General features: G+C 41.0%; 2 protein-coding genes across 3 annotated transcripts; one reads left to right on the forward strand and one right to left on the reverse strand.

The window, feature by feature from the left end:
- Nucleotides 1-23,792: 23,792 nt before the first annotated feature.
- IPCEF1 (interaction protein for cytohesin exchange factors 1) lies at nt 23,793-65,099 on the forward strand (the record flags this gene model as incomplete). Its single annotated transcript, XM_084261043.1, has 11 exons — nt 23,793-23,891; nt 27,644-27,680; nt 28,337-28,506; nt 36,935-37,008; nt 38,733-38,804; nt 41,692-41,753; nt 45,668-45,759; nt 46,906-46,909; nt 51,561-51,839; nt 61,253-61,443; nt 64,896-65,099. 11 exons carry the CDS (start codon nt 23,793-23,795, stop codon nt 65,097-65,099), a joined length of 1,284 nt encoding a protein of 427 aa, XP_084117169.1.
- A 19,354-nt stretch (nt 65,100-84,453) lies between these two features.
- OPRM1 (opioid receptor mu 1) lies at nt 84,454-107,115 on the reverse strand (the record flags this gene model as incomplete). Of its 2 annotated transcripts, none has more annotated exons than XM_084261728.1 (4): nt 84,454-84,486; nt 90,542-91,062; nt 91,877-92,229; nt 106,775-107,115. In XM_084261728.1, 4 exons carry the CDS (start codon nt 107,113-107,115, stop codon nt 84,454-84,456), a joined length of 1,248 nt encoding a protein of 415 aa, XP_084117854.1. The 2 variants fall into 2 exon arrangements, with proteins under 2 accessions (XP_084117854.1, XP_084117853.1); XM_084261727.1 differs by lacking the exon at nt 84,454-84,486 and adding an exon at nt 84,968-85,006.
- Nucleotides 107,116-144,179: the final 37,064 nt, after the last annotated feature.

The raw sequence follows: 144,179 nt of genomic DNA on the forward strand, positions 1-144,179 counted from the left end.
CTGCAACGGAACATTCCTCTTTTGGATGCTTTACAAGCAACTAGATGGGATAGTTTTAGGAAGCTTAGGGCACAAATCTAGAGTCATTAGAAAAAATAAATTTGAGATATGTGAAAATAATGATTTTTTTTTCAGAAGACTTTCAAACACTTCAAAGTATTTTTATTTTCAAGAAGTGTACTAGTTTTTTCCTATTTAATTTTTGCTTTTACAAAATGACCCTGTGTTTGGAATAGACATGATTGAATGAGAATGCACAAAAATGTGTGTGGTGTTGGTTTATTTTTTCTATTTAACTTTTTTTTTTCTCAAGGGAAACATTACATCCAGTTAATGACCTTCTTTCCTCATTTCATTTTTTAAAAAAAAACATGGAATAGTTGTATAAAGGTCTATTCCTTTCTTTTTCTATGAAAAAAACCCTATACTTAAACTTTGCTTGGGTGTGTTGGCAGAACAGCTGAAATATGTGAATGAAGGAAAAGGATGTGTTGCCTCAGTAAGAAAAGAAAACTTCTAAAGGAGCCTATTTTTGAAGGTGTATAGTCTCAGTTCCTTACTGTATCCCTAACTGATCTTTTGTGGTTGGATTTCAGCATAGATTTTTACAAATGTACTCAAGTATGCAGGTTCTCCTTACGTTCGAATCTACATATACCCCGTTTTTTGAAAATATGTGCATCTTTTTACTTAGAATCATAGAATCATAGAATGGCATGGGTTGGAAGGGACCCCAAAGATCATAGAGCTTCTTAATTTCTTCACTAGAGGTTTGTGGATGATCTGCTAGTCATGGGTTTGGATCTAGTAGGAAATGACAGGCGCGTTGCACCACCCAGGCTGGATGGGAGCTCTGGAGGTCTCAGTCCAGTCCCCTGCTGACAGCAGGCTCAGCTGTGAGCTCAGACATCTTGTTTAGGGTTTCATCCTGTCAGGTCTTGAAAACCTTCAATGTCTCTGTGCAGGATAAGTGTTCCAGCTCCAACCATCTTTGTATCCCCCACTGAGGGGGGGGTTCCAGTCTGTCACCATCTTCCCGCCCTGGGGGGTGCCAAACTAGATACAGTATGTAGATGTGGTTCAAAACAAGGAAAAAGGGGATAATTATGTCCCTCGACCTCCTGGCTATATTCCCATCAATGCAGCCCAGGATGCTGCTGACTGCTGGACTTCCTGCAAGCCCAGCATGCTCCCAATGTAGCTGGAACACCCAGTTCCTGTCAGAGGGTTAGTGATGAAATTCTACACATCAGTATTGATAATGGGAAGCTGTTTTAGTTTCACTGGCAGGTCAATGCCTTTTGATCACTGAACCAAGCAGCAGTGGTGTTAATATGACTGGAACTGGCTTTTTATCAGAGATGAAAGGAAAGCAGTGGCATAAGGTTGTGCAAGAAATAACTTCGAAGCAGAGTGGGACTTAGGATTCTGGACATGTGTTCAACTCCTTGATTAACATAGTGCTGCAATAAAGCCAGTATCTAATGTCTGACTTTGGCAACCATTTCCTTTCAAGGCATTTAAGAATTTTCTAGTGACTTTAAAGATATTCTGCTTTTCTGATAATACTGTCATTACAAACATAGCTAATATACTGCCCTCCCGTGAAACAGTTAATCTGGGGAACTCCAAACACTTGAGAGGTATTAATTAGCAAGTTTTGAAAACGTTCTTCCAATGTACTTAATTACTCTGTACCTCCTTTAACAGTGTGGATGTAAAGCTTTGGAAGTGGTAGGTTCACAGTCAAATGGTAAGTCAGTGTCAGAGTCAGGGCTGGAGCCTCTGAGTGTTCATTCCATGCTCAAAGGCTGCCAGTCCCACGTTGTCCATCAGCATTTTATTCTCAAAGTCTGACACTGGGATTTAGCCAAGTGGTAGAGGTAAATATACAGATGATTTCCTTTACTTTGATTTTGCAAATAATGCTCCCACAAGGTTGTCTTGATCCAAGGGAGAGAGAAATTCAAAACAGAATTGATGTCTATAAAACCCCACTGTTCTCTCAACAGAGAGTTCAAGGGCTGGTTAGTGCTCTCAAACTCACTTTATTATGTGAAACAAGTGAAAATAGAAAAGAAACCTCAGAGAGGAAGCTGGAACATCTTTACTGCTTAGAAGGAAAACTTCATGGTAGTGGGAGTTGGTAGCTTTCAATCATAACTGTTAAGTGCCAGCAGCAACTGGTTTGCATGTAACAGATGGGTATGGCAAATATGAATCATATTGGTTGATAGCGACTCATCTCATCCCACTTGTGGTCTCTGCAGCCTGTGGCAAAAGTCATGCAGCCAATAGGATTTGTTGGCAAGTGATATGTAATCTGCTTTCAGTGGTTTTTCCCATTCCTTTTAGTACAGTCATTGGTTTCTTAGTTGGCTGAATAGGGAAAGCAAAGCTCAGATGATACCTTACTTTCCTGTCTGGTAAGAAACAAATGTTCACAGCGCATTTTTGAATAAAAGAGACACAGTGTCCAATGGGATTCCATTGCAAATAAGCTGCAAACTGGGACACTTGTTTTGAGTCCTGTGACAACTGCTTCTCGGCTCAGGGAGAAAATGTAGATGTTATGTCTTGAATTTTAAAACAGACAGATGTGTTTGCTTCTATGCACTGTCCAGGTCCAGTGGATTTGAAATCTGCTGTAGGAGCACAACAGAAAAGTAGTTTAACCTGCCTGCTTTCACCAAGCCTTCCTCTTCTCATCTTTGTGAGCTGCCCTCACGTTCCTGGGACATATGATTTTGGTTATTCTGCTTCCACAATCCTTTGTTTCATCACAGGGGGCTTGCCAGATAATTGGGGATTAGGAATTCCTAAATTTTTGTGGTTTCCCACCCCTCAAGTTTTCTTGTGACCTTGTAGCCATGTTGGCAAACTGTCAAGGACTTGGAAGGCCTGTCAGAAATCTCTTTTGCTACAGCCTCCCCCACCTCCCTGGATGGAAGCCTAGTGATTTCTACAGCCTGTATTTGCACCGTTTTATGCATAATTTTTTAACTTTCTGCATCACTCATCCTACTGAAATTTTTATTCCTGTGACGTACAGCATCTACCTCAAAAATCAGTGAAGGTTTCTTACTCTTGTCACTGCTGTGGTCATAAGAAGCAAGTAAAACCGAGAATAATTTTCTTATGTTGTGAAATTTGTCAGGTGTGATAGAATCATAGAATGTTTGGGGTTGGAAGGGACCTCAAAGATCATGTAGTTCTAACCCCCCTGCCATGGACAGGAACACCCTCACTAGACCAGGTTGCCTGAAGCCCCATCTAACCTGGTCTTAAACATCTCCAGGGATGGTGCTTCCACAACCTCTCTGAGCAACCTGTTCCAGCACCTCACTACCCTCATAATAAAGAATTTATTTCTAATGTCTAACCTAAACCTACCCTCTTTCAGCTTAAAGCCATTGCCCCTTGTCCTATCACTACGCTCCCTGGCGATCAATCCCTCTCCCATTTTCTTGTAGGACCAACAGCTCTATGTCTTTCCTGTACTGGGGACCCCAGAGCTGGATGCAGTACTCCAGGTGGGGTCTCACCAGAGCAGAACAGAGTGGCAAAATCACCTCCCTTGACCTGTTGGCCACACTGTTTTTGATGCAGACTAGGACACTAGCCTAGGCCTTCTGAGTTGCTAGTGCACAGGTAGATTTCAGACTAATGTTCCTGGAAATTATATCTGCAAATAGGAAGATTTACTGCTCTCTGCAAACAGTGAATCAGTATTTTCCCTGCTTCACAGAGTAATATTTTCTATTCTGCACCAACTTCCACACGTGGCTCACTTCAGTAGTGAGTTCCAAATACTGTACTCAAACCCACTTCCCTCTGTCCATTTTGATTATCACCTTTAATTTTTTGTTCTTTCCCATTTTGTTTTATGCAGTTGAGAAGTGTTTTCCCTATATAAATTATAACTTTAAATATTTATGCTGAATCCCTTATCAGTTATAGCACACTACAAAACGTTGTTTATATTGAAATTCATCTTCCTACAAGAGCTTTTTTCCCCTGGCAATTCTTGATCATTCTTTTCACTCTGCTATTTATTCTTATGGAATTATTTCTATTGTTCATTGGTGATGGTCATTTTACATAATCTTCCACATAAAACTGCCATTTATTTCAACAAAAGCGTTATTGTATTATTCACCATTCCCTTCCTCATTTGTCTGAACATTTTGTTCTGGTTTTTGCCACCACTGAACATTAAGCAGAAGCTGCTTGTGAATATGTCGCCCTCCTCTTGATTTTGTTTGCAGCAAAAGAGCTATTAAGTTAATTATTTGAGTATTTTCCACTTCAAATGTTATTATAAGAAATTTAACAACGAAGGTGCATATATTTACCTGTATCTTCAAATGATACATTGGAGAGAAGGCTTCACAGACATCACCTTAGCTATGAGTTGAAAAAGAGAAATTACTCTGTTGGTAAAGGGGAGAAGGGGGGAGGGGAAGAGAAAGCAACAGAGAACAAGCTGGTTAGTCTGAGCAATATACTAGTGCTTCCCAACACATGCAAAGAACCACATGTGTGCAATACGTGCAATGCCAGTCATGAAGTACAACGCGTTGAGTTATGTAGTCAATAGCTAAAGAGTAAATTAAGAAAAACCCTAACAAACCGAAGCGTGTTCAGCCATAATGGCAATTTTCCTCAGATTCATCTGTCTGAGGGGGGATATCTGCCTTGGCTGGAAGCCAAGGATGTGGATGCCCTGCTGCCTACAGTGGCACCATCTCTAAAGTGATTGAACAACGAGCGCGTTGTACTGGCATGTCCCCCTCCCACAAAAGATTTATCTTCATAGCTAAACATCATCTGGGTGCACTGAGATATTTAAAACAACGTGTGCTGCTCAGCGTGAATAAAGCTTTCAAATTACTCCCCATAGACTGACATGAGTCATCTGCTTTCTATGTTCTTATGCTTCTGCCGAGACTACTAGAAAGCCTTATAATTAAAAGAACTGGCATTCGTGGCATCAGCAAGGGCCAAATTAAATTTCTCCCGGGTGTCCTACAGGTGGCACTGTAATTTCAGTGTCATGAATAGTAAAACATTCAGATCTCTGGATGTCTCCTTTACCTGCCTTTGGACCCTGGAATTTCCCTGCCGCAGTAGGAAGAGACCTGAAGAAACACAGGAGAATCCCTAGGCAGCCACATCCCTCCATCCCACTTTGAAGAAACCGGTCTGTAATGTTCAAGTGAGTCAAAAAGGAAAAATTCGCTTCAAAGCGTGCAACGATCTACCTTATTTTTAGCACTGCCTGTCACTTTGAAGAAGGATGACATTTAACAGAGTGCATGCTCTAGACTAATGTGATATGTGAAATAAGTAGAGAGTTGTGTAGGGAGAGCAATGAAAATTATTTAGATATTTGTGTTATAGTTAGATGTTTATTCATTTTTGAAGATCATATGCCTGGGGCTGGAACTGTTGAATTCACAAACCTGAAAAGTACCCAAAACTACAAGGCCCTGATTTTAATTTTTCTTTGTTTCCCACCCCTTGTGAAAATGCAATTTATAGAAGCATCTGTCTCATATTTTGAATAGGGCTACTCATTTTGTCTTTATATCGTGTAGTGAAAAATGAAAAATGGGAAATAAAGACTAATAATTTAAAACTACTAGACCCATATGCTCTTCTGCAGAGCTTGCTGTCAGCCCCATCCCTGCTTGGACTGTGTTTTTAGGGACACACCTTGCAGGTGACCCAGAAAAACCAAACCGGTAACACTTCATGCCCCGTCCTTCCTTTTGTCCTGAGGGCTCCCTGGCCTTGACGTGGCTGGGCTCAGGGTGCCCTGAGCTCTCCCACACCTCAGGGTGCAGGGTTGGACCCTGGATGGTCCCCAGGAGATGAAGGCTGTTAAGGAGTGCTCTGGGGAATGGCTTAGAAACAGGGACTGTGCTGAGGTTTGGATACTGTGATTTGTTACAGGGCACCTATAATATGCTTGCTCCTGCCTCCCACAATGTGCTCAGAGCTTCTCAGAAGTATTTTGTAGTACAGCTTTTAATCCACTTTCCATTGTGAAACAAAAAAACAGAAAACCCCCTAGATGGGTGTCTAGGAACATGCCAAATTTTTAGTCCCTCTCATTCCCGTTTCCACCTAGGTTGGTTCTAGTATTAACAGCTCTGGCAGGCATGGCTTTTGGCACTAGGTTTGATGCCTGGCTTGTGGTTTGCATAGTCATGACTTGTAAAAGAGACAGCAGTTTCCTCTTGGGCAATTTCAGCGTTGCAACCAATTTCTGTAAGAGTTGCCTCTCTGCTTTGTGAGGTGTGAGACTTGACGGGACAAGCGTGGATGTTCGTCAGAATTCCTTGCTGGTAAGGTTGTGGCTTCTTTCTTTCCTCTTGAATGACAAATGTTAGTTGTTTCTGTCCTTATTAAAGTATGGTTTTAGCTGATGAGAATCAGCGCTTATTTGGTACAATAAAGGAAGTTCACCCTGAAAATAATTGCCCCCTTTTTAAGGGCGGTGTAAAAGACCTTATGCTTCCCTTTTCTCTACCCTTTCCCCACCCCCACCTCTCCCCCCAACGTCATAAAATGCAAATGGATTACTTAAAATTAATTAAATCATTAGAAATAATGTATTTTTCCTTTGCAGTGAGGACAAGTGACAGCATGTTTGCGAATGATTTTTATTTTGGACAAGTTCAATTCAGTTATTTTTTTAAAGACCCATCAAAGGAAAGGATGACAGTCTAGTCATGACTTTGATGTAAATTTGTGGAGACAAGTACGTAGTATGGAAATGGAAGCAATTCCTTTATTGATTTTTAGGTTCTTAGAGAAAAATATGCAGATTTAGTATCATGGAAAGAGTAGGTAAGGTGCAGTGTGGGTGTAGACTGCAATGTGCTATGGTGACAGCACTGAGCAGATTGATTTCTGGTTTTTAATTTTAGAATACATTAATTTTAATGTTTTCTCATAGACAAGAAGTTTTGTGAGTAAAGACACAACAAAACTACTATGTGAGTGGGCTTACCTATACCCTGAACAGCCAGAATGAAAATCTCCTCTCCTTTGCACTGAAACAGAAAACCCAAGATCCTGACTACATCTTTTTACTCAAGTTTTCCTCAACAAAAATTATCTCTGCTGACAGCTGAGGCTGGCAGGTTGTTTAACTGTTTATTTACCTGCTTGCTTCCAACAAGTCCTTTTTTGTAGAGTGTAGGGCAGTATCTTTCTATACTGGGCTTAATGGTGTTAATTGGATTTCTGAGCTTATAAGCAGGAGGGGATTCAACTTTTTAAAAGAGCAGATAATGGCAGGACAAGGGGGAATGGACTAAAGCTAAAGGAGGGGGAAGGTTTAGATTAGATATTAGGGGGAAGTTTTTTACAGAAAGAGTGGTGAGGTGCTGGAACAGGCTGCCCAGAGAAGTAGTGGATTCCCCGTCCCTGGAGGTGTTCAAGGCCAGGTTGGATGGGGCCCTGGGCAGCCTTGTGTAGATCCAGGCCTGGAGGTTGTTGTCCCTGCCTGTGGCAGGGGGGTTGGAGATCTATGATCTTTGGGGTCCCTTCCAACCCAGACCATTCTATGATTCTAAGGTTTCTGCTGCAGTTCAATTCAGCTGGATTTTCCAGTCTGCCAGTTATGCCAACGTTTAATGGCTTGTGACAATTCATAAAGGAGAGAGAAATCGTTTGGTAACTTCTCATGAAATGGCCTTTATGAACCTTCACCCCTGGTGAGATTTTTGCACTTTCTAGAGGCAAAAAGTGCTTCCCTGAGAAGAAGATGCTCTCAGCATGTCCCCCTCTTGGCACTGACTTTGGTACCATGTATGCACATGATTTAATCAGGAGGAAGTCCTGCAGCATGGTGGAGGCTGCATGGCTCAGGTCAGGGATGTTAAAGCTTTCTGCTTTCAAATCCTGCATTGCTTTGGTTTTGCCCAGCGTGCTGCCTTACTGTTGCTCCTGAGAGAGCCATCTGCTCCTCAGAGCAGAGAGTGGGTCCTCGCACACTGTGTTCCAACACCTGCTTTCCAATGGGAAGTCATACAGGTCTTGTAGGTGGGAAAGGTGAAATGTATATTGTCTGCAACTGTGTGCTTCGCTATAGCCCCTTGTACCAGAGCCAAGAAGAAACAGAGTGACAGAAAGCTCTGTTTTGCTCTGTAAATAGCACAAACCATTAATGTCAGGCTGCTGATACTCACATGAACTTTTTGTGCAAGCTGCTTGCTGCTTCTCCCCATGCATACTAGAAGACCTGATTTCTTGTGGGGCTGTCCAGTGGCCAGCATTTGCATCTCGCTTTTTTGAGTGTGTTTCCCTGACTGTGTGCAGCAGCTGGATGCTGCGTGCTTAGCACACCATGTTCTCCAGCACCCTCTGTATGGTCCTTGCAATGTGACTGGGGAAGGCATTGAGCCAACATGGGCTGAAGAGTTTCTATCATTGTTGAGATGCCCTCTGTTTTGTCCTTGTTAATCCCAGATGTTTCCCCTTGCCCCCCAAATCCATCCCTTCCACAGTCCCATGTGATGTAGCTAAACTCACAGGGACTTGGTTCTGGGTAAACAGGATGAGGACTGGTTTAAATAAAGATGCAGCAGTAGGTCACTGCACAGACAAGAGCATTGTGCACTCGCTTAAGTGGTATGGATGTGCAGCCTGCTGCTCATCTGCTTCTCATGTGGAGGTACTGGCAGACTCTCAGGTGGTGTTGGATCCTGAGGTAGCAGTGGTAACCCAGATGAGGGCTGTGTCGCTAAATGACGTGTTGAATATTTTTCAGTTTTGTGCATTCAACTGTCTTTGACCATCTGCTAATGCATCTAGTACTATTTATGGACCACTGTAGTTCATAACACACTGGAGAAGGTGTCCCTCCTGACGCATCGCTTACTGCTAACGAAATCATGCTGAATGTGGTTACACTAAACAGGGAGATGGGTACTGAGGTAATGTATGCGAAACTATACCTCGTACCCCTCTCTGCATCTCAATTTCCCTCTGAGCTGAAGCAGAGCCACATTTCTGTCTCAGGGATTTTTCTGAAAAGCAATACATGCATTTAAAGGCAGCTCATCAGAGTGCCTAGGCGTGTGCGCTGCATTTATGCCTCGGTTACATACATTGCTAAAAATATTTCCCTCCCGCAGCCTTTCTCTACCTTCTAATTGTTCACTTCTCTTTCCTATCATCAAGTTACTGGCTGGCTGCCCTCCAGTGTCTGCTGCTTCTGCTTTTGCTATGGGGCATCTATGGCCCAAGTCCCAGGAATAGACTGAATTCTTCTGCCAAGGGGGTGTTTGTCCTCTTTTAGCTCTACCTCCTGCCTCTGGCTTAGCCGAGTCATGATTTCTCTGTGTGTTTGCTTTCTGTTGTACCCCAGTTCTCATCTCTCTCTTCTCCAAACAGGTCTTGCTGATTGATTCCAAGGGGGAAGAGGGGTGTGTTTGTGTGTGTGTCTGTAGAGAAATCAACATAATGACATGGCCTTGCCTCACCTACTACTACTTTAACTGCTTCTTGCAGCCTCTTCAACTGGATAGAGCTCACATTCCTTTGACTTTCTTACCTTGTTTTTCCCCTCTTCTAGTCTTCTTTTCTCAGCTAGTGTGATTTTATTTCTTTTTTAAAAGACAGTCAACCAACAAACCCCCTCTGTTCTCTGCAATCATTTTATCCTGGCACTTACCTTTGATTTTTGTCTGGAAACATCTTCTGCTAATGGTCCTCCACCTGTTTTCTGAGACACACTTTCAAAATTCCATTCAAAATGTCCTGGTATATCCCCAAAACACCCTATATTGTCAACTAAAAAAGCTTGTCCTCTGATCCATCTTTCCTCTGCACCCTGAGCCCAAGTAATTTTATTCACAAGCATGGCTTCTGAAGGGCAGACCTACTACTGTAACACAGAACTGTTTTGTTTTGGTGTTTGGGGTTTTTTTTGTTTGTTTTTAAATTTTTTAAACCAAATGTAGAGTTCGGTCTGTGTCTCTGATCTACCACAGCTCAGCCTTTAGTTGGACCTAGCATGATCATATTCTGTCTCTCCTGAATTACCCTTGTTCATTACTGACAATAAAATTATGGCTAAAGAGCCTTATTCAATTCCCTATGTCCTCATTTCCAAGCTGTGTTTGCATTTTTCACACATCCAAGTTGTCATTATCTCACGTCACATTTCTTGAAATCTCCTATTCTCTGGCCTTGACAAAAGTAATTTCACCACCTCATATCAATTCAGAAACTCAACACAAGGATAATTTTCTCCCTCTGCTTTGTTGAGTCTTCCAGTATATTTATTTACAGTTCTGAGCATCATCAAACTGACAAGCCTTACCTCTCATTCTGAACTCCTTGGGATCATTCATCTGTCCCTGGGATCATCCCTCTCTGTTTCAGAAGCATTTGCAAACAGTATAGTTCATTATTTCTCTGAAGCCACTTGCTACCTCACCAACTCAAATCTTGACAATGCCTGTCCTACGGGTGCACTGAGACCCAACATATGATCCTGATCACCCTTCTCTCACTGTTATCTTGGACTCCATCCAATCCACGACTGCATCCACCAGGAGCAGTTACCTTCTCTTTTCTTCCATCTTCCTACTGTACCTGACACATGGTCCATTGCAATGGAAATAAACATTGCAATGTTTTGTATTTGTAAACTGCAAGCCTTATTTCTAATACTTCAGAAAAGTTTCTTCAACAACATTTTGGGTGGAAATGCTGTAAATAAATGTAAATAGCTCCCTGCTTTGTTGTCCTTGTTCCTTCTTGCAAGGTCTCAGGAGAACTCATGCTTTTATTCTGTGGTTCATCCAGGTCTATGAGTTTCTTCCAGGAACAGCTTTTGGGTACAAGCTCCATCAAAATACCATACCAGCTGAGTCATATTAATTGTGCTATTTCCTCCTAATCTAAAGCAAATGCAATTGCTAAGCAATTCAGTTTAGCTTAAATCCCTTTTCTAGTTAATATGTCTCAGCTGACAGAGTAACTTGCTTGTGTCTCTGAGCTTTTTGTAGCTCCCTAGTGCAATCTCTAAATGATTTGTGTGGAACTCACAAAGTGCAAGAAGAATGTTGATAATGTCAAATAGTCAAATTTTCTCAGAAAGCAACAGTGTGAAGATGTTTGTAGTAAGCAGGAAGCAGCACTTCCCAAATCTGTTGATGAACATCTCTTCAGTTAAGAGCAAAATAGGGAATTGGGGAGAGGAGGGTGGGTGGAATGGGGAAGCAGGAGTTGTTGTTGTCGTCATTGTTATTATTATTACTATTACTATGTACCAGCAATTTAGTGCACTGGAGGGGTTCTTTTCAGCTGTCACTTTTGTCTTGTGTCTCTATCTGGACTTCCATGGTTTGCACCCAAATGCACTACCAGTGCACTTAAAGCACTTTTCCTCCTGCTGAGATAAAGACTGAAGCTGTTTTCTAAAGTGCTGCATAGTACCTGCTATTTCAGCGGTAAGTAAGATCCTTCAGCAGTTTTCTGCTTTCTGTGCCTGGCATAAACTGTATTTCCAGTTAAGATGTGTTGTGGAGATGCAGTCCTAGAAACACAACGAATCACAGCAACTTAACCCTAGACTTGGGTTCCAACCACAGAAGATACATCTTGGTCTCATACTGGTTAACTGCTGAGTCTGTAGGGTTTTCTCCAGTTCCTCCACTTCGATTTCCGATGAGATAAACTTTCAGGTGGTGGTTGCATTCTAGCCTGTTTGGCTCCTTATGGGAACCTTTGGACAGCTTTAGAGACAGTTACAGAGAATGTTTTACTATTTTGCCTCTACCTTTGGACCATAATATTGCTTTATATGACATCAGGCACTCAGTTAAAGTTTGTATCTTTTCTTCACTGCTGCTTACCCCTTTTTGCACTTTTAATTGAGTGACACAGTAGGAACGTATTAGTTACAAATACAACACATGATGAAATGTGCTGAAAACTTGACTGATGTCCAGTTTGAACAGCAGTTTGATCTTCTGACCTAACTTTTAAAGCCCCGTTGAGTTTCAGCTTTGGCTAACTCTAATTTAAAATTTCAGCAATTTTTTAATCGTTTTTAATATTTGTGGTCAGCTCATCTTCTGCTAAGAATTGGGGCTTAAACTCTGGATTAGCAGACATTTAAAAAAAAAGAAAACCAAACCCAAACAACACAAACATTTTGAGAGTGAGTCCCCTGGCATAGGTGGATTTTCTTTTTTTTGAGTAGCTTGGATTTTTTTGTTCATTGTTGATCCCAACAAGTCACAGATTGATAGTCAGAAGTTTTTCCGTTTCATGAGGAAGGGATATCTTGTGCCAACCTTCTCAGGAGTTCAGGTGTATTTTGTATGGTTGCTCAATTGTATGCAAATTATAACATTGAAATTTAAGTACTGCAATTAGTATTTGAAACATGTGTGTGTTAAAATCAAGACATAATGATCTGTAGACATGCTACTGTGGCCTGATTTCACTTAATGTTTTTGTCATCCTATGCTGGGGTATAGCTTTCAGCAAAAAGGAAAGATTAATGAAAAAAAGAAAAAATATTATGAGACAATAAACCTGAAAAAAATATTTTGTCTAGTTAGTGGTTAGATGGTTTATCTAATTTGTGTTTTTAGAAAAAAACAATTCTGGGTTTGTGTTTGGTTTTTTTTCCCCCCATGGTAGGAAAGCAAGACTTTTCCTTCAAAGCTGTATACTTTTTTAACAAAATTGTTATTTTCTGTTTGAAAATCTCTGGGCTTTGGAGAGAGAGCAGAATTTTTTCTTTTTTTTTTTAATGACAACATTATTTTCTCTGAAATTCTATGTGGAAAAGTACAAAGTAGAACTAACTGTAGCTCGAAGATAAGAAATCTTTTGGGGCCATGGTTATGGTGTTAACTTCATAGCATAATAAAACTCGCATTGGTCGGTGTGATTTAAGATTGACGCTCTAGTATGTTAAAACAACTTAAGTGTGATGCTTATCTTCTTCATGCCTCAACTTCAAGATATTCTTCATTACTGAAAAAATGAGGGTGATGGAGAGTAACAGCTCTCACCCAGGAAGATAAAGTGTTTACTGGTATTGAGTAGGACTTCTGCATTCAGATGTTCCCCTCAGAGCTCTGTTATTTTACTGAGCAGTTTCTGGTCAGGCCCATGTGTCTGAAAAGCACCATTGCCCATCATGAGGCAACAATTCAGTTGTGATGTGACAGTGATGTGTCCAGAGGAGTTGTATCCGCCTCTTTTGATGCCTTTTCAATATTTATGGACTTTTCTGTGACTTTAAGACAGGAATATTACAACCTTACTACAGGTGTGCTAAATTATAATGTCAGAAGGGATGAAAAGCTATCTAGCTGCTAGCAGAAACAGGATGCTTTATGGCACTTACTCAAGTAAAGCCAGTGACATCAGCTAGGAAGACACATATATCAGTCCTTCCCATGCCAGAGAAAAGGTATATTGAAAGTTGTGTCAGCAAATGAGTCTATTTCAACTGAGATTATGGGTATTTCAAATCCATATGTTAGCATTAGACTCTTTAACTGGTATAAATTATTGCTCTGCTGCAAGGGGAAATACCAACTAAGGGATTGCTTTTCATAGAATCATAGAATCCGTTAGGTTGGAAGGGACCTTTGAAGGTCATCTAGTCCAATCCCTCTGCAGTAAGCTTGGACACCTTTAACTAGATCAGGTTGCTCAGAGCTTCATCGAGCCTGACCTTGAATATCTCCAGGGATGGGACCTCCACCACCTTTCTGAGTAACCTGTTCCAGTGCCTCACCACCCTTGCAGTGAAGAACTTCTTCCTAATGTCTAATCTAAACCTATCTTGCTCTAGTTTTTCTCCAAGCACTTGTTGCTTGTTAATTATTTGTAGTACCATGGAGGTTGTGTTACAGAGGGTTTTTTTGCCAAAATATCACATGATGAGAGGAGAAAGTTGAAGTAACAATTAGAAATATTTTCTATAGAGACAGTCATAAAAGTAAGCTTAACTATTGAGGCTGTGAGTATTGTGAGCTATTCATTGCCATTAAATAGTTGATAACATTCATTTTATTTGGTCTTTATTATTTTTTTCTTATAACTTGTAAGTCCTAAAAATTATGTTTTCGCTTTGCTTTTCTTATGTAAAATTTGAAAGAGATTTGTATAAGAATTAAGTTTAAAAATGGAGATACTCCGTATTGGAATACACTCATCTAAATACAGAAGGAAACAAACAGCTGGTGACTGATTCAGAAAGAAAATATAAAAGAGAACCTCTCCTTCGAAGAAAAGAGAGACAGACTGAGACTTAAGTTTGTATAAAGTGTTGTGAGAGCCACAGTGTGGTGGAATTTAAGGGAAAAGGCTTGGTGAAATATAGCTTATGATAATGAAAATATCCAGATCTTCTGAGAAAACCTGGAAATTGTTCCCGTGAAAGAGCAAGTTCAGTTTTTACTTTTTATGTGAACAGTTTCACCATATTGCCTTCTCCTTTAGAAAAACGTTCACTGCTCTCCTTTTAGACTCTACTAGAATGAGGACAACCCCAGAGAAAAGGAGTAAGGAAAAGTGTTCATTTCGGTAAGATTTGAGAAACAAGTGCCTAATGTAGTCAGATCTGCCTTTGTAGGAGTAGCAAATAGTCATCTTTAATGATTTATTTCTGTGTGCAGATGTTCTGGCAAAGGCTATAGTGTTTACGAAGCAAGAATCATAGTAAATCCTGAATGCCTGGAGGTGCTGATGGCTGCAGAAAAGTATCACAGCAATCTTCTGCAACCAGTAACACTTTGTTGTTGTTGTTGTTCTTGTTTTATTTCAGCTTTTAGGGCGTAGTAGCTTGTTATGCTACCCATCTTGGACAAGACCCCCTTTTCGCACTCCTGGGAGGCTGTCTTCTAGCAGATATTTCTTATTTCACCCTTTTTGTGTGGTGTAACAGGCTCTCTCCTTTTGCTCATTGCAAGCATAAATCAAAGTAAAGGTGGCTGGTAGCAATTTGACGGATAATGAGGATTAATGTGATGGAAAGAAAACCAAATCTACTGCTGAAATAGTCTAGAAGCAAGGAAGCCACTGATGATTAAACTGGATTCCCATGGCAAAGCGTTTCTATGAGCACCTTCTCATCTCATCTTTGAGCTTTTGTCCCAGAGGTGGTATTTTGCCTCTCAACAGTCCATATCTGGTCTAACTGGGATGTACTGAGAATAGCACTGGGTTCCCAGTTGCTTGCCCAGCTTGCTGGTTTGCCTGTCTTGGGCCTTGGAGAAACTTCAAGTTATATACTGGCATGAGGATCTGGCTGTTGAATTGAGGAGTGGGGGTGATGGTTAAGTTTGTCTGAAAAGGCCCTGATGTGAGCTGTCCAGTCTTCTCCATTCTCTTGTTACTGGGGAGGTGCCTTTCACCCATGGGGAAAAGAAGACCACATGCAAATCTCTATGGCTGACTGTGCTACATTGAAGTGCAGGAGCAGTTTCACCCTCCTCTGGTGCAACCTGCCAGGACAGTTTGTTATTGCTATACCTTGCATCACCAAGGTTGCTCTGTTGCAGAAGTGACGTTTGAGTACGGTGTACGTACTTTGTGTACTGTGAAGGGTGAAAGAAAGAAAAAACCCACCCTTTTCAATGTGTGTGATCTTTTAATGAAGAATCAAACAAGACTCTGAAGACTTCTGTTTCTTGTGAACCTCATGAACATGGAGTGGAAGTCTTTGATGGAAGAATCAGCAAGTCTCTCAGCTGTTTCTTCCTTCACCCTCATGTTCATCAGCATAATGATTTTGCTTTAGTCCTTAAAATCTCTTTTCTTGACGTTTTGGTGGAAGTGTGGACCCTGGCCTTTTGTATAATGCTATTGATATAATGAATATTGATTGCCTGGGTAGAAAAAAGGAGAAGAAAGGAGGAAGGACTAGTCAGCATTTGCTCTAGCTTGGCTGTTGATTGCTGCCCACTAGATGCCTCTGGCAATGTGAGGGTGGGGGCTAAGCCCCTTTGGGCAGCAGGAGGCCCTTCCCTACCTGGGGAGCTCCTGCCTGAGGCAGGTTTTCATCCCAATGGCTGCTGAAAGGAAAATGTAAAAGTTCTCTGAAAGAAAACACACTGTGTGTGGTGAGGGAAGGACTCCAAAGCCAGTTTGTCTTGAACTGTTATGGGGCAGATCTGGAAGCTGGGGTGTGCCAGGCAGCACTATCAGGAAGACTTATTTTTTTTTATTAGTCTTATTTTATGAGATGTCGTTCCTTTTGATCACAGTACCTCTTCTCTTTCCTTTCTTTTTCCTCTCATCCATGTCCTCCAAATTTACAAAATATTTTTCAGCAGCTTATCAGTGTGATTAATTTTTTCAATTTTTACTTTCCATTGCATGCATAAAACCTTCTGTAATGCCTTGACAGCAAATGTTTGTCAGAGCTGCCTTCCAGTGAGGATGCCTCAGGTTCCTGTCGCTGCGATGATTCACGGTTACAATTAGTGCAGCAGTTCTGTGCTGTTGTGCCACAGGGAAGTATCTGCCTCATTCTTTCTTTGGGTGCTGGACAATGCAGTATTCTCTCAAAACTGTGTTTGCTGAATGGCTGATCTGAAAAACTAGAGGAGGGAATGATGCTCCCTCTCCCCTCATTTGTATCTTTTTGCAAGTGACTTGCTTCAAGAGAAACCCCTTAGATTGTTGTCTCAGGACGGGCTATAGGCTTTGTGTGGTTTTTTTTCTACCACCCCCCTGTGTTTTAACTTCTGGGCTATCAAAGAACTGAGCATCTTTCAAAGATAGTAGAACACTGAGGAGGTGCTTCCTTATAACCTGCATGTTTCTTTACCCTTTCACTACTCTAGCTCTTTGTGTGTTTCTGCATCCAGCTTAATTTGGCCTGCTTTCACTGCCTGCCACAGCGAGAGGGACAGCTAGGAGGCAGTAGTAATTGCAGTACTGCATTTCAAGTTTCTACAAACTCTTCCCTGGCCTTTACATGTAACAGGACTAGGAATCAGCTCTACCCTGTAAGGAGTCTGCATGCAAACTCAGGTGTGAGTCAGGCACTTCACAAAGTGTTCCGGTTTTAATTTCTCTTTTTTTTCTGTGAGGCTATAGAGGCAGCTGGAGCACGTCTTTTCTGCTGAACTTCTTTGTTCTTTCCATCCCCTTTCCTCCCAAAGGCGGTGAACCTGGCCTCCTGCAACTACTTGCTCAGAGCTGTCAACACCTGTAATCTGCTGCTCTTGGGCTTCCTGGCTGGACTGACAGGCCCTGGCCGTGATCTGAGCAGGGCAATGTTTCCAGACCCTTTCTGTTTCCAAGATAGGAACAGTGAACTTTGTTCCAGTTTTTCCTGGCCCTTTCCCAAACGGAGTCAGAAGTTGTCTTTTTTAATTGTTTGCAGGTGAGGGGAATGAATAATTCCAAATGTATTTGAAAATACGGTTGTAACCTATGATAGGACAATGTGAGAAATGCAGTTTCTTGCTGCTAGACCTGTGATAAGGACCCTTATGGTTTTTCAAAGGACAGTATTTATTTAACAAGCTTAGATTTGGTCAAAGTGGAAGGCATGCTCTGGCAATTATGGCTGATGATTATACTTTAAACCAGTGGGTGGTTGTTTCTGATGCTAATGGTGAATCTGTAGTTTTATCTGCAATTGGAAACATGATGTCATGGGGATGAAGGTGGGTGGGACGGGCCAAGAGCTTTTGTGGAAAGTGCCTTGATGTAGGTCTGTCACAGAACCAGCTTAATATCTGATTTTTCTGGTAAGCCAGTAAATGAAAGAAAATCTGTGGGTCAAGAAACTCCTTGAACAAATAAGATAGTTGATTTACAGAGCTAATTAACAAGTTAAGTAACTGACTAAATCTGATTAGTTAGTAGTTAATGGTAAGGTTCTGTCAGATTAAATTGATCCAAAGGACCATTATGACCTTACAATTACTGTGATTATTTTCCCCCTGCATTGTTGCAAGAACCCCAGTTAGAGGCAATGTGATAATTTAGGACTATTATATAAGGCTGTCTCCTTGACACAGGACACTGCTTCCAGCGCTGCTATGATTTGGGGCGATGCTATTCCTAATGCCTGGCAAATGAGATATGTGATTAAGTAGTCATTGATTATTTAGGGAAATTTTTGTAGCACTATCCTTAGTTTCGTATCGCCTGTCAATTCGTTGCCCATTGAAGTGCAGATTGTTGTAGGCAGCCAAAATAAATGGAAAGCAAGCAGAGAGGTTAAAACTGGTGACCAGTGCGAGAAGGGTAAATAGAAGAAAAGCAAAAAGCTTTATTTTTCAGGTTGCCTTGTAGCTCTGATTTGGTGCTTGGTAAAGCGGAATTTTTTTTTTCTTTTCCTTTTGAGTAGTGTGTGTCAACGCCATCTGAACGGGAACTGAGCTAAGTACGTTTTGGGTGCTTCTGCAACACAAATAGTTTGAGTCATGTTACATATCTCAAATATTTTGCTCAGAAGCAGGAAGGCATATGCCCACTCTGGATGTCATCTGAGGGATGTCTGGAAGGCACGTCTGGCACATTTATACCAATATCATTGCAGATTGACAAGTAAGGGACAATGTTAGGCCTTGTGGATTTTGACTTGTACAAGAGAAATGTTACTAATGAATGAAGATTGCTTTTTGTAATTAGAATCACTGGAATGTGATTCCCCCCCAACGTTGCCTTTGATCTTTAGCAGATATATTTCTGTTTATTTCAGAAGAGATGATGTAGTCAAATGGAAATTATTGCAAGGTATTTCTGATATGTCACTTGCTGTATTTCCACATTTGTTGCATCAGCTATTACTCACTTACCTACTTGTTTATTACTCTTCTTGAAAGAGCATGAGTGAAGTGGGACTAACAAAGCTATGCAAACTGGTATTTATAGTTTAGTTGTTGAATCAAAATGAAAAAAAAACCTTCAAAAACTTGTATTAGAAATCTTTTAGCTGAAACCAGTTCTAACACATTGTTTTCAATTCAGACTGAAATTAAATGAGTTGTTTCAGGCACCTCGGAGAAAACCCAAAGAAATGTAGTTTACAAACTGATAATATAAATCCACCCCCTTTGCTTTAATTCAGGCGATCCATTGCATCTTATCCTTCAGGAACTGAGAAATTCAAGTTTGTTTTCTCCTTTATAAAGCCATTTGAAGTGGGAGAGTTTTCACTGTGCCTTGTTTTATTTTCTATCTGGTTTGTTCCACTTTGTGGTTCTCATGAATCAAACATCCATCGTGACAGACTGCGCCCCTGCTGCACGTTTTCCACGTGGGTGCCTTAATCTCAAGGGTGGAGGTTTTTCCCTCTCATTCTATTTCTAGATCTTATCTCATGGCAAATGGAGAGGTTTAGGAAGAGGGCTGGAATGCTACATCCAAACACTGGTGCTTATGGCACACCTTTGGGTGTGAGACCCTGCTTCAAATCTGATGTCTACCTAAGTCAGGACAAGGATATACATATGGGTGTCGCCAACCTAATATAGTGCCCTGGGAGCCATGAAACAAGATGGTCTGGGCCAAGTTGTCTTCTGCTGTAGCTGTTCCAGTTAGGAGACAGGACTTTCTTCTGGCAGTATGCACTCAAGTGTTGTCTCCTACTAACCTCTTGCTGGCTTCCAAGCTCCTGAGCTTGGATGTAGCTTTTGTGGCCTGGGAAGCTCTTCTGCCAGCAAAACCACCAACCTTGGGCAGGCTCCTGGGCTGCTATGGTCTGGCCACCTACCGTCACACAGCAAAGGGCACAGCTCAGCAGGGAGCTGATCTGCAGCCCATGTGAGGGGAATATTGCAGGATGGGGAATATGGTTCCTGAATATAGCCCATGCAGATTGCTGCTGGATCATCCAGTAAGGTGGGTATAGACTAGCTCTGCTTGAGTGGCCATATGGCCATATTTATTCAGCTCCTTCTCCTAATTCACTTGCCTGTTTAGAAAGGCTAAATGGTTTTCCCACAGTGTGCCTGCAGAAAATCGAAACAAAAAATTTTACTATTGTGCAGAGATAAACAGATTATGCCCTTTTGAAATGTTGGGTTTTGTAACAGTTGAGTACACTTGAGCACATGTGAAAATCCTAGCGCTATTTCACAGTGTAACTAATCTCACTCAGGTTGCGTTCACATCAGGGAAGTAAGCTCAGATTGTATGTATGAGAGTTATTTCTGCAGTAAAAGTGTGATTTTATTATTACTATTTTTAAAAATATCTTTCTTTACACAGGGAATAGTAAGTTATACTCTTAAATAGAATTAGACAGAAAGTCAGTGCTGCTTTTGATAATTGGATACTAGTTTAAAGATTGCTTATCCAGTTTCTGCAAACTAAACAAAAGTTGGAGTTAAAATCACTGAGAAGGTTCTGCTGAAATCTATTTGAACTATTTGGCACAAAGCATGCAGGCGGAAATGTTTCCTTGCCAGTTAACTACAACTTCTCCTCTTGTTTCTGGTACTGTGCTGATTCAAATCTGCAGTTTGTACAATTACACTCCACCCTCCCCAAACCCAAAGCACCCATGAAATGAAGAAAGGACAGGAAAAAGGCCACATGTCACAATAATTAGGATAATTTGGTCTGTTATTCCCTTGCTTTCTGGCTTGATGTTTGAGGGTTGATGTTAATGTTCTTGTATAACTAAAGGTGTTTCCTCTGCTTGTTTATACTAGCTATTATTTCTAAACATCCTTGAAATTATTTGCCATAACATCTCTCTCCTCATCATGATATTAGTTATAGAAAGTGCTTCTTTCTATTTTTGAACAGAAACAGTTGGGAGCCAGAAAAATATGTATTTGTTTCCCTATCTATTTTTGGTTTGAAATTGCTGGAAGCCAGGAGGTGGGTTTGTATTTTCTGTTGTAGGATTTTATTTTCAAATTAAAACAAATATTATGTATAAAGAACGGCACATATCTAAAATTACTGGCTTTAGTAACAAGAAAAAGTTCTTGTTAGAAATTCTTCTGAAGTGTGGCTCTATTTCTGGAAACCCTTTCTTGCTCACTTCAACAGTCTTGTATCCTCTCCCATTCACTAGGTGACTCTTACACGCAGAAGGGTGAGTTTTATAGGAACTTTGCTGGCACTAAAAAGTTGGTTTGTTTTCTTTCATCTTGCACACTGCACCAATTCTTTTATCATCTGTCCATTATACAAGCCAAAGAAAAATCATGTTGGGAGTAATTGTTTGTGTATAACAAATGACATCACCTGAACTGTCACCTAAACAGATAGCTATTAACTGTGTATCTTTGGAAAATAAACCCTCGTGACTACTCTTGGACTGCACAGATTTTGCTCTCCAGAATAGAAAATTATAATTTATTATAAAATAGGTTCTGCAGAATGAGATTGTATCCTGTTCAGGAAAGCCAGCAGATTACCTAATTAGAGTTCCCAGAAAACCCTAGGAATTACTCAGGTGAGGTGGAAATCAAAATCTTATAAATGTTTTTCAAAATAAAACCCAAACTGAACAAAACAAAACCCCCCAAACATAACCCACAAACCCAAAATGCCACCAGTTGTACGTATTAATTTCCTATCAATTTTCTAAAAAAAGCCGCCGATCCAAAACCCACCCAACCCCAAAACCAACCCCAATCACATCCATGAGCTTTATTCTGTTTATTTCCCAGAAGAGCTTGGATAGCTTTGAGTTAGTGGTCCTTATCACTAAGAACTTCTAAATCAGTAAAATCAGTTCACATAACAGCATTATTTCTGGAAAAGTTTTCTTCCTCTTTTTATTTTAAAGGGATGGGTGGATTTGGGAGGGTAAAGTTAGCAGATCAAAGTGTATTAATGTATTGTTTTTTATTCTACTGCCAAGAATTTTGTTATATGAAAATATAATGCAGAATTTAAGTAAACAAAACTTTCTCTTTTTACAGCTTTCCCACTAAGCTTTGAAAGCATTCATGGAAGCAGATGGCAATGCTCTTGTAAGTATAATTGAAGTTATGCCAGAGTTACTGATCAGCAGAAAAGGCCATATATCGGGGTTGTGTCCTTGCAATCACAGAAGACTGTGGTCAACAATAATATACAAACAAGATCTTGCTTATGGGCCAGGCCAAGTGGTAAGACTGCCATGGACTGCCCCAGTTATGCTATCAGGATAAAATGAAGCCTACTGCATGGTGCCCTCACCTCCAAGTCCTACCCCTCAATGGATGAGAAAGCAGTAATTTAGGATACATTAGCTTAGCAAAGGATTTCCTTAGCTACCCATCTGTCTAAACCATGAGAAACTTAGGGAAAGTACGGCTATGTAGAAGAACTGTCAAGCACAGATGCCTTTGGTGTCTTCTGAGCCTCATGCTTTGTGAGTTGAACTTTGAGATGTGAGGTCTGGTCTTCAGTATTAGCCCATTGCTCCCACTTTTGCTTGTAGAACTTTTTTTCTTTCTTTCCTCTGAAACAGCCTCATCTACCTATTCACACTTTTTTTTTTCTTCTGGGGAGTTTGCAGGCTGCAACCCTCAGAGTCTAGGCAGAAGTATCCCCTAGGGTGATCCTCAACTGTTCCTGGCAGCTCCCCAGGGGCATGCTGCCCACCTGGGTCTGGGTCCCAGAAATGACTGCTCAAGACCACCCATTTGGAAGGGAGGCTGGAAGCATGTAGGTCCCACGCTACGGTTTTGCAAATCTTTGCTATCAAGCAAAGACAAGGTAAGAGGAGCCACAAGGGTGTGGGCCCAAGGAAGCTCTGGCAGCTTCTGATGATCGTAGTCAGCTGCCCTGGCCCAGGGTGCTTGGAGCTTTTGATGCTGCTCCCTCTGGTTAGGGAGGGTCAAGCACTTTTTAACTGGCCAACCTTAGAGTGCAGCCAAGACACCCATCAGTTTGTGCAGCAGAGTTTGAAGGACTGAAGTATGGGGGCCTCAGTTGAAATTGTGCTGCCATACCAGTCAGACAATGTGGTAATGGGGCAGTTTTCCCCAGTAGGTGTTAGAGCAACTGTCCCTGCTAGGGCAGAGGCTTCCACACAGACTGAGTTTCAGATGATGGATAGGGTCTTCCTTGAGACATGACAGCTTGAAGAGTCTCAGGCCCTACTTGCAATAAAGAAGCAGACAGTGTCTATCCCCGGAAATCAAAGTAAGCAAAACTTCTGGAGAAGGGTAAGTTTAGAAGTTGATGACTTCTAGTCCTGAGGGGAAGGTTCCTGCCCCATCTAAGAACTTGCAGCTGCAAAATCCCTAGACTGCCCTCAGAACTGAAGAGGAGCCAAATGTGCCTACTACCAAAGGACCTGGTTTATCTAACAGTAAACCATGCAAGGCTACCAGAAATAAATGGTGGGTCATCACAAAGGGAGTCTCCCTGCTACAGCAGGACAGAAGCACCCGTCTGTAGGTCTTACCAAGCATCTAGAAACGTTTGCTGCTTGGCAGAGGTCAGGATCCAGGATGTTGTGGGGGGACTGCCCTTTGACTGTTTCCTCCTACTGTCATTCCATGTGAGCACAAAAGATACTGCCAGAGGAAACCAGTGTGTCCTGGCAGCAGCTCAGCTGGAAAGCAGCTTTGCAGAAAAGGATCTGGGAGTCTTGGTTATCAAGTTGAACATGAGCCAGCAACATGCCCTTGCTCTGCAGAAGACAAATGGTATCGCTGGCTGCATTAAATAAAGTATTGCCAGCAGGTCAAGGGACATGATCTTTCTGTTTTATTCAGTGCTGGTGAGGCAGTACCTGGAGCATTGTGTTCGGTTCTGGATTCATCAGTAGATGAAGAGACATGAATGTAAGGGAAAGAGTCCAATGAAGGGCCATAAGGATGATCAAGGGACTAGAACATCTAATATATGAGGAAAGAGTGATTGAGTTGGGACGGCTTAGCCGGGAGAAGAGGCTCATGGGGGTCATAGTGAAGCATGTAAACAGCTGTGGAGAAGGTGAAAGATGACAAAACCAGGCTCTTTTCAGTGGTTCCCAGTTGCAGGATCATTGGCAATGGGCACAAACTGAAGCACAGAGGGTTCCCTTTACTGCGAGGGTGACGGAGCCCTGGCACAGTTTGCCCAGAGAAGCTGTGGAGTCTCCATCCTCGGAGATATACAAAAGCTGTCTGGATGTGGTCTGGACAACAAACTTAGGTGTTCTTGCTTGGGGATGGGTGGGTATTGGACTAGATGAGTTGCAGAAGTGTCTGTCAAGTTCAAGCACACTGTGATTCAGTGAAAAAATAGGATCTCAAATCTGGCAGAAGTCTGTCACTGAAGTTGTCACTTCTCATACATTTTTGCTCATCAGTGGAGCCTGTCTGTCACAGGAGTGGCTGTGAACAATGCTCAGTTATACAGTTCCCTTTTCAACTGCCTGATGGGTGTATTTGCAAGTGGAGGAGTAATGGATATGAGGCTAGAAGCCTGCAATCTCCTGCAGGGTCACTATCCCATTCTGTTCAGCCCTCAGGTCTCAGTTAAACTGATGAGTAAACCAAAACCCACCAGAAAAGATTAAAAGCTACTCTGTATTGCCAGCCTTGCACAAAAACAACAGCCTTCCTAAAGTTGCAAATAACTAATGTTTTGCATTTATTTCAGAGCTTTCTGAGGATTGTTGCTCTTGGATTTTCCCTGGTAACAAGAAGAGCTAGAAATAGATCTGGTTTTTTTGTTGGTTTTTTTTTTTTGGGGGGGGGGGGGGTTGTTTTTCAGTTGAACCTGTGATAATGAAATAAACCATTTGCTATCAGGAAATCGAGCTTTATAGAGAAACATCCACCACTGTCAGAAGCATAGTAAAATCATGACATTTGGTTCAGTTTTAAGATTGTTTCAGTGACTATGTCTGGTAGTTCCAGTACATCTGAAACTGCTGCTACACTGCTGGTCGGTACCATTGGTTTTACTGGTAATAACCCTGGCCTTCCACAGTTTTGTCTTTGTTCTGCACTGGTGTTAATGTCTCCTGTTAGGAGTGAAACTTAAAAGTATCTCAACGGTCATGCAAGCTCACTGAAATGAGATTGTCACCTCTCGTAAGTCAGTTTTCAGAGGAGGAAACTTTAATTCACTTCTTGAGGAAAGGTTTGCCTTTGTGTTGTGTTCTCACAGACAACTGAATCCAAATCCTACTGGTGAGGCAGTTTATGAATTTTGTGGTAGATTAAATATAGGTTTTCTATTGGTTTAAGATGAAAACAGTTTTACTGAAAACTCTTTATTCCACAAAATATCTATCTGACCAGACACTAGTGCTTTGGAGAAAGGGCTTGCTTTTGTTTGTTCATAAATCAACAACATTTTGGAAGGCAATTTTGTGAATAATATGATTTCACTGCTGCAGTCTAGAATTGGAGGTTTTTCTTCTGCAGAGCAAGAGAGGTTTTTTTTTTTAACAGGATGATAGTCAGCTTCAGAACAACACTAAAAAAACATTTTAAAATTGCTTAATTCCAAGTTTAGGATTAATTTGTTGAAAATTTACTTCAGTCTTCAGGAGTACTGGGAGGAAAAAAGACTCAGAAATGTATCTTAATTCACAACATCTGCCTCAACAATGATTTTATTACAGATTTATCACTTATTTTATCCAGGAAAACTAAACACAGTGCTTCCCCATTAATTTTCCAAATCCTCCCACAAAATTTGAAGAGATGGGGATTCATGAGTCTTGTCTACTTGCAGCAGGATACTATCACTGCCTCTGAATAATAAATGCACATTTGTAAATTCTTTTTTGCTACCCCGAGCTCTTGCCAGGTAATCATTTTTTTTTCTCAGTCTGTATATGAAGCATACCCTAACAGATAATTTACATGATATGGATATTAATCCTTTCTTGACAGGCAGACCATGTTATTCTGTTTTAGGTTATCAATAAGGTTAGTGGAAAGATGTACTTCTTCCTCAGTTGTTTACAGAGAGCCACATCCTGTCTTAGTATTGCTGCTCTTGTACAATTTATGTTGGTTAAAGATGAAATGACCCCACTGCAGTATCACAGCAAAGATGTGATGTTGCCTCACTACTCAGTTCTTGTATTAGGAGAGATAATAATATTTGGTTTTCTTAGTATCACTTTGGGTAACTCTAAAGGAAAGCAATTAGTGTGACTGCGTGACCTATTGATTCACTGAGGCCACATACTATTTCTACATGTCCTAAGTAGGGCATTACTTTCTTTGGAATGAAGGGTGGCCCATAGAAGATGGGGAAATAACAGAGCCTTCAGTAGGGCTGATGTGTTTTCTCATTGCTTTTCTTTGTCTGTTGTCATGGAGAGTAGTCTGAAAGAGAGGCAGTCAGTCGTAGGATTAAAAAAAAAAAAAGGAAAAAAGGATATGTGAAGATTCCTGGTATAGCTTCCCACAAACATGGTGTTCAGGTCACCTCAAATAGGTGCATGATAAGCACATGACTGCGATATGCAGTTCTGCACTCTGTGATACATGCTGCAAAGACCACTGGTTAGAGAAAGTTCTAGCTCTTGTCAATACCAGTGGCAGTAATCTTTCTATTGCTCTTTCCAGATGGTGTAGCTTTACTACACCGCTAAATCCTTCAAGAGTCACATGAAATGTTGGGGTGGTTTTCCTGAGAAGCTGGCTGGCTAGGCAGCGGGGTGGTATTAGGGATGTTCACAGCGTAGCTCTGCAGTGGATCAGGTAGCTGCTGGATTTGCATAGCAATGTTGTGGCCAAGCATATTAAATCATACATCACCTTATCCAGATTTTGTTATCCAAACCTTCAAAGGCTTCAAAACCTTCCTAAAAATAGCAAAAGGGGAGCGCTCCTGTTCCCATGCTAGAGATGGAAAGGGTGAGAAAAAGAGAAGTCAAGTGCTTTGTCCGCAATCACATGACCAACCAGCCTGTCTGGGGAGATCTCTTTCCAAAGTACAGATCTGACATATCTAATGACCTCTTTTTTGATCTGTGGCCTTCTGGTTTAGTTTCATTTTCTATGTGTTTATGTGGGATGAAATATAGAGACTGCAAATAACTGTTTTGTTATTTTTGCAGTGACTAAAACTCTCATTTGTGGCATGGCAAACTTTTGGTGTATTTATGGGTTTATGTTTTGGATAATCTGCCAGGTTTGTGTGGTTTTTGTTTTTTTTTTTTAAGTTGTAAGTTGTATTTTTAAATTCTTATGTAGAGGGAAATAGATTCTCAGGACTACTGAAAAAAAATAGAGAAGTGGACAATCCATTTTTTCTTTTTCAGGATTTCTGAGAATTAGCTAAAGGACAATCAGGCACCTGGCATGTCTTTTTAATCTCTCCATGTTTGTAAACTCCCCTCACGGAGTGTAAGGAAACATTAAAACATTGGAGCCCTAACTTCTATTTTTTTTAACACGAAATACCATTCAGGCAAACACGTAGCAAAGTAGAAGCTGCCCGTGGGTGTGAAACAGGAAGCACTAGTGGATAGACACATGTATAATAGAGTTACATTTGCTCTTGCTCAACTAGATATACATCAATTCTAATTAACACGTTTTATGCTTCAGCTGCTAACGTCCTTTCAGCAGTGAGTGGGTTATGCATTTCCACCCTGCATATACCACCAGCATCACCACCACGTCCTTCTCTAGCTCCCCCCTCCCCTTTCTACACAAATGTTGCAACACAATCTGAAATTTCCTCTTTTCTTTCCTTCCTGCTTTTCTTACAGGTTCCCTTGCGTCAGAAGGCAAAAAAGAAAAGTCAAGGTAATGAGAGATTGTTTTTTCTTTTCTCTTCTGGGTTCCTCTTTTGTTATTTTCTTAGTATGTCTTATTTTTGGGAGGGTGAGGATTTTACATTGCTACTCAGCCGGTGGAAGGCTGCTTTTTAACTCCAGTGATTCTTGCACCGATTCTGAGAAAAATGACAACGGGCTGTTCCTTTGGACTAAATCCTTGTGGTATGTTAATCGAATCAAAGCTGGAAATCAGTGAGGTAGAATCAGCTGCCGGCACACACACACACACACTCACTAGCGGTTTTTATGTACTTGGCATAATAGTTTTCTCTAGCTGACTTAAATAGATGTATTCTTTTCAGTGCAGCTGTGTGAAGGGAAATACATGCATGCTTCTCTTAAAAGGATCAAAGGGTATATTTTTAATTTACAAAAACTAGCGCATGGTTATCTTAGCATTAATTAGTGTCTGCATTATCTGGAGCTTACTATTTTGTTTCTGCACATCAGAATGTCTTTCAAATGAATGTGTATTAAAACTGAATGTCTTCTAAGTATATTTTAAGGTATGCTCGGATGACAAGCTAAGATTGCTAAGGAAGGTTGATACCTTTAACTGGCAGCAACGTCTTCTCTGGTAATGCACTTTTAAGCAAGCAGATCACTGTATTTTTTATGGCACAGGGTTCTTTATAATGAGCCGACGGAGGATATCGTGTAAGGAGCTGGGGCAAGCTGATTGCCAAGGATGGCTCTACAAAAAGAAGGAAAAAGGAGCTTTCATTGGCAACAAATGGAAAAAGTTCTGGTGTGTGCTGAAGGAGTCATCGCTGTATTGGTACAGCAGTCAGCTGGTGAGTACAGCGTCCACCCAGCTCTGGGTGTCAGACAGGCAGCATTTGCAGAGACCAAGAAAAGGGGAGCTGGGGTGACAATGTAAATGCCCTGGAGATGTACAAACGACTGGGTTTATTTCTCAGCCCTGACATTTCTTGTAATCTGGGAAGTGTCTATGAGAATGTGAAACATGCAGAAAACTATGTGTTTTCTAGTTCAGCAAGTGCTGGTGAAATGTTAACTTTCTGTCTGTTCTGCCCTTTAAAGAGCTGCTCTTCACAGGCTCTGGTGGCATTTGAATTTGACAAAGGCTTTCGTGGCTTGGGCAGCTTGCAGACACTTGCTGTCAAGACTCAAAACAGGAATGCTTCTTCACTTTTAATTAGTTTAATTTTCAGAAGTCTTGTTTCTGCTTCTCTCTCCATCCCCTTCTACGCTGAGACTAATCTGTTTGTTTCCTTGCTTTTTCTGTTTGTTTTTCATTGTATCAGTTTGCGCTGATAGGGTTAAAGGTATGAGCACTGTCAGTTGGTGATGTTTTTACTCCGTCTTGCTGATTTCTCATCCAGAGCCTTGTAATTAAAGGTTCTCACGTTCTGCTGATTTTTAACTTCCTGCTCTGATGAGTCGATGCTAACAGTCAATTCTGCAGGAGAAACATGGTGTTTTGAATTCAAGGTCTGACTTTCTGCTCGGGGGATGGGCTTTCCTCAGGACAGCAGGTAGATAGAGTATTCCTCTCCCGGTCCAGCCAGCCCAAATAGCCTACCATGTGTAGAGTTTGAGTGGGAAAAAGTCTGAGACTAAGAATTCTGGGCCTTGAATTCCTGTAATCAGCTGAAGAACCAGGAATTAAAGATTGAAAAAGGGATGAAGAGCGGGGTGGGTGGAAGACACAGTGAGAAATCCAGAGTAACCCTGGAATGAAAGGTTGTGGCTGAGTGCGAAACAGTGGCATGTCCTAGAGAACAGCTGCTTTTACTCCGGGCTGTTTGCTACAGCTCGGAGTGACTAGGCAGAGAGGCTGTCTTGTCTGTCCTGGGGGGATTCAGACATAATTATTCCTTTCACTTTGCTGTCTTGCACTGATGCCTCTAAGAAAGTGCCTATCATGTGTGAGCGATGGACTGACAGAGCCCAGAACTAGGGCATGCGGAGGATTAGGAGATGTGAGCAACAGCACAGGCTGAAACTCAGCAGCTTCAGTGTTGCATTGTGGATGGGCACCAGGTTTCCTAAATGCAAATGAAATATTCCAGAAATCAGCATGTCCTAGACTCAGCAAATGATGAAAGATTAAAGAAAGCTTTGTTAATTCTTATTAATTCTTAAAATGTTTTAAGAAATTAAATGCCATCTGGATCATTTCCACTTGGTTATTTCTATTGCAGTAACCTTGTTAAAAATATTACTGACTGTTTCAAGTTAAAATAAAATAGTTTAAACCATTAAAGAAAAAAAACACAACAACAAAACCCCAAAATGCTAAATAAAACTTTACTCACGTAGAGTATTTCACATTTTACCTTCAGTTGTGGGTATGGAGTGTGGTGGTTTTTAACAGAATAAAAACTTTGATGGACCTTTCTTAAATGACATGTAAAGATGGTATTAGATATTATTTTTGGTGGGTGAAAAAAAGAAAAAAACCCTCTGCTTGTCTTGGACTGTTGGTTTTATGTGGTGTTGTGGTAGTCTGATTGGGCTTTCTTTCAAGACCAAATACATGCATGAGAGAAAGTGGAAAGAGAAAGAAAAGAAATAGGAAAAGAAGAAAAAAAAACCCAAACCTTTGCTTTTTTGCAGTGCATGCATTATTTCTGCTTAGAAGGCATGGCCTGACAGACATATTCCTCAGTGGCATTAAAACCCTGCAAACCTTTATTAGTATTGACTATTCTAAACCAGCACGTGCAGTTGTATTTCTGGCCAAGCAGTGTTAAGAAGGGTAAGCTGGCTGGCATGAAGTTGGGAAGAAATAAAATGAGACAAGGCAAGGTAAAAGTTGTGTTCCAGGAGAAGGATTGGGAGGGAGAGGTGTAAAGTCCTTCACTTCCTTCATTTGTGGGCTGACTAAAGTCGTCTCTTGGGATCCAGACAAACCATCATGGTCTTGCTGTGCATGTGCTAGTAGCATTCCAGTGCTAGTAGATCGCATTTGTCATTTGGGTGAACTCATCCTCTTGGTGTATGCCTGCTCTCCTGCTCTCACTGGTCGCCCACAAAGAAACAAGGCTGAAGAATCCATAGCAGCCTTATCCTGGTTTATTTCATATACCTCGAATTGCTCATATGGCTTCACTATACCATTGACTTATGTCAGCCTTCACTTCTCCTATTACTGTTCTTGTAAACGTGCAATCTGGTAGCACCTTTTTACTTTGAACGTCTACTGACTTTCACACACTCTTTTACGCTAAAAACCTGAGGTTTCTTTGGACAACTTAAGGTGCAGCCTCTGCATAATTGTAGATTTAGGCAGCATTTGCAGACTGGCAGTAAGGAGGTTTACTTTGCTAAGATCTGCTTAAATTGGTGAAACCAGAGCCAAGCTGAGAGTCGTATCTGAGATGAATTAGATCTATTATATTTTCATAGATATTTGCTAACAGAAACAAAACAGTATAGTAGTAACATATTCACTTGCTTCCTTGATATTTCTTTTTTCTATCTGGCCTGGCTCTAATACTGCTTTCAGTGGAGTTAATCTTCAGTCCCAACACGGTGTCCAAGATGGCAATCTGAAGTTCACGGTTGTGTTGAAAGGAGTCCAGCTCCTCACGTTACTGAGGCTTCCCATGATAGCTGCCCTTATAGAGACCAAAGTGAAAGGTCAGTGGAGGAGTGGTGCAGGGGTTGAAGAAACTGGGGCAAGCTGGCTGCCTGTAGGTCTGCCTGACCAGTCTTGTTCTTCTGAGAAGTGAGTGTGTTTTGTTTGCGGCTGTGTGGAAACCGCAGTCAACCAGACATTGGCAACTGTAGCATAGCAACAGGGTGCTGGACCTAACCTTTTTTTTTCCTAATGGAGATGGAGAAAATAGGGAGTGGGTGGAATTTGTATAGGAATGTGTGTTGTCCTGGATTTGGGTAGGTAACCTCAGCTGACATCCTGTTCTTGGTGAACAGGCACCTGTCTTTAGGCATCTCTGAAGCTCTGGATGCTCCTGTTACTCTGATTTAGTTTGCCTTCAAGCCACTCTGTTTCAGGTCTTTCACATGAAGCAGACTGGGGGAGGTGATATAGGAAACTTGTGGTGTTTGTAGTTGGTAGTTCCTTCAGTTTAACATAAAATATATTGTGAAAGCCACAGGTCAAAAAAGAAAAAAGTAACAAAATGCTAAGAAGGTTCAGCAACAGCAGATTGGATGTCCTGAGAGTCAAGCTATTCTTTCACTAAAAGCAAACCAGAGGCAAATCCAGATTAACTTTTGACTGTTTGGCTGAGGTGCTGTGAGCGGTGAGGTTAGGGCCTTGGTGGTATGAGCGGGCTTGGGTAGACTTCCCTGAAACCTCTTCCCTTCCCACATATGCATGTTCTTTTTATAAAACATGGATGCCACATGAGGCAGGTAAACTTTTGTTTGCAACATGGACATGCCTCCAGTCTGGTAGTGGTGGGTGAAGCTGTTTGGACTAGGAAGAAACACAGAAGAGTTGGTTTTGCAATGGAAAAAAGATATGTCAGAAAATGGATCTGAGCAGTCAGGCTCAGTGCACTAAGGAACACCAGATTCTTTTTAGGACAACTGGATTTGGTCAGCATTTGCTTCCTCCTTTGAGACAAGTACTCCTGCATAGCAAGAGGCTGGTGGGGAAGGTTGTCACCTGTAATTCTGAACTACTGGCTCTTACTGCTTGTCATGACTGTGTTGGATAGACCTGGCTGGAAAGGTCTAAACACCTCTGTCCTGTGGACCTTTAGGATTGCTCGGCTGGTTTTCCAAGTAGACTTGAAACACAGTTTTGCAGGATGTGTTAATGATGGTTGTCATGGGGATTCAGCTGAAAAGAAATATAAATATAAAATCAAAGGGTTGCAGGCTGTGATCTACTGTCACTATTTATCTTTGCGGGTTTTTTTCCCCCCTGTTCACTGCATTTAAATTGGTCCTCACTCCAACAGCTTTGCCATGAGCTGTGTAATTACAGTCTTTTAAACTAGAAATCTTTCACCTTTGAGTTATAGCAGCTGCTTATGCGGATGATAAAAAGTCATTGATGTCAGCTGATTGATCCTTGGGGACCTCTGGTCCAAAATCTTACATACAGTATCCACAGTTCTATAGGTTGCCTCACTGGTGCACAGGGCAGAGAGAAAAAAAAGACTAAAAAGGCTTGGGGACTGAACTGCCCCTCCGACATCCACATTGTCTTCTGGGGGCAGTGCTGAAATACATTGCATATTGGAGCCATTCTGTGATAACTAGATATTTCACTAGGCATTGCACTATTAAAAAAATTAAAATCTTTCTGCACCATTGCATTAACTTTAAATATTGAAAAAAAGCCTATTAAGTGATTTATTACATCTCCTAAAGCCACAACATTTGGATAATGCATTGAGGCAAGCTAAAAAGAACAGGGTTCATGCATTATGCTTCATAAATATGCTTGATTTTTTTTGAGTGAAAAGCTTTTTTTTCTGTGAAAAAGTGGTTACTTTCTTTTTGCCCCAAGCATTTGCAGAGACTGTTGATATTATTGAAATTATTTTCCTACATTTGTGCATAGCAAAAAGTACAGATTTATGTGTTAGGGTGACCTGCATAAAACCCACAAGAGATAACAGCTTTTTCTTTTAAACTTCCTGATTATATAGGAAACAGGTCAAGGTTCTTTTAACCTGAGTTTTTTAGAGCCATTTTACAGCATTGTTATAACTTCTGAAGGAAGTTTGAATGAAACATGTGAGTTAAATAATAGCATGTTTAAAGTCATGTTAAAAATAACATTTCAGAGAAAAGAAAACATTTAGGACTTCTATGCACTTTTAATGTTTTAAAATGTCATTTGTATTCCAAGAATGACTGAAAAGATGACTTCCACATGTTCTGTTCCTAGTGTTTATTTGGAATTCTATTTTCTGACTGTAATAATGCTCATAAGATTCTCCTCTTATAATTTTTTTCCCTTTTTTTCTGATAATTATGGAATTCCATACCAATCAACACCCCGTTTTCTGTTACATAGATGACACATCTGAGATGTTTACCAATAGTGTCTTAAAAAAATAAATCACACCATTATCTTCCTCCTTTCACTCATACATAAAATGAAACATTAAACTTTTCTTATAAGCGAACAAATGTGAAATCTCACGTAGAATTAATACAAAATATTAATGCCTTGAGAGAGCATGCATGTGAGACCATAATCTTTTACCAACCAGAACATGATGAATACTGCATAAGAAGCCTGGAGTTTTCTCTGTTGTAAAACTTGGAAATGTAAATTGTTGAAATAAAAGCCTATGGGACTACTGTCATTAACAGTTTAGAGAGTACGCCTCTAATTTAGATAATTATGGCACGTGTCAGTAGTTCAAGTCCATGTCTGCATGGGTGGGAGAACCTCAGGTGATCGTCCCCACATTGGCATACAGAGGTCCTGATAATTCACCAGTCTAATACAAAATCCAAATGCTCAAATACTTGTATACATTGACAGTAGAGACAATGACTTATCTAATGGCATCATGAGTGCTTATGCAGCACCCTAAACAATTTATAGGATGCAGTCTGGAGCAATGGCTACTGCACCAAATGATAAAACTGATTGAGCTGTGATTGCATTTTTAACATATAAGGCCAGACTGCCCCAGACTCCAGTCACCTGCTCACCCACCTGATGGTTTTATCTACCGAGGCCATGGATTAATCGGTGTGTGAGTGAGAAGGTACCTGGGTATATTCCTTCACAACAGGCCTTCTGGATCTCTTTTTAAAAAAAAACAAACCAAAAAACAAACCAACTCAGGTTTATTGATTCATACTAGAGAGAAACAAATGACATTGTATTTGATGGCTTTCATACCTTATAAACTACTTTGAGGTTGGTCTCTGGTGCTCTTAAACTGGTCTTGGGAACCAAATAGAAATTTCAGTGTTCTTGCTGTACCTGGTCCAGTAATTGACCAGGTACAGAAATGCAGGACGGTACATTCTCTATCTTTCATACAATGCAACCTATGAATAGAGCTCCTCCTTTACTTACCCCTACTCATTTGCTCGTCTGTATACACATGGTCTGCTATGCATTTGGGATAGAAATAGTAGCTTAAAGTCTAATTGATTGAAATATATATTGAAATAAAAAAGGAGACTTTTAAATAAGTCCTGGTTTGTTTTTTTTTTTAGTTAATGTTATTTTATCTTAATGAGTCTACTCTCACTAAATTTGAACCTGTGGAATGGAAACAAAAGCTCTCCAAGTGAGACTCTAAACAGGTTTGTTCTAAAGATACTAATATAATCAGAAAAAGTTAAAACCTCACAATAGTAAATAAGAACTTTTTGGTACAAATCAAGTGAATTTGAAAAATCGAAGTTTTTTTCAGACCAGATACTGACAAACATCATTGTTCCTTTGGTACTGAAAGCAAATAATGAAATAAACATTCTGCTGCTGCTCTTTTTTTATTTGTGGTTGTTCTTTGCCCTTGAGCAAGCAAACCCATTTACTAGTAAAGATGCAAAATCTAAACTTCTCATAAGAGTATTTAATAATGTGCAAATGGCAGGAATTATGGTTATGCTGTGATTTATTGCATGCCAAAGAACAGATATGCAGAAATGTGAGAAGCCACTCACTGAAATATCCATTCTGTATCCATGTTTCTGTTCTCAGAGCCCCATACTTCCAAGAATTAAAGCTCAAACACTTGTCTCGATGAACATTCTTTTTATAGTCTCTTCATATTCGTGCATAATGTGACTTGAGATGCAAGATGCTGTCAGTCATCTTCATTTATCCTCTATCTTTGTAATTGTTGTGTGTATTTTACCTGCTTTAACTCACTGTACGGTTTCAGAATTTTAATGTGCCCGGGGAAAATGCTGGGAGCAGCAAACAGGTGATTCAGGAATGAATGCTTTCTGTATTTTTGAAAAGTACAGTTTCTTATGACATTCTGTGCTACAGAATTGTGCCTCCATTACTTCTCTTAAGAGGAGTCCTAGTCTTATCGTGGCTGATCAGTTGAATGTAGATAGGGGTAGTAAAGGAAGATGTTTCACCTGCGGGTAGCAAGAACAGGGATTTGAGGCTGATAACTTCAGTTTTGCTGGAGAAAACCTGCGACACTCTGAGTCCACCTGACCCAGAACTGAGATGCCAATGCCCAGTAAACCCTCTCCCCTCCAGAAAGGTTTGACTGCATATAAACAGTGTACTGTAGATGCCTGTCTAGCTTTTACTACATCCTGTAGCTTGTCTGCTAGTTTCTGTGGGGAGTGGCCCATGTACTTAAAGCCCAGAAAAGAAATGGAGGACAGCAGCATTGATGTGGTTTATTTACATGGGCTGGGTGGCCAAAGCCATCTGAGGCTGCTTTGCAGAGTTTCACAACACCTTACCACTGCTTCACCACCTGGCGTGGGAGCAACCTGTTTTGCCCATGCCTACAAAACAGTCCATGTTACAGTTATCCAAGGGAGACCCACCTCCACCTCGGATCATGTTGGGTCATTTTTAAGTTCCCGTTGCTATAGATGTGTATTTTTCAAATATACATAGATCAGTACGTGTGGTGCTGTTATGTATCTGTGCAACAGATGTATATGCTGTCTAATGTTATAAATGAGCATTTGAGATTGTATGTCTCATCCTGACCTGAATGGATGATACAACCCTTATTCATCCTCTCTTCAGTCATCCATCTCTTTTGCAAGGCTTCTGTTTTTTAAAGTGGAGGTTCGGTAGTTTCATTTTCTGCACAAAGTGTGGCTGGTCTCTTTGTCCAAAAAATCTAAATTTTGCCCTTGACAGTTTCAGACTCTGGATTAGCTTTGTGACTTAATCATGAATCTTAGATAAGAGTGCTCTGCTACAAATGCTTCGAGGTGAGGAAGAGGGGAAAACTACCTCAGCACTAATTGCGAGTTGAGGATTCTTCCTCTTTCAGGTGCTTGGATATTTGGAAGTCTACAACAAATCCTATGCGCACACTCTGTCACTTACACAAACAGGAACAGTGGCTTTTTAGTATCCAGGACCTCGGCAAATAGTAGCTGTATAGGAATATAGTAGCTGGTACGTATTTCTTGTTCCCAAATATCAGCCAAAACGTCAGGTGTTAATCTATCCCCATGGTGATGAGAACATGTTTTCACACTATAAAAAGCTGTCAAAAGCAAGTACTTGCATGTTAAATATCATTGAGCATCAGAGTCTGGTAGTTTACCAGTAGGTTGATGTGGTGATTTTTAATTATTTTTTTATTACAGGCTGAAAAAGCAGAAGGATTCATCAGACTTCCAGACTTCAGTGTGGACCGAGCAATTGAATGCAAAAAAAAGCAGTAAGTTCATCTCTTGCTCTCAATTTTGGATGATTTTTACAATGTTGCAAGGAACTGAATCTCAGTGGTGCCTGACAATGAAGCTGTGGGAAGCTTTTCTGTGTTGTATAAATAATGAGATGTTAATTGAGCTACTGAAAGAAAACTGTATTGCAAATTTTTTTTGAAACTTCTCTGCCAGATGTGCTCAGTTAAAATGACAAATAAGCAAGTGGATAGGTATGCTGAATGTGTGTGGGGTTTTGAATTTTATTTCTTCTTTGTTTGCTTATTATGAGTAAGTTGTAGTCTATCTCAGATGCCTTCTCTTAGGTGGGGAGAGCAAGAGTGGTGCAAGCAATGCTGCTTCTCTCTGAGTCAGGACCATTCTTTAGGCTGCTGTGGTACAGCTGAGCTTGGGCTGTGCTCGAAGTCTGTTTGTGAGGGGAATAATAACTTTGTTTAGCGGGGTACTCTTTTCAAAATATTCTCTCCAAACTCCATGTGCAGTACTGACTTCCAGCTGCTTCTGAGTATACTTACAAGGTTTCGAGGGTTGTTGCTGCTGTTCAGTGTTATAAAGCTCAGCATGGTTTTTATTCTGTCCCTCAAGAGGAAGCCTTTGTTCTTCTGTTTGGGTCTCATGCTATGGTTGCCTGTAGGTGTTCTTGAGATTAACTGTGGGTTAGACTCCTCCGAAGAAAGGGGACAGCTACTTTGAATATGGGGAGCTCCGTTATGCTTTTTTCAGAGGAAAAGTTGAGTCACATAGTACAGGACCACGAGAAAATGTTGCCCTTCACTTCTGCAGCTGTTGCCTGTCAGTAACTGGGAGGGAAACATGTGCTTGTCATTTATTTGGGATAGGGCAAGTTAGGAGAACTGTGAGAGGTGATGGACGCTGCTGGGTCAGCCCCAGCCTAGGCAAATAATGTGGGCTTCCATGGGACAGTCAGTCAGTCACCTAGCAAGGCACGAAAGATGGAAGCCAGAATATTAGGATTGGAGACTATGTTTTAGGAAAAAAAAAAAAAGAGTCTGAAAAGTCTTACTGGCAGATATTGAACTAAAGCACAGGCTGGGACCAACAGGTTAACTATTGGAGGTAGCCAAGAGACTGCCTCCATTTAATTTGTTTCAAATCTGACTCCTAATTCCTCTTTGGTGCCTCCTAAAGTTAGTCTTGGTTGGAAAAGAGAGCAAAGAGTCAGTCCCTGCTCACTCACTGCGTGTTGCTTGTGATTTTATTATATCTCATGCGTCTCTTCTCTGAACCATCAGTTTCTCATGCTGGGGGCTCTTACCCTGATAAACCACTCATGGAAACTGGTTCATACCTTGGATCATCTCTTGTGCTCTCTCTGAACCTTTGTCAGCTTTACTTTGCTTTTGAGAGCTGGGGGATGAGGGGAAAACTGCATGCAGTATTTGAGATGTGGACACGCAACAGAATTATGTAATGGAATAATGAAAGTGTTTGTTTTATTCTTTATTCCTTCCTTTTCAGTTCAATCCCTTCCCTTTTAGTTCCTGTAGTTTAGAACCTCTGAATAATGTGTGGCCTAGGAAATGTGCTAAAAATAGACAAGACTTTTAAGGAAAGAGCTATGTGGATGGATGAACTGATCCGGCTTAACATAGTGGAGTGAATAAATATTTTTAAATAATTCACTCAGCTATTATTTTTTTTCTTTCTTTTATAGACTAGTTTTCCTCATACCTCTTCTATTTTTCTTTTTTTAAAGTGCTATTAAGATCAGCCACCCACAGATCAAGACATTTTATTTTGCGGCAGAAAATGTTCTGGAAATGAACACGTAAGTAGGAGCAACTGGCCATGTTTCATCCTGTCTCATGGCTGAGAACTCCCTTTGCAGTTTATTGTCTCACTGTCAAGTGGTTGTTAACAAGGTTATTTGGGGAACTACTGAACCTGTTTTGTTTTCTGGCCACTGTATAGGAGGAAACTACTGCTATTTGTTCACTAATAACAGTTGAAATCAGCAGCGCACTATTAGCCTGATTGTGATACTAATCCTCCCAACATTTGCTGGCATAAATCCCTTTCCATTAGAGAGGTGCAAAGATTTGATAGCAAGTTCATCACCTTGGGAGAAGTGAGGGCAGAAAGGAAAGAGAGGGAGAAGCTTAATATAGTTTTGTCCCTGAAGTGATCTAGGACTAGAATACAACCATGTGTGCTTTCAGAGTAGCATGTCAGTTAACAAGGAGGGTTAAAGGGATGGAAAGGGATATTTCTTTAATGTCAGAAAGCATTTACATTTATTTCAATACCAAACTACACAGCAGTTAAATGATCCTCATGATGGATCATACATTTTCTTTCTGCAAATGTCTGTAAGGACAACAATTCATTCATTCATGCAGTTTTTAATGCAAGAAGTAAAAATGGATATGAATACTGTCATTTTAGAAACCACCGAGATATCTAAACAGATATTATTTGCTATTGATCCAGTTTTTGGCTGATTTAGATATATTTCATATCTTTGTATTTTTTACTTCAGATTGCAGTCTGTTCACAATGCTATTGCATTAAATGCCTAAATACTGGATACAAAGCAGTACAATTTAGATTGGGAGAGAGGTCCTATGATAGTCAGGTCAGGAATTTTATCATGGTTCTGCTGGTGTTATTTGTGAGATTCTTCATAGGACTGTTCTTTCCGACTATAAAGAGGAAACCTCATGCATATTTACTACAACAGAAAAGGATAGAGGTTGAGAGAAATTGAGTGACCCTCCAAAAAGTCTATAGATACAGAAATGTATGATACTACAGTAGTGTACATACATGGATATGTATTCATAATTCTGTATTCTGTAGATGTAAAGAACACGTGGCCCTTTGCAACCTGGAGCAGTACAGAGCATACTGGTGGGAAGGTAGCCATCGGTTTCTGTATACCTGTTTCCTACTGGAGCTTCTGAAAGGAATGAGAAGTTCTTGAGGCAGATCACTGAGGATGACTGAGAACGAGGGACTGCTGGACAGGAATATATCTGTAGAGAGAGTAATGCTGGTTGAGAGAGAAGAGAGGGAATGATGTAGGGAAAGGAAAAGGAAAATTAGTTCTAACGGAGGATGTTAACAAGTGCTAACAGACGGATTGGAGCCCAGCTGGAAATTCTCAGTGTCTTAATGATGCTTTTGAAATGTTTAGTCTCCTGTGAGTGAGTGATTGAAATCTATGCAGGTGTCCCAGCTCTTACAGGCCACAAAATGATTTTCTTCAAACTCCACGTCTAAAGTAAATTTGATTTTGGCTTAAAGCTAGGTAGCACAGCATTAGAGCAGCTTGCACTATGCTGCACTAATTCCTCGCTGTTGTAACTGATGATGTTTTCCTTGGCAAAGTATAAAATACATAAAGTACACGCATACTCACGCATATGTCAAAACAGACTAAAAGACATCTGTTCTTTTGGCTCCAGTCCCGCAAATACATATGCATGAGTGGTTCCACCGAACTCACCGGGGCATTTGTGTGTGTCAAGTTACTGGTGTGCATAAATGCTTGACTGATCATGACCTTTTGTAACTCTTCATGCATACACACCTATTATATCAGCAGTGGATTTATTAATACCGCCATTTGCTTCACTAATTTAGCACGTACTTGCTATTGTCATGTGCAAATGGAAACTCATGCTGGCTAGCTTCATGCGTTTACCTGGCTAGTTGCATGCTGTTACTAGCCATCTGTCTGACCTTGTGGTTAATGAAGTACTGGATTTTTCTTTTAGCAAACCTTTTCTTTGATTATTTTTTATTTTAAAAAAATCATTCTGTTATAATTAACTGTTAGAAGAAAGTCAATGATCCACTCTTAGAGAAACAACACTTTGCTTGACATATGTGACTCTATTGTTCATCCTGCAGTCTAAAAATCCAGTTTCTTTGATACTGATCTTACAAGGAAATTTCCCATTGCTTCAGAAGAATCAAGTTCAGACAGAATGTTTCTTCAGAGTTACGAATCTTTTGTACGTTCCCTGTTTAGGCCTTGAGTTTTAATCTGAAAAGCATTAACTTTTTTTTAGTTGTTAGTGTCTTAACAGCTGTATAGACCTGAAGGCAAACACAATATACAAAAAGTATTTGCAGGGTTTGTTTCTAAGACTAGAACAATGCAGCCACCTAGGAAGAGACTTAAAGAAACCCACCTGTTAGCTTAATGCAGCACAGGAAGTGAGACTTACTAAAACCAAAAGTACACAGGGAGTTGAAGAGATCAGTACACAATGGGCAGAAAGTCTGTTTTTAAATGGCTTAGATTCTGTGCTGTGATAGCTTTGGCCAGGGCAGCTGACATCATCTTCAGTGGCTCCTATGCCTTTTCCTTCACCTCAAGTGAAAGAGAGCAAGGACTAAGCCACTGATGTTGCATTGTGGCACACATACTTTTCCTTTAGCTTCCATAAGTGCGACTCCTTGGTCACCAGTGATGTTTTTTTCCAGGATCAGGGAAAGAAGGTGTCCCAGGCAACTAGTCCTGCTCACCACAGGGAAAGTTAGTAGTCAGGTAACTGGTGCCTTTCTAGAAGATGACCTAAGAAATAGAAATAAACTTTGACACTTAGTCTTCAGGTTAATGAAAATAGATGTGGTGATGTAGAACACCTCTATGCAAACAGCATGCAACTGTCCCTAACTCTGTGTTCCCTCTATTTCAAACACAGGTGGCTAAGTAAGCTGGGAATGGCTGTAGAACCTCAGGAACCCAAAGGGAAGAATGAGGAAGGTATGCTCCCTGCAGTGGTTACAGTGTGTAACGGCGTCATGTTCTTCACAGTTTTTGCTTGGCCAAATTGTTGTCAGCTGTTTTTGTTCTTTTAAATTGTCAACTTGGGTCCATCTACTGAATGAGCTCAGAGAAACCACACTGACACAGCACAGGGTAATTGCAGGAAAAGAAACAATGGTGAGAAACAGTGCCACTGGCAATCACTCAATGATCATATAAGAGGTGTGTAACTAATTTCTGGTGGTTGGCTGGCTTTCTAAGCCCACCAAGAGAGAAGAGGAATAGCTGTGCTGCTCTGGGTTCTGAGTTCCTAAAGGTACATTGCAGGAGCTGCACTATGGCCTGGGAGCTTCCTAGCTTGGGAACATCTTCTGAGATTCACAGAATTGTAGGGGTTGGAAGGGACCTCCAGAGATTGAGTCCAATCTCTCAAGGTCTTCCATGTATTGGTGTGGAACTTCCTATGCTCCAACTTGAGGCCATTACCCCTTTTCTTGTCTCCACAGACAACTGAAATGAGGCTGGCCATTTCCCTCTGCGTCTCGCGCTTCAGATATTTATAAACATTAATCAGATCCCCTCTAAGTCTTTTTTTCTTAAGGCTGAACAACCCCAGTTCATTCAGCCTTTCCTCATAGGGGAGATGCTCCAGGCCCTTAATCATCTTTGTGGCACTCTGCTGGACTCTTTCCAAGAAATCCATGTCTCTTTTATACCAGGGATCCCATAACTGGATACAGTACTCATGTAGATATAAACTCCTCCATTCCTGGGGGTTTCAACAACAGCAATGGTTGTGGGGGTGGTAGTGGTGCACTGAAGCCTACAGTTGTCTTCAGAGCTTGGAACAGCTGCTGGTGAGGGCATACATGCTGGTAGCTGGTTTAGAATCAGAAGTGCTGTGGCTAATATTATGTTAGAAAATCTGAAAGGAACTCTGATCTGAGGAATATGTATCATCTTCTGGGCTTTTGATCCTCCATTTTTATAGTATTGGTACCCAGTGCTTTTTCTAGAACTGCTCAGGTTGTGGAAGGGGCTTTCATTATGAAGGAGAATTTCTGGTCTTTGTAGTGTTACAAACACTCAGGTGATGCAACTTGCTTTGTCTAAGCAGTGAAATGCTCCTCTCAGCATCCCTTCTGCTGTTCCTCAGAATAAGGTTGTAGTTGATGTCCAAGCTTTGGACATGTAATTCTATTATTGATTAGTCTGATCTGGCTCTGTTTAAACTCTGGCTCCATTTATACTCTGCCATTAAAAGCAGTTTTGGGGCTGGTAAACATAGATACCACTGATTTTTCCTTTTTTTTTTTCTTTTATTTTCTTTTTTTTTCTTCCTCCCCCCCCCCAATTCATGTCTTCTCTGTATTTCTTGTTAGGAAACTTGTTAATTCCTGTACCCCAAAATTACTCCAAAATTCCCATGTCCTCTTTGAACTGAATTTTATATCAAGCCAGTCTGAGATAATTTGGATAAGGGGCTATACAGTGTATTAGGCTGTGTAGCAAGAACAGCATGGTAATTGTGCTTGGAAGTGTACAAACATGTTGCCCATGTATTCACAAAAGAAGAGTTTGATAAAAGATGAGACTGGTCAAAATTCTGTACGTGAAAGCAATTTTTTTTTAAAGCCTCAAAAAATGTAGTATTGGTTGTGTTGTCTGAGTTGAGAATTGTGGAACAATTCCTACTGAGTCAGCCCTTAATAAAAAAAAAAAAAGGACAGAAAGACACAAAATGATCCATTCAGTAACCTCAGTATCAGGTTATCTAATTACCCTGCAATAAATATAACACAGTCAAGATTTCTTCAGATTTGAAAGCTGGTGGCCCATTTCCCCTTCAGAAAAAGGCACTCAAACTCTGGTGTCAAACACCTCCTCATCTTTCCACACGTGTTTTGTCACAGGTACTCCAACACCTGCCTTCCACGTGGTTTCAGCACCCCACTGATGTACCTGGGTGGGCGTCTCCTTGTAGATGTGCTTCAGAAAAATGCTGTCATTACCCACAGCCACTTCTGTTCCTGCTGACCTGGTTCTCCCCTCTGTATCACACACCATAACTCTTCAGGAGGGTCTTGGCTCTTGCTGTGGCAGTTCTTGTGTATTCATGTACTTTCAATGTGTTTTAACACCCCCCCCCCCAACCCCATTTGCCTATTTAAAGTATCAGAAACAGCTGTTGATTCTTTTTCAGTTCTCTGTGCCTAAAAGGGGAGCTGTAGAAACAATAAGGTCCTTACTAAGAGTTATTCCAGAAGGCATTAATAGAGCCTTAGAATTTGATATAGGCCTTATTGAAGCCAATCTCAGTCCTTTATGCTAGGATGTGCCAGCACATATTTCCAGTAAACGGACTAGCTTATATGCTATTAAACCCCCCTATAGTTCTGCCAACAGTACAGGAAGAAAAAAATAATGAATCTTTAAATTTCAGTTGTTAACATCTTATAAATGTCCCTTTCATGTATAAAAATCTTTTCTCTTAAAACTTTGTTCCACTGACACCGTGCTTATTCAAATTCCCAAATGATGTGCAGAAAAATGAAGGGGGGTGGGGTGGGACAGTGTGTTGGTATTAATTTAGTTAAAAGCTGAGATAATCACAGGTGATTTCCCAGAGACTATGCTAACACACTGCTTGCTAGCTGTGTGAATGCATGAAGTCCAACTTTTATAAAACACTCCCAGAACATCAACAACCCTTGCCCAGAGGGCTGCTTCCACCAGAGAGTCCTGGCTGCTCTTGGACAACAGAAGCTGCTGCATGCCACGGGCAGAGGGAGAGTCAGAGGAGGTCTCCTCCATCTCCAGAGGAGACCGAAGAGGCAGCGTCTGCTCCTGTGACACATGGCACTCACCCATGTTGTCCTCCTTAAGTTCTATGTCTTTGCAAACTTTCATGTCTCCAGCTCAGTTGGTTGGGGGCAAGCACTGTCACCCTTCATGTGTGGTGAAGGACAGGGTGCAAGTGCTGGCTCCAGTAAAGGTTGGTTATGAAAGGCTGGAACATGCTGGGATATAGAGCAGAAGGAAGTGACCTTGCTCAGTGATTACAGCCAGGCCCTGGGAGTAGGAACCAACAATTTACTGCCTCATCCTGTCTTATCAGTGATTATCGCTTAATTTAATCCACTTTTAAAAGGCATCTGAGAGAATGCTTTCACCTGCTATACAGGTAGTTGAAAGAAATAAGAACATGACTGCCTCTCTGCCACATGTCAAGAGATACCCAAGGTTTATTAGATAGCTTTTTATTAAAAAAAAATAAAAAATGAGGTGTATAGTCCTAGAGTACTGTGTTTATTTTTCATACTAGTTCTGCAGATGTACTGCCATACCGCATGGTGTGTGTTGACAGAAGACTCCCACAAGGATGCTCTGTGGTTCCCAGAGCACTGTGTGAGGATTTTCTCCAAAAGTGCAGCCAAAACATCAATGTCTATTGTGAGCTTCAGGAACGTTACTGGTCACAGAGCCTGAGAGAGGGTATCTGCTCTGCTAATTGCAACAGGTCTCCCTAACTTAGATTTCAAATGATGCAGCCTTTTTTTTAAAGGCTGCAAAAGGTGGGGGGAAGGGGGTGGGGGGAAGGGGGGGGAGGGGGAAAACCCACACCACCTCACCCCAAACCTATCTGTGTAGTTGTCTAGAGCAATGCCACCTAGTGTTTCTTGCCATAGCTAATTAGCAAAGTTTTTCACTCAAAAAAAAAATGTTGCCCCAAAATAGTGTAGCATTACCACAAGTGGGTTTAATTTTCACTGTAGGAGACAGAGCTGTTACAGTGTGATCCTCAGCCCAGAACATCCAACTTGGTGATCTTCGGTTACCACATTGCTGTGAGGAATAAATGAGTGTCGGTCTAACACTTTGTTTTTGCTCATTTTCCATGTCTGCCTCAGAATGCTACAGTGAAAGTGAACACGATGACCCAGAAATAACAGACATGCCGCCTCCCCCCTACACAGTCCAGCCGTCACCTCCTCCTCCTCTGGTAAGTGTTACAGTAATTAGCTTGTTTCTCATTGTTACCCACTTGGAATAAAATTTTCTGGAGGTGGTGGACATTTGAGGAATATTCGAAAACAGTGGCTGGAAGCATTGACCCTGTGTGCCTGTGAAATGAGGATGTGCTGTCTGCATCGCTGGGAGCCTTGCACTGTAAAAGAACAGCTCTTGCAGACAGAGGCATATTTATCTTGCTGGAGAAAGGAAAGTGTCACTCTACCTCATACACACGCTGTGTCTTTTCTTTACAAGGTTTTTAATGCACTGCCATAACCTAGTTTGTCATACTATTCTGTTGTTTATTTTTTTTAATCAGTCCCAAATCTTCTTTTTGTGACCCTGGTAGCATCATCCAGCAGATTTGGATTTGAGTGAGCTGCTCTTAAGACTACTGAATTTGAAGCTGCTTTTGTGGCAGAGAAGGGAAAGAGGCCTCTTATTACAGTGATAAAATAAGTTCTTTTCCTCTACCCCTGAAAAATAGAGTATAAAAAAGAAAATAGGCATCCTCCCAAAAATCTATGCTATTTTTCTCTCTTGCTGTACAGTATTTGCCCAGAATATTCCTTCCTGCCTCAGTTCATTTAATAAATTAGAATAAGCACTATGCACCCTCATGTGCCTAACCAAATTGACTTGTGTAATTATTAGCCACTTATCACCCTATTAATCTTGTTTCTATATTGTTGCTTTTCCAAATGATATCATCTCTTCTTACATGTGTCTTAAGACATGAAATTTAACTAATGCTATGTTTAGAAATGAGTAAGCTGGTTTGGGCTGGTAATGCAGCTGAAATAAGGAAACCTGAGTTCAAGCCCTTCCCTTCCCCAGCTGAAAGTTGTCATTGAGGGGGTATGCAGGGATATGCTTAGTACTAAATTATCTTATGGAAGGGAAGTGTCTGCTGCCTCATTGGCGGTTTCTGTGTGGCATGTTGGTGTGGGCACAGAGGCAGCAAAGCAGGAACAAATTTGAAATGTACAGATGAGCTGGAGAAGCTTGTGTGGTCACAGGCAATGATAAAAGGAGATGTCATGCACAGGGTTGCCTGTCTGGCAATCTTTAATTAGCTCACAGGAAGCTGGGAGCATTTGTCACATTGTCATCCACTTGCCCCCTTCTGTTTCAGTCAGGTAAGTCAGTCATCACTTCCTCCCCTGAAGCAGTTGTGTAACATTCAGCACTGTAAAATGACCTCCCCCCATCCCTGGCACTCGAGGGTGGGTGGTGTTCACTGCTGTGCAAAACGTGATTCTTTACTGCCTGAATTAACTGGAAGTTAAATGTGGCTGAGTGGCTATAAATATTGGAGAAAATAGGAGCCCTGGCAATACATCTCCAAGAGTTATCCTGGGACCGTAATGAAGCGTCTTGAATTTTATATCTCAATAGCTTCCCTTTAAGAGGCTGTAGATGTCTATTCCATCTGCTCACCGCTGAGCGAATGGCTGCATTTTTCCAGATGATGACTTTTAAACAGGTGCTGTTTTTTACTTTTCTGTTTTTCTGGCTTCCTGCTGCGTGTCAATCTGTTGCTGCAGAGGCGCTCTCCGGTTGTCTCCTTCCCATATGCTCTTCTTGAGTTCTGGCCTCCATGCTTTGGCAGGGGGACACGTGGGAGGCAGGCGATGGTGCAGGTGCTGAGGTGTCCTGCTTCCTCAGTCTTTCCCTCAGAGGTTATTATCTTCCCCCGAGCCTTTACCTCTCTCAACTGATTTCCCTTCTCCCCACCCCCATCTTAAATTTCCTTCCCACCGGACAGTTTAGGTGTCTCCTGAGCAAAGTTGTCATCTTTTCACTCCAGAACTGGCCACTGGAATAAGCTCCAGCTGCCATGGGTCTACACTATGCTCAGCTTGCTTACATGTTGGGTAGGAACAGGTTAAGTGTTTGTGAGGCTGGAAGTCAATGACATTGATGATGGAATTGAGTGCACCCTTAGCAAGTTTGCAGATGACACCAAGCTGAGTGGTGTGGTCGACACCCCAGAATGAAAGGAAGCCATCCAGAGGGATCTTGACAGGCTGGAAAGATGGGCCCGGGGGAACCTAATGAGGTTCAACACTGCCAAGTGTAAGGTGTTGCACTTGGGACGGAAGAATCACAGACGCAGATACAGACTGGGGGAAGAGCTTATTGAGAGTAGCCCTGCTGAGAAGGACTTGGGGATTGTGGTGGATGAAAAACTTAACATGAGCCAGCAGTGTGACCTTGCAGCTCGTAAGGCCAACGGTATCCTGGGCTCCATCAGAAGAGGAGTGGCCAGCAGGGACAGGGAGGTGATTGTCCCTCTCTACTCTGCCCTCGTGAGGCCCCATCTGGAGTACTGTGTCCAGATCTGGGGCCCCCAATACAAGAAGGATGTGGAACTGTTGGAGAGGGTTCAGAGGAGGGCCACAAAGATGATTAGAGGGCTGGAGCACCTGCCCTACAAAGAGAGGCTGAGGGAGCTGGGCTTATTCAGTCTGGAGAAGAGAAGGCTGCGGGGGGACCTCATTGCAGCCTTCCAGTACCTGAAGGGAGCTTATAAGCAGGAGGGGATTCAAATTTTTAAAAGAGCAGATAATGGCAGGACAAGGGGGAATGGACTAAAGCTAAAGGAGGGAAGGTTTAGATCAGATATTAGGGGGAAGTTTTTTTAACAGAAAGAGTGGTGAGGTGCTGAAACAGGCTGCCCAGAGAAATAGTAGATTCCCTGTCCCTGGAGGTGTTCAAGGCCAGGTTGGATGGGGCCCTGGGCAGCCTTGTGTAGCTCCAGGCCTGGAGGTTGGTGTCCCTGCCTGTGGCAGGGGGGTTGGAGCTCTATGATCCTTGGGGTCCCTTCCAACCCAGACCATTCTATGATTCTATGATTCTATGAAGTCAGAGTCAGTTCTAGGGATGGAGCTCTTGATTGTCTCTGGGCAGGCTGGTTACATATTCCTTGCCTGTTTATTTGTTGCAGAGTTTTTGAACCAAGCTGTGAGGTCCCAAGCATGTGATGGATTTGCACTGATATTCCCTGGGTACATTTCTGGAAGGACTGTCTAACCCAGCCCAGCATCAAGAGTGCCTCAGGCATTGACTGGGGTTCATTTCTTCTTTTTTTTTTTGGTTGTTGTTGTTTTGATTTTGTTTGGGTTTTTTTGTTTGTTTATTTTGCTTTGTTTTTAAGTTGCACTACTTCCTCCTCCTCCTGAGTGCCAGAGGGATTTTACAAAATAGGATTTAGGAACTATGGACATTTTTTAAAAATCAAACCAGTACTGTCATAAGCAGAAAGGCCTCCAAACTTGAGATCCACTCCAGACTGAAAGCTATTAGTCTGGAAACTAATAGCCACCCAAGCGCAGGCTCTGTTATGTGTTAGTGCAGCAGACACTTTGCTGTACTTCTAGCAGAAAGTTTACACTTGCTGTTCTGTTCCCTGATGACCCAAATTGTATTAAAACTTGGAAAAAAAGTAGTGATTATGAACTGTCTATGTTTATGCATGCTTTTAGGCACTGTGGAAGAAAAAAAGCAAGCAAGGAACAAGTTAATTTTAACATCTGTAGGACAAAAGTTAAACTGACCATGTGCATTAATCTCCTCACACATGAATAGATTTACAGTTCAAAAACCAGCAGCTATGTTGAGACAATAGATTGCAGCAGTCCCAAAAGAGCAGTTGAGGTATTTCATGGTGATAATTTTTCTCTAAAAAATGCCTAGAGACTCATTGATCTCCAGTGGAATCCTTATGATCTGCTGGCTCAAGTATCTGCTTTTTAAATATGTCCCCAAATGGAGATTTATTATAATATGGATAATTGCCAAACTTCCAGAGGAACTACTCAAGTAAGTTAGGTAAACATTTGTCATGCCAAAGAAAAAAATAAAACCAACAAGGAAAACACCACACAAACACATATGCAGAGAAAAAGAAACACATTTCTGGCAGTCATCTTTTTTCTCACCCACAATTTTTTTATTTAATGCACTATGAAAATGAAAACAAAAATATATTCCACTCAATGAGGGACAGTTGTCATTTCAATAGCACTTTTGCATGGACAGATAACACAAAAATAGAGGTGAGACTTCTTCCTTTTCTGTCTTTGAACAATTGAAATTAGACCATCCACACCATGTGAACAAGAGCTTTTACTGTTCAGGTGTTCTGCTTGGCTGTACAAGTTCTTCAACAATTTGTCTTTATGATAGGAACTCTTAGATTAAATTCTCCAGGTCACCTGTGTTCTCAAGGGCATTTTTATCATACATGTAGTTGATGACAGCATCTCCTTGTCCTTTGTTGTAGGATAGTTCATGAAGCTTTCCTTTTTAAAAACAAAATGCCCCTGTAATACAATGTTCTGATTCTTGTAATAGGAATATAAATTAAGTCTGATCCCACAGTGTTTGGGATGGTCTTGGAGGAATGGCTTTGAGAATTTACAAAAGAGATCTTTTTACAAAAGTGCTTCAGACAAATGGTGACAGACAATCTGATATTGGTCGTCCTCATCTCTGGAACTCATCAGTAGCTGCACAATACAGCTAGATTAAAAGCATAGGAAGGCAAATCTACTTCGCTTTTTTAATGTAAAAAGGAAGTAATATACAATACAGCAACACTGAATTGCAGAAGTTTATGCATCATAATCAAAAAAATTGTCACTGTTGGTTTGGTTTATATGCATATATCTTATTTTTCATTTACCAGGTTATAAATAAATATTCCAGGCTAGTCCCTTTATTGTGTTTGTAGCTTTTCCAGGTTTCCTTAGCAACATCTTCTCATTAATTTTCAGTATTTCCAGTCTAGTTATCATCTGTTTTAATCCTTGCACAGATCTATTCTACATATGCATTAAGAACATAAACTTGCCAGAATTGTGGTCCATCAAGTCTGGTATTCTGATTCTGTCATTGGCCAGTAGCAGATGATTTACAGGAGCACATTTCTGCAGTAGCAGATATACAAAATCCGGCTTTCATATCATGGTGATTTCATCATGGCTTCTGATAGCTTCTGTGAAGAGCTTCACTAAAAGACTTTATGTCCCCATGTCTTCCATTACTTTATTTATTACTGTCAATTAATCCTCTTCTGGGTATTTGTATGTGTATTTCTGTGTTTGTGTATGTATTACTTCTGTATGTGACTCTCTTGGCTCAGTAGTGATTTGTGGCTAAGAAGCAGACTAGTGTGAGTTGCTTTTGATGACCAGATAGTAGTACAACTCAATCAATATAAACGCCTACCATAAACAAAGAGATGGGTGTCTGTTTGCTTCTGGGAAGCTAAATACTTTTCATAACTCAGTTCTTCTCAACCTTTCTTTACATTGATTTGTGCATCTATCGTACCATCTCTCATTGAAGTCTGAGCTCCCAAAGGCTCTTAGATATCTGAGAAAAGCGTGAATGTGACTGTGAGACCTAGCATGGAAAGCTACATTCAGCATAATATTTTTCCCTGGTCTTTTGTTTCTAGGTGTTGTCAGCTAGTTATCTGTTTTACCTCTGGCTTCCTTGTGGCTTAGTTTCTCAAGTTACTGGTCTGTAGGAGATTGGCCACCGTACCTCAGGCTTGTTTGTATGGATAATTAATCAGATTACATCAATTTTTGGTCAGTTAGCATTTTTGCTGCATATGTAGAATCTAGGAACAAGAATAACTTGGAAATAATTTTTTCTCCCTCCCTTCCCTCTTTGTTTCTGGAAAGCAGGATCAGCAGAAGTCTTCTTTCACCTCGACTCTGTCAAGTGAAGCGTCTTGTTCTATCTCCTCTCCTGAAAGCACTTTCAACTCCCAAGAGTCGTCTTCTTCCTTGACATCCAAAGTGGCTTATTCTGAGAGGCAGTCCTGGCTTGACCTAGTTAACAGCTCGGCCACAGAAGAGGGTGATCAGCCTTTAACTTTCTGCGTCCAGATTCATTCTGATGAGCTGCCAGAAGTAGACTGTGGAGAAGCAGTGGAAAGCCAGGAGGCCCAGCTTTCCAAACCCAATGGTGGATCCCAAAACTCATTTTTAGCTCCGGATACACATTGTCTAGCTGTGCCAGATGGAACAGGACAGACATCACTAGCCAAAGGTGAGCTAATGAGAAAGGCAACTTTTGTCTGAAGAGCCATACAATGTTGGGAGTTCAGGGGTTTTCCTTAACTTCCTTTCCCCTTCCTTCCTTTCTGCTCTCCATTGAAGAGTTTTCCAGTGGCACATAATTTATAACAAACTTTGGTTTATTGTGCATTGAATACATAACCTAGTATGTAATTGGCAAGTACCTTCACAGCTTTTTCAAAATTTCACCTGTATGTTGAGATCACAGCCTTCATAAAAAATCCTAACTTAGACATATTTTTTCATTAGCTGTCCTTATTTCAATATAGCTATCCTTTATTAGTTAGGATTGAATTGAAATTGTGTCACAGAGCTGACCCCTTAAGCAAAATGGCATATGTAGGAAGTGGTGAACTTGGGGTTACGTCAATCCAATTTTAAAAATAAAAGCAGTTTTGTTTACTTCCAGCATATATTCCCTATTTGTTTCATTGAAGTTCCTTGTAATCAAGGGGAAACGACTGCAATCCTGAATCAGAAAGTCTATTAAGACTGGATTTGCTTTAAACAAACGGGCATCTGTATTGGTATCCTCATACCAAAATGTACTGCTAAATTAGCAAGGTGGCATAATTGCAGAATGTGGTTGTTGCTACTGTTAATAGCTCTCCTGCCATAGCAAGGTGCAATGTGTCTTGCCTTTTGAGCAAAGCTGCTTCTTCCTGCATTAAAAGCAGTTGAAGCAGAAGAGGCCTTTCTGCCATGTTTCTGGCATACAAGATGATGGGATGAGAAGACACTCAGCATGCTGCCTAGAGAGGTAATACATAAGGAAACGATGATGATGACGTGCATCAGGTCTACCTGTGATTCCTTGTAAAGGTTTGAAGTGAGTACTTTGTTGCTGAAAGAGCAGTGTTGTCTAGGTAAACTGTAAAACAAAGGTGCAACCAAAAGCTTAGGCTGAAGGTAGAAGGTGGAATGGTGGAAAAAACCCAAACAGTGCTGTACTTACTTGGAAGTGAGGGTACGTTGTAGGTGAATTTAGCACTGTTTGAAAAATAATAGTATAAGGCACATTAGTTATATTGTCAGTTTTCCACTTGTTTTAGAAATATCAAGAGTAGACATACCTTTAGTTTGTCATAGTTCTTTCTGATTTTACAAAAAAATCCAACCCAAAAACTGAGCAAAGTACAGAGTTTAGCAAAAGTGAAAATTAATTCAGTGTTTTGCACTCAGCTTCGTTATCTGTCTTCTAGGCTGCTCCGCTAAAGACTTCTGTAGCAGTGAAGATCAGTAAGAATTAAAACTGAGAGTGAACATATGTACTATTTCTATGTGGCAGGAAAGAGTGGATGTTTTGAGAGAGTTTCTGTAGAACCTAATTACTACAAGCTCTGGCTTTGCTGGTAGTGAAAAACCTGGGGCTGGAAGAAATAGGGGCCCTCATTAAAATGTCACAGAGACATAGTAAATGCATTGTCTTCTGTAATTTCACCTTCTGGGTTAAATTTGACTAAGTAATGCCTTAGGTGCATCCATGTGTATTGTTGGAGTGTAGGTCATATATGGCATGGTGGCTTATAGGTTCTGTTGAGCAAGATTCAGTGTTTGCCCTTCAGAAATGTAAACTTTTTCTTAGGAAATGTTACTGTGGTATTGTCAGCAATCCTGCAATAGTGCTTAGGTTAATGCTTCCCATCACAACTGTAAGGGTGACAAGTACTTTCATGGATGGTCAAAGAATTAGCATGGCACATTCATAATGATTTAAAGCATAATTTGATTAGCTCACTACTAGTTATCAATCAAAATGGGATTAAAATATACATCAAGGCACATGTTGGTATATTCCTACCATTTGCAAGGTTAATTCTCCCAAAACTATTCCTGAAGAAATCACAGAATTGTAGAATGTTTTGGTTTGAAAGGGATCTCAAAGACCATCTAGTTCCAGTCCCCTTGCCATGGGCAGGTACACCCTCCACTAGATAGGCTGTCCAAAGCCTCATCCAGCCTGGGCTTAAACACCGCAAATTGTTCTGTTTGTCACTGCTTAGATGATGGCCAACCCTGATCATAGAACACTTCCATCTTAACCACACTGGTGATCTCTGATGGAATTCTAGAAATAGATCATTTCAAGGAGGCAGTCTCTATGGAAACTGTACATCCTGTCTAGTTACTGTCTGTATCATAACCTGTTGTTGAGCAAGTAAGACATATACCATACACACATTTTTCTTTCCTCTTTGGCAGCCAGTGATAGAATCCGAGGGAATGGTATGAAGCTACAACAGGGGAGGTTTAGGTTGGATATTAGGAAGAGGCTCTTCCTAATTTCCACTGAGATAATCTTCCACTGAGAGGGTGGTCAGACACTGGGACAAGCTGCCCAGGGAAGTGGTCACATTACCAAGCTTGGTTGGGTTCAAGAAGTGTCTGGATGACGCACTCTTGCTCTGACTTGGCTGGCACTGTGTGGAGCCAGGAGTTGGATTCAACGATCCTTATGGTTCCCTTCCAGCACAGGATACTCTGTGTTTCTAATTTGAGAGTCAGGTAGAAAAAAACCCAATTGATGTGAAATAGCAATTCAGTTCCAAATGAAAGCTATCAAAAAGGGTGCAGTTCTGGTTCTACAGCTTACACCCAAGAATTTCTCCCTCCACCTAGTTGATAAGGATATGCACAAATACTGTAAGATAAATTCAAATTGTGGGGCAAAAGCTAGCTGCAAAACCTAATGATTTGCAATAACTGGAAAGACACCCTTGTTATCTGATGTGCCACAAGAGTGCATACCTCAGTGCAGTCTATTATTTGTTTTACAACACTTCTGAATAGTGTATTTCTGATAGCTCATTGTGTTTGAGAATAATAAGACTGCGTCCAGGAGACAGGTCTGCCTTGCATTGGCATCTGTATTGAAAGTGCACATCCCATGTGCATAAAGCTGGCCCTGGTGTATTCAGAACAGCTATGTGGTTTTTGAACCTGCTCCCCGCAGAGCCTTTGTGTGTGTCCATGCCATCCCCTCCTCCTTGTGAGGATAGAAAAAACCCCTGTCATGCACTCTGCCCTGTGGCCACATTATGCTTAGTAAAGCCCCATGAGTTGTTTTTGGTAGTACCTGATAACAACCTAGCAATGAGGTGAAACCTTTGAAGAACTAAAGAGAGCACTTTTGTTGGCAAAAATCAGAAACAGAGACCAATGTGAGAAATTTTGGTAAGTAGAAGGAAGGAAGAGTAGCTGTGGCTTTATGGGAAGAGCTTATCATGAAAATACAAAACCAGAGAAGGAACCTCAATCACAAAAATCAGACAATAAAAGTTGCTTAGAGATAAATGGATGAATCTTCAACTAAATGTTCATGGGTTATTTTTTCAGTGAAAAATATTTAATGAAATCTGCTGATCAACTGCAAATATCTGGCACAAGGAACTATGCCATATTTTATTTTTAATGACCTTTCTAGCCTCTCCCTGTGGCATTATCACTATTGCCAGCCTTCTCAACACCAATTACTGGGGAGAGGTTGCATACCAGAGTAATACAAAAAAAGGAACATTTAAAGTTTTCTCTTTTGAAAGGAGATCAGAACTGCATTTCCATTTGGTTTGTGGGAGTATCTAATACTTCATGCTGCAGCTTGCTACATGCACAGTGACAAGGGATTCAAAGCTGTCTGTGACACAAAGAAACCAAAAGGTAAACAAGGAATGGTTGAGAACACAAACAGCTATCTGACTACGTGCTCTGTATCCAGTAGCTGGCCTTTCTTGTCTGGCATGGCTAGCCATGTACTCTGCAGCTAGAGTCCATCCTTTGTATTTCTTCTGGCAGCTGCTGGAATGAAAAGTATCTGACTGTGACCCACCACCACCATCATCAAAAACTATGATAACAAAAGGAAGCTGAGGAAACCGAAAGGTTACTATAAAAGAACAGGAATGTGTGTTTGTATTTATTTAGGGATCTTCCACTATTGCAGTAACATCCTCCTCCCTTGCATTTTTTGAGGGTTTCACGTGATCATGTGAAATTAATGCTTGTTAGCGAGGAGTTCTTATGGTATCATTTCTGGTTTATTTGTTTTACCTTAGCTCTCAGTGTGTGTGCTGATATTTTGAAAAACCTGGAAAGCTTTTCAAACATCACCTGAAATTTATCTGGGCTGATTTTGTGGGAAGGAGTTGGTTAAATAGGAGCTGGATGAATTCAATTACTTCTTTGCTCAGAACTTACATCCTCTTCCCCTCTGGACTCTGCATGTGCCAGTAATAGCCAGAACAGATCCTCTGGTGTGCTCTGGCCCCTTTGTTCCTTCTACAAAAGTTACAGAAAATGGCTAGATCATGGCTGGGACTAGTCAAGAATTATGCCAATGGTGAGAACAGACATGTAGAGAAAAAACTGTATCTGATTATTTTGTTTCTCATCAAAAGGGCTTTAAAAATCATAGTGAAAACTACGATGCTAGAGCTTTCTGACCTCTCTTAAAGAAAAATACTTATATGCATTGTTTGCAGTTCAGCCACGGGCTGTTAAAATGTCATCCTTCACGTCTTAGTCCACTATACTGTTATAATCAAGAGCATCTAAATGAAGTTGGTAACATACTTTTCCTACTATTTTCTCCCACTGTCTCCTACCTACCTTTAGGTTTGCATTTTCCAATGAGGAGTTTGCCTAAGCTATGCCTGCTTAACTCAAGTATTTTCTTGTCTTTTCTGTTCTGTAGTTATGTGGAAAATGTGATTTCTTTGAAGGGTCAGCATATTCCCATTGAAAAGTCTACTACCACTATGAAGAAGGAATGGGGGTGGGTAGGGTGGAGGTGAGGAGGGTAGGTAGTTAAGGATTGTTTTTATCCCCACTGCTCTCCCAGCCTGGGTGTGTATGTTGTCCCATTGGCATCAGATGTTTTGGCAGAATCAGAAACAGAGGTGCTGGCACAGCTACAGGAAGCTTCTAAGGGCAGCAAGGACAGGAGGAAGAAGCAGATTTTCCTCCCCCTCCCCGAGATTTATACACAGTTGGAGTGCTATAAAGGATCTTAGTATTGAGAATGGAAGGACAAGTATTTACAATTCAGCTTAGATTTAGTAAGATACGTTCCACCGGAGGTGGCTTTCAATGCAAAAATGCTCTTTCTGCCAAGCATTGCCAATTTCTGTATCTTTACTCCTGGGAAACAATCAGCTTGATTTTTCGCAGCTGCTTTTGAAAAAGTTCTGGATAATTTCATTTGTGTAGGCTTAAAGAGCATTAGAGTTGAGATTTCAGGCAAGCTCCTGTATTGCTGCTACAAGGTGGGGAGTCTCCATACCTTAATGTCTCCCACTGGTGTCAGGTTGGCCGACAGGAAGGTGGGAGCTAAAAGTTGGGGAGGTGAAGAACTGGTGTGTTGAACCTCTGGCAGCTTGTTCTTGTCTATGGTATCTCCTGTTAGTTAGAGGGAAATTCCAGATAAGTGGCATAAGCCAGAAAATTGTGCTTTACTTCTCCTGAAACACAATTTGTCAGTTCTGATGCCTGAAATACTACTCTATTTTCCTCACCCCAACCTAGAAGGCCTCTTTCTCTTGAATGTTAAAATATCTCAGTGCAGAACTTTCCTTTTCCTCAGGTCAGCACTGGTTCTTTTCCCTTTTCCCCACTGTGAAGCCTGACAAATTTACAAGAGCTATACAAAGCTACAGAGGTTTTCCAGGAGTGCTCTGAAGCTTTAGCAGGCTGCGAGGCTTGTGAGTGATGGGCATAGTGCAGGCTGGTCCTTTTGGTGACGTCACTCCACAGCACTGCTTATCATTAATACTGCCAAGGGGAGGGAAAAGTGTGCAATGCACATGTGCGTGTACGTGCTCAGTGTGCATGCACAGTGTGCGCGTACATGCTCACAAACGCACACAATATGTACTAGCCTCCCACTGTTGCTCTTTGTTCCTTACCACTAACCCTTCACTAGGTCCTGAGAGAAAAATGAATGTATTTTATCTTTAAAATAGGATGAGATAAAGAAGTGCTGTGGTAGCTTTTCTGTTTCCTACCATGCATGCCTAAGACAGAAAGTGCTTAGCTTGAAGAGTACTGATGGTAGAGATAACTCTCAACATTATATTTTGAAGTCATCTCGAATGTGCCAGTTGCTAGTTAGCTGTGTGACCTGGCTGGAAGGACTCACTCCAGAGCTGTGCTAGTGGGGCCCAACCTGTCCACATTAATACAAGCTTTGTCAGTGGAATATATCCACTGTTATCAACTTTCAGAGGCTAATAAAGCTCAGAGTAGGGGCGGTACATTTATCTCTGGGAGGCTGACATAGACAATCTGTTCGGTTTTACACCAGGGCCTGAGCTTGTGTGCTGTGTGGTTTTTGCATGAAGTTTTACTTTGTGATGGAAAAAAAAAAAAATTATAACAATTCAGTAGTATGGTCTGAGCAGCCAAGGTTTTGTAGGAGGAATCCAAGCCACCGAAGCCTAAAAATACAGAACTGGTGAATGGTTGTGCTTCTGATAGAGACCTGCTCACCTGCAGGTGAGTTCTCTGACTGTAGGTGTGAGGAAATTACGCAATGCCAAGTTCTGGGAAAATGTGCTGTCAGTGTTAGAATCTGGAGGAAAAATCCAGTCTGTGCTTAGGCCTTGAGTCATGCTGCTTTATTATCCGACCTTAATTTTCTCTTCAGAGTTATTTGGGAAAAATGAAGCAGGTAAACTGTGGGTAGTGCTTTTTTTGTTTATTTTCATGACCTTAAGAGGCTTGTGAAATACCATAACGCACCACTTTGTGAGTGAAGACAAACATATCTTTTTTTATCCCAGATCATTATATTGGGCTTGTTAATTGCTTGCTAGACATAATGACTCTCCCATTCCTCCATTACCTCTCCTCCTGTCAGATTTACAGCATCAATCTAGTATGTCCTGCAAAACATGGGATTTTGCTTTCTGAGCTTGGCTTAGGGGAACTCAGGACATTGAAGGTAAAGGTATCAGACAGTCTGGCCTCAATTTATAGAGGTTTATTAGCAGACATACTTCTTGACAATACAGTAATATCTGCTTATATGCAAAAGCACGGTGTCAGGTGGGTTACTTTTTGTTATTTTTTAACTGTTGGGGGAGTTCAATGCTCCTCAGTATAAACATAGATGGAGGCAAAAATACTGTATAACCCATACTTGGCTCTACACTGCCTGTAGGTTTCACTCATCCTTTTTTTCCCACAGTTTCCTGAAATCTCGTTTAGCTGCTTCAGTGTCACCCACTTTATCCATCTGATCTGAAGAACCTGCTATGTTCCTTTACCTCTGGAATTACCTGACCCTTTGGGGATGGGATGGTGGAAGAATAAGAAATAGGAGTGGGGTTTAAGGTTGTAGTCTTGAAGGAATGCAAGAGCAGAGTGCACATTGCTGGTTAAGAGCATCATCTGGGAGCCTGTTGCTGGGCTTCTTTGGCTCTACCTTTTTCTGTGCTGAGTATTACTGTTCTCCTTGCCTTCACCCACAAGTCCACGGAAGCTATCAGAGCACTTAGCATGGAAAAAGAGTGTTAAGTATGGGTGTTTTCTCATGCTTGCTGCTTTGTAACGCTTTTATGACACTGAGGAAAGTCATGAGTTAGCCTCAAAAAATGTCAGGAGCGGAGACTTATATCCCCTCTGGCTTGATTATTTTTTAAAGTTGTGATTTTTTTTTCCTATGTATATTCTCTTTCTTGGATATTTGATAAAGGTCAGTTTGTCTCTAAGTGATACCATGTACAGTCCTGATGTGTGATGCCTACAGCAGAGCTGAGCCAGTCCTGTGCAGGAGCTGGCTAATGGAACAAACAGCTGCTTCATCTCAAGAAATTAGGCAGGAAGCTAGTTATAGTTACGAGCCTCATGGCATGAGCTGAAGGTTTTCAGGAAATACTACTGCCGTGTATTATGCCTTACACTTCCATTTTTTTTTTCTATTTCCCGCAGCTTGTTAAATATACAACAGTTCTCCTTTTCCTCCCCCAGCACTGTACCAATGTTGGAAGCTATATTTAGTTCTTGTCAAGTTACAGCAGGCTTTTTATAATCACAAAGTAGTGAAAAATAGGCCAGCGACACAGTAAAGACAAGTATTTGTAGCATATCATAAACCTTTCTCGTAACCTAAATATTTAGAAAGAACAGGGGTGTAGGAGGATGCTGTACTTTTTAAAACATAGGAGAGATAAGGAGAAACCTTCTAAGTGTGCTGACATGTTGGAGAAGTCTTCTTGCTGCAGGATGAGACTTCCTTTTGTTCAGAAAATACTTCCTGGCTGAAGATGACAGAAAAGTCAATGTTTAACTTTTAATGAAAAGTAAAAAGTGCCCAGCCAGTTCAACTAGCACATGGAGGACTGCAAGTTGAGAAGAACCACCATAACTATCTCCAGTGAAATATGACCAAATATTATCCCAGTGGATCTCAAAGGACTCATTAACAGCCTGAAAACACCAAAAAAATAAAGATTTTTTTTCCTTTAGCAAACACTGAAGTAGAAAATCTTGAGGTGTGGACTGAGGGACAAGAAGCAAGTTGTGCAGTCTGTTGCTGAAAATGGCCTTCTGCCAAAACGCCCCTGAATATGCCTGGTACAGTTTCAGTTTCTGACTGTTCATTTTTTAAGTTGCTTTATTCTGAAAAATGACTATGCTTCAATTTTTATTCATTCTTAGCAGTTTATGAGATTTTCCTTTCACGTTCTCTCTGTCATGGAAGATGGTGCTGCAGCTTGGGACACATCAGAATAATTAAGTTGGAGATAATCAACGCTTTGTTGCAAGGCACAACAAGCAAATTCTGTGCTGCAATCTGCAAAACTCAGGGGTTGGGCATCAGGTGCCGCAAGGGTTCCTGCCTAAATAGATTTTGTAGGGACCTTCTCTTGGGGCCCTGAAAACATTCTGATGTTTTATTTAATTGCTCTATTTTTTTTTTCAACTCTGGTTTCAATAATTACCAAAACCTGATGGTGAATCAATACACTGAGTAGATTTTGACCCGTGAGTTGCTAGATAGAAATATAATTCACTGTGTGCAGTATGCAGGGAAGGGCAAATGGGTATAGATGCTATCAAAGTTGTTTTCATTCAAATGTAGTGTTACTGACAGTTGTTCAAAGTCTGTGATATGTTCAGAGCATTAAAGCAGCACTCTGTCAGTGGAAATAAATGTGTGTATCTGTTTGGATCACAACCTGATTCTTAAAAATATTTGAGTTTGATAGTATGTCTTTCTCATGTGATTTTACCCTATAAATTACCCTAAATATTTCCCTTGTTTTTAAGTCTAATACTATTACTTTTTGACCTGGCTAAGAGCTTTCCTGATGGCTGAACATATTATTTCTGCTATCTACTGCCACATTCACATTCTCATATCCAATGTATTATTTTTTTTTGCAGATCAGGAAAAATGTGATGATGATGAGATGGAGCGACTTTACAAGTCATTAGAACAAGCGAGTCTGTCTCCCATCGGTGACCGTCGGCTGTCAACAAAGAAGGAGCTTAGGAAGTCATTTATCAAACGCAGCAAAAACCCCTCTATTAATGAGAAACTCCACAAAATTCGAATGCTGAACAGCACATTAAAGGTGAGGTTGCAGAACTAGCCAAGGAAAAGCCTGAGAGAAAGAAACAGTTTGGCTGAAAAAAGAAGCAAGTCTAGACTTCAGCCAAATGCTAATTACATATTTACTGAAAGCCGCAGAGAATTTGGTTAAGTTTTTAAAATCATTTTCTACTTCATTCTAAATACTGATCTGTGTTTTGTTGTTCATTTTGAACTGGAAGCAGATGCAATAGTTCATCAGGGACTCTTCTTGCAGAAGTTCCAGCCCATTTGGAAAATTTAATAAAGAAAGCTTCTCTTAGTTAGTTGGAAAACTTGCAAGCTCAGCTCACTGCACTAAATAAGGCAGCTTGAATAAAGGAAAAGCAGACAAAGTACGTTGATGATAAAAGGACATGAAAATGACCATGAGCCAAAAAAAGTTTTCCTTATATGATTATTGGAGAATGTACAGGATGTGCCAGAACTATTGTAAAGACCTCCTGTAACTAAAATATTTTTAATAACAAAAGCATCCTGCTTTTATGTTGGAAAGGTATCGTGAACTGGAGGGGTGGAGGGGTTCAGGGGACGTTCCATGAAAGGGCCAATAAATCTGTCTGGAATATGGGATTTATGAGGCTGTTTACTCGCCAGCATCTAGCGTCATGGGATTTCAAAGCCTGCTTCTGAATGGTGCTGAGGGAAACAGAAAGCTTAACCATAGTGTTTAAATTGCAAGGAGAAGAAAGAATAAACTCAAACCTGGGGCTTCACTTATATTTTTTTATATGCCTTAGAAGCAGGAACTGAGTATCTTGCTTCAAGTGCACGTAGTTGGCTTCTGGCATTCAAAACTGAAGAAATGCATTTAAAAACTTCTGCTATCAGCACAATCATTGATTTGATTATTAGTTGCAATGGGAGGCTTGGCTTTGGCACCCCAGCCTGCATTAAAAGTCCTGAAGACACAAGTGGGAATGGAGGCGTCCTTCCTGGCTCTGTATGAGACCTGGTGAAGTCTCTCCTCAGTACCAACGAGTCTTCAGTAACGTAGTACTGACTGCAGCATTATTCATTTGCATCAGCAATAAAGTGAGCCCATTGTGTAACAGAAAGTTAGTTTAAACAGTCGGCCTATTTTATGGGACGTGAGGCTAAATATAGAAACATACTGAAAAGTTTTCCCTGATAGGAGCCTCCCTAGTAAAGCTAAGAACGAGTCAGGACAAAATGGAGTTGTATCTTGCTGGATAATCAATTTCACTACTATGGAGCTCCATGGGAGCCTTATTGCCAGACAAGAACAAGGAGGACAGCTTTGCACTGATTTAGCACGGGAATATTGTAGAAGTTGTGATTAGAGGTGTTTATAATCTTAGGCTAGTCTAACACTTGTATGTAATATGGAAAAATAATTTTTGGAGTGCTCATAACTTATTGGACTTTTTTCTTGCTTTCTTCTAACTAAGAAATTGGAGTATTGACAAGACAAATACAGCACAGACATTTTCTCACAGACACAAACAGAGCTTTATACACAGCAGTGTTTAAGTTAGCCTGTCTGAAAGGCAAAGGACTGCAGTGGGAAAGTGCCATGTTCTTCCCATCTGTGGGATTATGTGCTTTTAATGTCAATTTTCTCAATGTATGACATGAGACATGAGATAATTGGAAATTATCTATTGGAAATTTAAAAACCAGGAAATTTTTGCATCTGATCCATACTTTCACTGTTTTAATTAAAGCCCTATTATTTTGAGAAGTTTGAATCACATGTAAGATTCAGTGTAATTTTAATTTTGGACTTTTGACTCCACATCTTTTACAACAGATTAATCTTGCTGCCACAATATATCATTAACAAAACATGCTTTGGATAGTTTGAAAGAGGGGGAAGCTGTGGGCAAATGCATCACAGGCTTAACGAGTATGAGAAACAGATTTAGTGGTACAGGAAAAATTCTATGGCATGACTTTTTGCCACCAAGTTTATCCATTGGAAATAGTCTTCTCTCTGTTTCTCCTCTCCCTTCTACCTCCCTATCTTTTCTTAGTCTAACTGTGCATCTCTCCATTAATGCCAGAAACCTTCTCTACAAGGGCTAAAACTAGGTCTTTAGGGTAGGACCTGTGTAAACCAACAGTTGAATAAGCTTTTGTGTTTAAAAAGTGGCTCAGGCTTCCTAGGGATTACAGTAGTTGGTAGTTCATTAGAGCAGAAGTAGGATATGAATGTGTAACCAGTCAACTGATACCCTCAGGAGCATATTTTCAAGGTGTTTTACAGGCAGCACCTAGCACGGAGTGTCCTTAGGCACAATGAACCAGTGGGAGCCCGAGCAGATGGTTAGAACTATTCCACTGCTTCCACACACAGACTGGGGAGGATGGAGTCAGGCAAAAGCAGTAAAGGTTTGTTAGTGCAGCATGGTGCTTCCATTAACAAACTGTAGTGGCTAACTAGGGCTTCCCTATCCTGTGACCCCTGCATAGTAGTCAACTGGAAAAGGAAAGTGGTTTGTTGTGTCAGACAATGTGAGGGCACCAATGAATATAAATGTCTGAAAGGAAGATGTAGAGAAGGCAGAGCCAGGCTCTTTTCAGTGGTGCCCAGTGACAGCACCAGTGGCAATGGCTACATAGTGAAACACAAGATGTTCCCTCTGAGCATCTGGAAACTCTTTCTTACTGTAAGGGTGACAGGGCACTGGCACAGGTTACCTACAGAGGCTCTGGAGTCTCCATCCTTAGAGATACTCAAAGCCATCTGGACGTGGTCCTAAGCAGCCTGCTGTAGGTGGCTCTACTTGAAGAAGGGAGTTGGACGATATGACCGCCTTTCCAACCTCAGCCATTCTGTGACTTAAAGTGTCTCAATGTCCCTATATCAGTGACTGTTAACATTTTACAATTGGGTGCCTGAACTACACTGTCTGAGCTGCTCATGTCTAAAAGTAGAGACCAGATTTATTAGTAGAAACTGGTGGTAGATGTATTAGTAGCCACATGTGCTCTAACCACTCTACTGCCAGTGCACAGATTATATCTAAAATTGTTTTCTATCTCCCAGAAAAGAGACATATACAATGCATCCAGGGAGTATTTTTTGAGAAAGTTGGAACTGGTGTGAATTACAGAAATAAATGCTGTTGTGTCTATAGTTTCATGCAAGTACTAACTTGTGAGGCAGCATAACAATGTCTACTTTTCTCATGAATCCTCTCTCATGAAGTTTTGCTAAGAATTGTATAGAATAAAAAAAAAGAAATCTACATTAAATCATAATCTTGCCTTCAACTAAGATGGATTTCTGCTGTGGACTTTGCTTTGATGATTTATGCTCTAAAAATGGGAGCAAGCTGGATGGAGCAAGGAGGATGGATAATTGGTCATCTCCTTGTGACATGGCGCTCTAATGTTTCCAGAGTGTTTTTGTTATGGACAACGAACTTGACAGATTTTGTGTGAAATAACCACTTTTTCTCTTCCTAGTGTAAGGAGCATGACCTGGCCACAATTAACCAGTTACTAGAGGACCCAAAGTTAACAGCAATGAAGTACAGAGAGTGGAGGAACACAAACATCATGCTGGTCCAAGATATTTATCAGCAGCAGGAGGTCCGGGACATGTCCACAAAGACACAGAGTGAGGAGCAAGAGATGACTCCACAGCCTATTGCTGAAAGTGCTATCTGAGGCCAAGCTTCAATGGTTCATGGCAAGATTTTCCCCACGGATCTTTACGTACGGGCCCTTTAAATTGCTGCATTTTGAGGATTGTTTTTTCCAAGTGTTCTTCAAAAGGAAAACAACCCCTTCTCCAAAGCTTTAATTCCACTTGCAAAACTCATTTCATGTCAAAAGGGCAAGCCCGTCAAATTAAAAAAGCATGCCTAAACCTGGGCTGCATACCTAAGAAGACTATTTTATGAAGCAGCGAAGAAATGTTTTTCCATCTTTGGAGTAGTAAATTAAGTATGTCCCACTCCTGGAAGTCATAGAAGTGTATAATATTTACTGTATAAATGTGAGATCCTCGGGGTTGTTTTAACCATGTAACTCATGTTAAAGGAAGCTAAACCAATGCCAGCGGGATGTAGTCTACTCTCTACTTTTTTACACTGTAAAGTAACCTGATGTATGCATTTTCATCTCTACATTCATTCACTTTCACCACTCTACCAATTTAAACTGAGACAAATCAAATAGTAATTATGCATGAGTTTATACTACAGACAGCTGTCAGGCACCTGGTTTGTGCTCGCCTGATGTTTTATGAGATTTGAATTTATTTATGGACCGGACCAAGGTACTGTCTTTCTACATGAAGAAGAGAAGGTCTTGCAGTGTTTGCTAATGTGCAATTTACTCTTCAGTGAGGCAGCTAATGCTTCAACAACTTTCAACTTTCCTTACGGACTTGGCAGAATTCCTTGGAAGATTATTTTCTTCTTTCTTATTTTTGACAATTGTGACTATATAAGGTACAGGTTCATCCCAGATTGCTACATGGGAAAGGGATAAGTTCACAAGGTAGAAGCTAAGTAATTAAATTCCTCATGTAGACCTGAAAGTGTTACAACATAGCTGAAAATATTTTTGTAAATATATGTCATTTTACGTCTAATATGAATGTGACTATGTACTGTATATATGTTTTATTTATATATTTATATATGCTGAATTTCCTAATGTAGATAGCAACACATGGACCAGGCCCACCCGGATGAGTGTGCTCACAGGTTGACTTGAAATGCCTCTTCGGTTTTCTGTTCCATTATGAATCACAGTAATGGCACGACAGCTGAGACTACCCTGGGACATCCCCTGTAGCTTTTTCTTCACTCTTTCTAGCTTTGGGTTTTAGATGAAGACAAGCTGTACAAATTTCGGTAGGCAAATAAGTTTTCTAGAAAGTTTCGGGATTTCCCTTTAGGTAAACACAATGAAGTTTGTTAAGAGGTTTTGCTGCAGGATCTTAGCCTCTTGGCTTCATTTTCCTCAGTACAAGGCTTGGGTGTTTTGCTTTCCTATCTTCCACATGTGTATAAGTATGAGGAACTTTGCAGACACGGAGTGCTGTTTTTTGAAAAGCAAGAATTAGCTCATTGTTCTTAAATTAATGCCAGTGCAAGGAACCGTGGCAATCTGCACCTCTGCTGACTATTTCATAAAGAAGTTCATTGTCATTTGTTTTTCAACATAGTTTCTCTTTTAAAACAAAATACACTATAGAGATGAGGTCATATTCACTTTTCTTTATACATTATAAGTTTTATACCCAGCTTCAGTGAGAAAGCAAAGGTTAATAGTGTTAGTGGGAGCACGTGACATCTTTTCCACCTGTACAGTGATAAGTTTGACTGTTGATATTGCATTTTTAACACTCAGCACCTTTCCTTTTAAAGTAGAGGTACAGAATTATGTCCCGGTGCATAAAAAAATGGCAGTTGAGGCTGTGTTGAGTGTGAAAGCTGAGAGAGCATACGGTATAAGAAAGGGGAAAGAAAAGGAAGAATGTAGGCTCCTTTTCTACAGGCTTTTAAGGGAAAGGGCTAGGGAAAATGGGGTCTGGTCGAATGCAGAAGCAGGGCTACGCTTAGGGTAGCATCACTGTGTCAGGTATAACAGAGTTTAGGAGTGTGAGGGTAAGGACTGATATTAGCTCAGGGCATAATAATTGGGTCCAGTCTGATGGTGAGGAACAAATGTTAGCTGAGACCTGGAAGTGGGTGGCAGTGAGTAAATGAGGAAGCAGACATTATACCCAGGTTTGTTAAAAAACTACTGTTTTCAGGAAATCGTCATATGAGAGGTGATTTCATCACTTCACTAATTCTAAATGGAAGGGTCTAGAACTTAAGCAGGCTCAATATCTGATGCAATTTGTTATACACTAATTCTGTCTTAAAATTGAGCCTATTTTAAGTTATTGGCTGGGGTTTTTTTTTTGAGGAGCGGGGGGTTGGTTTGTTTTTTGAATCTTTCATTGCTCCCAGACCCTCTGGACTGTGGACATTAGTGAATGTCCTGCTCCTAATTGAATTCTTCGAAGTAGAGGCATAGGTAGGAGAGGGATAGCCCCTGAATTTGACATGACATCAATTAACCACAAAGAAAATTAGGAGGGTAGGGATTAATCTGCTTGATTCTTCTCAATTTTAACTGCCTGGCACTAAATAATTCATAAATAAAAGAGGTCAAATTGCATCTACATTTTCTCTCACAAGTACAAGTTTCTGGGGAAACAAAGTGTGTGAACAGCATTTATCTTTGAAAACATCTTCATGTAGATCTTAGAAACAAGCATATGCTTAACTGGCCTGTCGAACTGGGCCAGACAAGTCAGTGCCTTGCAGTTCTGAGCAAAGTCCTAGTCAAGTCTGTTTGCTGAAGTAGATTTGCACTATACAAAGGAAAGCACTATGTGGCCTGCCCATGCTGTGTTGGCTTTTTTCACACTGTGCTTGTATATAGAAAACAGGTTTCCCAAATATAGAGATAGAAAAGTGTCCTCAGACTGCCCAAACGCTACTGTTGGTTTTGACAGATTATGTAGCCTAAAATAGCTTTTAAATGACTCTGTTTCGATGGTCAATAGATAGTTGTTGGTGAACTACTGAGGTTTTGGAAACCTGATGAGGATGGGCTGTATCACCCTCATAGAAAAGGACAGAAAGTTCTTGAATGGGGTTACTTCAATGCAGTAACAATTTTCTGTGTGTTTGAGAAAACAAATGTATGCATTTTATGCAAGTGCAGTTCTGGGAGTATCTCCGTTCTCTTCAGCTAATATTTAGACCCAAACCAAATGGACAGTGTGGAAAATGTGAAGTGAAAATTGCTGTAAAGCAGGATTAATTTTCCAACATTGCTAATTAACGTGACAGTTTTGACCCGGTGCTGGGTTCATTGCAAGGGGCTGCGCAGCAACATGAACACCACAAGTGGAGAAAGAAGCTTGCAGAAGGCGACAGCTGTGAATGGATACAGTGGGGAGCCACCTCAGCAGGAGAAACTCGGACTGCTCTGCGCTCTGCTCAGTGGTACTTGGGGTAAACAGTATCTGCTGATCTGAATTTGGAAGGCCTGCACTATTGAAGTAGCATAGGGACATGTTGCATCCCTAAGGAATGACCAAAAAATCTTTAACCACCTGTCTCATGGGACTTCTACTTTTTCAGGGGAAAGTCTGTGTGCATGGATGTGTGCACGTGCCAAATTTGTCCTTTGTCTGTAAAGCCTTTTGGTGCAGTGAGTCCAGCTATGCAGACTCTGGAGTAACTAATGACAGTATCTAATTTCACGTGTTTCTGCAGTCTGTCTCCAGTGGCTTTTCTGGAAACCAAATCTCTCTGTTTTAGTGGTGTAGATCTCAGGAGCTACCAGAATGATGTAGGATCCCATTTCCTTTCCTAAGATGGGACATGTGCCACATGGGGACTGTGAATTGTTTCTGCATCTAGTTCTGATGATTTGCTTTCACCTGACACGAGAGTAAGCAGGAATAAATCATGTGCTACAACCTTTCTTTTTTGCAAATAATATTTTTTTTGAAGGAAACAGTCATATTGAAAGAAAGGACTGTTTTGGGACAACCAAGGAGGGAGGGAAAGAAAAGAGGTGGTATTTGATTTAAAACTATGTGGAATTTCAGAATTTTAAATTATTTTGAACTAGAAAAAACTACGGGCATGCTGTGTCTACTCTGTGAACCTGCAAGGTTACTTACTGTCTATTACAGGTTTAATATAAAAAAAAAACCTGTGCTTTTTAACTTCTGAAGTATCAAGGGAGTCCATGTAAGGATATTTCTATGCGAGGAACTCCATGTACTATGGTTGAAGTTTGAGGTTTGGGCTTTTTTGTTGTTTTGCTTGTTTGGTGGTATGAAAGTGACCAATTGCAATGAGGGCCCGGGCTTACTTCATTTCTGTGAGACGTGTCTTTCTGTTAACAGGAAGCCAAAGTGGTTTTCTTGTAGTAGTAGAGCCAAAGTGCTATTTCCTGTTTTGTGTGGAGCATGTCGAAGCAACTGACATTTCAGGATGTCAGTAAGCATTGCCTTGATGACTTGAAGATTTGTCCCATTTTGGTCTGCTTCAAGCTGCCACATTCTCACGTTTTTAAGAACTGGCTTCATTATTAACTGAAAGAAAAAATTGAGGTAAAAAAAAGGAAAAAAACAGAACTGAAAAGCTCAGGCTGAAATTCTTGTCTCTGTGCATAAGGGTAATAGGAGCTAAGCTTGCCAAAAGCTAAGCATTTCAACACTGAAAAAAGATTGTCAGGTGTTGAGAAGAATACTACATTCCTTGAAATTTGCAATGGGAGAAGTTCCAAGGCCTGTCTGCTCTGGAAAAAGGAATATTTTTCTAATTTATTTCCTACTGGTAAAAATCCAAAGGGAGTGGTTTATAAGCTGGCAGAAAGTTAAAAATGAAATATGCATGTAATTCATTGACAGTTTATCAGCTTTGATGTAGTACCTTGAAATGATTGACTTTAGGTGACTCAGCCTTTAATGAAGAAAATCCATTTCTTTGGGAAACTGTTGTAGCTACCACAGAGTCCGAGGCTTATGTACCCCATCTGGCCTACATGAGGTCCATTTTGAGGATGTATGTGTATGGTATTTGTATAGGGCGAATAGCTTATGTTGTAATACCACAGCTTAGGACCCACGTGAACTCCAACACTCCCTGTGTCCTTGATGCCTTGAGAAATACATAAATTATTCTGACTCTTGAAATAGCTTATGGTGGTTTTACCTTCTCCCAGCAAAAATTAAAGAAGAAAGGATATGAAAACGTCTCCCACTCTCATGTGGAGAGAAACTGGCACTAAGACTAGCAAAGATTCAGGTAAGTCACTTTATTTATGAACATTTAGCAAAATAACTAACCTGGTGAAATGCTGTGTCTGCATACCAATAGCAGGGCTCTTGTGCAAAGATTTCAGTGCTGAGGCTTGGCCAAAAAGAGAAATGGGAGTGTCTGTTCCATTACCCTCTGCATAGACAGGGAAAGCTATGCATAGGGGAGTGTTTGCAAGGTTGTCTGTTAGATAGGGGCAGGGTCTGTAGCACCCCAAAGGCATGTGGAATCCCAATTTGGTGTTTTATCTGCTGAGTCTGTTTTTTTCCCCAGCTAGTTTCAAACTCCAAGCACAATGTTTGCACTCAGCGCTGCCTTTTTGCTGCCATTTTACTGCTTGTTGCCCACACATGTGACTTGATTTTAATGGAACGATACACACATCTTGCAGAATGAGAGCCTTATGTTTGCACTTGTCAATTAAACACTGAAATGAGAGAATATTTTGCTCAGTCTTTTTTTTTTTTTCCTCACTGTGGGTTTTTCCGTTTACTGCCATATAACAAAATAAGAGTTTGCTGGTTCTTTAAACAAGCAGTTTCCCCCTGGCACTAATATTACTATTAAGTTGAATAATCTGGAACCAGGGAGTCAATGAATGGTTTGACTGAGAAATACCTTCTACTAGTTGGCAATGTGATTTTTGAAACTGCTGATAATTAGTTAATTCTCTTTAATTGGTTGCTGTAGCCACCCTTAAGGAAGGATGGTTGCTTCTGACAGGCGTGGGATGTTGCTGGATTTTCTTTCTTTCTTTTTTTTTTTTTTTTTTCCCCACAGAGCAGCCTGTTTTAATTAAACAAAGATTGGGATCTTTGTTGGAAAAGATAGAGTGTTGCAGGACAAGCCAGCCACAGTGAAGGTGTGTTTCCTAAGAAATGAGCTCTTCTAAGGGCTTGTCTGCCCTGAAGAAAGAATGTCCCTGTCCCTCTCTGTTCCCCCAATCTCTTGCATGCTTTCACTGCTTGCTGTGGGCTAAACTGCCCATCATTTGGCACCTCCATCTGCCCAGCCGAACCAGGTGGTGTGGAATGGACACAGCAAGCTGGGTAGTTGTCTACTGCAGTGGTGAATAAAATTGGCTTATGGAGAAGGTTCAGTGCCTGCCAGAGCCCTCACAAGAGAGGCAGCTGGATTGTGTAGGCAGAAGCAGAAGGAAGAAAAGTTGCATAAGTGGGAGGGAAGAGGCGGACCTCTTCCTTTAAGGAGCAGAGCATCAGTTTGACTCAGCTTCCCAAAAAGCTACAGCTTCACTTTCACCAAGTGATGATTTCCCCTTTTTTTCCCCATGCAACACATGGTTGTGAACATACCCTGAGGGTACAGTTTTCATGTGGGATTTACTGTGATTTCAGCCTGTGCTCATGCTTTCCATGCTTCATACATGGCCAAATGTTTTTTTTTTCTGGGTATGAAAAGCCAAACTGTACAGAAAACGACTCTGTTTCCTTAGGATCCTTCCTGGCATGCTTGTTGCAGGGATGCTGCTTCAGGCATGAGAAGCAGTGGTTGGGGCTGGAGCACCATATGTGCACCCATGAACGCTAGCTATGGAGCTGCATCTCACTGCCTTGGACAGCTTCTTGTTTTCCTATTGCTTTTGATTTATACCCTCTGGTGGTAGTAAAAAAATTAGAACTATTTCCAAAGTCTTATAAGAACATAAATGAGTTTCTCATCATGATTTGGACATTTGCCTTTTGTGTGCTTAAAAAAACAGTTGGGCTTCACCAGGCTTCCAGACAGTCCTGGAGAGCTTGGGGTCAGCACAGTCACTGGTGGCACAGAGGGCAAAGGTGCCATTCCTGGCTTCCTGACCCTGTTTCATCACTTCACATTTTGGAAAGGCTCAGTTGTCATTCTTCTGGTACGATCATGGGCTGTTTCTTCTTGCTGGAAGAAAATACCTGCTGTAAGGGGGAGAGTTCCTGTAATATCTTCCTGTGCTCAAGAGATGACCTAGTTGTCACCAGGTGACGTTTAAAATCATCTGATAGAAGCCTTGGTAGTACATGGGACACTGTGCACCATGGCAAACAGCTCTGTTATTTTGATGGGGGAACGTGTATCCTTCCACTTCTGTGCAGAGCGGTGTCAGTCTTGGGAAGACCCAGAAGCTCTCCTTGTACTGCCGGTGGGAAAACAGCTTCTTGCAAACCGATCTCAGCAAGTTTTTCTGATGGAGAAAACTGATCCCTTAGCACAGCCCGCTGGCTGTTAGTGAGACAGCAAGCAAGGGAGAAAATCACGGGGTTGTATGTAAGAAGGGAAGTAACAGTTACTGCTGTAGCCATCGTGGTCTCAGTCAACATCTAAGGTTTACCGTGACAGCATTTGCTGCAGGTGGAAAAACGGAGATGCTGTCTGGTGCACCAACCCTCTCCAGACCTGAAACAGTAAACTGAAAGCAAGTACAGGCTGACACTAAAGATGCTGTATGAGAAAAAGCAAGTTAACACCTGAGGAGCCAAGGCAGACGATGGGAAAGGAGAGGTAGTAAATCATCGGGGTGGGAAAAGGGGTGATTATTGCCTGCAAGAAAACGAGGGGCATGAGATCAGTGGAGATCCACAACCTGAGATAAAACTGATGTCTTGGAGGGGATGATTTTTAGTATCTGGTTATTTAACATCCGTGAATCTCAGCCAGTAACTTGTTAAAGCTGTTTTGGAGACACCCTAAAAGGCGAGGGTTGAAAGATCAGAGGTTGTTTTTGTAGAATATGCTCTCCTGACAGTATTAAGGATAGTGGCATGTTTGTGTCCCTCACAAAATGTCCGTGCATGTCCAATAAAATCCTGAGGCCACTGTCATGGGGTGGCACAGGAAGACAGCTGAAAATTCAGAGGTATCTCCAATGTCCTCAGCCCTTGCAATGGCAGCCATGTCCTGGTAATCTATGAGCCTATCTATGCTTTTGCAGCCCTTTTATTGAAGTAGAAGGTATGTTTCTTAAATCTGATTTTTATTACAGGTAGTAAATTCAGTTCACCTTGGCTAGCGCTTATGTTCATAATTTACAGCAGTGGTGAAGATGACCCTGGTGGTGGTGTCCTTTCCTGTGTAGCTTGAAAATTTCACTCCCCAAATGCCAAGAGGCGCCCCAAATAAGATTTCATACTGCTGTAAAACACACACATCACCTTTCCAGCTTGAAGTGATACCTCATCATGATGAGCAGCATTTGTCTTCTGTGAAATAATTTATTCTGTTCATTCAGAATTTACTCTTTACCTCTCCTATGAAGAGAGGCTGAAGGAGCTGGGCTTGAGAAGAGAAGGCTGCAGGAGGACCTCATTGCAGCCTTCCAGTACCTGAAGGGAACATATAAACAGCAAGGGAATCAACTTTTCAAAATGGTAGACAAGGGGGAATGGACTATAGTTAAAGGAGGCAAGGTTTAAATTAGATATTAGGGGGAAGGTTTTACAGGGAGAGTGGTAAGGTGCTGGAACAGGCTGTACACAGAGGTGGTGGATGCCCCACCCCGGAGGTGTACAAGGCCAGGTTGGATGGGGCCCTGGGCAACCTTGTGTAGATCATTCCTGGAGGTTGGTGGCCCTGCCTGTGTCAGGGCATTTGGAACTCTGTGATCCTTGGGGTCCCTTCCAACCCAGACCATTCTATGATTCTATGAAATAATTTATTCTGTTCATCTTCTGATGACAAGTTGAGGGAATTTGGGTGGCTGCATCTTATGTGCTGTTTCTGAGCTGTGTTTTCTAACACACACGAAAAAGATGAATTACATTGCTGACACTGGTTGGAATAAGCAGGTAAGAGTCTCAGGACTGAGGCAGCAAACAAATCTCAGCACTTCAGCGACTGAGACACAAATAGTGCATGTGTCTTTAAAAAGGGAAGTGGGAACCTCACCCACTAAAAAAACTAAGGAAACTGGTCCCATGGGGAATGGGAGGAATGATGAAGGCAGAGTTTGTGGGACAGCGTTTTTCATACAAAAATCGAAGTGTGAAGCAACCCCTGGGACCAAAGTCCAGATGTGGGAAGGTGTTGGCTGGTTTGGTATCATGGCTGCTCTGACTCATGGCAGGGCAATCTGGTTGGTCTGTACTCCAGGCAGGCCAGGGTGCTGGACCAGATGAATGAGACACCACTTGTCCATGCCCTTCCTCTGCACTTTAGTACCCATGTTGGCTGTTCTCTGACATGATGCTGATTTGTGGGTCTGGGCCCAGCTTAGATCACTTGGTTTAGTTCTGCATTTTTATGTCTTCCTGAGAACATCTGCAGAACAGTGTGCTGGAGGGCAGGTGGTGAAGTGCCTGGTTTATTTGCCTTGTCCTGTGAAAGTCCTTGGACTGCAGTTGTGTCTAAAGCTGGCCAGGGTTTCTTGTTCATATTTCAGTGTTGGTCCAGTTGTCTTTGCTAATAAATATTAGTCTAAAATTAAGCTTCTGTGTCAGAGAAAATGTGAGTTAATACTGGGTGTAGGAGAGGTCAGAGAAGTGAGCGAGCACTGCATCATACACCTACCTTTGCTTTCTTTCTAGATGTGGCCCCAGTGTGTGCCAAGGGCATGCTCTTGAATGAAAATTAGGCTTAGGCTGTGGCAGCGTTCAGGACAGAAACAATTTAAGATGTCTGTTGCCAGGTCCTTCATGAACAAATGGTATCAGTTTAAGATAGGAGAGCTAGGGCTAGACAGAAACTTGTCCCCAGGGTTGCATTCAGACTGGCATAGTGAGAACTGAGGGTGTTACTTTCCAGGTAGCAGAAGCAGCACAAAAAATACTTTAGGGCTAGCAAAGGCTGTTCCTTTCTCTTAATTTTGATTTTGGGTTGGGTGGTGTTCTCAAACTAGAGTGACAGTTACCATTTGTTCTAGGGTTAGACCACGTGCTGACATTGTCTCCTTAGCCTCTGCCTACCCTAGACCTGTTCTACCTGTGCCCTAATTGCTACTTTTGTCTGTAATAGCCTTAAATGTAACTCTGTGAGTCTTTCAAGACCCAGCGCTACTGCTGGCTCACCAGTCCTTGATTGCCTGAGTGTTAGACCTAAGTAGACTGAGACCGAATACTGCTTCAAAGAACATAATTATTCCCCTAAACTTTTATCTTAATTCTAGAGGGCAGTTTTGTGCCTTGGCAGAGACAGAGGCAGAAGCCAGAAATCCTGGGTCAGCTCTGACAGAGGAAATCACAGTCTGGCAGTGTAAGAAAAAGGGTTGTATAATTGTTCTTTTCAATGTACATGGGGACTGGCAAAAAGAACCCAGACACTGGCTCAGGTGAAACCTGACTTGCACAGACTTCAAGGGTGGTGTCTGGTTTGTGTGTCTTCAGGTGACCTCAGCTGCTTCCTGCTAAATAAAGGGGCTTTGCCTTCCACTAGTATCCAGTTTCTAATTTGATAATCTGCTGTTTTACTTTCAGGACAATCCAAATTCTCTCTCATTGCTTAAGAACTCTCTGAATGTATATATTCAACCTCTTTTATTGACCGCTTAGTTTAGTCAATAGTGCAGAGATGAAACAGGCTGTTCAATCTAATTACTTTTTTGTATTACTTCACTGGAATATTTCCTTGGATCTGATGTTCCAGGCAATCAGAAGGCAAAAGAACAGGGAATGTGAAGTCTCAGGCATGCACCCTTCACATACAATATGATGCACTACTTGGGTGTTTCTGCACATTTGTCTACTGTCACAGCCTCTTTCTGTAAATACCAGTTTTATTTTTCTCTTGTAATGCTGTTAATATGCAGGAGCAGAAGAAAGCATTCTTCCTAATTGCTCACATGTTGAATCAGAGGGATAAATACAGCCTGGTGGATCCAAATGGGTTGGGGGTCTGATGATGGGGGCAGTCAAGCCCTCCTGCTCTGAATGATTTACAAATCAAGACTGCTTCTGTGCATCATCTGGTTTTAGACAAACCCAGAGTGTTGGCAACATAACATTAACAGGAAAATTATACGATGTTTAAGAGATTCTTTCAAGAGAGGATAACACCAAATCTAAGTATCAGCTTATGATGAATCCAAGTTAATTTGTAATGGTGAAGATGAGTGTCATCACTAGATGAACTCTGAACAGAAGGCCTCTGGTGCTGCTAATAAGCATAAGCTGTCTATGGCTTAATACAATTCATTACAGAGCAGCACAAGGCTGATTTTCCAAAGTGTCTGATAGAGCATTTCCATTGCTTTTTATATTGGCATCATTGTCTCTGTCATTTGGAATTCAAATATGCAATAATTGCAAGAAAGCTTTTCTTCTCTCCAAAGCAAGCTGTGCAGTAGAGGCGATAGAAAAACTGTTAATTGAATAAAAATAGGAAAAATAGCAGCAGAACTACACATTTACAGTCACACCACCTGTGTTTCTGTAGAATCATAGTATCATTTAGGTTAGAAAAAACACTGACATCACTGAGTCCAGCCATTAACCTAGAATTGCAAAGTCCACCAATAAACCATGTCCCTAAGTGCTACTTCTACACATCTTTTAAATACCTCCGGGGATGGTGACTCAACTACTTCCCTGGGCAGCCTGTTCCAGTGCTTGAAAACCCTTTCAGTGAAGAAATTTTTCCTTATATCCAATCTAAACCTCCCCTGGCACAACTTGAGGCCATTTTATCTTGTTTTATCTTGCTTCTTACTTGGCAGAAAACCAACACCTACCTCTTTTCAGATAGTTGTAGAGGGCAGAAAGGCCTCCCCCTCAGCCTCATTTTTTCTCCAGTCTAAACAACCCCAATTCCCCCAGTCTCATCATAAGATTTGTGTTCTAGAGTCTTCACTGGCTAAAAGTTTTAAATTTGAATGTGGATAGCTAATTGAGTGTTTATTATTATTATTATTATTCATTTTATCACTATTTAAGTTTCTTGTTAGTTTTTAGGAGATTAAAAAGTTTGTTTTAGTTTCATGTTCACATTTGTTTCCTCATTATTATTGTGACTTCTGATGACTGAGTTTGGTAAGGGAGAATCATTTGAACCTTTTATGTCTTAATGCAGGCAGATACAAAATCATGAATCTGGGAACAAAAAAAATTGCTGAAACAAAGTAACCATGACAAATTTGTAGATAAAAGCAAACAATGACATGAGTAGGAGCTACTGGTATGATGCTGAGAAAGTGAATAAATCCCTTGGAGTATATAACTCCTGGGTGAACGTGTTCCCTCTACCCCCAATATCTATTTATAAGAAGGACAGTGCATTTCTGAAACATCATGCATGTGTTTGAAACTTTGAGTACTGTTCTCATTTTCATGCCAACAGAGATACTGGTATTAGCAGGTTAGTTGGCAATAAGAAATACACAATAAATGGAAATTTGGAAACCTTGCCTTATAGGGAAAAAATGAAGAAGTGCAAAGTGTTTCATTTGATGTATTTGGAAAAGTAGAAGGATTTTTGCAGTGGCCTGTTTTTTTTCATTATGAGTCTGAGCCTCATCCTAGTCTAGATGAGGGTCTCAGAGATAAGTGCTCTTAACTGCCTTGGGGGACCTTGCCTTTCTGCCTTGAATTCACTCAAGGGAACATTGGAGGAATAAATTTACCAGATTAACGTTATCCCTCTAAGAAGCATCTCATGAAACCCAATATCCAAGGAAGAGGCTTCTACTATCAGGGAGTCCTTAAACTCTCAGAAAAGTCATTGCGATCAGTAGGAAGTGAAGCAATGGACAATTCAGGCAGCTCACCTGTGTAAAATATATGTAACGGGGACATGGTTTGGACAGAAGTAAGATGAGGATATAATAGGATTTCTGTCCTTTAAACTCACTGAATCAAGAACAACTCCCCTCCCCACTTTTCTTAAAAAAAACCCCACTATATTATATCATGCAGTGGGATGGCTTGGGCTTGGTAAAAGACTGACAGAATGGTTTTGTAGAAGGTCAGAACAGAAAGTTATAGCATTTGGATTTGGCCTTCAAACCTCTGTATTGGTGAATTTGCCTATAAAGGATGAGCAAAACACCATCTGAAGACATACTTGGTGTTTTGGTTTTGAAGTAGTAGTACAGGTCACTAGTAGCAGTAGATTTTAGGTAACTGTGGCAAAATGTCAGTAGATATTTACAGGCTCTGAACAAATGTACATCAACAATAAAATACAATTTAGAAGTAGGAAAAAGAAAATGATAGATATAAATTTATTATGCAAGAAATTCAATGAAATCAGGATTACCTATACTGGTGTAAAACCCCAGGTAAGCATTCCGTGTCGCATAGGTGGTTATCTCCACAGGGCATTTTACTGCAGTTTCCCCTTCCCACTCCCCAACCCTTTCCCTTTAACATTACTGACTCTGCTTCGTAGTTGCTTTATTGCCTCCTGCCTGGCGTAAGCTCAGTGGATCTAATGTTGCTTCTTCCCTAATATGGCAGCAATCTTTTGTTTGTTGTGTAATGCTTTTCTTTCCAGTCCTGTTCCTTTCTAGAAGTGACTGTTCCTTTTAAATACATAGCTTCTATTATGGTATTTGATGCCAGTTGCTGGTTTGGTTCTTTTTTCTCAGAGATACCAACAAGAGTGTGAAGAGAAACTTCAATTATTTCTGCTAAGTTTATGATGAAAAAAACAGTGAAATAAAATGTTATCTAAAAAGTGTTATGAAGAAAAAATAGTGTGAATGCTTAACAATTTTGCAGGCTTCAACACACCTTTCTTCGAGCTACAGGTGTAGCATAATAATCTGTGAATCTATGGCTAAGTATAAATTTATATGTACTCCAGAACAGGCTGTTGGATTAGAAGTGATTAATAGGAGTAATATGCAATGAATGTCTGTCTGTCATTTTAGCTATACTACTTCTATATTCCTCATTAATGTAGCACTTAGGAATTTGGCTTGATATTACAAATCACTCCAAAACTTTCAGTGAATTGTCCATGGATGAGAAAAATATCTTCTGATTCTTCAGACTATACCAAAGGTGAATTTGTTGGAATTGATGCTACATTAAAAACCAAATGCAGGTTTCTTTAGTGCTATAGATTATAGACTTTAACTGTACCTTTTAACAGAGTGAGTGGGAATATGAAATGGTTGGAAAGATTCTCACCCAAAGAAAACAGTGTCCTGCCCTTCATCTGATGAGTCATTTTACTGTGGGACTTTGGGAGGCTGCAGATGGCTCTACATCCCAGAGGTCAGCTGTCTTGCTGGAGAGCTGCACGGTGTCTATGCAGCTTCTCTTGCTTCATAAAGAGAGTCTACCCACACTTCCTATCCAGGCAGTAGGGAGTGCATCAAGGAAGATGTAAACTCACGTAGTGGGGTTTCATCTCTTCTGAAGCACCAAAATCACTGAAAGGTGGAAGGCTGGAGCAACTGTGTTGTCAGTGCTGCACTAAGTGGCATCATGGTTCAGGACATGCTTGACAGTTCAGGCCATGCTTGACAGTTCAGGCCCAGGAGTCTGACCTATTGTGACTGCCTTCTACATACAAATGTGTCTTTGGGAACTGAGTCTACTGTGTTTTCTCTCATGTTTTTCCCCATCCCTTCTTTATGCCAACATGTGGTTTACTATGTCTGGATGGTCACTTTCTGGCCAGGTGATGTCTATGAAATAAACAGACCTTGGGGATGGGGGCAGTTTTGCATAATCTTTTTTCTCTCTGGGGGCTCCTCTTGCCAGATGTCAGTAGGCTAATTCCTGTTGCCAGCTGATGTGCTCCTTGAGGACCACAATTCTTCTCCAGGCTGGGAATGGCTGAGAGATGTGTCCGCATGAGTAGCTGACCCACTTCATCTTACTTCTATTCACAGATAAATGTGGGTACAGAATGGACATAAAGTAATATTATTAATGTAGAACATTTATTTGTTTTCTTTTATATCCAAAACTTCACTGAGGCCCTGTGTGCTGTGCTATGTGATCACAGAACTGTAGAAATGTTTTTTTGCTATGGACTTAGCTTCTTTGTCTACTCCTGTTATATGTTGGCAATAAAAATATATATATTCAGACCTAGAGTAAACGTAGCAGGACAGACTGGAAGGCTGAAAAAGGTCAGGAGATAAAACTATGAAATAAAAGACGTGGTGGAACATGTGTCAATTCTTCAGTGGAGAGAAACTTAGGAGAGCTTACGTCTTGCATCCACTGCAGAGGAGAATCCTGAAGGGGTGTCTCAGAATCAAATGTTAGTCAAAAGGCTTTGAACAGATCAGTTTTTCCAATAGGATCAAATAGTGATGGCTAGGTGTTACTCACTCAAGGGTTTTAAAAGAACTTGTGTATTAAGTTGACGAGTTACTGTGTTGTATTGTGCACTTTAGAACTGAAACAGTAGATGGTAGTTGTGAACCTCATATTTTTCTTGAAAAAGAAGAGCCTGAGGAAAAGGGAACCTCTGTGATGTAATTCTGTTTTTTCAGTAAGCCAGGTACGTGGAGGAGAAGAATGGATAGACAGGTGGCAAGCATGACAGAATGAATAACTACTGACCCAGCATTTCAGAGGTCATTGGAGGAGCTGATGAGCGTGTGGAACAAACCGATAAAGCTGAATGGACTCCCCTTCTACTTTGCCCTGGTCAGGCTCCACATGGAGTATTGTATCCAGTTCTGGGCTCCCTGGTGTAAAAAAGACATGGTTGTCCTGGAGAAAGTCCAGAGAAGGGCTACAAAGATGATTAAGGGCCTGGAGCATCTCCCCTATGAGGAAAGGCTGAATGAATTGGGGCTACTCATCTTTGAGAAAAGACGACTGAGAGGGGATCCGATTAATGTTTATAAAGATCTGAAGTATGGGAAACAGAGGGAAATAGCCAGCCTCTTTTCAGTTATCTGTGTAGACAGAACAAGGGGCAATGGCCTCAAGTTAGAGCATAGGAAGTTCCACACCAATATGTGAAAGACCTTGAGGGATTGGACTCGATGATCTCTGGAGGCTCCTTCCAACTCCTACAATTCTGTGAATCTGTGAAAGTGGAAGGGAGGTTTCCAGAGAGGTCCCAGAAAGTTCCTGTCCCAGTTTGTCGTATTACATGCAAGATGGGCATTTAGCTAAGTAACAATGTTTATTAAAGTGCAGTTACTTAACATAGTCAGGGCTAGGCCTGATGTGACAAAGAGCTCATAGTATTGGGTGACTGGGGGACTGAGGGATGCTGATATGCAAAGCTGATATATACAAAATAATGTGCACATGCAGAGAAAAAAAAAATCCCAACCACTATGTACAACAGTGGGCAGTAAATCAATAGTTACTGCTCAGGCAAAATATTGTTAGGTTCATTGTGGGTAATCACTTGAAATCATCCACGTAGTGCTCAAGAGCATTCAAAATGTCAATGAACATACTAGGGAAGAAACAACTGAGGAGTTGCACAATAAAATATGTAAAATCATTGCCAGCATAGAGGAGAGAATAAAAAATAGATTATTCCTTTCATTGTCTTACTCAAATGTCACACTGAATGGCCATTAGTAACGTTTTTGGGGTTTTTTTCCAAGGTGTAAGAAATAGTTATTGCTCTCCCCACCCAAAGAACTGGGAGAACTTTTAAAATCAACCAAACAGAATATTTCAGCACAACTCAATGGTGGGACTTCTTGCTAGAAGATGTTTTAGGTAATAACCTCTGTCCATGTAGAGACCAAGGAATTTGTCCAGTTACACCATAAAGAAAAATTCACCAAAGTCTTTTAAAAAATAGGAGTACTACTGCAACAACAGAAAAAAACCATGCCTGATAACATTGTCAGTGCACAGGGCCCCACTGCAACCAAACACCTTGCATTTGAGCTAGAAAATTCTTTTGTCCTCCAAAATTGTATAGGAGCATGCAGGTCAGCAGGGATCCAGGCGGTAGCACCAGACTCTACTCAGCCTCTGGGTTTAGTGGTGCAGGCAAGCTCATTCCTGGGCATGTGCCCAGGCTGTTTAATTTAGTAGGAAAGAGCCTAGGAAGCCTCCATCTGCTAAAAGCTGGAATGTTTCCTTCCACTCACCCAGTCCTTCTGTGCCAGGGACAGGACCCAGCGCTGGCTGGCTCCTGGAGCTGAGCCCCTGCAGCGAGTTCTCAGCACAGGAGGGAGGCACACAGGTTGGATCAAAACCGAGTTCTGTCCATATGCTTTTAATTCCCCCCACCTCCCCGCCCCCTTAAAATAATGAACTATTAGGATTTTCCATTTTAAAAATAAAAGATACAACAGATTCTTTAAAGAGGTCAGGTAATGAATCACAGAAACCCCCAAGGTAGGTATTGATTGCATGGCATTTTTTAAAACTAAGCTATAAAAGTATGGTGTGACATGTCAGTGTGTATTTGAATACAGTATGTGGCAAATATACAAGAAGCACAAACATTTTTATTAAAGGTTTACAATACAGATACAGCAGTTGTGTAATAATATGCTACTTGTTGCACAGCACTACGGATGAACATTCACGTCTTCTGGAAACAAGCAAGACATTTAACTTATTTTTGCTAATGCTTCGCTAATAAAATTTGATTCCTCATATCCTTAGACCATCAAGGCTACAACAAAATTACTACTGCTAAAAATATTTACAGTCGGGTTGCTCAATTAATTATTGGACTCTAGAAAACAAAAGTATCTTTTAAAATAATAGGCTGTCTGTTGGCAAGTTAAGTTTCCTTCCATCCTAAGTATGGAGGGAATAATAGTTTCAATTCATTATGTAAATTCTGTGAAAGCTGATGAACTTCTGACTAGTCACGAAACTATGATTTTAACTTCAACTAAAATAATATTTCTGATCTATCAGTTAAGATTTTCCAAATAATCATTTGATGCATTTCAGTTTTGTGATGTTGTTGGCATGGCAGACTACTCAGAACCTGCCAGGTAGTAATGTCGTTGCATGATGTTAATCCATTTGCATTTCTGGGGTATTCTCTGTTCTTCTTGTTATCTAAACAATACTGCTGTGTAGTGCAAAACAATATATCAAATTCTTCCGAGTGCCTACCTTATGCTGCTTAAAAAGTAGATGCAAAACCCCTTAGAATGATGTTGACTCTGGTTTAAACTTTAATGATGACTATGAGGAGATCCTTCTCAACTAATACAAAATTAAATGTTAAGTCCCTATGACAGCACAGTGGAATTTTCAAGAAAAAAGGGGAAAAAAATCAAGGCACTTTTGCTATATCTATTTTCTTATTCTGCTGATATATATAGGGCTACATATTTAGCTGCACAGTGATGAAACTCAAATATTACCATAATTTACAACTTGCAAAGATTTGGCCTTCAATCTTTATTATGCAGTCCATGGCAGAAACAAACAACTTCACATTAAGAGCATATCGTTACATAGACTTAAACAACGAAAATAAGAAATACATTTTGGCTGCAGAAATAAAAACAAAAACCCCACCTTGTTCTGTAGAGTTGTGTTTTAGAATACACTTAAATTTATCAATGGACATTTCCCCCTGGTCAACTACTGATTATTTATTTACAAAGCAAGTAACAAACAATGGCTAGAAAATACCATTGCACAACAAATTATCTACATGGATATTTTTATTTTTCATACTAGAAAACAGCTAGGGTGGCATTTACTTCAGTACAGTGGTTCTTTTGTAAATCTAATCATGTTATAGCAGCTAATAAAAAATGGAGATGTAGAATGTATTACGTCAGCTAGAAAAGCAAACACATCATGGGTTTAGTTAAGAAAATATAGGTGTCTAGCAAAATGTAACCTTTTTCTTTTCTCTATTAATAAATAAATAAATAAATAGATAAAGGTCCGATGTATTAACTTCTCCAAGCACTTCACATAAGGACTGTCGATGACTTACGAATTCAAAATGTTGCTGACTGGGCAGCTGAAATTTGAGAAAACACTTGTAAAAGAGCTTGTGATAGCTCTGACAAGCTTATAGCTACATTTCTATTCACATAGGAATTTATGTTAATAAAGTATATGCTGTTTTTGGGAATCATTTGACAATCGATAACACGGAATACTTTTATTTATCCATCTCTTTTAGAAGAAGTGAGAGCTCATTGTTTTGATTTTAAAGTCCATTTTTAATGTGAGAAATAGAAGCAAAAGTTGAAGCTTGACATTTTGGTTTTTAAGTGAACACTGAAAGAAATATTTTCCCTTTGAAACTGCAGAACATGCGATCCTTCTAAGAGAAGACCTCTTGAACCATGAATGTGTTGTTCTAGATGATTTTGTGAGACTTCAGCACACAAATAACCTGCACAGGAAACACCTCTACAAATAAATTTTAAGAGTAAATTGAGTACCCAACAGTATTACAACATTTCCCATTATTTCCCACCATTAAAAGCTTATCTTCATTTTTCAAAATAAATTGCCTAGCCTTGGAATTTTTGTTTCCACCTTTTTTAACACCACTGTAACTTGTCAGGAGCACGTCATATTGCTACAGGTACCGTAGCTCTGCTTTAGACTAATGCGAGTATTCCTGGTAAACATGACCGCTATGAACACTGGAGCTTGGCAAGCCCCTGTATCTCGTGGCTCTGCTTGCTGTTAAGTTTCGTGCTTCTGTCACATGCAACGTGGAAGTGCTGCAGAAGCAATTTTTGACAGACTGGAAAAGCAGGCACTTTCCTCTGTGGTATTTTTTTTGGAGGGAAAGTGTGTCCTACACATTCCCATAGCATATTGCCCAGACACACTGTGGCACTGGTGTGCAATTGCTTTGAGACCTATGCAGCAGGAGACCCTGTCACGGCAGTGGAGTAGTTTCAGCTTCTTGAAGTTCCAACTGAAAGGAAAGAAATTGCAAATACAATGAATTGTTACTTGATTTCTTCCCGCCCACAATTCTGTGTGTGTGTGTGTGTGTGCGCATGTGTGTGCATGTGTGTGTGGGGGGGTTATAAAGAGGAATTTACTTCTAATTTGCAGCTACTGTCCTGCCATGTAAAGCTAAGCAGGTGGCCCAGGGAGCAAGGCAAGACTACGCCTTTGCCACAAAGCAAAAAAGACAGAGGAAATCATCACAGATGACTTCTGTGTCTGACTTTCAAAGACAAAGATGCATTGCTAGATCTGAAATTTGCATAGAATTAGAATATATTTCATACCAAACCAGTTGTTCTCTTTACAGAGGGGAATTCACTATGAATTTCATGAGACCATTTTCTAATCTATTAAGTACATTTTTTCCCCCCATTTATTCAAATTCACAGTTGAAGGAATGCCACAAACACAGGCAACCTTAGAAGCCATGTAATCAGCTCTGGTCTTCATAGCATATTTTATTCTTGTTTCCTTTCATGAAATACTCTGATAAATGCATTCTGTCTTCTCTGCTATGTAGAATGTTTATGATGGGCCCATGTCAGTGTAAATGAAAGAAAAGAAAGACCAGTTTTAAGGATCTATTGAATTTAGACAAAGTTATCATTGGCATTATCTTGCCAGAAATGAGCTTTATAAGAAATCAATACTTGGTAATTATTATTGAAATACAGTATTATGTGCAAAGGAAATATGTCCACTTCCTAAAAATCCACAGAAAAAACATTCTTTATGAATAGAAGTAGATGTATTCTTTATGAATAGAAGTAGCTTGGAGTTGCAGAATCTGCCCAACTTTTGTCATGTTTCTGCATAGGACTCACCAGCATTCCCTGTATTTTTTTGCAGTCTGTCATAAAACAGTGGGAAAATTAAAATATGAGAAAGTATTTTATTTTTGTATTTAATAAAAGTGAAACTAGATTTCCATTTTTCCTTGTTTCAACTTAAAAAAGGGTTTTTTTAAAAAAATACAATATCCTTTTTATTACTATATGTGACTGCCAAGTCAAGCAATAGGGGCAAAGCTTTCAGGGCTGAGCATGAATACCAGAGCTTCTGGTTACTAAACATATCTGAGGCCTCGTTTTCAACCTAAGAGGAGGATTTGCAGCTTCCATTATAGCATTTAGACATTGCAGTTGTTAAGGAAAAAGCATCAGAAGCTAAAAATACAAAAAAAAAAGTTAGGTAGGATGTTCTGAAAATGTACCTGTACATCGTATTCATAGTTGCTTGGATACATTCAGGTGAGGCTGCTACAGAAACTTAAGTGGGCCACAGTGAAACCAACTTGCTGGAGCATATAAAATTTCTCAGATTTCTGTAGTTATTAATATTCCATTTCCCCAAGTATTTATTTTTTTTCATTGTTAACAGATAGATTTATTACCATTTCCTACCAACATGGGCCGTGCAGAGGAAAGTTCAAAGTAAGCAGTTTTGCTTTGCAAGTGATTTTCCAAGGATTAAGCTGAACATGAGCCACCAGTGTGCATCTGCAGCCCAGAAGGCCAACCACATCCTGGGCTGCGTCAAAAGAAGTGTGGCCAGCAGATTGAGAGAGGTGATTCTGCCCCTCTACTCTGGTCTGGTGAGACCTCACCTGGAATACTGAGTCCAGCTTTGGAACACTCAACACAAAGACATGGACCTGTTGAGTGTGTCCAGAGGAGGGCCGTAGAAATGATCACAGGGCTGGAGTACCTCTCCTGTGAAGACAGGTGGAGATAGTTGGGCTTGTTCAGCTTGGAGAAGGGAAGGCTCTGAGGGGACCTTATAGTGGCCTTCCAGTACCTGAAAGGTGCCTATAAGAAAACTGGGGAAGAACTGTTCATGAGGGCATGTAGCACTAGGACAAGGGGTAACGGTTTTAAACTAGAAAAGGGGAGATTTAGGTTGGATATTAGGAAAAAGTTCTTCAGTATGGGGGTGGTAGATTGCAGGAACAGGTTGCCCGGAAAGGTAATGGAGGCTCTATCTCTGGAGATATTCAAGGTCAGGCTTGATGGGGCTTTGAGCAACTGGATCTAGTGATCTTCAAGTCCCTGCTTACTGCAGGGGGCTTGGACTAGATGACTTTTAAAGTTCCCTTCCAACCCAACACATTCTATGTGCCTATGATTCCATCACTCTCGTTTTAACTCTTCATGCAAATGCATTTGTAAGATTGGATATGCCTCCCTTACAATGAGGTAAGTCTTTAAGTTCACCTTGGAACATATGTAACCTGTGCATTTTACCACAGGAGGTGATGGAGTGTAACACAGGATACATCGGCCCCTACAGACCTGAAATGCCTGAGTCTTACAACTCTCAGTTTTTTCACGCCTGATTAGCCACTGTCATTTCTCCCTCAGAACTGTGTTGCTCTCCTGAGCACACACAACTTCTGCAGCACTCACACCTCAGTGTTAACGACTCGATGTTCCTCTGTTGGTCTGGAAGAAGCTGCATTTCTGGAGGAGTTTTGAACTCCCACTTTTTGTAAATGCTGATAAAGCAATAATCAAACTATTAATATAGATCTTTTTGGTAATGCCAAAGATCCATAGAGTAGGCCAAAGGGCAGTATCTTAACTTAGAACAGCATGAATGTTTACGATGTTTCCTGTTACCACTTTTGCAGTGATAGAAAACACGGTTGTTCCTTATGAGTGTGAGGCCCTAGGCTGTTGAGCAATTGAGTGCTTGCAGTTCTCATTAAATCTAGCGGGACTATTCTCACTTGGTAAGGAAGCAACTTGTAGAACACCTGCTTCTTTGAGAACGACGTGAAGTATACTGAGTGCTATACAGCCTTGTGATTACAGTTCATACCAAATGCTCTCCAAGGCCTTGTCTATACAAGAAAGAGCTTGCCAGTATACTTAGATCAATACAGATATCCTAGCTAGACTTTCTTGTGCAGAAAATGCTTACCTGTGAAAGGATGCCCTGTCAATAGAATTTACAAAAGCCCACTGTCTGAGCAAATGGTGGTTCATTTGGGGTTTTTTTCCTTTATTTTTTTCTCTTTTATCTTTACTGAGAACAAAAGCTGCATTCACCCTAGGACTTTCTCTGTTTAAGAAAAAAAGTAATAACAAAAAAAATATTAGATTTTGCACTTGCAAATACTATCCCAGAGGATCTTATTAGTGAGGATAAGTCTTACAAACCTGATCATCATTCTGATAACAGCAGACAACAGAAATGTCTCATACAGAAATGTATGCTGGAGAAAAAAAACCTCCAAGTTTAATATTGACATTTGAACACAGCTTGGTGTGAATGTATTCTATAGACTTTATGGAGAATAACAAAGCCTGCATCCAGTAGCTGGCATGCCATACTTCAGGGAGCACAGCAATGCGAAGGCTCAGGTTAGCATCCAGCAAGCACATCTGTCAGAAATAAACCAATGGCAGCAGCAGCTGCCAAAGCAAGGACTGCAGAGATTGTGGTGAGGGAAATGAAACTGGGCCCATTTATGGTCACTTCAAATTCTTTCAAACACCAGACCACGTAAAGAGGCCTATCCACACACCAGTGAGGACGTGAGCTTCCAAGTGTTGTCATCTTCTCCCCAGGCCTGGGGAAAACTGCTGGCTGGGTGCTAGGAAGTGCTACAGAAGTGGTCAAAGCTCGGTAGTCAAACAATTTCTTACAGATCTGCACATATCCTGATTTTTTTTTGTTCTGTGCATATTGGCTCTTCACTTCAGTTCTCTTCCCTCCTGCCTCACTCCCTGTGTTCTCCTCCAGCATCTTTCCCATTACTCATCTTTACATGTGCCTTATCTATTAACTAGTTCCATCACTACACCGTAAATGGAAAAAACACAACCAAGGAACCAAGAACCTGCTGTGAGACCAACTTGCTCCTTACTGCCACTATACAGCTCATTTCACTTTTGTGGTCTGTTTCTACCTCAGCTGCCTCTCTCCCTTGTTGGTGTAGGTTGAAAGAACTTTGCAGGAAGAATCTGTTCTGTGTTCGCTCAGTGCCCGGGAAACAGACTTTATTTCACTCAGCCTCAGGGCAATGCCGTATTAATATTTGCTAAGGGTAGAAGTTTAGAAGGTCCTGGAAATTATATATAGACACTAAATGGAGAAAACGTGTGCATACACACAAAGCACTGTGAACAGTTGGAATTGCACTAGATACAGATATAATCCTGTTGTTAGACACATGCACGAGATTGACTCCACTTAGGGTTACAAATGCATTATTGACAGCTGAATTTGTCTAATAAATCTTTGATACACCTAGTAAATACTCCATGTATATACATACATATATGTATGCTACTATGCTATGTTTGGCAGCTCTGCTCCACCACCAAAGTGTGCATAAGACCAAGCAGGTGCTAACTGGTTTCATAGGCAACAGTTTGGCATGTATGAATCTGATGCTGGTGAACGACAACATCAACGGCAAATGCTTAATACACCTTTTCTTTTTAGCCCTCTCCCTTTCTCCCTCCTCTTTTCTGGTGTGGTTACCATTTGTCTGTTTGGAGATGGTAATGTTCTTTTTGAGTTGGGCTTTTGTTCTTTTTAATGATTTACAGAGATGACTCATTTTTTTTTTCAGTGCATGTGATGCACTGGAGTTACTTACATGAATGTTAAGATTTGCTTTCATGTTTTGCTTGATGTTCACTGAGGGATGGGGATTGGAAATTCTCAGGACTAATCACAGGAACACAGATGTTGAACATGTAACAAAACAGCTTCATTGCACAAGCAAAGCACTAATAACCGAAATTACAAAAACCCCCAACACCTATTTCTCTTGTCATCTTTTGTGCCATAAAATCCCTACTTCTCAAAGGCTTTTTCTACATGGAAAAGGTATATTCTCAGTATACCTTAAATGTCAGAATGGCACAATACTCCTTAACTCTTAATATTTATATATAAATACTTATATATATATGTATATATCTCAAAACCCACCTTAGCATGTATAGATAATTATCTGATACATAAACTGCATGTAGACAAACTCTTGTCTACTTCTTGTGTATCTTCCAGGACAAAGAAGACCAGGTATGCCTTCTTTGTACATCAGTCAAAAGTGTAAAAGCCCAGTTTCTTCTCATTTTTATTGACTGCTGCAAGGGGAGAAGAGAGATCTATATTCTCCTACCTCTGCCCTCAGACAAAGATTAATCTCCAACCAGTTGTAAAGTGGTCACCTATTGTAAACATCCTGCAAATGAAAACATTGGTTTGTGTGCGCTTTGTATATGCATGCATGCAGGACCTGGTCATGCAAGGTACTTTTGAAAGCCCTCAGCTTCTGAGCATCAAATAGAGGAGAGAACAACTAGCACCATGCAGGACTGAGGCCTCTGTGTATGCATACACCACTTCAAAATATAACCCTGAAGGTGTTTAGACCTTTATCTAGTTACAAATCAGTATAAACTGTGACTTCAGAATACATGTCATCTCCAAGCTGGAGGCCTGGATCCAGAGATGACATCTCCACTGCTAGTCATACCTGATGGTTAGTCCTGTCCACAGTGTTGGCAGTGGAAGCATGGTCACGAGTGTTTTGTCGGACTCGGGTGGAGTTTTGCTGCTCAATGGTTGAGGAAGTGGGGATGCAGAACTCTCTGAAACACCTTTTGAAATTCTCATCTAGAAATGCATAAAGGACTGGATTAAGGCAGCTATTTGTATACCCTAGAGCAATACAAAAGTGCCAGGAGACAGTCTGGAAAGTAGTTTCTGGAATGTTGACCAGGGCTTTAATGATGACATAAATGTGGATGGGAGTCCAGCAGACAATAAATACCGCCACCACTACAAGAACCATCCTTGTGATTCTCCGCAGGTTCCTGTCCTTCTCTTTGGAGCCAGACAACATGCGAACACTCTTCAGGCGTAAAATCATCAGCCCGTAGCACACGGTAATGATGAGGACTGGCATGATGAAGGCAAAGATGAACACACAAATTTTCAGGAGGTTCTCCCAGTACCATGCAGGGTGGGAGAACGTAAGTGTGCAGTCAATAGAGCCTGGAGAAAAAAGAAAACAGCAGAGAAGAACAAGCAGGTCAGTTTTTAATTTACTTTTCTTTAAGGCTTCTTTATTAAATAGCTTAGGCAAATATATGAAGATTTACTTAGTAAACAGGTAAAATGAAGCAGTCTGTGACCTGTCATTGGCACAAACCGTGTTAGGGCACAGTGCTACAAAATGTATATGAAGTGCATGAAGGAAGACGAAGTACTGTGTTCTCTTTTGCATTTCATTGTGTGATAAAGAGTTGAATTGCCATAAATTAAACTTAGACTCATTTTCACTTGCAGCATAAACCCTGGTGATAAGAAAGATGGTTTAAGCACTGTATCTGCTGAGTTTGGGCATTTTGGGGCAATGGGGTAGAGAATATGTCACTTGGTAACTGCACACAACGGAGGGTTGTGATTTATGGTGAGATGCTCTCACTTCATGGATTGTTTTTGAGCACCAGTGATTCAGAATGTGCTCTCTACTCTGTATTGCGTCCTGCGAGACTAAGTGCAGCACATGTTATTCAGTGGGAATAACTTCTTGGGTAAAGCACAGGCTCCTGCGCTGGAGGACAGTGTATAACCATCCAGCAGCAAAAGGCAAGCAGGCACAGATGCTTTTCCAAACACTGCAGCAACTGCATGGGGCAGTGAGGCTCACATAGACCCACAGAAGTAGCTGGACCTGCCTGTCATGAAGGACAGAAAATGTCCAGTCAACTACAGCCAGGCACAAAACTGTTGAAAGGGTCCATTCACACCAACACCTAAAGTGAAACATTGAAATACCCAATTTAGGAAAGAAAGCCAGACTTACCGTGCCTGTATTTAGTAGTTGCCATGAACATTACTGGCAGGCCAATGGCAGAAGAAAGAATCCAGTTGCAGACATTGACAATTTTGGCATTTCTGGGGGTACGGAAATCAAGGGCCTTAACTGGGTGGCAAACAGCTACGTAGCGATCCACACTCATGGTGCAGAGTGTAAAAATACTGGTGAACATATTGTAGTAGTCTATGGATATAACAATCTTACACAGGATGGTACCGAATGGCCAGGTTCCCATCAAGTAATTCACACTCTGGAATGGCAGAGTACTTGTTGCTAGGGCATCTGCCAATGCAAGATTGAAAATATAGATATTGGTGGCAGTCTTCATTTTTGTGTACCTAGAAGAAAAAACAGCAAAGCATGTAAATGGCTACAACTGACAATGATAAAAAAAATTGAGTCTAGTGCACCATTTGGGAAATAATGTGCTATGTACTGTCAAAACTTCTGTGAAATAACATGCTAGGTACTGTCAAAGGTCATCTCTTCTACTTCTAACCAAAGGACCTCGCTATGGTTTTTCTAGGATGTTTGCAGTTCAGTGAGGCATATAAATAAATAAAAGAGAACAAAAAATTAATTTGTACAGAGAGAAAGGATACATCTAGAAGAAACAATGTTATAGATGCTCAAGAACTAAGCAGCTGAAAAAGTTGTAATTCTATGTATCAGACACTATATTAAATATGCAGATTTTCTGTATCTGTTGATGTTGAGTATCAGAACCATGGTCTATAGAAGCAGACAAATTATTTGTAGGTTGTGGAGTAGTGATAATGTCATTCTTTAGGGAATAAGTCCAGTGTAAGTTGGACAGATGTTCTTTCAATCAAACAAAAAGACTGATTCTATTAACAATATGCATTGATAGTATCAATAGAACCACCACCCAGGTGGTACCTGGCTGGAGCCCTGTTCCTTGAGGTAGGAACGCTTGCTTTGCTTCACAGGGCCTCTTTCAGTTGAAGGGTCTTCAATCTCCACCGCACCCACTTCATCCTAAGTCTGTTCTGCTAACAACTCAAAACACACTGAATATGCCCCACTTCAATCACAGCTGAGCAGGGAGGCTTTTCATGTTTTCATTTGTATTTGCAATGCTAAAAGCAGAGTCCAAACTCATCCTCAGTTTCATCGAATTTTTGAAGAGCCCTTCACTGTTTCAAGTTCACTGTATCAGCTGAGCAGCACCTGAGATCAACTTTTAAGAGGATGCTATACTTTTTTGGTGGTACATTGAAAGTTTCTTCTTAAGTAATGTTCCTGGCCATGCTGCCCTACTGTCCTGATAGCTGCCGAGGTTCCTGGGCATTGTGGCTTGTTCTTCTCATAAAACTTCCTTCTGTTTCCACAAAGTAACAAATACAAAGCTTGATCAAATATTTTACAATTTATAGAGTGATTTGCAACAGGAATAACCCATTTGAAAAGATCTTTCAGGCAACCTGCTGGGGAAGACAAAGTGCAAACCACAGTGTCTCATGCTTTTTTCTCTCTTTGACCTCTTCAGAACATTAGTCAGCTGCAAAAAAAAACCCACCCCCAAAACAAAAAGAAACCCAAACCATAGGGCTCTGTAGGGAACACACATTTGTAGCTTTTTTTATAGGGTCTGGAGAAACACAGAGTTCCTGCTGAATGCATGTAGATAGCTTTTAGGATGAACATTTGAAGAAGTGTGCACTGGCTTTGTTCTCTCATATATTGGTACTACACATGAAAAACAACCAACCCTAATTTCAATTGATTTTTTTTAAAAAAAAAAAAAAAAAAGATTTTCTAATAGATCCAACGTCTTTCTTTGCTGCTGTGTTGAGAAAGTATGATCTGAGTATGATACTTCCAAGTTTTAAATAAAACTTATAGTATCCTATAAACATGTCTTTGTGACGCTAACTTAGGAAGACATAGATGCTGCAAGCATCTATGCCTCTGCTGGGAATTATTAAAAAAAAAAGGGGAGATTGCAGTGTGGGAGAGGTGCACAATAACCTGCAATTCTAAAAACAGTTTGGAGGGAGGAGAAAATAGTTTCTGGGCAATTTGCTGGAGAATCTGCAGAGGAGAATGAAGACAGCAACATTTTTATATTGACTTTACTATTATCCAGAATGAAAATGTTGTACTGAGCCCTTGTTTTGCCATGTCCTCTGTTGTTTATCAAAAATGAATGTCTTCTCCGTAGGTCTCATAACAGATTCAGGACTAGCTAAGCTTGCGTCCAGAGAGATAACCTGGAGATTTGATTGTGTTATGAGCAGACATATCCAGCTTGCTCCAGCATGGTCTGCTCAGGCAGCAACAGCAGTGGAGGGAAAGTGGCTCTCAATTCTACACAGACAAAAGGCGATGAGCATCCTGCACCCTCACCCAGGCTGTCAATCCCTACTCAGCTCTGAGGTGATTGCCCTATCTTTACGGCTGGACAAGCAATAAAGCTTAGGTACGCTGCTCAAGACTGCTGCCATCACCCATCACCCATGATTCTAGCACAGTTCTGCCTGGACAGCACATCATCAGATGTTTATAATTTTTTTTTTGTTTAAAATCAGTAATTAAAGCCATTCTTATTATTTAAAGGGAATGCTTGATACAGGAAAAAAACCCAACCCAAACACCATCAACCAATATGTAAGTGACTCTCAGGTTATCATGCCAGAGGACGGGTAGGGGAAAGCTCTGAATAAATGGAATAAAGCTTCTTCACTGGGACTGGCATGGACCTTACCCCACTTAAATGATACACATTTTTCAGCTCCTGTATCTTGCTTTCATTGTCTGTTTAGGCTTAAAAGTTCTTGGACTTATTTTGTTTAATGGGCTCTATAGGCTATTAATGAGGGATTTTATTCATGTACTCTGTAATCTTTATATTTCTAATCATGCTGCTTTACAAAAGAAGAAAGGAGAGCTTTTGTGGTGACAGAAAGTATTTTCCTCCACAATTGCCTAATCAACAAAAGCCTGTTGAAATTCACAATATTCTTTTCAGTGAATTCTATGTGATTTGGGTGTTTCTCTGTACTAAAAATCTCAAGATTTTATAAAGGGCATATTTCCGAAAGGTATATTTTGTTAAACATGTATTTTTCCAAATAAGTAGATTACCGGCATCCCAGGATTAATTTTTTTTTTTTTTTGGTATGAACAAATAAATACTGAAGCCATTGATTAGAAGTAATTTTAACAGCATGAAAAACAACAGTCCTTCAAAATGGAGTTCTTCAAAGACTTGGTCTTAGCTCTTACATCTTTTGATAAGGCATTATTCTACCTATTTGAATAAGCAGCACAAACATTTCCATCATACAGACACATAGATGCGTATGTGATGTAATTGAAGTCACAGGATATCTGTATGATTTAGAATTCTGTAAATATTGTGGTTATAAATGCAAGCTTCTAACTGATGCTGTTTTTACACTTATATTCAAGGCCACTAGAGAATCTAAAAATGAACATTTGTGTAAAGAAAATGTCTTAAATGCAAGCCCATGAGAATCTGAATGCTGGTATTGAGATCACATTGAAATTTCAGCATCCAAAACACTGAGTACGTTAAATGTTGTATGGCAATGAGCAAAGGTGCAAGTGAAGACAGAAGTTGGCTTTGGGTAACATTACTTTGATTTTTACAACTCTGCAATGAAAGACTAACAGAGCAACATGATTCAAAATTCTGGTGAATATTTAGCTTGGTACTGCTCTTGATACATATTCAAATTAATTATGTTCATCATAATACTGACACCCACTAGTATGCCCTTTCTATCTCCTTGGTGCAACTTTTGTATCATAAAGTATGTGTTTATGAAGTATTTTTTGTTGGTAGCAGTAGATGATAGATGAGATTTACACTAAGACTATACTTCATGTCTGTCTAATCCTGTAGGGAAAACTCAACCTTGCCTTTATCTTCAACACAGCAAAGCTTTAAAATATACTTGAAGATTGATAATCTGAGCTGTAGAGGTCCACTCAGCTGAGATTCACTTGAAATAAGAAAAAACAATAGAGAAAAGAAAGAGAATCCTACTCACAGAGTCGCTAAGCTCCTAGAAATTCAGGGATACTGGGAGAGACTTGAAATGCTCTCTTCAGCTTGCAGCTTGCAAACTGAATAAAAGGTTCACCAAACTAACCTAGAGAGACACCCAGCTCCATTGCACAAAGCGTAACTGCATCCTGAGCAGGAGCCACGATCACCCATCTGACTTAGAGAGATGTGAGCACACTCTGCAATCATGCTCTTTCTGCCACGGCTCTGTTTCTGGTCTGTCCACTCCCGTGGCTTAGTCTCCACTACATCAACTACAAAATTTTTCAAGACCCACCTCTATTTTTTTTTTTTTTTTGCATGGCTCAAAAGTAAAGAACAAATAACAGGATGATCATGTCTTTTCTTAAAAAATCATGACATTTTTAGTTTGCATCATGCTTTTTCCAAGCATTTCATTGTTTTTCTAATGGTGACAGTGGGTACACTGCCATCTGAGTCTTGACAAGCTGGATCATTGAACTATAATGTCCTCCAGACCCTTCAGCCCTTCTGTACTAGACCAGTTTTATAATATCCTTGTATCAGGAGGCTGGTGCAAAGAAGTCAAAGAATGGGTCCACATGTAGCCCAATGAACCTAGGAACACATGCCATTACAAATTAATTTGAAAACTGCTCCTATCTGAATAGGAACAGTGAGGAAAAAAAGGAGGGACAGCCTTTTGCACTTTCAAAATGGGCAGATTGGTAATAACTGCTTTCAGCAATACAAAGGCATGCAAGCTTTTGTCCACAGAATGCCAATTTGGAGACAAAGCCTGCTTCAACTGATCTGTGTTTAAGTTCAATGCAAAATATATGAAAACCTGGCTTAATTACAGGAGATTCATTGCAGAAAGCAGTTGTTCATGAAAATGGTTTGGCTGCTGAAAGAAACAACAACTGTCAATTAAGTCTTGCACACAGACAACCTGACATAACTCTTGTTGATGCTGGAGGAGATTAGGTTAGTGTTTCAAATTCATGTTATTCTTGCATAAATAACTTGTTAAAACAAATGAAGAATCATTATGGGCATACATAATATTAGTTGAGGTCTCCCTGGGTGGGACAATTAAAACATGTGAAGTGTGCCTAGTTGAACCAGTTTAAATGAACATTTATTTCCATGGCTGTTCTGGTGCATTTTATATGTGAAACTGAGAAACAGAAGGAAATCAGTTTCCTGAGATGTCAGGTACTTTCCTTTTTCATCAAGCCCTTACAGCTTTGACAAAGATCATGTTATATTCAGGATGGTCTGGACACCTACTCCCCCACCTCCCTTCTAATATGTCTTCTGTTTGCTAATACAATTAGTATGTTTGACACTGACATGATGTCTGTCAGCTAGGCCATATGTTGGAAAGTACCTTTGAGCTCAAAGGTCTCATATAATAAGACCCAACTGATGGCCATCCTACCTCATTGTCCTTTTTCTTTCTTTGTGTGGTAGTTGTTAATAAGAGTGAAAGTCCCATATGGCATTTCAGGACAGTTGTGATGTGCGCCTTGGCAGACTATTATCTATTAAAGTTCTGAAGTCATATATATTCTGGATGAGTCTAACCTACCTGTCTGGGAGGAAATGACTTAATCAGCCTTAAGATTTAGTCTTTGAGTTTTCTATTCAGGGATACTTCAGAATGCTTATGCCGTAATTCAAGCTTAGAGTACAATCACCATAAATTTGTGTGCAACCTTTGCACATTACTACATGGTCAGGCCACCCAGATTGGAGTTGTCATGCTGTGGGTAACAATCAACTCATCCTTTTCATTTATGTTCTTCTGAAGAGATCATACGTGGGGATGTATTTTAAAAGTAATTACCCCTCGGGGAAACAACCAGCCAACAAATAACAAAAACCAAACAGCACCCTCCAGCAGGTACAACATTACAGCAGAAACTGGTCCCACTCAGAATGAAATTGTGCAGGTCGCAGGCACAGTTGCTTCCTGCTCTGATCCTGAGTTTGAAGGTAAGAGCTGAACTGGGGAAGGGAACAAGAGTTTGAGTTTACTGCCTTTAAGAAAGACATAGGCACCGATTGTTTCCTCCTGTTTGAGCCTTGTATCCCAACTCCCAGCACGGTGCCAGCTGGTACCTCTGTGGCCGGTCATAGTGATTTAATCAGAGAGCTGAAGAAACATACAAATACCAAGTGTTACTTCAGGTGTCAAGGCATGACATATAAAGGGGGTGTACTACATCTAAAATAATAAGGCCTAGTTACTTGACATACTTGGTGGAGAATGCAGCAAGGCTTCCACATACATGATGATGGCACAACCTTCCCTTCAGTCACTCACACCACCAAGGGGATCTCCATTTTCTGAAGCAGTTTGCATGCATGTGCTGACTGTGGATCTGAACATAGGGCAGATAACTGCTGGACTGCAGTTGCTTCTGCTGCTACCTCTTTTATTCCTAATACTTTATTTTCCCACTATCAAGTTCCTTTTCCACTTTATTATCCTCCATAGTGCAAATGAAATCAATCCAGAATTTCACCACAGTTTACATCCCTGGGTTATCTTGTGAGCACCTTTGACTTCCCAGCTTGTCCTTTCCTTTCATCAGGGATTGTGTCAAGGCATGTGGAGATCCACCAGCATTTGCTTACAGGACCCAGGCAGAGAAATTTGGCATACCACTTCTTGTGGAGAAACATCAGCTCAGGGCTGTTTCTTCTGTGCTCAGAACCAATTAGGGACCTCTCTCAGACCTTGGCTTTGTGAAACAGAGAGCTTAAAAAGCCTGTTAGGTAGAGTCATCTTTCTTCAGACTCCTGTGCAGGTTTTTTGAGGAATGATGTGGTACCAAGAGTGTTGGGTTGACTCACCCTGTTTTCAAGTAATTACAATACTGTGTTAGCCTTTGGGCTAAAATACACTTGTTGGTTTCTTTATGGTTTTTCCTGCTTTTCTGTTACTGAAAGGCATCATACAGAGGTCCTCTTTCTGCTACTTAGCTTGAATTAGTGAGTTTGTCCCTTCCCAAAGAGCACAAAACTAGCTTCCTCCTTTGGGAAAAATAGCTTTTTGAGGGGAGGAAGGCTGGTCCTTTCCCTTGATGTCTGCCTATGGATTAACAAGCAAGGTGATTACTTCAGACAGGACACACAAACTACACAGTAGTCATAACAGATAATTATTTTATTACTTATATTTTATTATTTTCATGCCTTCTAAAATTACGCCTGTATGCACAGTATCCCGACAGAAATCCATACAAAATAAATCTGACGCAACACTGTTTTTCCAAAAAGGGGAGGGGAACCAGCCAGGAAAGGTTTTTATAGATATATTGGTATCAACTCGCCACACAAACACTTACAATGTAGCAATGCCTTATGCCTCCTATTACCCTCATTTCTTTTTCTTTTCCCAGACAACACAAAAAGCTACTTAATGATAAAAGAAGAAATTACAGTAACATGCATGCTCCAATGCCCAAACAGTTATCTGCCGGTACACTTCCTTCCTCTCCAGCCTAGTTAAATGGGGGAAAATTATCCTCAAATTATCCCAGGTCTTAATCTGACCTGTTTACTAAACCACCTTTAGCTGAGTCTCTGTTTGCAGGGTGCTGAGGCATAGATAGGTCTCCAGTAAAGGCTGCTGGTTTTGCAGTTATTGTGTAACACATCTCTCAGAAATAATCAATGGTGCTGAAAAGGCTGGCTCCAATATACTGTCATTATCCAGCAAGTGGGTGTTTTTGCTGAAATTTTTGCTTTGCCAGGAAGACATGGAAAGGAAACTTGTCCGTGTCTTCAACTTAACTTTCTCTGCTTGGCCCTCAGGGAAGCGTGTTTGCAAATGAACCACTGACTACGTCTATAACTGCAGTGACATTATTCCAGGGGTGACAAGTTAACGGCTGTTTTCTCTGGTTTCTGGGTGCTGATTCCCTCCTCCTGATTTGTGGACTGATCCCCTCAGGTGAGGATTGTGCATGAAACATTCCCAGCTTGGCAGGGAAGCTGGCAATGAAACCTTTGGAGACAGTTGCGCAACTAGTAGAAATGAGATCCTCAAAGGTGTGATGGGGAACACCTGTGGTAATTCCCCCTTGGTTAGAGGGTATCAGAGAGGTAGCAGGGGGCTTGAGGTAACACCATAAACTGTACAAATCATGAAGTCGTGAAGAGTATACAAAGTATGGACATACAAGAGATCAGGATCTTCTAGAGAAGATATCAGGTGTGGTCTGGAAAGGAGTGGAAAAGGTGAGAAAAAAGGACTGGAGAGAGAGCAGATGTGGAGGAAGACCTTCCTGTGATGGGGGTGTGGGGAAAGCAGGTGGTGATGGAGGTGGGCATGACAGAAAGAGGGAACATGATTATGTGCTTTGAGATGACAGGATTGAAAGCACCAGGAAGCATGGATTCAGTCTCCACATGACAAGGATGTGAGTGTCTGAAACTGTGGGTCTGAGGGAGGTACTGAGACCATCACCTCACAAGAAGGACTTGTGAAACTGGCTTCTTGGAGGCAGCACATCCCAGGGCTGGAGGTTAGCACTGTGCAAGGGAAAACAGGAAAAGATACCTTAACTGCTGGTCCCTTCTCCCCCTTAAGAAAGAGACGTTGCTCAGCTGGGATTGCTCCATTCTACACAAATATTTTTTGTTTTGAACTTTTACTCCTGATCTGAGACACAAGATCTTACAACTGATAATTGAACACTTCTCAAGGAGAAGGTGGAAGAAATATGCTATTTCATGTCTTTCACAGTTACCTGACCAGCTACAGTCTGTCATCGTTAATGTTTTTTCATCATGCAAATTCAAAGGGAAGTATAATTAAAATTTAAAAGTGCTTAACATTAAACAGATGAACGAGAACGTTTCTTAACACAGCTGGACCAAGCTGTGGAACTCCTTGCTAGTGAACACAGTTAAAAGCCAACTTACAAAAGGGAGCAGGCTGTTTGAAAGATAACGCTGGCAGTCCTACTTATAACACCATAAACCCAAACTTCATAGTATAAACCAAAGAAGGCACAGGTGGTTATAAAAAGAACTTTGTTTGAGAACAGCCTAATCATGGTAATTCAGAAAATAGTTACTTTCAGATTCTATTTTTTTAGAATATAATTATAATGACTAAGGATTGAAAATGTATTTTCACTTTGGAATCATAATGGAAATAAGCAATAATTTAAAATGCCTGTTGAATGATCTCTATAACATGCATCTTAGAACACCTAAGCTTAAAAATAACCAACTTAAACACTTTAAAACCGTTTCAGAATTCTGACATTTTAGTTAAGAGAATGCTTGTTTCAAACCAGCTTTGTTTAGATGTGGTATTATTTGTGACCTTTCATTTCCAACATTCTTTTTGATTCTGATTTTTTTTGACTGCTGCATGGTAGAAATATCCACAAAAAGCTATCGAATAAAATGCCGATGCAAACTGCAGCTTAGAAAGTCCCTCTGCAGTCTACCAGACCATTAGAATGATTCTCACACAGTGATGCTCCTATTTCTTCCACTCTTTGACTAAACACCAGCTGCTGGCTATGATTGGGAAAGACACTAGTGACCTAGACTATGATTCTCAGACATTAGGGCTCATCTCATTGTGCTTGAAATTTTTGTAAATACATCCCTGTTTTATCTAGAAAGTTTAAAAAAGCTTATCGCCAGCACTCAGCAGAAGCTATGGATAATGATTTGAAATAAATGCCGTAAGTTAAAATGAAATAAAGCAGTACTTCAGGCTTATGTTAGCTAATTAGCTTATTAGTCATTAGCTTGCTAATAATTACATAATATAAACAGTGTGTGCTTACAATATTTTCTAATTTTACTGAAGCCATGAAAAGTTGATACAATGTTACTTATTTTTATAAGGAAATTAAAAAAAAATCAGGAAGTGTTTAACATTATTTTTCGTGGGAGCCATTACCGAAATGATACTGCAGGAAAAATACAGGGGCATCAGAACAGCTTTTCAAGAGCAATTGAGAGGGGATGTTTTCTGTCCAGAAGTGCCTGGGAGTAGCTGCTAGGAGAGCAGGAGGTTCTGCCTGCCTGGGGTGTGATGTCCCACAGGCAAGAGCTTGCTGGGACCAGGCACAGGGTGGCACAGGGTCTGGAGACAAGTGTGGGGCTGCAGAGCTGGCTGCTGCTCTTACTTATCCTGCAATCACCTCTGCTCCCTCAGTGAGGCAGGTGTTATCCCCAGGTTGTAGGCTAATGTATTTTGGGCCAAATTTTGACCATGGACAAGCCAATATGATTTTAAAAAAAAGATAAAAGAAAACAAGAAAGCGAATACAAAGGTATACATGCTGTTTTATCTGTCTGCTTCTGCTGGGGAGCAGCTTGCTAGTCAAACATTTACCCACAAGCAGAGGTTAGGAAACTTTTATCGCAAACAGTGCGCAAACAGGGACACCTGCCTTCCTGTAATCTGGGCTGCTGAGGGTCACCCCCTCACCGTGGTGCTCCTTTAATTCAGCTTCTGTGCTGCTCCTGCCCAACCTGACTCCCCCAGTTGTGTCCCCAGATTTTCTCTGACTCGTGCTGGTGAGCAGTAGCACTTCACAGTTGGCATGACTGGTTAAGGCTGCTGTGGCTTCAGGTAGCGGCTCTTAGCAACAGGGTGGAAACTTCTTTGCAGACAGTGGAGCAGGCAGGACACACCTTTGCACATGCAATGCCATCCCAAAGTGAAGTTCACGCAGTTGTGGACAGGAAAGAGAAGAATGAATTTTGTGCATTTCTTGGTTTCTAAGTTCCCTGATCTATGCTGCTACAAGAGATGCTGTAAGCCTTCTTTCATGCTGCACCCCAACTCTATGTCACCTTGCAGAGAAGAACCCCTGTTTTGTAGAACAAGTTGCTTTGCTTCAGACACTATCAAGCTTGGGATCATTTTCAGTTTATTTCTCCATACTTTATAACCTCTTTCCAAACCCTTCACGTTTCTCTTTCTGTGCATGTGTGAGAATATTTGGTACTCCATTCTTTCTACAATTGAGATTGCACCACAAATTTTATTCTACTTAATAAAAGTCTGAATGAGCTGAGCTGAAGTAACCAGATCTTTCAGTACTTCATAGTCTTTCCAGATTAGCCCATGTTTCAGTCACAGCTCTTTTTTTCAAAACACTATTAAGAGGCTGTTTTGAGAAAAGCTGAAAGAAATGTCTTCATTTCAGAAAGGACTTCTGTCCCCCCCCTTGTTTTTTTAAGCAGGGTAATCATTTACTCTAATGTAACAAGATATTTCCTTCCTCCTGCAAAGGTTCGTGGAGAACCTGAGGCCCCTTTGTTTATGATATTTGGCAAAATTAATAGTAAAGCAATGAAGGAATCACTCTGGACTTGAGTGACTTCAGCAGCTACCAGTGGTGTTACAGTCCTCTCAGGGTACTTGGCATTTGGAAGACTCGGTGCCTCCGAGAGCTCTTCCTCAATTCCAGACTAGCGATGCTAAAGATTTTTATCTGTGTTCCACTACAGCTTTCTAGCATATTGCCTTAATCACAGGGAGTATTGTTCTTCCCACACTCGTGTGTGACTAATATCCCACTGGCTTGATGAGAAAGCTGGAAAAGCCTATAGATTACTCCGTGTGTTAATACCACATGGTACTAATTGTACACTGTCTTGTAAACTGCAGCAGCCAAAAGTAGCATTTGCAGTTGATACAGCTGTAACAACTCTGTGTTCATATTAGTAATTTACACTTATACAAAGCTCATGAGGTAAATAGTTAATAAAAATTATCTACGGATTTTTTTCAGATTACAGGAAATTCCTGGCTGGCAGTATAACCTGACTGCACTGCTGTCAGTCAGCAGGCATGTTTTTGTACTTGACAAAGGAAACATATCAGTGTTAGTAACAGGGGGTTCAGCCTTACAAACTACAGATATAAAACGTAAATATTAATTCAAGGATGAAAGTATTCAGCTGAACAGGAACCATTTGGGAGGATGAAGAGGGTGGATGAGAATGCACAAATTATAAATTAATATGTATATAAATTGAAAATCCATGGACCTGCTTTGCATGCAGATCCTGACTTTTGAATCAATAATGACAATACATTTCTAACTCCTCGTTGGATGCGTCTGCTTTCTGACTTGTTTGCCCCAGCTGGGAAACAGGGTGGCATTGTGGACTGATAGTGACAGCTATCACTATCAGGCAAGTACTTGCACCACTCTCATTCCAAACCCATCGATCTGCTTTGGGTGGAAAAGTTGTAAGAATAATAATGTTTATAAGAATAATATGATAATTATATGTAATAATAAGAGAATAATTTAAAATCTTTCCAAAGAAGCCGAGCATGACATATTAGCATGCAGCACACTGAATATGAAGTTACTGCTGCTTTCACTGGGGATGGACTCTGAAAGGTAAGTAGGGACAGAGTTTCAAATATCTAAGCACATATGCCCCAACTCCTAGTATTTTCAATGCAAAATGGCACCAACATAATTTTAAAATCTTATTTCTAGTGGTCTCAATTTTTCTCAAAATTAATATAGACTTCAATGGTTTCTTCTTTCTGAGCAGGCATGGTGTGAAAGCTAGATAAAGAAGGGGAGTTTTATATGATGCCATATTTAATCCAGTGAAAGGTTTGCCTGTCTGGAGCTGGATCCTAGGATACATGAATGTGAGCTCATATGTTCACCATTTTGTATATGCATATTATATATGATTGGGAATGCTGTAGTCTTAGTCCTGTTTGCAACAGGAAATAAATCAGGAAGTTCCCTATTGCTGCCCAGTTATACTAAACCTATAGAGAAGCACAGAAAGGAAATGCATTTTTATGTTGCTTAAACCACAGATCCTATTCACCCATTAACATGTAAACTCTTTCTCATCCCAAACAGGTAAACAGCTGCATGGTATTATTTGGAAAGGTAATCTGTCATACCAAAAGCTGTTCTTGCACAGATCACATGGGTTTAGTCCTGCCTTCGCTATAGAATTCCTGGATGGTTTGGGAGAAGCCATTTAACTTATTTGTGTTTTCCTCTGTAAAAGAAAAAATATGTTTGCAGTCTCCTACTGCTCCTGGCTTTTGTTTTTTAAACTGTAATCTCAGTGAAACGTGCTGTCTTTAGATAGAAATCTAAATCCAAGTGCCTTGTTCAATTTGGCTTTATGGTGCAAGTGTAATTCAATTAATTAATGTAAGAAATACGAAGCTAGTATGGGTTATGCCCAGTATAAATGCATAATTCCAGGGACAACCTGTGGCGTATTTCTCCACTGACAGCTATCCCGGCTCTGTTACATCGCGCATCTGCTTTTTCTCCCAGAGGAATGCATTCAACACTGCTCAGCCTATTGCAGTCATGCCCCAGCTCAGAAGCGTTTCTGTGGCTGTATCCTCGCATAGAGAGCTTGAGTCTTGGGCTGACCAAAGCCACAGAACAGAAGAGATTCTCCCCAACTTTGTGCAGCCTCTAAAGTATAGTTAAACCCAATGGGTTTCTGAACCCGTAGCTTAAATCACTGGTGACTTGGGTCTGCATTAGGCCTACGAGGCACAGGGGCTTTGCAGTGGTACCCTGCACACATGCTGAAGGCATCATCCTCACAGTGCCTCAGCACTCTGCCTCGACCAATGTCCTCACCTGGCACTGTCACTGCTGCACCCACCGTGAAGCTGCTGGTCTGCAAGCAACGCTGGGAGCCCAGCTCTGCTCCCACCTGCAGCCCCCTGCGGCCAGGACACCCGTGTCCTACGGCTGCTATCCCGACTCCTTGGGAAACGTGGTGCTCACAGGGAGATGGGGCGCTTCACAGATCTGGGGACACTGGAAGTGCCGGGACAATCCGGGCTGGGACCCTGCCCTACACCGCAGCGCCCGTTGGGCTCTACCGGGCTCGCTCAGCTGCTGCTTAATTTGGAAACGACGAGCAGAAGCGCGCGGGCAGCCCCGTCCTGCCGCGCCCCACCGCTCCGCTCCCGTCCCGTCCCGACCCGCCCCGCCACTCCCGGGAGGTGGCACTGTTCCCCCGCGGAAGCCGCCCGCCCCGCTCCCGGGCGGGCACAGGATCGTCTCGTCTGGCTCCCGCCCGCTTTCCGCCGATTTACGGGCACGAGATTTCTCGCGCGTGACAGACACACTTGTGAGCGACCTACAGACAGCCCGGGTGGGTCTGCGGGCGAGGGAGTTGGGAAGTGCTGCAGCACAGCCGATAGCAACAATGCTCCTGGCGTTCCCATACAGGTGTATAAGCATGCGTGCATGTATACATATATAAATGTATGCGAGTAGAAACATATATGGCAGGACTTGAGACAGGGAATCTATCAGCCCGGGCAGAGAGATGCGTTTGGCTGCCATGCCATTTCCATTGCGCTTGTGCTTTTGGGAGAGTTGGGGGAAAAGACGCGCGGATATGCGCCGGGTGTCCGTGTGCAACCCTGTACCCGCACACGCTCACAGGCAGTGGCTAAAGTCTCTTTAAATCCTCCCTCCTCAGCACACAGGTGCGGGATTCGGGCCTCGTTGGCCAGAGCAGCTGGCAGAGGTGCCGCAGGACGAAAGGTCCGTAGAGCATCCCCGACACCCCAGCGCTTCCTGACGGACCGCCCAGCCCCGTCGGTCCTCATGGCCCCGCCGCAAGTTTCCCTTGCCCGACCACCCGCTCCGGCGCTTTCCTAAAAGCCTCCTTCCCTGTCCCCCGGGGGCAGGAGACCCTCCGCACCCCTCGGTGCGACCCTCTGCGCGCTACCTGCCAAAGAGGGACGGCAGCGTGCCCCGATGCCCGGCACCCCGTGGCCGGGCGTCCGCCCCGACGGCAGCGGCCGGGGGCTGCGGGGCAGGGTAGGGCGGGGCGGCACTCACCTGACGATGACATACATGACCAAGAAGTTGCCGAAGAGTCCCACGACGCAGACCACGGAGTAGAGGGCCATGATGGCGATGGCCGTGACCACGGAGGGGCCGCCGCCCGCGGGCGCGCAGGGCCCGCCGCCACCGGCGCTGCCGTTGGCTCCGCCGCAGGGCTCGGAGCGGTTCCAGCCCGCCGCCGCCGAGGCGTTGCCCCAGGCGCCCGGCGGTGCGGCCGCGCAGGGGGACGCGGCGGAGCGGCAAGCGGCGGCGGAGGCATTGGCGGCGAAGGGGACCTCTAGGGCGCCGGCGAGGAGCGGCGCGGAGCCGTTGCCCAGCAGGTAGGCGACGGCCATGGCGCGCAGCGGCGTCAGCGCTGCCACCGGCTCTCCGCGCCCGAGGGATGCCCGGCGCGGCGTGGTACGGCGCGGAGCTGGTGCGCTGCGCTGCTGTCGCCGTGCGCGGTGCCGGGAAGGCGGCGGCGCCCGCCCGCCCCGACGGCGCGCCCCACCGCTGGGTGCGGGCACATGTGTGCGGCGGGCGGGGCGGGCAGGGGAGGAGGGGCCTGCGGCGGCAGGAGTGGCAGAGGTCGGCGGGGAGGCGGGGCTTCCTCCTCCTCTCCCTCCTGGGCCGGCGGGGCACGGGCAGCCCCCTTCGTCGCGGCCGTCCCCGCGGTGAGCGGAGCCCCCTCTGGGGCGTACCTGGCGCAGAGCGGGGCCCGCCCCGTCGCGCCGCTGTAAGGCCGGGGGGAGCGCGGGGCGCGCCAGCAGGTCTCACCCTCTCTGCGGGTGGCACTTGAAACTGAAGTGCTTTAAAATGTTCCCCTCCCGCGCGCCGCAGGCACCCTCGGCGTACACCGGGAGAGGCTGGCTTCACGGGCCGGGACAGGGAGATAATCACTTCGCGGCTGATTAACGTAATGAGCCAGGGATCTAGACAAAACGATGCCTTCTGTGATTATAGAGATAGCTAAGCCTCCTCACACATGCGGCGAACTGTACGGCACAGCGCGGGTGTCTGTGTGTGTGTAAGTGCGAACAGAATCGTGCTTCGGAAATGACCCGGGGCTCACAGATTCTCGGTATTTTCAGAGGACTTTCTGCTCCAGAGCTCCAAGGATGCTTCTCCCCTAGACACTGGTGTGATTGTTATTGGATGAGATAACATAGATAAGGAAAATGTCCACTGTACATGCGTTGTCCTGGGTGCTTGACAGGCACACCGTGTATTTGCATCAGGAGATGTCTGTGATCAGTTTATTCCAGATAAGCACAGAGATGCATCTCCAGGAGCTCCTGCAGGATGGAGGATCGCTAATTACTAAGACGTAGCTCTTTTATTATCTTATCCATGAAATTAGAGGGGATCCTTGGTAAAGCAGAACAAAATACCTCCTTGTGAGCAGGAAGGAGACAGTGGCAGTGACTGCTCCTCACCATGGACAGATGCTTAGTGTATTTGTTCATCATGTGCAGAACACCTCCCGCTACTTCAAGAGTGGTAATGGCAGAAGTGGAGAATAAACAAGTTGCACCCTGACAGGAAGATGCAGAACCCCAGGCATTTTAGTCTCAGGAGTTCCTGCTTTTCGATGGCACGAGCAAAGGGAGTCAGTGCTCATCAGGGCAGGTAACAGTAGGGGAATTAGACCACATGTTCTTCCGAAGTATCTCTGATCATTAGCAGTGGGGAGAGAGAAGAGGAAATGGCAAAGGGGTGACCTAGGACTTTTAGAGGGGCATAGACCTGAGTACCTAGTATTCCCTTTTTTTCAAGTTATGTACTGTCAGGTCTTATCAGGCATATAGTGGAATGGAGGAAGAAAATCAAGTAAACTGTTAATGGGCACTTTCAGTAGATAGTGGCCAGAGAGAGTATTTTCAGCATCCTTTATTGATAGTAGAGAGCTATTTAGCATCATATTCAGGGAAAAAATAAAAGTGCTTTAGAATAGGAGTTATATTGTTGCTGGGAAAAAAATGTGGACAAGGGGGAATGAAAGCAAGAACTCAGAGATTTTACATGGTCAAAGTCACTGCCTCTTTATCCCCTTCTGAAGTATAGCATGTTTAGTCGTATGCGGAGTGGGAGGCACAAGGCTTTAAAACTGTGCTGTTCTCAAAGACTTTCATCTCTGGGTATGCGCGTAGCATGCAGAAGCCTTTCTCTGTGCTTGCCCTTTGTTCCACCAAAGCCATCAGAAGTTTAATGTAAGCCCAGACACCATTAGTACTTAGTCCTTTGAATACACCTGTGCCTGGCTGTGGAAAGGATGGGGAAGATGGAGGACAAATATGAAGGCTGCTAGGAGATCCAGTCTGTATGTTGTGCCATAGCTCGATTTGTACCATCCTCGCTGTCAGGAAAAATGGTTGGTGCATTAAAAATGAGTATATTAGAAAAGCCTTAAAAATGGATGCCCAAGTAAATCTAGTGTTATGCACAAGGCTTCATTATTAAAAAGAGAAGAATTATTATGTCCGATTAAATCAACGTTTTGGCAGGTGCAGATGAAATCTCAGGCTCTGTAGAGGACTGGCAAAAAGCCCTGGGAGTTGAGCCTGTTTAAGATAGGCCTCATTAAGCAAAATTTCAAGGTAGGGGAACGATAGCTAAATGCACCTCTTTGTGAAGTTATTACAAACATTATTTCTCAAGGACACGGGAAATACAATACAAATCTTTACAATAATGCCTTCAAACGGTGAAGGTCATTTTAAGTATAATAATGCACGAGACCCTTTCTTCAAATAATGTCAGATAAAGAAGGACTGTGTAATCAATATACTGTTGAAAAGGTATTTGTAAAGTTGCAGACCAGTAATTCCTTCTTGTGGGTAGTAGTGTACTCCAAAAAGAGTGAGGAGCAGGAAAAGTTATGCAAGAGAGGGGAAGGAGGGCACTATCTCAGCAATCCCAGAGCCATTTGCATCATAGCCTTCAACTGGTTCGCAAGTCCTACAAGGACACATCCTCCTTTCTCCTTTCAAGGACATCCTCGAGGTGATGCAGTGATAATGTTTTGGTAGCAGCACTGTGAAGGCCATTTAAAATAACATATACCATACCAGCAGGCGGTATGATCTGGTCTCAGGTTTGCCTGGGGTTCGGGCAGAGCAGAAGTGTAAGAAATATGTTTTGTGGAAAATGCTATTTAAGAATTTACAGACAAGTCTGCTAATTAATGTTAACATGTCAGTGGCCAGAAGGGCAAACTGTGATCACATTGACCAATTTTTTATCTAACATAGCTCAGGTAATTTCTCTGTGTCTTGTTTTTTTTTTAAGCTGTTTACCCAAAATCACACTAATTGAGATCAGCACACCTCTGTCTCCTTAGATCCAGTGCAACATTTTGTTTTAAACTTTTATTGCTTCCCTGAAGAAATTAACCCCTCATTTATTCAATGCATAGGGATTTTAGGTGTTATTTTTTATGCAATGATGCTGCATAATCCTTGATCTTAGACTCAGGCTACAGAATTCAGATGATGGTAAATACATATCATCTAGAATCATAATTTCAACACTTTTTTTCAGCTTCAGGATTTGTAAAAATGTTTGGCATTGGCCTATGTTCTTTCAAAAATTCTGCTCCTAATCTTCATAGACAGTGAAAATAGTCGTGTGGATTTTGGCAGCAGGAGCCCAAGAGCTAACCAACTGAGGAAGATATTAGGGCAAATGGTGGTAGCTAATGAGAAGAACTGCAGAAGCCATGGTATGGAGCAACTGGGAGGAGGTAGGTAGTAGTGAAGAAAAGATCCAGGACATGAGAGGCATGGGTAGGACTATGTGGGGATGGACAGGTCCCAATGGAGTTGGAGACAAAACCAGCTCAGTTCAAGTACATGCCAGAGTTAGAAAGGTTAGATGTGAGGTAGATCACTGGTCTGATGTAGCAGGGCTTTTCCTTTGCTCTTACCGGTGTTCGTCTGTGAAGGTGCTGACTTGGGGAGATGCGGTTTGTCCTGACTTCTGGCATAAAATGTGTGTGCACATCATTTCAAGTGGTATGTTTAGGGCTCTGTGCTCCGTAGTAACCGTATGAGGACTGATTTTTGGAAGTGAGGGACACCAGTGCCAACAGCCGAATGGCTCGGAGGGCTGCAGTGAATTCTGGGTTGCTAGGAATATGTGATGTGCTTGCTAAAGTTTGGGTCCTTACAATTAATTGAATACTTTAACAAATTTGATACTTACATTTTTTGCCTGTTTTTATACCATATGGATAATAATAATAATAATAACAATAGTACTGTATAAATAACTCATGTACAAGACTGTTCTCCAGTCAATTATCTTTGTGGAAAGTAGAAGTTTCTGTGTTCAGCTTTTTCCTTCTTCACACTGAAGAAGCAGTCTCAGTTATTTGCATTACTTCCGTATTAGTGACCCGGGTCACCTGTATGTCCTTGCTAAATCGTGACAGTGCCTCTGCAGACAGGAGAAATCTGCAGGGTGGCAAATACTAAATCCATCAATTGAAAGTATGTACTTCAGGTTCCAGGATCTATGAGCTCTTCTGCACTTGTGAAAAATAAAATGCGTCTTCAGATTTTAATAAACGTAGTTATTAGTGACAGCTTTTGTGTTTGTATAACAAGTCTGAAGGACATTGTGGTTTGGGGATACAGGCTTGGATTTCCTAATCTGGCAAGGCTACTAGGCAGATTCAGTCAAAGACTCAATTAGCAGAACTATTCTTGAAGAAACTCACACTTTTGCATTTCCTGAGTTGGAGCTACATATTGAATGAGAAGAATGAAAGGTGTTCTGAAAAATTACCACTGTACTGAATGACATAAGGGTCTTGGGGAAGTTGGTATGTGATATAATTAAACACTACAGTAAGGGAAACACTTAAATTCATACAATCTTACATTTTCTAACTCCTGAATATTTTGACTCTACAAGTTCAATTCATGGTCATTGGTTAGGATTTCCAAATCCAGTACTCAATGGGAGAAACCACTGCAGGTCTGTGTTCTCAGGTCCAAACAACAGCAAGAATGGGCTTGTATTGCTAATAGTCATGCACGCAAACACCTGTATAGAACCTGCACGTAAACCTGTACACACAGCTGGCCCCACAGACCAGCGCAGACACTCAGGAGTCACAAAAGCACAAATGGAACCAATGGCCACACCCTATTCCTGTCCCTGGCTGTTCAGGATGAAGGTCTGCTAATAGAAATACATGGATGTGCACACCATGCAGCTCTCTCTAGTGATCAGCTGGGGTCAGACACTCTGTCTGCCCAGTAGCTGCCTCGGGCATCCCAGCTGTTGGTACCTGGACATACGAGCCCTGAGGCTGCAGCACCACTCCACCTGCTTATATGTACCCACTTACAGACACCAACACATGGACGCACACACTAAGATCCACTAAGAACTGTCCTTTGACCCACCTGTGGTTTGTCCCATAAGCATCCAGTGATATGTTTTGTGCAGTCCTAAAATGCTCCTCCCCTACATCCCATATTGTGCCACATAACCCTAGGTGGTGACAGCCCTCAGTCTGTGAGGTGCTGGAGGACCACCCCCTCAGTCTGTGAGGTGCTTCTCCCCTAGACCCATGGCTCTGGGTGTGATGTCTCACCCATGCAGCTGAGGCTCCTCTGTGACAACCTGGGGACATTCTCAGGAAGGGTCTTGTTTGTCTGATGGCATTAATAGGCTTCACCCACATGTCCTTGTGCCCCAGTGCTCTTTCCTGTGTGGAGAGGTGGGTCTTTGATGGCCTGATACCTCTAGAATAGTCAGGGCAGAGCATTATTTAGGCTCTTCAACCTGCTGTAGTCTCTGTGCTTTGTGTGCATGTGCAGACACACACCATGTAACTGTGGCAATCTCACTACTAAATACTGTTTTCTCTGATACACCAGAAAGAAGGAATTAGATGTGCAAAGGATGCACGTGTTGGAGAAATATTGTCCACAAAAAGACTGACACCTCTGCACAGATGCAGATGGTAACGTAGGGAAAAATGTTTTTGTGGTGATATAGTTGGCTTTTGCTGAAAGGAGGAGATTCAAATAGGCATATATATATATATATAAAAGACATACTTTTACGAGGTCATCAGAATGTGCCAATAAATTACTTGTTACGGGCCTCACAGGTTCCACAAGGCATTTTGAAATAAACAGAAGACTGAGAAGCCATCATAAATTGCCCTGTATAACTTTTAAATCACAGTTTAATGCCATTTTGGAAGCACTGAAAATAGAGCATTATGTGACATTAAGCAATTGCCAGCCATTATTTGTTTAATAAATTTTAAAAGTAAAATGTTGCAGAATAAAGAGATTAATTTGATTCTTGGAGTGGAAGAACACAAGCGAAATGACTACACAGTGCGCATGGTGATGCCTAGCTTCCTGATGTCTCCATGTGATTTTAATTCAAGAAATAAATTCATTTCAGAATTAAAAGGAGAGGGAAGATGTTGATGATGTTTTGGAGAATTTTCCAATGTGTGTTTTGTTTAATTTTAGAACTAGTTAAAAGCTACAGAATTCAAAATCTGACAAGGTGTGCTTATCTTTCAAAAGGTCTCTGTTTGCTGCCGTGTAAGGTGTGAGCCTACAATTCTTTCCATAAATCCAGTTCTGGGATCTTGTTGCCTGACATGCTCATTAAACTTAACATTTCATTGCCTCTACCTCATTGCATTACTGAAACATTTTCCTGGGTTCCCTATATGGATCTTTTTATGGCTGCATTATTTATCCATCCTTCAAACTCATGCCTCGTTCCCTTTCAAATACTGTATTTTTTCTCATTTCCTCTGCAGCATTTACAGGAAGTGATAAGAAAGGAGTACATTTGCTCTACCATGAGGAAATCTGTCCACTGTAACTGTACTGATACAATTACCATCGTTCGTGTTCCCACATGAATAGTCTTAATTTGAAGTAACGAGAAGTTTAAAATATATTGATAGTTTTATTCCTAACTAATCTTATATATAAAAATTTAAAATGTCAAAGATAATACATACCATGGTCAACAGCAGCTGTCCAAAGACAGGTTGATATCCACTTTGTGTGTTTATAGGGTCATTCTCACACATCATGAACCTCCTTGCACCAGTGGTTCAGACTAGAATGTATCATCAGTCATAGCGTGCATGTTCACCTGGTTCTCTGTGTCTTCATCCATTCTAGTTCTCAGCTGCCTTACAAGAGGGAAGATGGGGCTCTATTGGAATGACAAAAGCTAACCTGTCTCTGAGTACTTTTGCAAAACCTCAGGATAGTGCCAGTGTCCTAGATCACATCTATCATAGAATATCTGAGGTGAGAGGTCCCTTTGGAGATCATCTATCAACAGCCCACTGAGAGCAGGGTCACCTACGACATGTTGCTCAGGACTGTCCTTTCAACTTTTGAATAACTCCAAGGGTTGAGAACCCACAACCTCTCAGCAACTTCTTCCAATGTTCAACTGTACACAGAGTAATGAAGTTTTTCCGCATGTGCAAATGGAATTTCCTGTATTTTGCTTTGTGCCTACTGCTGACTCTATCTTCTTTACATTGCCCCATCAGGTCACCGTACACATTGATAAGATCATAGAATCATAGAAGGGTTTATGTTGGAAGGGGCATTAAAGGCAATCTAGTTCCACCACCTGCCATGGGCTGTTGAGTTCTGGAGGACTGCTCTAGGACAACACTACAACTACTTAGCAACAACTAAAACTATCACAGAATCACAGAATCACAGAATCTTAGGGGTTGGAAGGGACCTCAAGAGATCATCGGGTCCAACCCCCCTGCCAAAGCAGGCTCCCTATCTCATATTACACAGATCAGTGTGTTATCAACATTATTTTCATACTAAATCCAAAACACAGCACCATACCAGCTACTGGAAAGAAAATTAACTCTATCTCAGCCAAAAGCAGGACACTCCTTCAGCTTATAGCCATTACCTCTTGTCCTATCACTTTATGCTCTTGTAAACAGTCCATCTACAGATTTCTTATAGGGCCCCTTCAGGTACTAGAAGCCTGCTACAAGGTTTCTCCTGAGCCTTCTCTTCTCCAGGCTGAATAGTCCTAACTCTGTCAGCTGTTTCTCATATGTCAGATGCTCCAGTCCCTTAATCATCTTTGTTGCCCTTTGCTTGTTTACCTCCAGTATGTTCATGTCTCTCTTGTACTGGAGAGCACAGAACTGGACCCAGATGTGCCTCACCCATGCTGTGCAGAGCGGAAGGATCATCTCCCTCAACCTGCTGGCAATGCTTTTCCTAAAGCAGTCTGGGAGGATGTTGGCCGCCTTTGCTGTAAGGTCAAACTTGCAGGCTCGTGGTCAAGTTGCTGTTTTCCAGGACTGCCAGGTCGTGCTCTTCCAAGGTACTTTCCAGCCACTCAGCCCCCAGCCCATGCTGGTGCAAGGGATTATTCCTTCTCAGGTGCAGGACTTGACATTTTCTTTTGCTGAACTTCATGAGGTTCTGGTTGGCCCATTTGAGCCTGTTAAGCTGCCTTCAAATGGTAGCACAACCCTTTGATCTATCAGCCACTCCTTCCAGTTTTGTATCATCTGCAAACTTGAGAACGCAATCTGTCATATTGTCCAGGCCATTAATTAAGCTGTTAACCAGCACTGGCCCCAATATTGACCCCTTGGTGCTACTAATGACTTGTCTCCAGCTGGATTTTGTGTTGCTGGTCACAACCCTTTGAGACCAGCCATTCAGCAGCTTTAAATCCACCTCACCATTTGCTTATCTAGTCCATACTTCAACAATTTGTGAGGATGTCATGGGAGACTTTGTTGAAAACATTGCTGGAGAGAAGATAAACAAAATCCACTACTGCCCTTTCATCCTCCAGGCTAGGCAGTTCATTGTAGAAGGCTATCAGATTGGTCAGGCGTGAATTTCCTTGTGTAACAATCTATGACCAATACTCCTGATCACATTCTTGTCCTTGAGGTGTCTGGCAGTGGTTTCCAGGAAGATTTGCTCCATCACCTTCCCAGGGACTGAGCTGAGGCTGAGTAGACTGTCATTAGCCAGACCCTCCACTTGCCCTTCCTGAAGATGTGTGATATTTCCTCTCTTCCAGTCCTCCAGAATCTCCCTTGATTACCACGATCTTTCAAAGATAATCAAGAATGACCTCACAGTGGCACCAGACAGCTCCCTCAGCAGTCCCGGGTGTGTCCCTTCAGGGGTCATGAACTTTGGTGTGTTCAGTTTGTATAAATGTTCCGTAACTTTATCCTTCTCCACTGAGAGTAAGTCATGTCAATATATTTTCAAGGGGCTTGGGCCTGACATTGCTGAAGGGCAATTTTATCTGTAAAAACTGAGGGGAAAAAGGCTTTCCATATCTTGGTCTTCTGCTTCTCTTTTGTCACCAAGTCTTCTGTCCATTTAAGACATTAGTCTGCACACTAATCTTGACCCATAAGCTCTCAGCTGGTTTCTCATCTACCCATTGCTAGAGCTCTGTGCATTGCTGCTCTCTTCCTTTCTTGATGGCCAGCTTATCCTTCCTAAAGATCCTGCAGCCATCTCTTGCAGCTGTCCAGTCTATGTGTGAGCTATACCAACTTTTCCCTGTGATCTGGATGAGATCATAACCTTGAACCAGCATGCAGAATCTCTAGTTCCTCCTGTGTCCTCCTCATGCCATGTGCATTAGAATACAGTCACTTAGGAGAGGCATCCAGTGATGTGGGTTTTCCAGAAGAGGTGTTAGAGTTTCACCCACCACCCTGTCATGTAGACACTTGTCTATTTGTGTGAATACCCTTTGGGTAGGCCCACTTCTGCCCTTTTTTGTTAATTATCTCCTGTTCACATCATCCTGCTCACTTTGCTTGTTGCCCCAGTCCACTACTTCCATACTGGTTTATTGGTCATCCACTCCTTCCCCATCATTCCTAGTTCAAAGCTCTCTTCACAGGCTGGCCATCCTGTGGCCCTTTGCCCCACTGCATGTGGATCCTATCTCTTCCTAGCAGTTCTTGATCCTCAGAATTGATCCCATGATTGCATCATCCATAAAGCCATGCAGTCCCACATGTGTGGTATACTCCAGGTCTCCCCTGGCTGCTGTAGTACAGGGAACAAAGCTGTAGGAAGCTAATAAAAATATAATATGAGCTGCACCTTCCTGCCTTTATAAAATTTCACAGCTTAGAGAAAGCAAAATAGGATGCCAAGTCTGAATAATTGTCTTTCCTAACAATAATCTCAATATTGGGATATGTATCTCATTTTGTTTAAGTTTAGGTAGAGCACATATGGCAGCTTACTCTGAAGGCAAAATCATGATCTTCAGTCCTCAGGAAAGCCAGCTGTAAGCTTCTAAGTTTGGAAAATTGAAAATGTTTTGATCCTGGCTGATGGGAAGATGGAAAGAGAGGGGGGTAGATAGGACTTGATTTAAATAGCTGATTAAAATATCCCTGGGGCAGGTTGCCCGTCTCACTTCGCATATTTATCTTTGTTGACACCTCTTTTAGTCAGATTTAGTCAGATTCTCAGCTTTGTCTTCTGGCATGCAACAGTGAAGTTGTTCTTTTTATCAAAAGATGGGGTGAAGTCCAAAAAGTAGAAGCAGTGAGTGTCAGTGACTTCAGTCACAGTTATTCATACATCTTTTCATAGGGAATTTTTAATGTCTCGCTTCTTAGAACAAGCCTGACCTGGGAAATGACTCCTCCCTGTGCTAGCCAAGATTAGAGTATCTGTTATTCCAATCTTAAATTTATGCAACTTAAGAAAAAATATGTACTGAGCTACTTTAAAAAGCCCCCCAGTGAAAGCAGCCTAACCATATGAGATGAAAGCATCGCGTAAAAATTAAATCTGCAAGTTCCCTCTGGTTACCAAAGTTCTTTTGTTTTTCAATGGGAGGAATTGTTGCCCCTTTAAGTTGTAAGAGCATTATTTTGCTACATTTCAAAAAGAGGACTTGAAATCTAATGACTGGCAAGGCTTTGACAAATTTCATTTCCCCTTTTGATAGTGACATCCTGGTGTTATATGTATTGCAAAATTCATGCCCCATGAAGAAGGATTGCTGTTTCTTTGTGTTATGATGTTCCTACTTTATTGCCTTTTTGCTGCTGTTTGCTCTCAAGGGGTGAATACAATGAGACTAGATGAAAGTGCTGAAAAAAGCGTGCAGCTGAAGCCGAGAGATGACAGCACAGTGTCACTGACTTGCCTGAATCAGAGAGATGTGCCCTGTTCCTTCTAGGGAGTTCTGCAGCTGAGTTATACTTTAAGGGTTAGTTAAATTTAAATATGAGATATCCAACATCCTAATGGATTATCCTGGTAATGTCTCCCTTAAAGTGATACATTGGTTTTTGTGAGCATTCAATGGGAGTTTAATTTCTCTGTATTCTTCTGGAAAGACCTCCAAATGTCTTCAGTAAACTTCATTTACGTTAGTGGGTTCACCCTGTCTTGTCTTCAGTCCCTTTCAATACTCCCTTAGTTTCAATACAGTTCACTTAAGAGTTGTAATTTGCCTTAAATGAACTGAAATATCATCCTGACATGGGCAAAAATATCAAATAACAAAAGGAACGTGGTCAGCTGGTTATCAGCATAGTTTAGACTCTGTGGTTCAAAATTATTAACCTGTCAGTTGTTGCTTAATTTTGGAGAAATCTGAGGTCCATAGACATGGACTTGATGATCTAAAGGGTCCATTCCAACCAAAACAATTCTATGATTCTATGTAGATTTTCACCTTCAAAGTTGCTGAGAAGGGCAACGAAGCTGATGGTCTAGAGCAGACGTGACTGAAGGAGCTGGGGTTTAGCCTGCAGAAGAGGAGGCTGAGAGGAGACCCCATTGCTCTCTACAACTACCTGAAGGAGGTTGTATTCAGATGGGGGTTGGTCTCTTCTCCCAAATAAGTAGCAAAAGGATGAGAGCATCAGAGGGGGTTTATCTTGGATATTAGGAAAAAATTCTTCACTGAAAGAGTGGTCAGGCATTGGAACAGGCTGCCCAGAGAGGTGGTGGTGGAGTCACTATTCCTGGAGGTGTAGACGTGGCACTCCAGGACACAGTTTAGTTGATATAGTGGTATTGGACAGATGGTTGAACTTGCTGATCTTTCCAACCTTAAAGTTTCTATGATCCTATGATTTTCTCTATGATCTAATTATTAGATTATGGATTTATGTGCTTGCTTTCCTCTTCTTCATCCATTGAATCTTGAATTTTCTCCTATTGATCAGACAAGTTCAACAGGAATAGCAGGCTGCATTCCAGAGGTTTTCAAGGATAATAGAAGGATTTAAAGCTGTCTCTGTCATCCAGAATAACTAACTGTTGTCTAAATTCAGTCTCTCTCAGCTTTATTTTTGAGGACAAAACTGTCCTTTTCTAAGCAGGGGTCAGGAGAAGGATTAAGTGGACGGTAATACCTTTTGTTACCTCCAAGTCACTGAGAAGGGCAGAATGTCATGTCCGCCTTTGTCTTCACCATTTCACATCGGTTAACAGAGGGCACACCCCTGGCAAGCAGAGTTTGGTGGATCCTATTGAGAATTTCCTAAATCTGCTTATTTGGTGCACATGTATGTGTGAGATCTGCCTCTAAAACGGTCTTTTTGAATTCAAATAAGTCATAAAGACAGTGTTTTAAATTTGAATCTTAATCAAGGAGTTATGATCTCTTTTCTTATTATCACTGGAATAGTTAAGAACATGTTTTCCAGAGTATCGTGAGAAGATTTTGTTTGTGTTCTGCAGGTAATTACTGACTTTTAAACTCTTCAATGATACTGTGCACTCAGATAGCTTCCAATATAAGAAGCCAATGGTAAAGAAGAAATGATCTTGAAATGATCTTTATGTATTTGTTCACACACACCTGTGTTTTATTTTGATAACAACACGTATCTGCTTGTTGTTAATTTAAAACATGAAAATAAATTTCCGAGAAGAAGCTTCTGTCATTCAGAAAATCTGAAGGTATAATAGTGTTTTACAGTGTTCCACTGGGGAGCTGTGTATATTGTATAAAGTCAGTGGAAGATTTCAAAGGGCTAAGAAAAAATATATTAGATAGACTGTAAAGTACTATGAAGAGAAGCAGAGAAGAGATTTTCTTTCAGTTTATGAACTTTAATTCCTAGAAAAATATTTTCTAAGAATTTAATGTTTCTTAAAAAAGAGTAAATATTTTATCATAGGATATATTTTGCTATTCTTTCTTTCTTTCTTTCTCTTTCTTTCTCTTTCTTTCTTTCTTTCTTTCTTTCTTTCTTTCTTTCTTTCTTTCTTTCTTTCTTTCTTTCTTTCTTTCTTTCTTTCTTTCTTTCTTTCTTTCTTTCTTTCTCTTTCTCTCTTTCTTTCTTTCTTTCTTTCTTTCTTTCTTTCTTTCTTTCTTTCTTTCTTTCTTTCTTTCTTTCTTTCTTTCTTTCTTTCTTTCTTTCTTTCTTTCTTTCTTTCTTTCTTTCTTTCTTTCTTTCTTTCTTTCTTTCTTTCTTTCTTTCTTTCTTTCTTTCTTTCTTTCTTTCTTTCTTTCTTCCTTTCTTTCTTTCTTCCTTCCTTCCTTCCTTTCTTTCTTCCTTCCTTCCTTCCTTCCTTTCTTTCTTCCTTCCTTCCTTCCTTTCTTTCTTTCTTTCTTTCTTTCTTTCTTTCTTTCTTTCTTTCTTTCTTTCTTTCTTTCTTTCTTTCTTTCTTTCTTTCTTTCTTTCTTTCTTTCTTTCTTTCTTTCTTTCTTTCTTTCTTTCTTTCTTTCTTTCTTTCTTTCTTTCTTTCTTTCTTTCTTTCTTTCTTTCTTTCTTTCTTTCTTTCTTTCTTTCTTTCTTCCTTTCTTTCTTCCTTTCTTTCTTCCTTTCTTTCTTCCTTTCTTTCTTCCTTTCTTTCTTCCTTTCTTTCTTCCTTTCTTTCTTCCTTTCTTCCTTTCTTCCTTTCTTCCTTTCTTTCTTCCTTTCTTCCTTCCTTTCTTCCTTTCTTTCTTTCTTTCTTTCTTTCTTTCTTTCTTTCTTTCTTTCTTTCTTTCTTTCTTTCTTCCTTTCTTCCTTCCTTTCTTCCTTCCTTTCTTCCTTCCTTTCTTCCTTCCTTTCTTCCTTCCTTTCTTCCTTCCTTTCTTCCTTCCTTTCTTCCTTCCTTTCTTTCTTCCTTTCTTTCTTTCTTTCTTTTCTTTCTTTTCTTTCTTTTCTTTCTTTCTTTTTGACTAAAATCTATTACATGGAGATAAAGAGCGAAAACTGTTGATGTGCCCTCCAGTTATCATGCTGCTTCCTCATGAAAGTATAAGCCAGCACTGAGACGCTGCTGGAACAAGCCAGAATAAAAATTCAGCACAAGTCCTCACAGTCTTTATCCCTCTATTCTTCCACATGCAGAGAAAGCACACTTCACCACCATATCTACAATAATGTGTTGGAAATAATTTTAGAGGCTTATATAAATCATAAAAGCAGTGTCCTCACAACTGTTCTTGCAAAAGGCACCAGTAACTAACCCAACTGGGAGCAATTACCTACAGGCATGCCATGGGCTTTTATTTTCAAACCTTTCTGCAGTAACTGATACCGTAAGGTGAATTAATCTCTCTTTTGTCTTCTTAGTAAGTATCAATTAGTATAAAAGAAAGCCTTCTATTTGCCAGTTCATGACAGTAATTGTTGTTTCCTGCTTGATTTGTCTGCTATGGCAATTAATACTCAAAATACTCCTTGAAACACTTGTGCGCACTCTTTGTGTAAGCAGTGTGCCTTGTTTCTTTCAGAACTGGTCTGGAAGGCTGCCTGTTTTCTGTAACTGAGCACTGCACTTTAAAGCTTGCATTTAACAGATGTAGACCAGAAGGCAGAAGCAGGGCTAAAGTCTAAGCAAAGACGTAAGCAACAGAAAAAGAAGAGATACACTGGAAAATTTGAATTCCATGAAGAGCCTGATGTCAGAACGCTGGCTTCTCATAAGCACCAGGTGCAGTCTTAGAAGGCCTGCAAAGAGCAAAGGAGGATGAACCTTGTTGGGGATGGTGGGAAAAATTACTCTGAGATGCAACACAGCTCAGCTTATGTTCATAAAGGTCAAGTCATCCGTTTAGCCACAAAAAGTCAGTTTGACCAAAAGGTTTAGATATGTGAACACGGAATCACAAACCCTTTTCAAAATGTAAAGTTCCACACTTCTATTTGTCTGCCATTTGTCACTAGATGCTAAATACTTTGTACTTAGAGTGTTTGCTGGAATAGGAACTAGTACTAAGGTTCACTCAGGGAGGAAAGCTCCTTAACTGCTGAACCAGTAACTATACTTGTCCCTTTGCTCTGGCTAAGTAAATGGTTAATTATCCACAGCAAAGTAGAGCAGCTTCCAAAAAAGAAAGATCTTTCACTTCCTCTTTTCTCCTAGTCTCCCCTGAACTATCATTTACTGTTTAAGCACTCTGCTAAAAATTGTGCTTAGGTTCTCTTGATCTCATGAGAGATGTGAGCTCAGGCCTTCCAGCTCCTGTGCAAGTGTTCTTGTCCTTGAAGTGTGGGTTAAGATGTATGAAGGAAAAAACATCACAGCAATAGCTGTGATTTATGAACTGACATGGATATGGGCACCTAGCAGTAAAAGAAGTTGTGACAGTGATTTCAAACTGGAGGGAGAGATCTCCCTGGAATGTAGGGCAAGGGAACTTAAGTCCCAGGGAGAACTGCTGATTTTGTGGCTCAAATTCCCTTTCACATTGGCAAATGTGTGCTGTAAAAAAGACCTTGGGGTTGAACTCAACCCACCCAATCCTCTGTAGATGACTGTTGCCAGATAATAACATGCTCCAAATAGAGTACCTTAAGCTGAGTGCTGATGTAGTCTCCTGAGCTTCAGTTTTAGATTTATGACAGAAGACACAGCACTTCTGAATTTGCTTACTTGCATTCGTCCTTGTCATACTTTTGACAAATGTTCAAGATTGCAACTTACAAGTATTGTGTCTCAACATTATGCACCAAAGAAAGGCTCATGGATTTGTCCACTTTTCTTGCCTCAAAAAACAGAACTATATAGGATGATCCTTCTTTCACCTGTGGCTTGCCAGTTCATGGGCTGAAGAAAGAGGCGAACTGTCGTTGCAGGAGAACAAAGAGTTTTCCTGGCTAACTTTTTGTAGGACAGATATACCTGTTTAGCTTATTTCTTTGAAAAAGTACAAGCGACAACTTAAACAGGTAGTAGTTGTTGGTGGTGCCACAGGACATAGGATTTCTGTGGAACATGAGGATGTATTTTTGCATTCAGGGTGCCATAAGGTAATGTGAATGTGTGCAAGCATGCACAGACTCTGTGTCTCTTTATCAAATGCAAAGTACACAGCTTATGTGAGTCATAGTTTTCACATTTGTACGGGGGGGATAATAGTACTGCTTATAACAGGATGAAAGGTTAGAACTGTGTCCTGTATTTATTTATGTATTTTTAAACAACACAAAACCTAAAATTTGAAAGAAATATTTACGTCTGATTCCTCTGGTTTACATTACGTCTTCCTTCCTTTTCTGTTTTCTGTTTATTTATAAGTAGCTTGCAGTTGCTAAAAGGAGAGGATAGGAGATGATTCATTTCTAAATAACCACAGTAGTAGAAAGCAATCAGCTTCAACTGTAGCTTTCACACTTATCTGTATAATAAGCACTTGTAATTTCTCATCAATTAGTGATTGCAAAAGCTAATTCACAGGAGGAGATGACATATAGGAAGATGACCTTTATTTGTCACTAAGATTCTGGATGCTAGCAGCCACTGGCAATAGGAGGGTGTCCTGTTGGGGTATGCTGACATTTAAAATGAAAGGAAAAAAGTAGGCTTTTTTTCTCCCTTTGGATTGTAGAAATGTTTGTTTGTGGAAAGTTACAGTAGTTTCAACTGTTTTAGAATATCTTTTATCTCTTTGATTTCTCTCTTCTATGAAATATCTGTAGTCTATTAAGTTGAGATCTCTTGTAACTTCTGAAGCGTGACTTTGATGTTGTCTTTGCCTGGAAGAATTAGTAGAGTGAAGAAGCATGTACATTTTGGCCTGAGGTAAACAGGAGCACATGTGGGGAACACACTAGAAAGTTACATGATGGATGACTAAAAATGTGGATGTTGTAGTTGCATTTTAAATTTTTTTTTAAAAGTACTTGAAGTGCTTGAAACAGCAGTGTCTGTGTTAGCCTTGTTCTTGCTTTTTTTTGGTTATACTACCCTTAGCATCACACTCAAATAGCAAAACTCTTCCTTTTGTAGGTATGATATATGATTTAATCAGAAAGATGTGTATGAGACCAATTTGGCTTTGGTATTTAAGGTGTAATTCCACTGAAATCAGTGGAGTTCCACAGTGCAAGACGAACCTGAGGAAGTTATCCTTGCCTGGGGGAAACAGATTCAGTCTGGTGTATTGATTTACTTAGGCTGCAAGTTCTTGGGGGAGAAAGCTCTTACTTTTGCCATAACTAACTGTGTAGAGCACTAGTGCAAAGAGCTGTGGCAAATGAGGTCACTAGATAGTTAGTCCCATGGAGTGGGGCTGCCAAGGAGAAAGGAAACAGCAGCCGGAAGCCCTTCAGCTAACCCGTGGTTCCTGGGGATGCACTACTTCATGCTACAACAGTATCAGGGCTCACAAGTTTGGGAGGTTATACAATAGCCATAGTTGATGGAATAGCTACCATGCAGTGATAGAAAATACTACAGAAAATGCTGCAGAAGGTGGAGGAGAGAAGCAATGGATGGCTTTATTTGGCAGAACTGTTACTGTAGCAGTGCTTCAGAAGGAGCTTGGGGGCACTTGTATTACTAAAGGATCAGTTGCCCTAATAGGAGAAACAAACGAGTTCCTGACTTATGTGTTCATTAATTTTTCAGTGGATCTGATGCAAAAGGAAGTTTTAGCCTTCTAGAATAAACTGCTACTGGATTCCCTTTCTTTTTACTTCAAAGTGCTATGCTGCCATTTCTCATTTCCTGTTGAAGTGTTTATATACTGTCAGACAATTTCTTGATTCTCTCTTGTAAGCTAGTACATTTTGCTGAGGAGCTGAAGCATCCATTATAACTTTTATATATCTCAGAAGGGTATTACAAAGTTCAATTAACATTTGAGAAGTGCTTTGCAATCCTCAGATGACATGTACAGTGGAAGCACACAAAATGGTTATTATCCATTGAATGCATAATTTTTCATGCGTATATATCTTTCACAGAGTTATTCCTGGGTGGAAGTGTTCTTTTCTTGGTTAGAAGGTCACTTGAACTTATGCAGTGATATTGACCAAACAGCATTAGGGGGTGGGAGATCTTTTTTCCTCATTGAAATTACTCACAAATGGAGCGACAGTGACCAATCCTTGTTCAAGACTTTATTTATATAAAAATCTTACCAATTCTCAGTTCTATAACTTGTAAGAACCCATGAAGTCAGTATAAAAATAAGTACAAAGGAAGGGAAGTCTAGAAGGCAGGATCCTGCCACCGTGAGGGCTTCACTTGCCATGCATGACTATCTTTGCAGTCCCCGCACCAATTCTAAGGTCAAATAGAGTAAGCGTTGTAATTAGAACATGAATTTAGAGTTCAGATCATCATTGTAAATTTGCCCTTTCATATGGCAGACTGTGGGAGGATGGATTGCCAGAACCTTGAAGTTTCATTAGTCTTGGTATGAATCATTTGCACAGAAGAAAGGCTGAAGTCAGTCTGCCCTCTTTGAATGAATCAAGTTTTTATATATATATACACACACACACATATATATACACATACAAGTATGGTGAAACTGTTTTCAGAGTACCCCATGATTCATGTTTTCCAATAGCCCACTTGAACAGTCAGGTGGCCCTTCTGGTGGAGCTCTTGAAATGCAAGCACCCAGGAGAGCATTGTACCATCAAATGCTATTTGTGGTCAGACCATAAGTGCAAAACAAAATGTAAGCAATTGCATACAGTCCTTCAGCTGTAATACAGAAGTATTAATTGCAGGTGAGGATCTGGCTCTAATGAATAACTCGGCAAGTATTTCTTTCCTTCCAGGTCCTGCTAGGAAAGTTTTCCTTTGTGCTTCAGAATTGTAAGAGTGTAGCAACTTCCAGTATCACTTTTCTTATGGCACCTGCTGTTATTCCAGCCTAGACATAATGAGATTTCCTTCCTGACAGGAACTGAAGAGACTCCCAACTCTGCAGGATGTACAAGAGGGACAAAGAACAGAGCTACTCTGAGAAGTATTAGTGGCAGAGTGGGAAGTATATTGAATTGTGTGCAAGAGATTTCTCTCTTCTGAGGAAGCTTCTGTCTCTCTATTGACTGTGTCCATGCTGGACTGTGCTGGAACTCAAAACTCCTAACACAGGTGGCTCTGTTAAGTCCCGAAATGTAATTAAAAAGAACAAAGACTTCAATTTCATTAATTCCCTTGTGATTACTTGTCCATGAGAACGTCATGACCTGTATTACCCTGGGATAACTTGAAATAATTTTTGTTGACTAAAATAATGAATTTTTCAGGCATTGTATGACTGTAAGAAAGCTTTTTTGCTCTGTTGGGTGCAATTTGATGCAGGTTTGCAGGAGTCAGTGGACTTGTGCCTTTTCAACGCAATATTCTCTTGAATTCATTCTGCTTAGATTCCCTGGAAAGGTTGTGGCATAATAAAGTACCTATTTTTATCTTTGGGATAGACTCTGGTGATTGTTTGTCACAGCCTGGGGAAGGGGGGGACAGGGGTGCAGCTGAGCTGCAACAGCTGAGTGGGAATGGTTTGGGTCTTACCATCTGTGTGGATCTGAGGAAAGGGGGAGAAAAGATCAGTAGATCTGATGTAACTTGCTGATAAAAGGAATTTGCTACTCCTCTTCTGTTTCCAGACACCTGTGCATGAACAGAGATTGAGCCCTGAACTGGGGCTGGGGATTTTCCCTGCCTGGTTCCTTATCAGACAGATCCTTGCTGGTGGATCTGTCAAGATGACATCAGTTCCCAAGCTGTGCCCTCACTGCATTGAGTGCCCTCTATACCACCTACCTCTTCTGGCATGTACACTTGGAAAGTGCCAGGGCTGATTCCTGACTTGGTACATCTTGCTCTATATTTTCCTAATTTTTTTTTTTGGTGGTTTTGTATAAGCGAAAAACCAAAGTATATTAATCACCATATCTGTCATCAGATATTAGTGGATGAGTGCCCTCTCACCATAACTATATTGGTATTCTAAACTATTGATTTGAACTAGTGGTAGGGGTGTAGAAAAATGTGAGTAGAATATGCTTATGCAGCATCAGAGACTTTAATTTTTATAAGCAAAGGCCTGATTTTGTCCTAATGTGCTATTAGAACAATCTGGTATCTCCTTTTTAAAGGATTTGCTCATTCCATCTAATATTTATATGGCAGAGGGGAATGAGGCATCATTACCAAATATTTCCAGTTGCCTTAGGAAATAGGTTTGTACAAAGCCATTCACTTTTTTAAAAAAGTGTGCACTTGTAACCCCAGAATAGTATTTAAGGATGTATAGGTATAGGTGTTAACAATAGTCACTTTATGTGATGTTCTTTAACATAAAGAGGGATCTCTATTTCTCTTTTTATCTTAACTCTCCACTTGTAAAAATGCCACCAAACTTGTGAGGCTTATTTCTGGCATAAAGAATAGAAAAAAGGGGAAAGAAGGGAAGGGAAAAGAGAAGATCTACGTGTGGAGAAACATATTTTGTATGCAGCACATGACTTTCTTTGCATGGTCCTCATAGATAGAAGATCAACTCATTTGCTTCTCTCTGAAATCTCTCTCTGGAAGGACACTGTAAAAGAAATCCAGAATCTATATTCCAGATTGAAACTGGGGCCACCAAAAAATAAATAACCTATTGTGATCTAAGTAACTTGTGTCCCAAACAACTCCGCAAATGGAAAGCACAGGCTATCTTCTCAGTCTGGCCATAATGTTACTTTTACTTAGAATATATGTCTAAGCAAGGATTGGATGTATTTGACAAGTCTAGCAGCTAAAAGGCAGTTCCATATAAAATTGCCTGATAGTAGAAATTTTAGTAATTTACTTTTACTTGCATCTTTTTCTGTCACCTCCTAAAATTACTTGTCCCTGTGTAAATTCCTCCAGCCCACACAGATTCTTTTTTTGAAACAGAGTATAAATTAATTCTTTCAGAGAAGTTTACATTTTTAAAATTTACTTTCATTTAATTTTAAATTTTATTAAGAAAGGACATCCAGAAAAAAATAATTTCATGCAAATTTTTACTTTCCAAGCATTTTTGGTGTGTCTGCCTAAGATTTATTTTTATTAGTCTCAGTAATTGTAATTTTAAAACAAAAAAGTTGCAATTGACATCAGTTTTCACCACAGTCAGGGAACTCTGTGGAGTTTTTTAGCATTCCCAGAACCTCCAGTTCAGATAACAAGATCTTTTGTCTCTTGTTATTAGTCTGTCTTTATGAGATTCACCGTGTTTCTTCTCTGTGGGGAATGGTATTCTAACTGCACCGTTGTATTACTGAGTGCTGGACTCGCTGATGTTTCTCCCATTACGTTCAAAGGATTAGAAACTTATTAATCAACAAAATGAACACAATCTTCACATTTCTGACCTTAGAGCAGGTCCCAGAACATTCCTTCTTCTCTGGCTTTTAGACCATTATTAGTGCCTCCTCTGTGTCCCAAGACAGCAGAATATTTATGCGTGCATTAATGGTTATCTGCCTAAAAGCTTTGTGAAATGTAGGCTGCTGAACTTGAATTAGAGGTCATTGTGTTGACAAAGGACAAACTGAATTCAGTGTTAAGCCGGTGCTGAATATCACCTATCACCCACTGACATATTTCTGCACAGCTCAGACCTTTGAAGGTTCAAACCTGTGTTTCCTTGGGAAAGCCAGAATATCATTTATGGTTCACAAAACCAGATCCAGGGTAAGAATATAAAGATGTTAGCCTGATTTCTGACTCTGACAGTGATCAATAGCAGCTGCCATTGGGAGTAGGATGGTATCAGGACAAGTATGTACCAGTGTTTCCTTGGATTTTCTTCTGGTTTTCTCAGCTTTTCACTTCCTGAGACAGAGAACATATCTTTACACTGGCTTGAATTATTTTTTTTTCTTGGAATTCACGCAATTCCCTTTCACCCTATGAAGCCTCTTACCATCCATGATATTCAATCCATTATGTGAGAAATATGTCCTCCTGCTTATTTTGAACCAGGTACCTGCTAGTTTCTACTGAGATGTTCCAAAATGAAGTTGTGGGGAATTACTCTCCAGTCACTGTTGCAATGCCAGTTATGAATGCCAAGATTTTGTATTCTTAAACCATTTTTTTATTTTTTAAATTTTTTCCCCTAGGTGGAAGAATTTTTATTATAAATAGGGTAATAATGAAGTATAATCCAGAAGGAATTGTCAGTGAGCCTTTCCTGACTCCCATTTGTAACCTTGTACTTTTTTTCCATGAACAACTAAGTATGGTATGTGGTAATGCTGTTTTATACTGACTGAGAGCAGCCTTCAACTATCTTTATCCTTACATACTCATCAGAAATCCACTGTCAGCTGTAAATAACAACAGAATTGAATTGTAGGCATTTTTTTATTTAGCCCTCTCTTGTCTGAAAGACATTAACACCCATCTGGACTTAACATAATGCTTCAAAATGTCAGTGTCTCTTTTTTTACCGATGTACCATGAATGCCAGCAGGCAATACAATTAAAGGTGGAGTTCAACGATTTCAAAAGATATAACATAATGTTAGATATGCAGACTTTTTCTGAAACAATTGATATTTCTTTTTCTGTGATAATCTGCTTTCTTTTGGCTGTTGCTGACCAGCCACAAGACATGCATTCTTAACAGTGACCTCCTGACCTCTTATTGGTATCCTGATCAATTTGATGCCATGCCATTGTCAAATCTGAACTTTAATAGTTGTGATTGGAATGATTCCAACGTTTGACTTTTCTGTTTTGGCTCTGGTTTGCATGAGACTAACAGCATCTTTTGTGAAATATGTAGCAGATGGAAAAAGCTTTACCCAGTACCGCAGGGCAGCACTACAGAGTGTTCTTCTTGTCAGAATGAAGACAGGAGGAATCCTTCCAAATTCAGTGACTTGGTGCCAGCTGAAAATTTAGGAACCTCTGTGTATAACTGTGAAGCACTGCAGATGCAAAGATCATGTGTTGGCTTGAATTTTGACCTTAAGTGTGCTCAGACTAGCTTGTAGAGGCTGGAAGAAGCTCATGCTTTGCAGACTGACTCCCAGGTCTCAGGCTGGACTGGATGCCATGCAAGGTCCGTGGGATGGAGGAGTTTTCTGAGCGCTGGCATGCAAAACAAGCATCCAGGGTACCCAGTTTACCTCAGCATCCTTTACACATACATCTACTGCTATATCTGTAAATAGCTCCTGAATCATAGAATCATAGAATGGCATGGGCTGGAAGGGACCTCAAGAATCCTAGAGTTCCAAACCCACTGACACAGGCAGGGCCACCAACCTCCAGTCCTGGATCTACACCAGGTTGCCCAGGGCCCCATCCAACCTGGCCTTGAACACTTCCAGGGATGGACCATCCACCACCTCTGTGGGAAGCCTGTTCCAGAACATCACCACTCTCTCTGTAAAAACTTCCCCCTAATATCTAATCTAAACCTTCCTTGCTTTAGTTTTAATCTGTTCCCCCTTGTCCTGCCATTGTCTACCCTTTTAAAAAGTTGATTCCCCTCCTGTTTGTATGTTCCTTTCAGGTACTGAATGGGAAATACATTTCTCCTGCTCATAATTCATGCACTCATAGAAGTAGTTATGTTTGTTTCCTAAAGCTGCACCTGCTCTTTGCTCCACATTGGCCTTTCCCACATCAAAGCTGAGTGAATTTGCTAGGCATGTCCTCATCTGCTGTTCTATTAAGAAAACTAATAGGGCAAGGCATGCAAAGCCAGAGAGCCTTGGGGTTACGAAATTATTTTTGGCAAAGAAAACAATGTGAAAAAATGGAAAAGAAACAACTTCTTGTTTTTAGGGAACAATATGAATGCTTCCTTTTTACCTTTTCCTTTTGCTTTGTCCCTGCCTTATAGCTTGAGGAAAACTGGTTTAGGACTGCTAGTCTTACCTCATTTTGTTTCTCCTCAGGAAGGCAGTGCTGCTTACTGCATAAGCAAAAACCCAGTGATGGATTAATTTTTGGTGTTGAGTTCCTTCCACATTTGGAGGAAAAAATTGAATTTGTAGACATGCTTTATAAATGTTAGGAAAACTATGATCTTAGTATATCAACTCCTGATTTGCAATTCAGCCAGAGAGGTATCCATGCATTCACCTCCTATTTAAATAATGTGCTTTGGGTTAATTAAAGTCAGGGCTGGATCTAAAATGAAACAAAATTAATATTTTCTTCAGGTAGCTGTATTATTTATTCATGTAAATCAGTTCTTCTAGTGGTTACTGTCAGATAATAAAGGAAATTATACATCACAACCACTAGGGACAGAAGAAAATATAAGTAGCAGTTTAGTATATATTAATAACTGTTTCAGGTGGCTTATGTCAGAACAGCTTTAGTTACGTTGAAAACTAGATGACTGGAAAACTGAAAAAAAAGAGAAAAAAAGAGAAAAAGAGGTGAGTTAGGAATTTCCACCAGCAAGAAAGTCAGTAGAACTAGGTTGATTGGAAAGGATACAATGGACATATATTTTATCTTATTTTGCTGAAATGGTATCCAGTCATTTTATGTACATTAAAATGATTTTATATCAGTGATTAAGATAATAAGAGAATAGTCATTTACCAAGGTGGGGCTGCTTTGGCACTAAATTCACATACAAGTTCCAGAAACCTCTTGGAAACTTTCCTCTGATCTTAGGCAAAGTTTTCTACTTTAACATGGTAGCTTTAAATATGTCTCTGACTTCTGACTTTTAATACATTCTTTTTCTCTCACATTTATTTTTGCTTTCAGTTGGTATCCACATAACTACCAATGATATGCATTTTAAATGCTATTCAATGCATCATCAAGTAGCTAGAAACAACTGTAGTGAAGAGACTACACTTGAAGGCTGTAATTATATTAGCACTTCTTTCTCCCAAATTCAATAGCTACAGATTGTGGTATTACTCAGTGCTTGAAGTTTATCCAGGTAGGCTTTGAGTTTTTAGAGGAAAGGAACATTTTTGGAATTCACTTCTATCAATCAATCATTTCAGTAGCCTGAATAATCAGAATAATTGATGTAAAATAATTTTTTGCACTTTTATGATGGGATTCTTGTTTCAGTTTTCCTGCATCTGTGGGTTTGAGTCCAACAGAAGGCAGCAAAGTTGAGGGAGAATGTTTGGTTTCTTTCCAAAGGTGTTATTTCATATTTGATGGTTTTGTTTTATATTGTAATATCTGAGATATTTTTTGAAGTGCGAAATTTATGAGTAGATACGTAGTCAAAATGTAAACCAGATCTTCAAGTAGTACCCTGGAGCTGAGGCAATATAGTACACCATTGTTCTGCCTGATGCTTTATGGACAGGACTGCTTACTGCCTGGGACAATCTTCTGGTCCTGTGGTGGATTGTCTTCCTTGGGGACAGATAACCCTTGCATAGGGAGATCATGGGATCTTCAGCACAGGAGACTTTTAAAAAGACTGGAGAGTGGCCCACACATTATTCATCAACAAATAATCCTGATGGGGGAGGCATAGATTAGATGACCTTACATTTTTAGGGTCATTTTTGATTTAACAATTGTTTGTTCTCTTCAGTCATTTTGAGCTGTGTTTTCTGCAATTTCTAGTTTTATTTTGCATAAAACTAGAGGTAAAAGTAGACCATCTTTTGTCTCAACAGCTTTTGTCTCAAATCCTTAATTATCGCATGGGATGCCTAAAGGTTTTGTAATGTGAAGTCAAGAGTTCATCTGATTCCATAGACTTTTGCCGCTGACAGCTCAGTCCTTCCAAAGATTTCATTCCAAGGTTTGCTGAGAACAGGATGGACCTGGTTCTGGTCCATGTTGCCACACGGGCAAAAATTTGAAAAGAGTTAAAGTGAACACTTTGACACCTGCAATCTGCTCACTGGCACATAAAAGGCAAGTGCTGATAGCATGGCTCACACTTTATGAAATTTTAAACACTGAGCTAACAATGTATGTCATATGTCTGGCTGTTTAAACAAACATTAGAAATTAATCAATAAGAAGGCCCAGCTCTGCATTTCTTCTGTGCAAGTAATCCCTTCTGAGGTCAAATTGCTCTCTGCTGACTAACTGAACTGTGTGCAGGTATTGACCAGTAATAGATTATTTGAGGGCTAGTTAGAAATATAATCAGCTTTCTATGGGCTTCATTTTTTTCTCATGCTTTGGCAAAATAATTGTAAGGAGAGAATGGGATGCTGAATTCTGGCTAGGTACAGAGAAAGGTGATATTTGTGACAAGCAGAATGTCTCAAGTTCAACATTTACAGTTTTTTAAATATAGCATAAAGGACAAAAGAAGATAATTTTATGGTTAATTTCTATAAAATACCTGTATATTCAATTTTCTTGGGTGGTTGTGACAAATTCAAAATGGGAAAAGGAAGACTTCCAAACCACTATAACTAGATGCTGTGTTTGATTGAGAGAGAATATTGTATGGAGGTGTGGTTTAATACCAGTTGGTGACTAAGCACTACACAGCCACTTGATTTCTCTTCCCCAGTGGGGTGGGTGAGAAAATCAAGAGAGTAACAGTGAGAAAACTCATGGGCTGAGATAAAGGCAGTTTAATAGGTAAAGCAAAAGTTGCATGTGCAAAGTAAGACAAGGAAGTTATTCCCCACTGCCCATGGGCAGGCAGGTGTTCAGCCATCCCCAGGAAAGCAGGGCTTATACATAATGGTTACCTGGGAAGACAAATGGCATCACTCCAAACGTCATCCCTTTCTTCCTCCAGCTGTACATGCTGAGCATGACATCACATGGTATAGGATATCCCTCTGATCAGTTGGGGTCAGCTGTCCCGGTTGTGTCCTCTCCCAACTCCTTGTGCATCCCCAGCATCCTCACTGGTGGGGTGGGGTGAGAAGCAGAAAAGGTCAGCACTGCTCAGCAGTAATGAAAACATCCATGTGTTTCCAGCACAAATCCAAAACACAGTCCCGCACTGGACACTAATCCCAGTCAAACCCAGCACAGGAAGTGTATCGAGTACAGAAATGCTAGGTCCTGGCAAGATATGTGAACCTAATGGAGGCATCTGAGTTAAGGTCTTATGCTGGTCTTTGGCACTCACTTAAAATTTATTTCAGCTATACTCACTGACAACTAGCATCCTGTTGCCACCTCCAAGTTGCTAGCAGCTTTTCTCTCAGCTGAGGCACTGGATCAGACAGTGTGACTTTTTACCATGAAATAAAAGAAGTCTATATGAGATGCCTTTGAAGGTGGTCCTCTCTGTCTTGATTGAGTGGTTTGATGTGGTGGGTGATTTCAGAGTGCACCGTCCAGGTTGAAAGTGACATTGTGATGACCATTGCTTTCTTTCCAAGCAGGTGTGCCCTTGCTAAGCAAGAACTCCCTGATTACAACATGTATACAGATTTCTGTATCCCCTGCCACCACTTTCCATTGCTTCTTAAAAAAGGAATCCATATTTTTCTTTTCCAAGGACTGTGCCTTTTTTTTCTGTTACAGTTCTGGCGTTGCTCATAAAAGAATTGAGGGCAGTTGTGAAAGAAGGTAAAACCAAAAGACCTGATCTTTAGCTGCATGTTTAGGCTGTTCACCTGGGAAATGATGCAAATTTTTTGAAACTACTGTTTCAACAATCACTTGAGTATTTACATCAAGTGGCATTGTTTAGAATATGCAAGTGATCTGTGAACCAGGATTGGGACCTGGGGACTCCTCACTTTAATCTGAATGCTTAAACTACTAAGCTACCAAGTCATATTCTTACTAATATTATACCTGGGCTGTCAATTAATTTTAAATATTTTTTTCCTGGAGGTTACTTGTACTAAACAATTGGCAAATGATAGAAAATTAGACAAAAAGGCAAAAGGTGCTTTCCATGATAATAACAGAACATATGATAAAAAAGAGTGAGACTTATCAAGACTATCTAGACAAGATCACATTCAAAGTAAGAACTTGCACCATGCAATGAATTTTTTTATTGAGGTGCTATGAGAGGAACATAATTGCTACTCAACTACAGATAAGCTGATACCTGTGATACATTGAAACGAACCAGAACTTCGGCCTCTCTGAAATAATGCAGCGTTATATACAATATTGCAGTGTGGCCTATGAAAAGTATTTGCTAACCTTACTCTCTATTACCTATAGAGAGTATATTGCAGTAGGTCAACTGCAGAATGTGTGTTAATACTGTTGGAACTGACGAGATGCTGTATCTTAAGTTTTGGTCTCAAAATGTCTTTATTTAAGACACTGTACCAACATAAAGTAAGCAATAGCTGCTGTCCATTAAAACCCATAGGTAAATAGACTGATTAAGATCTGAGAAGAGCAAGAAATGAATACACAGTGAAGTAGATTTATTTCAGAGATTCATAAGGCTAGGAGGAACCTTGGGAACACACCTAGATAGTCCCAAGCCCTAAGATAGAATTAAATATGCAACATGCACTTCTGAAAAATGTTTGCCTATCCTTTTCTAATATCTCCAGTAATAGGATTCCTTGCCTGATGTCATGTTGAAGGTCCACAATTGAGCAGAGGTATGTATGTATTTCCAATATTCCAGTCCTCAGAAAGATCTGCAGTCTTACATCTCCAGAAGAAGAGTGCTCTTTGTATTTTAAACAGCTGTACAGAATAGCAGAACAGGTGAAATTCTCCATCACTTTCCCTAGTTTCAGAGAAGAAAAAATGAAACACTGGCATTGATATGTCTTATGGAACTGCATTTCAGGTGTGGGGAAATGGTACATGAGAAGTGGAAGGCTGGTGAAATGTACTGAAGATACAGAGCAGGACCCAGCACAAAAAACCCCTCAAAAACCAAAGCACCAGACTATCCTGCAGAGGATTATGGTTGACACTGAAGGTTCTAGTACAAGAAATAAGGTACAATTTAATTATACTGGAGTGCCTCACTTTTCCCCCCTCTCCTTCTTTCCCAGCCTCACGGCTTCTTACATCTTCTCAATCCCTTCTCTGTTGGCAAAATGCATCTGCCTGCTTTTGTTTTTCTCCTGAATGTGATTCACAGAGGTGCTGTGACCATCACTGATTGGGTCAGCCCTTGTTAGCAGCAACTTTGGCCTTGCATCAGCTGATGTTTACTTTCTGGGGACTGCAGAGAGCTTGTAGCTGCTTCTTGCAGAAGCCATCTCAGCAGCACCCCCATCTCCATTAAAATATGGCTATGCAAAACTACAACAACACAAAAGCCAGTGTCCTGAATTTAGGGACTATATGACAGCCTTGGAATTCATCGATTGGAAAATACAGAGGAAGAAAATGACCCAGGTGTACTGCTGGGTTGTGGGGTTACTATGAATTGAAAATGTCCTGCATTAACAAACCCCAACTTGTGTTCTGCAAATTTTCAGGTAAAGTGTTAGCAGTACAGAGGGAAAATGTTCAATCCTTTTAAAAGGTGCCGTGGGAATTGCTCTGGAATACCAAGTTCAAATCACCTGTCCCCTCTTCTGGAAAGAAGACCTCAAATTCCCTGCTGAGAGGGACTGTTAGGGTAAGGAGAAGATGCTTTACTGGAAGATATTAAAATAGGTTGGCTCATTTAAACTGGGAAAATTCAAGCTGTGGGAGAGTATAATTGCTGCCTGAAAATGTACGAGGGGGCAAATTGCAGAAAGGGAAACATCTAAGTTAAAGGGAATGCCTAGCAAAGCTAGTGGACATGAGTTAACCATTAATTGCTTCAGTATTGGGAGGAGGTTTCTGGTCCAAAAAACAGGACTCTGGAAACATTTTCCAAGAACAGTAAAGGGGTTGAAATGCTAACTAGTGCCAGGATTTGAGCTCCACCAGCTTGTGAAAGGGATCTGTGATATAAAAGCTGGTACTAATAAGAGACTGGAGCTGATGGCTGGAAAAAAAAATGCTCTAAATTCTTAAGAGGACCTAAATATTCTGCTAGGAATAATATTTTATTTGATTTTGGAGAATCCAGGCCAAATTTCTAGCTGACTATAAATATGTTTGCCAAGCAAGTGTAAGCACATTGTTGCAGTACAAACCATCAAGGAGCACACCTGCATTCAGCCTTAGCTGCTCCTGCCATCACACAGGGTTGTAGGGAGGAAAACAGACACGGAGGTACAGAGGAGACCCAGGGAGGGGTGGGAGGCAAAGTCTGGAACAGCCAAACTTCTTGTAGGAGGTGTCAAACAAAAGCACGACTGTGCTGCCAACTCCCTCTTTCCCCATCAGGTCTGCCCTTCTCCCTCACCAGCAGCCAGCCTGGCTTTCCAGGGCCCTGGCATGGGCAAATGAGGTATTCAAGCTATGACTATCGGTTGCTGCCCCATTGCTTTAGGGAACTCCTTACATTGGCTCTACCCAGCCATTCCTTCCTGCTTGTAAGCAATCGCCATCAGAGTTGGATGACCATTGCTCATATTGTCTTTAAGGCTTAACCACCAGAAAGCCTCCCCTGCCTTTTTCTCTTCCCCACGGGTCAATCAAGTCTTGACGGCATGTGGCCACCACTCAAGTGTTGCCAAAATACTAGATTGAAACTCCTAAAAACTACCCCACTCCCCTTTGCTCCCTTCATCCCTGATAATGTGGTTTACAAATGTGAGGAAAAGATGTGTTGCTCTGATAGGGCTGAAATCTGTCTCTTTAGCAGATGTCTAATCATGGTACATCTTGGTTCTTGGTCAACTTAAACCACCATCCAGATTTCTTGATATGCCACATCTCCAAATTAGATATCGTCTAACATTTCTCAGGGGTGAAAAAAGATGTTTTCAGAATAAACCTGTCAAACAAACTAAGTTTTATTAGCAGTAGCAAAAAAGAAAAGCGAGCTGTCTGGAGCATATGCAAGACATAAAACCCCATGAATGTAGATAAAATGACAGATTTTTTATGCGATGACAGCCCTAGATCAAGAAACTGAAACAGATAAGTGACAAACATGCAGAAAACAAATAAATGCACATCAGGCTGCTTGGTAGTAAGACAACATTAATTTTACCTTCTGTAAATCAGCATGACTGAAGAAAGTAAAATATTCAAGAAGGGCTGTGAAAAGTTGAAAATAATGTAAGTTAGTAAGATATTTTGTGTAGGTTTACTTTGTATTATTTGATTTTTTTACAAAGGCCTGCCTCAGTTTACATGAAGTTCCATCACTAAATAGGAGTACTATACAGGTTCAAGCACTTTTGATACATCCATTGGCAAAAAAAAAAAAAACTTCATTTAAGTAGAGTCCAGGTTGAAAACATATCTCAACAGTTTAACTTGAAATACATTTAAATATATTCACAAACTGTTGCAATTAATTCGTCCCAAATCAAAAGTAGCAGATTTAGAGATTATTATATAGGTGAATCTAAACATTGTAAGTCTAAATATGTGCTTGAGTCTGCTAGGAACTGTACTATTCCCTTTCAGAACCTTTCCAAATTCTCACCTGGTTTAAAGGCTGCAACCCTGCTCATTAAGTAGTTCAGGTATTGCCTCCACTTTTTCTTTATTCATCACTGAAATGACCTTCTTTGGAAGGAATCTTGTTTTTTCCTCATACTGACATTGTGCAAAGACTGCAAGATCGTGTTTGACTAATTTTAACATTCTAAATTATTTTATACTATACTAATTTTTAAATCTTATGCTGTTTTGTCTCCTCGCTCCTTGGTGACATTACTGTAAAAGAATATGAGGGCAAAAAAATGTTGGTAGGGATCTGGGAGGACAGGGTAGGAAAAGATTGGGTATTTACCCCCACCTTATTTTGTGTACATGTTCTCCCAGCTTTCAAAGAGAGTTTTTAGCTCTGTGTTCAAGGCAGGAAGGGTTAGAACTGTAAGTAGCAATGGAAAGGCAAAGAATATTTATACCCTGTGGTCGGATGCCGTATGAAAGGACTCATCATGTTTGCTCTAAACTAGCTTTCCTGTGTATGTAAGCACTGCAGCTGTGGGAGCAGCACAGGGAAACTACAGTGCTATTTTCTTATTGTCTCTGGCCTGGGAGAACAGCCTTGGGTTCTCCCAATGATCTTCCCCTGTGATCCCATGCAAGGATGTGAAGTTGGCTCAGAACTCAGCGGGGTTTTCACGTATTTGGCCTGCAGTGGAGAGATACTTGCTACCCCCTGAAAATCGTTGTTGTGGTTTAGCCCTGGCTGGCAGCTAAGTACTCCACAGCTGCTTGCTCACTCCCTGCGCAACAGGATGGGGGAGGGAATTGGAAGAGTAAAAGTGAGAAAACTTGTGGGCTGAGGTAAAGACAGTTTAATAGGACAAACAAACAAAAAAAACCCAAGATAATAATAATATATAGAAAACCAAGTGATGAACAGCACAATTTCTCACCACATGGAGTTGATGCTGTACAAGACCCCCAGCTGCCACTCAGCCTCTTAGCCCACCGTTCAGTTATAAACAGAACATGATGCTGTATGGTATGGAATATCTCTTGGGTCAGTTTGGATCATCTGTGTCCCTTTCCCAGCTTCTCAGGCACCCCTGTCTTCTTGCTAGCAGGGCAGTATGAGAAGCTAAAAAGTCCTTGACTGCTTGGCAACAACTGAAAACATCAGTGTGTTATCAGCACTGCTCTCATACTAACCCCCAAACATGGCACTATACCAGCTGCTAGGAAGAAAATTAACTCTATCCCTGCTGAAAGCAGGACAGTCATTTACACTATCAGAAACAAAAGAGAACTGGGAGTCATGCTGTTGTTTGTGCTTTTGAGTTCCATGTGGTGCTGGTGCTCATGAACTTATCTTCATTTCCTTCAAAAAGTGTTAGGATTTGTCAGTGCTTCTTCCTATGTTCAATACTTCTTACTCCTATGCAAAGGGAATCCCAAAGCCCTCTGAAGTTGTTGCAGGATTCTTACTGGCCAGTGTGGTTTTGGATAAATCACTTTTTTTTTCTAAGTAGTTTAAAGCATCTGAAGGCATTTGGCATTCTTAATGAATTTAGCACAGCTAATAACAGTTCACAGAGTGGTTTTCTTTCATCTTACATCCTCATGAGTTGTTTGGGCCAGTAACAGTCTCCTTCCTCCAGCTTTTTAGCAACCTGGTTATGCCCAATATGTGCTACCTGACCACCATGTAACTTACCCCATCAATACCTGGTTCATTGTGAGCTACAAAGTATGCAGTGTTAGATCCCCAACAGTCATAGTTCAACATCTTCAGGTGATTTTTGTTGCAAAAGATGGCCTTATGCCAACTGTTAAGGTAATATCTGTGAGAAATCAATCAATGTTGTTGCCAAGTGTCCCAGTATGCTAATTTTGCAACTTAAGCAACAATATTTTTGCGTTTATAAATGCCTCAAAGAGGTATATGGGTCAGACTCTGATCTACTTTTGATTCATTTACCTCTCAGGAGGAAGCACTGAAAACCACTTTAACTCTCCATGTGACACTGGAAAATATCTTTGTTGTAAAGGCAGATTTATCAAAGTGAGTGAAGGCAGTGGCTGTCGGGAGATAAATTCATTGGTACTGAAGATCCTGACTAAACCTCAGACTGCATGTCTCTAGTGAGAGTCTGACTGGGGTGTCTCAGGTAAGCAGTGGAGCTGACTGTGGAAAATGGGACCAGCCAAATGATGAAAAGCAGTAAGAGACCATTAATTTTTTAACAATGTAGTTCCATAAATATGCTTTTTGTCATAGGAAACCATCTGTGCCTAAGGTGGCTGTCTAGAAAATGGAGTAGTTTAGAGAAAAATGTTGTCTCATAATCAAGGAGAACTGTCAAAACCACTTGGAAAACACACACACAAAGTACTTAATGCCAGAAATTTTTATGCATTATTCCTAAGAAAAAAAAAAAGTAATGCTGAGTAGATTTGAGAGTGTAGTACAAGTTGCCCTGCGAGTATTGTGAGGAAGAAATAATGTGATGTAAAGAGCTCATAAACTGGGCTCTGAAATTGTGTTACCCTGTCATTAAGAAAAAACAGAATAAATGTGCCTCTCATTTTTAGTTGATCTGATCCATTCTAAAGCAAAGATCTTTGTAGGTGTTTTGTGTTTCTTGTTATCATTTCCAGTGTGGCTCATCTCCTTTGCCCTCTACCTCCACAACCACAAGGACTGTATTTTCTTGGATTTACTGTCACTCATTGTTTACTAAGAATGCCATCTGATGAATGCAGGTGAAAGGGCAACTACAGATTAGGATTTCCTTGACTACATTATCTACAACTGAATCAAAATTTCTTGCAGATTCCTACATTTTTAACGTATCATTTTTCACTACCTTCCCTCTGGTTTTGCCGTATATATTAAAAAATATCCAAAACTGAACCCAGGGTGACTAGTCAATGAGCAACTAGATGGGCTGAAAATCTCCTGAAAAGAACATCAGCGCAAGTCAACTAAAAGTTTCTTAGCAATAAGGGTCTGATTTCAGGGTTTGGACATCACCAGCTTGTAGTGATGCCAGCTGTTCACAGCGTGCTGTAGACAGAGCGGCAAGCTGAGAGAGGGCACTTCACTTTCCTCTTCTGCCATTTATCTCTTCATTTCCTTTTCTGTTTGAAGAAGAAAGAGCAAATGGACAATGAGGTGAGAGCTATGGCCTTATGCCCTTTGTATCCTTTGCTATGGAGTGAGACTTTCAGCCAACAATTGCCTCCCAAGGTGTTTTTCCTCCTGTAAAAAGCAGAGGAGGAAATGGGAAAGAACTGCTTGCCTTTTTCTCACCTACTACTGATTTAATGTTTGCTTACTTGATTAGTTTGTCAAGAAAAAGTAGGTACATGACAGCCAATTTGAAGCACGAGTTACTCTAAAGGCCATGGCAGTGGAAGCCCCTATGGTTCCTTCCCATGGAGAGGGTCAGGTCATGGCTGGGCTCTTGGGGTGAGGCTGGCTGGTGCAGGGAGTGCTGACTCCTAGGCTGAGGTGCCAGGCAGGGGTGCCTAGCAGGCTCTCCAGGCTGCAGGCAGGCTCCTGCCACCCAGCAGCCTTGCACTGGCTGCGGTGCCCAGGTCCAGGCAGCGGGGCAGCCCCATGGGGCTCCCGGCACTGCAGTTGTGGTTTCAGACCCAACAGGTGGCAATCACAGCCCAGCCTCCATGCTTCCACCTCCATGGAGCACCTGTGCAAAAGCCTCTGCCTTCCCAAATCCTCCAAGCCCAGCATAGCCACCACTTAAAATTCCTTTGAACAAGTTGCCTTTCAGGATTCAGGCCATTTTCTAAGCCTGATACAGTGCTCTGTTCCATGTCAGAAATCTGAAATGGAAGAGCACAGCTGCATACTATGGCTAGAGCCACGATCTCTTCTCAGTGACATTACCTGAAGGTATGCTGAAGGCCTTTGTAGATTTTAGCCTGATGCAGGTTGTGTCTATCTTGTTCTATTTTCATTTCCATATTTGTTCCAGAGGTATGAAAAAATAAATAGTCTCAGAGAACGAAAGGGGGGGTAGAGAATGGTGCTGTTAGCAAAGCTGAAGAGTTCACTCATTGCCATGGAAACATTCACATCCTAGCAACAGCTTATTGATAGCAAGATGACATGGAAAGACAAGAACCGATGCCTTTGACTCATGGGAAAGCAAGCTATCCTGGATTTCTACTTCTTTACCTCCTTTTCTTTCCTGAAATTGCATAGCAGTTAAACATAAAAATCTCCAATCAAGTTTGTTTTTTTTTTTTTTCTTAAATGTTTGTGCTTTTGTGTTGAACCATTACTTGCTAAGAAAAGTTGATACAGTTAAATTATTAGCATGCTTGGCTATCTGGTCAGGGAGATTATTAAAATGCAGCAAAGAAACCCAAAGGCAGTAAGCATTTTTTTTTCTTTTCCTTTTCCCCTTTAGACATTTATCAAGATGGTATTTGATTAACTGAAAACATCTAGAAAGTCAATGTACCATTTGCTGCCCATCTCCACACTTCCCAGAATGTTTGCTGCAGCTGACATCATGAATATGTTGCTCGGTGGGATGGAGGGTGGAATCGGTTGCAGTCTTTTTCCCTAGGAGCTTAGGATCAGTTTATTTGCCAATGTTTATTCATTAGCAGGACGAAAACCCAACAATTCCTTTATTGATTTTGTGTGTGTGGTGTATAATTGTTGGAAATGTTTCTGTCAAAGTGGGTATTCCAGTAACCATTTTGGAAAAACAGGATATGTATGATGTTGTTTTGTACATAGCATGATTACAGGGCAAACATTTGTTTAAGAGCTTTGCTGAACTGGATCCATATAAAGGACTTCCTGGATATTACAGTTGTTGTGAAAAGAACAATGAATCATAATATTTCCACAGGTAATAAAAACAGCTTTTCAGAAATATGACCCTTGATCTGTACATACATTAAAAATGGGGTTAATAAAATAGTCCAGGAGAAATCAGTGGTGTTTATGGAGTTTATAAACCCTGCTTTTTTACCAGTCTTTTTTTTTCATAACAAAAAGAATCTATGTTTTCTGAATTTTTTGTTCCATTAGCAATATTTTTCCCTTCAGAGACAAGAACTGCTTGGCTGATCAGCAAGCCAGGTTGATGTTTTGATGCTATCATTGCATTAGGTTTACAATAAATGAGATAACTAGTGCTGTGTGGCCATTGGAGCAACAGTTAGAAATGTCTGAAGGAGAGGAAGAATACCATAAGAATGTCACCAAAACAACTGGAGATCATCATGCCTGCTTCTCAGGTAGAAGATTTCTATGGGGAGAGAGAAGCATCATCTAGAAAATGATTATGACAATGCAGGACTTAGGTGGACTTTAGGATCCCATACTGTAATCACTATTTTCACCTTATTGCCAACAGCACTTTAGCTACTTAGTACCTTCTGTTTTGACCTGGAGGTCACTTCAGTGCCAGCACTGCTGTATTGCTGCATTTCCATAGCAGGATCCATGTGAATTACAAGGCTAAGGACTCTGGCCAGCACCTTACATGCTTCCCCATAGTAAGCAATAAATCAGAAGTACTCCTGAAAGCAGGAATCAGATACTTCTCAATTGGCACAGAATTTTTCAAAGTCTTTCTAGGACTCCTATCTGTGATTTCAACTTCAGGTTTGAAAAGAGTTCAAGGCATGGATGTGGGAATTGCCCTAAAAGACTGCAGTGGAGCCTCCTCCATTCCCTCAGTGCTTGCAAGGCAAAGCAAAATGCTCTGTGGAGTGTAGACCAGGGTCTGCTGTGACTTTCACTTACTCATTTGTGTATTTGAAATGCCTTTTCCCACTCCCCATACCTG

Source organism: Gallinula chloropus (genome assembly GCF_964237585.1).
Source record: "Gallinula chloropus genome assembly, chromosome: 3".
Lineage (NCBI taxonomy): Eukaryota > Metazoa > Chordata > Aves > Gruiformes > Rallidae > Gallinula > Gallinula chloropus.